General features: G+C 34.1%; 8 protein-coding genes across 14 annotated transcripts; 5 read left to right on the forward strand and 3 right to left on the reverse strand.

Moving 5' to 3' along the window:
• The first annotated feature begins 16,351 nt into the window (after positions 1 to 16,351).
• Positions 16,352 to 43,336, forward strand: LOC138332252 (neuronal acetylcholine receptor subunit beta-3-like). The gene is made up of 9 exons (XM_069280272.1): positions 16,352 to 16,618; positions 19,333 to 19,495; positions 23,857 to 24,130; positions 26,556 to 35,143; positions 35,416 to 35,576; positions 36,283 to 36,327; positions 36,880 to 36,995; positions 39,216 to 39,748; positions 41,500 to 43,336. The coding sequence occupies exons 4-9, from the start codon at positions 35,113 to 35,115 to the stop codon at positions 41,868 to 41,870; spliced, it is 1,257 nt and encodes a 418-aa protein (XP_069136373.1). The 5' UTR covers positions 16,352 to 16,618; positions 19,333 to 19,495; positions 23,857 to 24,130; positions 26,556 to 35,112; the 3' UTR covers positions 41,871 to 43,336.
• An 892-nt stretch (positions 43,337 to 44,228) lies between these two features.
• Positions 44,229 to 79,397, reverse strand: LOC138332251 (zinc transporter ZIP4-like). Of its 7 annotated transcripts, none has more exons than XM_069280265.1 (12): positions 79,260 to 79,397; positions 78,850 to 78,912; positions 59,762 to 59,795; positions 58,595 to 58,770; positions 57,088 to 57,232; positions 52,781 to 52,836; positions 50,444 to 50,530; positions 50,148 to 50,207; positions 46,636 to 46,696; positions 45,540 to 45,701; positions 44,830 to 45,017; positions 44,229 to 44,363 (listed from the first exon to the last, which is right to left on the reverse strand). In XM_069280265.1, the coding sequence occupies exons 3-12, from the start codon at positions 59,778 to 59,780 to the stop codon at positions 44,238 to 44,240; spliced, it is 1,080 nt and encodes a 359-aa protein (XP_069136366.1). In that variant the 5' UTR covers positions 59,781 to 59,795; positions 78,850 to 78,912; positions 79,260 to 79,397; the 3' UTR covers positions 44,229 to 44,237. The 7 variants fall into 7 exon arrangements, with proteins under 7 accessions (XP_069136366.1, XP_069136370.1, XP_069136371.1 ...); XM_069280269.1 differs by having other exon boundaries at positions 50,444 to 50,527; positions 79,260 to 79,396; XM_069280270.1 differs by lacking the exon at positions 50,148 to 50,207 and having other exon boundaries at positions 79,260 to 79,394.
• A 12,687-nt stretch (positions 79,398 to 92,084) lies between these two features.
• LOC138330749 (uncharacterized) lies at positions 92,085 to 93,826 on the forward strand. The gene is made up of 2 exons (XM_069278273.1): positions 92,085 to 92,293; positions 92,947 to 93,826. The coding sequence occupies exon 2, from the start codon at positions 93,083 to 93,085 to the stop codon at positions 93,824 to 93,826; it is 744 nt and encodes a 247-aa protein (XP_069134374.1). The 5' UTR covers positions 92,085 to 92,293; positions 92,947 to 93,082.
• Positions 93,827 to 94,071: 245 nt separating this feature from the next.
• Positions 94,072 to 98,147, forward strand: LOC138330750 (uncharacterized). Its single transcript, XM_069278274.1, has 3 exons — positions 94,072 to 95,605; positions 95,847 to 96,410; positions 96,499 to 98,147. Exons 1-3 carry the CDS (start codon positions 94,072 to 94,074, stop codon positions 98,145 to 98,147), a joined length of 3,747 nt encoding a protein of 1,248 aa, XP_069134375.1.
• A 3-nt stretch (positions 98,148 to 98,150) lies between these two features.
• On the forward strand, positions 98,151 to 98,922 carry LOC138330752 (uncharacterized). Its single transcript, XM_069278275.1, has 2 exons — positions 98,151 to 98,790; positions 98,876 to 98,922. Exons 1-2 carry the CDS (start codon positions 98,151 to 98,153, stop codon positions 98,920 to 98,922), a joined length of 687 nt encoding a protein of 228 aa, XP_069134376.1.
• A 3,324-nt stretch (positions 98,923 to 102,246) lies between these two features.
• On the reverse strand, positions 102,247 to 106,886 carry LOC138332253 (uncharacterized). Its single transcript, XM_069280273.1, has one exon. It carries the CDS (start codon positions 106,856 to 106,858, stop codon positions 104,834 to 104,836), a length of 2,025 nt encoding a protein of 674 aa, XP_069136374.1. The 5' UTR covers positions 106,859 to 106,886; the 3' UTR covers positions 102,247 to 104,833.
• A 4,647-nt stretch (positions 106,887 to 111,533) lies between these two features.
• Positions 111,534 to 113,244, forward strand: LOC138330753 (uncharacterized). Its single transcript, XM_069278276.1, has 2 exons — positions 111,534 to 113,001; positions 113,189 to 113,244. Exons 1-2 carry the CDS (start codon positions 111,534 to 111,536, stop codon positions 113,242 to 113,244), a joined length of 1,524 nt encoding a protein of 507 aa, XP_069134377.1.
• A 2,103-nt stretch (positions 113,245 to 115,347) lies between these two features.
• LOC138330754 (uncharacterized) lies at positions 115,348 to 116,148 on the reverse strand. The gene has a single exon (XM_069278278.1). It carries the CDS (start codon positions 116,146 to 116,148, stop codon positions 115,348 to 115,350), a length of 801 nt encoding a protein of 266 aa, XP_069134379.1.
• Positions 116,149 to 133,954: the final 17,806 nt, after the last annotated feature.

Below are 133,954 nucleotides of genomic sequence, written 5' to 3' on the forward strand. Positions count from 1 at the left end.
TATCAATCAGTAAAAACAACACCAACAAAAAAAACAATGTTAACATTGTATAAGCTCCGGTTATGACGTCATCAAGATGGCCGCCATCTCGAATTTCACTAACAATTGATAAATAGTCATAGCATTAACATTTTCAACCGAAGTAGACAAATGAGGTATCAAAATGATCATAATAGAACATCAAATTCATATCGGGACCATATAATCCAATATATGTAGTGATTTCTACGCAGGAAATGAAAAAATAGGATTTTAAGCTCAAAAATGATAATTTTTTAGCAAATTTTTCATATTTGGCTTTACGCAGCTATAATTGTTTCCCAACAAGAAACTATTATTCGTAATCAGTTATTTGACCTCTTATCAATTAGTAAAAACAACAACAACAAAAATATATAGAAATTCAAAAGAGAATTATTGTTATACCATCATTTGGTTTACAAAACATCACCGGGTGCGTATACAGGGTATATGATTGCTGTTTTTTCCAAACCGCTGACACTACAGTTTCCGGATGTCTTAGAACTTCCTGAAGATAACATTGGCAATTGACGATCCATATCTTAACATATTTGAAATTTAAGGTGGCTTAATATCTAAGTGGGACTTGACAATTTCCTAACAAAGTCCATTTTCGTGTTCGAAAGTTTGTAGACTAGTAGCGTCTCAAAATGAATTTTTACTGCACAACGCCAACTAATAGAGAATCAAATTAAAAGTGAAGAAAGCATTTGTTTCCGTTAATACCACGACACTTTCCGAAATTTGTTTCTTTTAGAAATAGCGCATCCACTGTTAACTTTATTTTTCTGTGTGTAACGTAAGGAAATGTCAGATGGTTACTGCAGTATCACATATTTCTTTCAATAGTTCTTAATGATAAGCATTATCTTTGTGCGTGATTTCTCGCCAGAGTGTCGATGAGCTGATGAGCTGATGTGACATTACATTACCGGTTTACCATCGTGGTTCTAACTTCTCAACCGTTCATGGCCAGAGGTAACATCAAGAACATCGGGTTCGCGGATGTTGGAGCTCATCCTGTTTTCAACCTAGTGATTCACATATCGTATTTGATGTTCCAGACCTCTCCGGTAGGATGGAAAAGACACCAGAGCCACATTTTGCGAAGGGTTGAGTTGCATCTCCTTAATTCGTATGAAGCACAATTCATTCTTGTGAACCCTCAGTGACCATAGATGACACATGTGAATTATTTGAGGTCATAAATGAGGTCTACAGTGAAGTTCCTCTCTTTGCCAAGTCTGGAGAGCACTGAAGAAAACTTTTTCTGGAGAGTCTTCAATGGTGTATCCACGCATACACCAGATGCGACACAACCAGTACCTTCAAGGGACATGGGAAAGTCTGACCAATGACAATGAAAAACATTTAACATTTATGACCTCATTAAAGACATCGAGGATATCACCTGTGCCATCTATAGTCGCGCACGAGTGTCCACAAGGTTGATGAATGGTGCTTGAATCATTCCACCATTCAAAGAATCTGGATCTGGTGTAATTTCCTGAGAAGTCTGAAACAGCATATACGATATGTTAGAATCTGAAGGAGATCCCACATCCCTGAACCTGTTGTTCCTGAAATAAACTCTGGCCATGGATGGGCAATGAAAGATGACAGGCTAGAACACCACTGGTAATGTAGTGTCACATCATCTCATCGACATCCAAGACGACGCTCTGGCTTCCGACGAATTGGATACTGATATCTCGATTACTCTGATTTGGACTGCATGTACGTATACCAGCTACCAGACATGCCACGTCAGAGGATAGTGCAGTGAGGTGGGGAAAGCACGCACAATGATAATGGTTATAATTGAGAACCAGTGAAAGAAATATGTGACATTGTGGTAACTATCTGACATTTTGCTAATAATATGCATAGGAAATAAACGAAACTGTGACTTGTCCTACCCGAGGCTAGATATTCTGTCAACTTTACATTCATGTTTCCTACTTATAAATCGCCAATAGTCAAACTTATTTAAGGAACTTGTAATACACCAGGAAACTGTAGTGTCAGCGGTTTGGAGTTAGAAAAATAGCATATACCCAGTATACGCACCGGTGATGTTTTGTAAACTTAATGATGGTATAACAATAATTCTTTTTTGTATCTCTATATATTTTATTGTTTTACTGAGTGATTAGAGGTCAAATAACTGTTTACGAATAATAGTTTGCTGTTGACAAACATTTTTGCCTATATTAAGTCGCATTTTTTTCAGAGAGAAAGAATGTCCACCATTAAAGTGGAATTACACATAAATTGGGCTTATATAATAGTATTAAGACTTTTAATACATTTTTGTTATGGCGAGATATAACATAAAAAAAATCTTTGTGTTGTTTTCATTATAAACAATTCGGTTTATTTAGAATGTACACTGAGAAATTTTAACAATCTATAACAAACAATACATATTCAAAGATTAACTAGATTAAAATATTATTACCTTCTGAATCAGTAAACAATGCCAAATTCCACTAAAAGTATACACAGAAATTCAGTAACACTTCCACTTTTATACCTTTAGTGGAGCTGTAATATTGGGATTATGCTTTTACTATCTTTGACAAAACATTTTAAATTACAGCTGTTACATTATTCTTGGTGGGGGATAGGACTGTCAGTTAATATGTCTATATTTCAGTTTAATAACAATATCACTTCATTAAAAAACAGCATGCAACAAATAAACTACTTACTCTGCGAGGAACCCAATCCCTAGATAAAAAAAATTACATCCATATACAGTAAAACGACAACCTGTTTTTGGCCCTTCCTTTCCCTTTCTCTCTATGTTTTTGTGGTTACTTTGGATGTTTCCCGACTCCTCTATCGTGTGAGGGGTGTCGCAAAAGTTTCATTCAACACATTCTTTAAAATATCAATTTTAGGTTCCAAATAATTATTTGGTAATTTGAATACCCCGTCTGCCCGGGGGAATTACGTCTAAATAGGTAGTTCTTATAAAAATGAATTGTCCAAGCTTTAATTAGCTGGATGTAAGAATCCATGATATCCGTTATATTAGTGTTGGAATAACGTACAATTTGTGGAAGACATGTCACAATTATGGAACGACGGAATAGGCCAATTATAGTACTTTCAGTGGTATTGTGTTGATGTTTCATAGCTTAAGTGATTTGATATACTTTCTTGTTGAGGGACTAGACTTTTTTCCTTCAAATGGGCTTGCAGATGTCCCTGGGATATCGGCCATTGTTTCTAAGGAAGTATATTATTTGCAATAGAAATAGTCATAAAACAACCCGTGGAATTATTGTATGTGGATATTACGTCGTGAAAGTTAGATTTTTTTTGCTTTTTTTTCTTCTTGGACACATACGCATTATATTTATATGCTGACAATTTGCACGTCTATAACATGTTGTCATGTGCGTGCATTGTTGTTGCATTGGGCTTGGCGTACAAATATGGTTGCGCATTAAGTCAAGTGTTGAAATGAAATCGGATTAGATAATTTAGCGCGCCCTTTTTTACCCACCAATTCTAACCTTGGTAACAACATGTTTTTAAAACAAAGGGGATTAACCGATCGCACAGGGGAATTTGAACCATTTAAAAGATTATGTATTTATTTCATATACGAAAGTGTTTTAAATCTATCACTGTCACACTCAAAATAGTGAAGTTATTATAATGTAATTTGATAAGGCTTCCAATAACTATTTCTTTTAATACATAGCTCACGTTTTTTTCATTCATACCCGCCGTCACTATTTTGGTTTCCGATGGAATCTTCGCTATTCTATAATAGAAGCACATACATGTGTTAATCTGATAAGATAGTGAGGCAATACGTATTTTCAAATATCGATAAAAATAAAAAACAATCAAATAAACCAAAGTGAAACAAACCAAACAAAAAACAAACAGAACAAACCCGCCCCCCCTCCCCCCTTTCAAATACGAAAATCGTCCAACACCTACTACCCAATGTTTTACCAATGTTTTTTGTAACTCGATTAAGTGTTCGGTTGGGTGCATTCGTTAGTAAAGCATTATAAGCTTCAGTGAAGTGGTAAAATAGAACAGGCATGTAGATATACTACTGCTAAACATTGGCTAAACAATTGGCCCCTACATAAACGTTCACAAAGACAGTAGTATTTTTAATACCATTAGCTCATTATGATATTTCTATCATATAAGATGTCGAATTCGTTTTTCTAATCAAATACTATAATGTAAATCTACCACAATAGAAATTTATGAGTTGGTGTCAAATGCCAAACTGTTATAATAGCTTACCTGGAACTCCAGTCTTTCAGCTGATTAATTCTGAAATATTCATCAATTGACAATATCTATATATAAATACCAGTCTGCTTATTAACCCTTATTATCAATTTTTGTAACTCGATCTGGACTTTTACCGAGCTACAATTTTAAATGTTAGTATGCAGACCATTGCAGGTATAAACAATAGTTTGTTATTTATCCGTCCTTTACTCAATGACCTACACACCTATATATATTTAGATACCTACAAGCATATGGCTGTAGAAATATCCATGTTCCTTGTCTGCTATACTTTACTGATGTAATGAGTAATACATTATTTAAGTATATTTCTATGTGATACTGTGATTTAAAGTTTTGGTTAGATAAATAAACATGTAAATAATGTTGAAGAATAGATCACATATTTTCAACAATGTACTTTTGAATTTAAAAGCAAATCGTATCAACGTAAGGATATCGTATATAAAGTTAAAGATTGCTCCACCGCTGACAAATGGTATTTTTTCACTAATCAAAAACAGGAGCAGACGATTTAGTATTTTTCTTCAGCTACAAAAGTTACTTACTTTACACCATTATACCAACATTGAAAAGTTTTGAGCTTCTAATTTTACTTCAAGTTAAAATACTGAAAAATAATCTTCAATTGCATCCCGAAAAAATTCCGTGGCAACTATAATCCTATATGGAAATGAAGTACTGATTGCCATGCACTAAAGGCAAAATGAATTATTTTTCTATTAGTTTTTTTGTGTTGATTAGGACAGATATTATACACCGATTACACGCCAAGCAATACTGTTCAAAATGAGATGAATATTATTTTAATGCTCTGTCTCTGCGGTGGAGCATCTAAGGAATTAAATGAAAATAGTCATTCATTTGACATCTAATTTTACACAATGATATTAATATCAATTCTGAAACATTTATTTTATGATCTTCGAAACATGTTTTCCAACGAGACGTATTTACAATTTTTGCCTGCATCAGGTTCGCTTCCTCTGTCGCCCCTAGAATATAAAAAGTATACGAACGTACATTATCACATCAAATCTGTTAGACGCGTGATATGACTGTTGTACTATCCTTAATATATTGGACTTTTTATTGCGCAAACAGTTTTTTTAGAGAATTGATATCTACTAATATCTACACCATTTATAGTAACAACAGTTTTCATTTAATAGTTTATGATTATTAAATTTCTATTATTTTGTATGTATATGCATATAGTTGTACGATAAACAAAATATTGTTTTAAACTAAAGATGAATTTACCTTGGTGCTTCGGCCATTCTTGATATCCTTTCCCCTAAAAACTGAAATTTCAAATCAACAAGATTAATATATTGCACAAAACAATCAATTATATTACTCTGGATGCTCAATCTGTGTAAAGGCAGTTTCTAGGCAACCCCATCAATGACAAAGAAAAGATTAAAAAAATGACACTGAAGCTTGTTTGGTTTTCAATCCAGTATTATTACAATGCACTGCTGATTATTAAAGCAAAATTGTTACATAAAGTATTTGGGAACGCCTAGTCTACTCAAGAGTTAAGTGCAGTGCGGATAGCTTCAGAAAATTAATATTGACTCGATATTTAGATATTTTGTGCTGAAATACATTTATATGTGATATCAAAATTATTTGGTTTGTTGGTTTACGTCCTTTAAAGCTGTGGTCTGTGTCTCCTGGTATTAGTGGTGCTTTTTTGTACTTTTTATTGTTGTTATCATGAAACTTTGTAAACAAGGTAAACATTACATTGATTATAATTATAAACATATCTGATGTTAAGTTTACTATTAGATATATTTACATCATTACTTACCTTTTAGTGTAATTTATTCCTCTCTCAAACACATAGCGTCCTCTTAGATATCCACCTCACCGCCATTTTGTCTGTCATTAGTTTACAACTAAACAGGAAGTAATAGAACAAATGTAAGAAGATAATTAACCCCAAACAAATGTTTCAAACCATTCCACACCAGTGAAGGTAGTCAATTTGATTAAACACTATAACGTTGGTTCATATAGGTCTCACAGCTACCTAGCCATACTATTAATATATCAGGCGTTTTTTACACTAGTTATTTTCTTTTCATATTATCAATGTGTGTCTCCTACACCGAGTAAAAAAAACCCACCTATTGGCAACTTCATACACTAGCTCATAACTTTTTTTGTATATTTGAATACTATAAGACTGCAAAAAACAATGTGTATTGTTTTCGATGATAAAAAAACAATTAACCTCAATGGATGCTTGCCTTTTGTCTGTAAATTGAAGGAGATAACAGTAATATCATTATAATAATATCAACATACATGACACTGATACCTTTCCGTCTCTAAAGCTAACAGTGCTTTATATAAAGCTGTCATATTTAAATTATTCATATGGAAAGTTTTTATCTCTCCACACTTACAGTATGTGTATTGTGGATCAATGTTACGTCAACTGCTATTGTGTAAAATGGCGCCAAAGTCTGGTTATCATATATTTGCTAAATTATCATATATTAAACTTGTGTGGTTTATCTCCTTTTGGACACACTTTCAGTATGTAAGATATGGTAACATTATACAGATTAACAAACCAGTATTAATACAATTACAACTATTAACAAATCAAAACATTTCAGTTTGATCATTGATCTGCATTGATGCAAGTACACTGAGCGTAACGTTAAGGTTAGACTGTTTTAAAACTAGTGATATTGTGTATACCTATATATCTGTTCTTAGGTGTAGTTAACTTTACATAACATAACTTAGTTGATAAAAAGTATCTATGCATCGGGCCTAACCTTAAGTATAACTATTGAGTCTTAGATTTTTGTTGTTGTTGCCATTATGTTTATGTGTGTCTATAGCATGTACATGAAGCAATTGTTTGACCGTATTCGACTTTACCAAAGCTTACACGTCAAGTTATATTTGATATTGTCATGCAAATGGCGGTTATAGATTATAGCATAGTAATAGCATACATTCCAACATATACCAATGTGGATATAGGCCTATATATTCAATGTTATAATGATATCTCAACATAGTGGGAATACTGATATTTAAGGGGGGAAAAGTTAAATTTGGGAGTTAAAAAGCATTTCCAGAAGTATATGATTGTTTTGCCCAAAATATAATGGTTGAACATTTTGTCTCAAAACTAACTATAGTCTTTGTTTCAAGTTCAGTATTCCTAAAAGTATATAATTGGAGTGTTTTGTAATTATTGAAATGCCTTCCTATATCCCATGTTTGCATGATACAAGGTCAAAAAGGACTCGGTGTGTATGCTTTGTCGAATCCTGTCAAACCAGCGCTACTTGTACATGCTAAATACACTAGTAAGCATAATGGTATTGTTATTTGTTGGCAGAAATAGGTACCGAACCCCGTGGAATTACTAAACTGTAATCAATCCTCGAATAAATTCTTTATTTCTAAAAACATTACGGTTTATCAGAAAAGGATTATTTACAGTGCAATGTTCAACAAAACCTATTTTAAGATATAATGATTATATAACACACACACATTCGTTCAACACGTACCATACCTTAAGGCTCTGTAAGCGACAATGGATGAAACAGATAATTTGGTCCTTTGATATACAACAAAAAAGTCAAATAACTGCACACTCTGGTCGACTGTGTGGCTTTGAAGTTGGGCGTCGCTTTCTGTAATCTTCAAGGGAGACTACATGTATGTAGGCATGTGATTGGTCAGTTCTTTTCTTTTGAAATGCCTTCAGGGTTACGATGACATATCTTTATATGGATACAACGTCAATGATATAGCCATCCCTAGTTAACGAAGCTAAATGACACTTTCAACATAATGAATATTTCAAGATACCTGTATCAAATTCTCTTTACGTATCGTAACTTCCATTAAAATGTCTTGGTAATAAAGCATGAATACTTGTTTTATTTCGTATAACAATAATAAGAAGAAAGGTAATATTTCAGTTATCGGCATATATAAGTTTAGTTAAAGAAACTATTTGTAAGAACACAATTATATATATTTTACAGCGTTTTTGTCAATAAAATGCGCTCAAGCGGAGCCAAAAACGTGCAATGACCTTGATCCTTGCCATTGTTTGAATGGTGAAACTGGAATTTGCCTAAATCAACAATGTGAACCGTGCAAGTCGGGATCGGAAACGATCCGTTCGTAAGTAGCTTTGTTTTGAGATTTAGTAAAGCGTGCCTGCATGTGTTTTATCAGTTCTAGAGTTACCTCTCTTTGTTCCAAACTAAAAATGTTAGATTTCTTTTATAAGCTTGCAACACCAAAGCACATTTCCTTTACAGATAAGGTAAGATATGTTATGATAATTTTATTATTAGAGTGTCACACATTTTAAATTTAAACATACATCATCACACACATATATAACACATATTAAAATGGCCAGCTTTGTTGCATTAAACTTTCCTGAAATTTTATTAGAAAAGATAGTTTGACCAATAATTGCGCTGAAGTTAACAATTACAGGTTTGCTGAATTAAAAAAGCTCCATTTCATATTTCCCTTGATGTATTTGTTGTCGTATCTTTACTGTATATCAGTATATAAATTACCCGCTGCTTACTTTTATATCCATAGTAGTGAAAATGTACCACTATTGCAGACTCAAAACAATTCATTGTAACAAACGCTTTACTTTAGTCAGTTTTGTCATTGAAAATATAAATTACAGCCGACAAACGGATGAATGATGAGTTGTTTAAGTGGTTGCAGTGTTCCGTCTTTGTGTATTACACATGTATTTGCCTTTGCGGGCAGGCATTGTGACGTTTTCTGAGTGAAAATTTTGTCTTTTTTTATTAAGAATGTGACATCACGTTCAAATTATATGACGCAAAATAAATACCTTCCCACAAAGGCAGAAAATGTAATACGGGTTATGGAGTAGTATTATAATGAAACAATTTGTATGCAATCACTGTGATCATTTTAATTGGATAACCATGAAATATTCTACCTTCAAAATCAATTGAAATCCCAACACCATATGAAAAAGAGAATCTGTGACTGTCCTATGCTAGATCTCTATAGACGATTGACATGTTCACTTTTCTTTTGTTCTTTTTGACAGAAAGAGAGCACCCTTTCCTTTCAGACGACGGAAATACTGTACCAGAAAAGGGCACTGTGGGTCTAAGTGCCATTGCAGGTTCAGGCGATGTTGCTGTCCCTGGCATGTACGTACCAACAAAGAGATATTAACAAAAATGTATCGCAGTTCATATTTCAGTGATCATGTATATGTTTGGTGGAATTACTAAACTAGCTACTTACCATTGAATCACATTATATACGGACGTTTTTGTCCGTCTATATAACCATTTTCAATACAAATGTACTAACGTATAAGTCTTGTTTAATCAATAAAGAGCACCACACATCAAGTTTGCTGATGGTGCTTCTAAGGATGTATACAATGAATTATGCAAAGAAATTAAAATTGAAACATCAAAATATTTTATAAATAACACATCATACTCACTCTCACTGTATTTTTTTCAGAACTGTTAAAGTACATGGCCAGCCTTTTCACATTCCTTGCTGTCGACGTCACTCAAACCAAATAAAACGTTTACGATACTTACGTATGATTTTTTTTCGTTCATTGCCCCGATTGTGACAGGCTTGGTATACATGTAGGTTACTTCACGAATGACATCATGATTAAATTAGAGTTAAGGATGTGTTCTTCTGAGGTTTTGGTCCCGTTGAAGTCTCGTTTTCGACAAAGATAAAAGAAGTTATAAGATTTTCAAATGCAATTTATAATATCTGTAGCAAGTTGCCAAATGCAAATTACATTTTTAGTGGATTTTTTAACCGAGAATTTTTAGAAATTGGTTCCATTTGGCAGGCCATTTTGAAATTGTCCTTTTTTACGCTTTGTGTAGACGGTTTAATTCTCGCTGAGAAATATCTGCGTTGTGTATATGTACTTGAAACAGATAATCTATCAAAGTTTGAAAATCAACAGATTAACAATTTATTCATAAATCATTTTCATTTTCCTTAAAGAGATTAAAGTTTTGGAGAACAGGAATGATAGTAATGAGTGTCACGGGTCTGTCTCATTTGATGGCATCTGAAATTACTTACAATCAGGCATTGTTACTTAAGTTCTCATCCAATAGCTGGATAAATAAAACGGCTTCAATTAGAAATAGGTCTTTTTTAGTGTTCCGCGCCTCTCTGGGTTAAATCCTGAAGAACTAGTGAACTATACATTGGTGTCTTCATGCGTTGTATATTGCACACAGCCAGCAGTGCTGTATAGATTATAAACAGAACGTATAAACTTCTGTGGTTTTTAGCAGGAATCTCTTTTTATTTGCTTTTAATTTGTAGATTTGCAATCTGCTTACTTTATAAAAAATACATATTATAAAGCAAACGTTAACACTGTAAAAATAATACGAAATTCAAATGTATGTTAAACCACAATGAGTCCCTCTGTTGGTTTGTTAGGTTGATATAATTATAAGAATACATAAATAAAAACGGCAGTTCCCGTGATTGTTTACGATGGATGTCGACCCTCCTGTTTAAATCGAACGCTTGTTATCCACTGTAAATGTCTTTTCTTCGCCTATATACACGTTTAGATGGAAATGAAGCCCTTCATTAATTCACTGTACAATTACTAACTAATTAATAACACTGTAAACATGTGAAATGAAATTGTAGACCACACCTTGGCTTCATGGTTTGCCTATATATACTCCTTTCACTGCACCTGTATATGTATTGACATTCTAAAATGTTGATAACTTAGGTGGTGAATACAATAGTAAACACTCGCAGGGGCGCGTAGCTAGAGTCTTTTACATGTGCAAGCCCAGGCGAGGGGTCTGGGGGCCGCCTAGGCCCCCAGCGGGTCCAGGGCAGCGCCCTGGTTAGGGGGTTCAGGGGGGCGAAGCCCCCCGACGGAAAATCGTTTTAAGGAAATGTTTAGCACCGAAAATGATATTTGATAATGCTTGGTATTGCTAAAACTATATTTATTAAAATCAAAGGTATAGGACTGTTTTCTACCTGTAACTGATAATTATGTGTTAATGTTTAGTACTTAAAAAGTATATGAAAATCTCATGATAAGTCCTGCATGTATCTTGAGTGACTCTAATGGGATTTGATGATAGATTGACGGAACTTTCTTACGTTATCGAATTTTTTTATGTGTAAAAATCGAATTATACATATATGTGAAAAAATGAATGAATATAAAAACAGCGCCTCATATTGTAAGGCATACAAGTCGCACTGATTGAAAAAATAGTATTTTGTCTTCTTAAAGTCTTTCTTGACGGGAAGTTTTAATTCTCTATACAATGTATCGCTCCAACAAGAGTATGTGTCAGTAGATTGTGCATTTACTAAATAGAATCTTTTCCGCTAAGCCTGCCTATATTATAAGTTTTTTTGTCTAATATATAGACTTTATATTTGGCAAAAAATAAATAAAAAAGCCTAATAATATAAGCAGGTTTTAGCGGATTATCTAAGTAGAATCTACTCTGTGTCACTATAATTTGCGAGGTGTCACTTTCGATATTTCATCTGTCGTCCTTTGACTTTGCGTGTCTTTCGTTTTAATATTGAACAAGCCATCTTGTGTCTTAGAAGATTCATATTAACGCATAACGTATTTTTCAGTATTATTAATTTTTAGATAAATCATCTACGTAAACGTTTAGGTTATTTTACTTTGATTTTAATTTACATTCAAGACTTTGACGGATCTACATAGATGTTTTAACTTTACAAGACAATGAGTAACCCATACTAGGATTTTTTATGTGCAAGCCCGGGCTTTTTTTTTAAAGAGCAAGCTACACCCTGACTCGATTTGTAAGTATGAATATTACGGCACATATAACTTAAACAAGTCTAGGTATATATAAACAAACTCGATTTGTAAGTATGAATATTACGGCACATATAAATTAAACAAGTCTAAGGTATATATATAAACAAACTCGATTGCTGCGATAATGGTGTAATACCCGTACAGATCGGAATAGATCGGAACAGTTCGGAGACCATACATTGTATAGTCTATAATACATATATCTTCCTGCCACATTGCGCTTCTGACATTTATGAAGTTATTGTGTTGATTAGAATATAGGATCGTCAAAATGTGTTTGATTCCGGACTAAAATTAAGACATCAACATAACATTTGTGAAGATCATCCTTGAAACAAATTCATATCACTACATACATATTTGTGTTTGAGTTCTCATATCACACAACATATCTTGTACAGTTAATTGTTTTTATGTGATATTTATTTCAAAATTTCATTTGATGAAAATTTTCAAAAATTGAAGATGAAGAAAAAAACAAGAAAGAGAAAACGGTATGAGAATGCAGGCTCATCATACTACTACCTGTTTTTAAGGCACATCTCTCAACTTTTTTTAGACAAAATATAAGGAAACTTTTTTTCACTTCGATTTCGAAAATTCCACATGAAAAAAATCACGTCAATTTCACTTGTTCAGATTATTTCGTTGACCTCATTGTGAACAGATTTACATAGTGTATAATGGTTCGTTTTTACGCGAAATTCACACTTCTTGATACAAACTTGTCATCCATCATTTTAGAAGAGAGTGTTTTGTAATGATAACAGTGTTTTCGGTAACGCTGTAAGAGGTACCGGATATTACAAGAGGAGATACTTAAACATGGCGGTGGAGGTCTCAATGTTTACTCAAGTGTCAAAATTACTTAACCCAGAGTCGTAACGATCAGACAGGTCAGGAACGACGCCCAGGCTCGGTCTGCACTCGTCATCACATTACATCATTTTTACAATATTTCATGTAAAATGATAGTTATACATTTGTATATGTATGCTTCAGAGGTAAAAGTATAAACCAAGCAGTGGGTTATTGTTTATGTTTACGAACACCGGTGTGTAATTACCTACAGTGTGTCTCTCATTAGTTGTCATCATCCTCTCTTGATTGCGATTGGTTACCTATGACGTATGACTTAGGACTTCTTTTGATCACACATTTTCGTATAAATTGTATTTATTACAAGTAGTTTGTAATAGGAATACACAACAATATAGCGGATCTCACTATTTAAACACTATATATTTTGGCAGTATGGTTTGGTAAGCTTCCATGAACGTATAGCACTGATCACAACGGTAAAATGCATCTGATAGATAGAAGTTCCCTAACAAGTCACTGTTATTTATCATGTTTATTTCTAAACTCTCATTAGTTAATTTTCAAATTTTGAAAATACGCTCAAGTTTGCTAAACATTATTAACAACAGTCACTTGCTACGAAATCACCAGTTATCACATAACTTTACACCAATATATCAACTTACATTTCGAAATATTTTAAAGACAAATGTGCACCAAAACATAAAGCTAATTAAGCCATTTTGTCCTTTTGGCATTACGTCATTGTTTCCTGATGTCACGCCATTGGTTGCATCTTCCTCGGTATTTGCATTTTACAAAGTTTTCTACCCTTGCGGGTAAGTATTTGATTGCTGCGTCATTATTCTGTGAGCGACATATCGTATTTTTCAGCAGAAAGACGTAATTTCCTTCATGAAATGATGACGTAACAATGGATATCTACCCATAAGGGAAGCAACTCTATAATATGTACAGACGGAAGATGTAATTTTATTTTTATGAACGCCCTATCATTTCTTATCATCTTGTTCGATTTTGGTACAGATTTACCGTGCTTAGGTTTAGACCAGTCACGCCATATCTAGCCCCTTTCTCGGTTTCAGCCACTTACTAATTAGTGTATGCCGCCCTTCAAATTGTAAACAAAAATGTTTACGTTTCTTCGCAACGTTTAATTCATTTTGGAAACAAATCAATTGATTAATTAATAATTTTCTTCGGATGAAGAAACTATTACAGGCTGAACTACAATGAAGACTTTTTGATGATATTGGGCAACATTGTATATGTATGTTTATATAACTAAACAATAATTTAGTTATCACTAAACAACACTACATAGTAATTATTATAATTAATACATAATGCATAGAAATATAAAATACTCAAAATATCAAACTAAATACTCATTAGATCTATTTAGAGGAATGGCAACCAGTGATCAGAGGCACAGTGATATGATATACTATTGTGAAGTACAGTCAATGTAGTATTGTATTTGTTATATTTTACATTACATGTATGTATAGATTGTTCAGAAATATTTAGTTTATGGAAAATGTCAGATATATTTAGAGAAATTTCATAGTGATCGTAAAGAAGGATGTATTCTTCAGAGGTTTCAGTCCCGTTGAAGTCTCGTTTTGACAAAGATCAAAGAAGTTATGAGATTTTCAAATACATTTTATCAATATCTGTAGCAAGTTGCCAGTTGCAAATTTTGTCAAAAAATTACAGTTCTAACTTTAGCAGATTTTTTATACAGGGATTTTAAGAAATGGTCCATTTGGCGGCCATTTTTGAAATTATGTCTTTTTTCGCTTTGAGTAGAGCCAAAGTTTTACCATTTTTTACTGAAATTGTTTTTACTTAAATCATCACTGCACCAGCATTTTTAGCTGTATCGAGCTATTTTTTGCTGTAAATCTTCACTTGATTCGTGATAATTAAAATATTGAGCATTAATGTGTGAAATGATTCACTTTTTTCATTTTATTTTTACATTTAATGGTAATTTGAGCACTTTTATTTTTTACTCTAAAATACTGAAAAATAACAAATATTCAAGTGGGGCAAAAAAGTAAGCACACGGACCCCCCATTTTTCAGCCTGATTTTGAAAGAACAACCCTTTCCCTATTGATATGCAAAATATAAACAAAAGTTTTAATACCAGAACTTTTTCTATAAAGAGTTAGTATTTGGCAAAAATGGCTGTAAAATGGTAGCATATGTATTTTCTTTCATTTTCTTTCATGGTATAAACTCCTCTTTCCAAAAATCTATATGAGAAAAAAAAATTTAATACAAGAAAATTTGACTTCTCAGAGGAGTACATCCTTAACATGTAAACATAATGTAATATCTTTAATTATATCATTTTCTCTTTTTTCAAGCATGATATTGAAAAATATAATTCATTTCTTGCAATTAAGCAATTAACTGTCTTTCTTTTTTCTTCACAAAGTCCCTCCATCACTTTCTTCTCTTCTTCTCTATTCCTCATCTAATCTGCCTTTTCCTTTTTATTAAAATTAGGGCAATGCTATAGTGTTTATAAAACTCCTTTGTGATTGTGTGGATAAATGTGTATGACACCGTTTATGTTATGTAAGTTTGTTTCTTGTATAGTACTGCTAGGAAATGTCAACATAGAGGAAATAAATGAAAATTATTAACCAATAGAGGTCACGTGACCTAGTCGGGCACCACTCTCGCTTCTCTGTGTCATGTTACATTATGAAATCCAATGCCCCATTTCCTTGATATTTTAGTCACGAGATGGTCTAAAATCCTCCAGGAATGGTCCGCGTATTCAGAGCTACTTAATATTACCAGCTATAAAACAACTGATCTGTTGGAATACTGCAGCAATCGTTATATTAATGTTGACCTATGTATAATAAGTAATCATCCAATTAAGATCGATCATTTAAAACAATGCCTTTGGAAATACAGATCATTATAAGCACTCCGTTCAATAGAGGATCTGACAACATCTCATAAGTGGTCATGTTCGTATGGCCTTTATATACCAAGTGCACATCAAATACATTTTCTACACCTTGCTACATCATATTTTTTACAAACTATTTCATCCTATGAAATTCACTGTCAAGATTCCGGTGGTAAAAATGTGATTAGCCAATTGCAAAGGTCACCAGTGATGATAAGGATATGTATATTAAGGTGAGAGGTATCTCACTTTGTCTTTGAATGTAATATAAAACTTCCTTACCACCAAAAACATTTAATGATATTTGAAGTGCAGCTTTAGACTGTTGGAGTCACCGCTATAAGTGCAGAGTTGGGAACCTACTTGATAATTCGTTAATCATATGCAATATGGGCCTCTCATGTAATTGGGGCTAAAAAACAAAATATGTCCTCTTAGGATATCACGTAACATAGTATGTGCAGTTCTCTGTATACACCAGAGTGGGGTGTTGGTTAGGTGCATACTAGCATACTGAGCGAGCTCCTAAAAACTGTGGCATTATTCACACTGCCGGTGTTGCAGCGGCTGGATTCTCATCACCCCATAGACTTAAAACCATGCTGAGAACTATATTCCGCCTCGCACTTCTTTTGTGTAGTGGTGAGTAACTTTTTATTTCACATTTCTTTTATTGTATTCCTCGTTTTATTGTTTAAAACACTTAGCAGATTATCTGTAGTTGGGAGGCAAAGTATTCCTTCATTTTCCGGTCCAGATTAATGTTTTATATAATCTGTACATATGTTATATATATCGAACTAAACATTGGTTTATTTGTTTGTAACTATATTTTTAAACCTGTTGGAATTGGTGGTATAAACTATTGTTATTAATATAATATGTCAACATGTTTTATTGTAAACCATAGTCAGTCCTAACAGAACCATGAGGTAAACTCGTGCTATAGTTGGTCTGCCGTTGATACAATCGTGGAACATGTTACGGTGACATTTAGCAGTACCTAACCCAGTCTTTATCCTTTAACCTCTCGGCTCGCCAACCTTATAACACAACAACACACTAGGCACTACATATTGACTGGTGTTTGCATGTTTTAGTACATCTAGGGGTAATGTTTTATTTTAATTTTAGTGGATAAGGTTCACTCTATATGGGCAATACGTTTACCAATAAAACTGTATTAGCAGTTAATGACTCTGAGTATTTAAAACCAATAAACAGTGTGTTTATTTTAGAACTTCTAAAAATCCTACTATCGTACAAGAAATGTTATATGTTCCATAACTAGACGAAACGTTTGACATGCATTATTTCTGCACTAATCTATAGCAAACCATAAGTTTGGATGAATTAAGTCGAGAAGATCAGTCAAGTCATTGGCAAACATGTTTGGTGTTTTATAGACATTATAGTTAAAGCACAGAAAAGTAATTGTTCCTATTGTAAAGCTTTATGTATGTTAAGATAAAACATATTTGAAGAAATCACTGTAAATAAGTATTAAAAAGGCATTTGACTGCAGCTTATAGGTAAATATCATATGATTTTAGTAGTATAGCCATTTTGGTTTTACAGAACGAACAGTTTATGTATATATATATTTGGCATCGCAAACAATATACATTCACATATGTGTTTTGATGGTAGGTTACAGGATTGGGGCACCGTGGGATCAACTTCCCGAATAATGTTGTCCTCGCACAGGAGAGCTCTCGATAAACATACAAATATCTATATAATTCTGATTTAAATTTTCTATAATGAGTTAAATGATATTGAAGGATTAAAGTTTGTAGGAGACAGAGAAAAAAGTAAATGAATCCATATAGCTATAACGTTGCAAGTCCAATTAAAGGAACATACAGTTTTGAAGTATCAAAAACAACATTCTGAGATAATGTCTTAAATTTTTCGCTTACATAATATTTTCATTTTTTTTATTTGTTTATTTATTTATTTATTATTATTTTTTTTTTTGTTCAATGTTTGCAGTAAAGAAAAAATATTTGATATGCATAACATAGACAGCTGATTGCTATATTTCAATTACTCAAAAATATATTTCAAATTCCTCCATATTTTATCAAATTTCTCAATGCATCCAGTTTTAATTGACATTTTATTCCCCCAATATCATATTTTGTACACATAACTCACTCAAACTCCCCATAGTTATTCTTTGTTTTTCCTCGGTACAGAAAATATGCATAACTTCATATTAGAAATAATGAAATTGAAACACAAAAATCAGTCTTACCACAGCGTATTGTTTCTATTTCAAAATCCATAATATTCCTAATTTTTTTCATACAGTTAAAATTAACTTTGAACTCCTATTCGACTTTGAAAAATTAAAACTATGACATATAATTCTAATAATATTTGTAATTTTGATGGTGAATAACATATTGTCGATTCGTGAGTATGAGGGGAGAAGAAGCTTATTAATTAGTGGATATAAGTTTACACTGTGCACCTGAAGAGTGAAGGATTACATATGTGATACCAAACCACAAAAAGACCGAAATGTATCAAACAATCGGGAACTTTCGGCACTTTTCGTAAACGAGGCGGAAAGTGCCGAAAGTTTCAGATTGGTGTATTATGCCAAGTAGGACATTCCTCCGTGTTTTTCGTTAAAATATTCGTATATGAATACTACTGCCAAAATTTAAAAAAAAAAAAAAAAAAAAAAAAAAACAATGATAAATAGTTGTAATACACTAAATTATAAATAATGTCTCGGAAAGGAACCAATCTTTTTTGAAAATCCTCATCGTGAATTAAGGTGAATTACGTAGTGTTTATGTAATAGTTCCACTACCATTTGCACTATCATGTACTGATCTCGTCAAGATCATCATGTGTAGAATCTTTCAACCGCAGATGTTTCATGTGTAGAAACTTTAGGTTTTTCTTGTTTGCTGTTGAGTATGAGATATAGATACATCTTAGTTAAATTTCTGAATAAAAATGAAAATATAGATAAATAAAGAAATAAGAAAAAAATAATAAATTGGTTTTTGTTGCCTATAGGTTATCTCGAATATTTCTACACGTGATCATGTAAGAAAGCGGTGAACTACTACAGAAATGACCATAGATATTTCAGCTTTCATTCCGCATCATGTTACAAGGTTGACCTAACATACATGTATTTTATATGCAGGCCTATAAAATGTGCTATTGTTATGCTGATAAAACCGACTTTTCTTGGTACGGAAGCACGGTAATCATGATACATAAGTGGGCGTTCCATAATTTAGTTGTTCTAATCTTTTTATTTGCCCGACTCCACCGCCGCCCCTCGAGATAAATATGTCACAATGGGTTTTTTTTAATTACCCATACAGCTATCTTGTTCCTGCGTCTTGTTGAGGGACGTGAGGGAAGACGAGAAAGTCTGGAATGTCCCGAAGGAACCAATATCTTAAAGACATGTGCATGTGACGATCCAGCGGATGGATTTGGTGTGTGCTGGGACAAAGTGTGCGACCTTTGCTTCCGACGCCTAGGGTAAATATCGTGATATCTTTCCTTACAGCTGCATAATAATCGAGTCACCGATTGGTGTATTTAGCAAGATTCAGAGTATTATTTCAGATTCAGATTATTTTATTTCCTTGTTTTTAACACATTGGAGAGTTGACATAAACATATACAATATAACAATTCAGACAGTGCTGGACAAACATATAACTGCATTTTGCATAACAAAACAGGTACATTGTATGATTAATTAGGTATACATACCATTTCATAAGACATAATATCAATGATTTATAATGCACATTTCAATACCTTGCAATATTAATTTACTTAAATTACAAATTAAATTATCTCGTAGCTTTAAAGCCAAATCTATATATTTTCCTAACCTGTTTAATCCCCCTATATTCTGAGTTGATAATAAAAATACAATGATTGACATCATTCTGTGTGAATACATTAACTCTTTTGTCACAAAAGTGAAAAATATCATATGAAAATTAATTAAAATTCATATTAACGTAAAATTATGTGATTGTGGGTATATTGTGGTTAGTGGCCACTTTTATAAATGGTGTATGCTATAGTCAGGTAAATAAAACCGAATCTGGTTATGTAAACCGACATTCTTTCGTGTGCTAGGAAGTTTCACGAATTTCGTGATCCAAGTAATTTCACGAAATTTATCTCCTTGAGTTAGCATCTACATCAATTGTACTGATAGGAATTTTCAGTCAATTTTCTAATCCGCGCGTGTTAATCTCCGTGAACATGTTTTGTAATGGAAGTCGCGAAATTTAATACACGCGAAAGAAAGTTGGTTTACAGTAACATGGTAAAGAAAGAGGGGAAGGTGAATAAAAACATTAAGACGCGTAAAATTCCAGATTACGACTACGTTTCCAAAAGTCGAACTTGGTTAGATTATCCGTAGTTAAAACACACTGCGACGCTCTAGCCTCATGAAAAAATAGGATTTTTTTTTAATAAATTCCTAGATATTTATATTAAGAATTTATACATCAAATGTTTCACCTAGGCCTATGTAACAAAGTCTCCAGATTTATGAATTAAGGTATTAACATATTATATCGTGTCGTTTAAACTATTATTAACAGAAATACCCTATACGGTTCATTCCCACTCAGCCAACATGTTGTTTTTGCTTTATAAACTTTACCTCAGTTAACCTGTGAACAGGTTGGCTGTAGTTTGTATCAGCTATGCCTACTAATATAAAGGTAAAAGGGAAAGCAGAATTAGGCTGTACCAAACTAAGATATAACCCTTATGATATTACAACTTAAAAAATGGTACTAATTGAAACCCTTATGATATGTCAGTAACAAAATTATTGATGATTAAGGATGTACACATCTGAGAAGTCAATTTTTTTTGTATGAAACTTTTTTTCTTATATAAATGTTTTGAAAAAGGAGTTCATACCATAGAAGAAAATGGAAGAAAAAACATATGTCCGTGTGCTCGTTTTGGAGCTATTGCCACTCAAAAATACCAAATTGACAACATATTGGAATTTATGGGAATTTTGTCGTTTTGACCATATACACCAGAAATTAAATCCATAATTTCCTAATATAGTGTTTGATATGCATTGATGTTTATAGAATTTATTTTCCATGTGGTGTTCTTCAAAAATACAGCAGTTATGATTAATAAGACTCATATTTTATCAGAATAACGACATATGCTACACCTACCCATTAATTTTGAGCTTCAAATTGCATCATTTTCGGCCATTTTTGCCTTATTTAACCCTTTATAGAAAAAGTTCTGGTATTAAACTTTTGAAAATACATTGCATATCAATAAGGGAAAACTTGACCTGAAATTGACCTGGAATTCATATGAAATTGACCTGAATTTCATATTAAGATTTTTTTTTTCAGGTCGATTTCAGACCAAGATTTGAACATTTCGCGGCTGCAACATTTCGCGATTTATTGTTTGGAAGTTTTGTGAGGAGGTTTATTTAAGGATTAAAGTCTCTTTCTGGTGGTTCTATCGAAGGATAAAGTTTAGTAGAGTATCGATATTTGGAATGGACCGTGAAGCGGTCCCATGAAACTAATATCGACACCCTACTCAACTTTATCCTTCGATAGAACCACCAGAAAGTGACTTAACTCCTTATATTTACAGTCTTAACTATTATTTTCATAGCTCAAAATGTACCCTTAATGGTGTTTATGGCATTTATAAGACTAAAATTGAATTATATCGTTTGGTTCCGACAGGCATTTGGAACAGCCACTCGAAGTGGCGGAAATTCCCGCCAATTTATCAATGAACATACAAGTAAAATGAGTTCCGTCTGATGAAGCATGTATCTGGGGTTTTCTCGGTATGAAACTATAAATCGTTTTATTTATCTGTTGTTAAAAACACCATGGTGCAAAGCAGTTTGGTTTTAATCTTTTGCTTCGTATGATTACACACGCTTACACAATTCATAACGTGGCAGGATATTTAACGTAGTTGTGACGCTGCGTCAGATTCGAACCGCCTGTGTCAAGGAGGTGTGACAAACAGAGAGTTTCTTCAATATTTTGTGATCACTTGAGTTCTACTTAATTAGTTCATGGTTGAAATTACTTGAATACACTGGTGTTTACATAGTTCCATGTCATTTCCGGATTTTGGAGATTTTCAAATGTATCGGACGTCGTTTCGAGGAACATGTACAAACACAAGTAGGCCCACTACTGTAAAAGTTTACCGCTCTCAAAATGTTAGCTTATATTTATATTGTTGTTTCAAACACTTCAATAAATATTAGAGATGTCTATTACAAGTATTGTAAAGCTACAATTGTAGGATTCCGTTTCATTGATATTTCGAAACACCCAAACGTACATTGTGTATGTAAGGCCTACTCTCGCCGATTCACAGTAGATAACGTACAGGACTTGTCTGTCCCCCGAGGTGAACAAAAATGCATTGTCGTTTTGGTTAAACTTGTCCAACTCAAAGACTGATGTTGTCCTGACATATCTTATCCATTTGCGTACAACCAAAGATGTTAAAAATACAAATAGGATGTAGATCTTCATGTTGTAGCGAACAACACAGACTCACCGATACACAACATGTAAACATTGCGACGTCATCGGAATGTGCAAAACTGTACATTGTACAACATTGTTTATTTATCCTGCAACTGTCCCACATACTGACCGATAACTACTGCCGGATAAACTTGTGCTTTATCCGTCAATACGAAATGCTTTATCCGTCAATACGATCACGTGAATTTGTTCCATATCTGACGGAACTTTTTCTAACTTGACCCAGAACTTGAACCTTACGGTGAATGAAAAGTCATTCAGTCCCGCTAAAACGTGACGTCACATTCATCGGAATGACGTCATTTTTACGGTATCCAAAATCTTTCTTGGCTCATGGCAAAGGTATGTATTGCGAAGTAATTTTTAAACGGGTATATATTGTTTTTTGAGTATTTTTATATTGTTTCAGTGATATATTACACTGAATGGATGGTGCTTGTGAATGCGCTTATTTATTTCCCACGGCAGTAAAAAGGAGTACACTCTCATTCGGTTTAGTGAATGAATATTTACCTCCGCATCAAAGAAGCGTCACGCTTCGAGCGAAACCAAGTAAATAACTGTCAATTTGCTTTCGTTTTGAATGCCACAATAGTTGCAGGATAAACAGAATACACGATTAGTATCTTACAATACAAGTTTTATTTTGGTGCTCGACACGGAAAGCCGAGATGACTCGGCAAAGCCTCGTCATCTCGGTTTCCCTAAGTCTCGCACCAAAATAAACCTTGTATTGTAAGATACTAACCATGTATTCTCTATTTATCATACGCACGGAAGCATTGCTCAAAGAGGTACGGTAGTATTTTGTTTTAGTTTTTACGTCCTATTAACAGCCCGGTTACATTGTTTAAGGTACGGTAATAACATAAACAATGTAACTTTTCTACATTTGTATTTACACACGTACATGTATACATGTGTTCAAACCTATATTGATACATGTTCATCGAACGTACGTTCGGTACTGAAAACACCAAAAGTTTCTGATTTGGACCATCATAAATTCATCCACGCGGCTCCAAATTGCGCGTGACATACTCAATTTATCGAGAAATAAAGTTGAGTAGCCTTTGGTTGAAATCAACAGGGTTTATACTATCAATTCACCACTGACTGTAAATATTAGCCGCTAAAAATCGTATCTTGTTTTTGCGATATATTAATTTTAGTAAATTTGGATGAATCCGCGAGTTTAGCGAAATTAAAACCCTGGAAATATTAGCAACAATACAGTAATTATATTTACCAATAATGAAATACGTAACTATGCCAAACTCAATATTTGTATATACGTAGGAAGAGGTCTCTCAAGGAAAGGACGGACACCATGCTACCACTTAAGTTATTTCGGCGTTCAAGATCTATCAGTCCTGAACTCTATGGATATAGAGATCGTTCAAGAACCCAACATTATATACGTATACTCCGCCGTCGGGAAAGACCCCCAAGTCGGACAAGACCACCACGTCGGACAACAACAAGTCGACCTCAGACGACAACCAGGAATCCATGCCAGTCTCTATGCAACCCTGTATATGTCAACGACGTCTTAAGATGTCAGTGTCCTTGGGTATGTACGGTATTCAATTGTAGTACTTTAGTTCCCTACTAGGACTGGTAGTGTGTTAGTGTAGTATAACTCACTACTGTAATTTCCTCAGTATAGTTAGTGGTTTATGTATCTTCTTTATTTAAATAGTTGAGACATAAAATTTAAGGGTTTGTTCAATAGATTAATACAATATGATTTTTTTAAATCCTAAACTTGATAATATCAAGTTAAAGTGATTATGAAGTCATTTTCAGGGTCAAATAGTATGTAATCATTGTTATGTTTGCCTAATATCATAAGAAAAAGCTAAATAACTCTAAATCTTAATAGGTTGTCTGACCCGAACGTGTTTTTTCCGTCGTCATGCTTCATGCTTCGTCTGCCGTCAGCCATCCGCTGTTCGTCAACTATTCATTTTTTTGAAAACGACTTAACCGAAAGGCCTAGTTAAGGTAATCCTATTGCGACTGTGGCAGGCTGGAATAAAGACATACCACGTGTGTTGAAATTAATGAAGATGACCTTCATTCGAGGTCACAGAAGTGAAATAGGTTAAAATCTGTGAACGACTTCTAACGACGCGGCTAATAGAGACCGGATATTGAGCATGTGACATGCTGAGATGAAGGGCTAATAAGTCTGTTTAAATAAATGACATTCACCTCCATTCACTGCCGTAGGTGTCAAACCTTTAATGCACATTCTTGTCGATAACTAAGAGATCTAGACACATGATATTGGACCTATACAAATATGTATATGCAGCGTGCTGGGATAATAGACTTACCGAATTTGTTCAAATGAATGACTATGACCTTCATTCAAGGTCACATAGATCAAAAAAGTTGAAATCTTTACATGACTTTTTGTCAATGCTTAGACTTAGGGATAATACATTGGGCCTTAGCATAATGCTGTTAAGGGATTCAAAACATTTGAAATACCTTGATCTTCATTAGTTAGTCATAAAACTAGGGTGTTAGATATCTGATATTGACCTTATAATATATCAAATAAAAGACATTGACTACCATTCAATGTCAGGGCCCGGCACCATAAAACTATTCTCACACATACATAGACTTGAGTATTCTCACACATACATAGACTTGAGTAAAATATATGTCTGAGAAAGTTTTATGGTTCCTAGAAAGATAAAATGGTCTAAAATTTTACAAATTTTACGAACTCATGTCAATAACTACAACCCTATGAGGCCTTATATATTATACCTATATGCTGGGATCAATGACTTCAAAGTTTGTTAATATGATTGAACTTGACCTCCATTCAAATGTTTCGCACTACTTGATAGCATAAAAACATTAAACGTACGTTTTCATTGACTTTCCAATTGATTTTTTTAAATCAATACGCAATACCGACGTCTTGTGACGTCATGACGAGTTTTCGTGCCATTCTCTGATATATTTATCATAATACGTGAAGAAAAAGTATCTGCCAATCAGATAGTTGGAGTGTGCATGAAAAAAAAATCATTGTCACATGGGTCATATAGCATGAAATTTTAAAAAAGACTTGTTGATACTTAGTACGCCAAGAGACCTAATATTTGGCCTATGGTATGCTTAGGTGAAGGGCTACCAAATTCATTCCATATCACAGGAATATATTGAGGCTCTTTGACAGTTATATATATGAAGATTAAACAGGAAAGATGACCTATATATCAATGGCTGTCAGTAAAAGCAACAGAAGGGGTTGCAATCTCCCTTAAATAGGTTTCTGAGGTTCCTGGCAGTGTGTCGTTAGTGAATATACACTTGTGCCAACATGTTTCACGCAGAATTCCTGTCAGTTCTGATTATCTTTATTCCATTTGGACTTGAGATTTATTTCGGGTGGTCTTTACACCGTTGACAATATTATACATTGTTTTGATGGTACGACACTACTACACTGTGACACACACATAACAAGAAGGCCCAATGGCCTACTTACCGCTGCGATCATTTGAGGTAGTTCCATACCTTTGGGTAAACTCAACGGTTTAACAATCTAACACCCTACCTCGAAGAAGGGATACTCACTGAAGTAACTAGGTACATGTACTCGTTACAGATCCATTAAAGTGGCTCAATTAACTTCACACAAACACAGAAATCTTTTTTATCTTGTTTCATATTGTCATAATGCAATCTTAGATTGTATTATAAATTGCATATGATTCTGGCTTCCATTTGAACCTATTCTGTCTTTGCATATTACAGAGTTAGCTCCCTTGCGGGTAGGTATCGATTGTTACCCCACTATTTTGTGAGCGCAATTCACATCATTTTCCCCGAAAAGTATGACGTTACGCTCACAAGCACATGACGTCACAATCAATGCCTACCGGAAAGTGCAGATAACTCTGTAATATGCAAATTCGAAATTGCTTGCAGATGTTATAATTCTATTGTTTTATTTTGTAATGTTGTAGAATGAAAAGTAATCAAGCGGATATTGAAGAGCCGGAAGCCGACATACTCCACATACTGAACTGGCTTTATACTCCGTTTTTTGTTTGTTTTTGTTTTTGTAATCTGGTATCTGGTTAAAGCAATGGAATCCAAACATTTCTCATAGTTTTATATTGAGATTTTGTCAGTATTGTGCTGCTATTGTTATATATATATATTTGTTGCTATATGATTATATTTCTAGTTAGGATGTTTTTATACAACGAAAGACAGATATATCTCTGTGCAAGACAATACAAAACAAACACATTGATGAAGTTGATCACAGTTTTCATTACATAAACATATACAGCGAATTCACTGGTTTTTTTCACAGGTTTATAGACATTTTTATCACATAATCCGCCTGATGTCTTTTGATTTCGTACATGTAATATGTTTGCATATGTCACTAGTGTAATAAGACCTGGAGCGATTTGAATTGGCTGGAAATTCATTGTGACGTCAGACAGAAACAATAAAATGACGTTATGAAAATGACGGCACGACAAACTGGTGGCATCTGCTGAATTTTCGCTATACATTTCGACGTACGCGTTTATTATCCGAAATATAGGTTGTTGCAGTTAAAAGATGAAAGGATCTAAAAGTTGTGTTCATTTTGTATGAGATTTTAATGAAACGAGTCTAAGATGTTTTTATCTTTGCGAGCTGAAATGAACACTCATATATCCTATATGTATTAATGATATAGAATATATAAATAAAGAATATCCTTGTGACGGAATCAAAATATTGAAAAATAAAAATTAAAACAAGGCTGCAGTCTCTAGCGCTTGGTTGTAGATAGCTGTGAAAGCGCAAGAGATTGCAGACTTGTTTTGATTTTAAGTTTACTAATTATAAATATATCTTGATATTAATATCAATCTCAAACAATAAACTATTATTGATATTACCAGTTTCTGCAATGAAGATTGTTTTATATAATGTTGCTACTATAGCATTATATATCTAATATTTTTCTTCTGTAAGTCATAATTCAAAACCGAAGTTAAATTGAAATTAAACTTCTATGTGTAACTATTTGGGAGTAACAAAATTAAGTACCCAACCAAAGAAACAACCTAAATACGTACTGAGACATGGGATCCCTTTGGCGATATATAAAATGGCGGAGTAACAATCGCTCTTACATGCGACTACGTGGCAAAGTGGTTAAGATGACCCTACATATCACCGAAAGCCCTCCACCTCTGAGATGCAAGTTCTAATGCCATAAAGGGCAGTTTTCAGATACTGACTGCTGCTCAATGGGGTTTTTTCCAGTCAATCTGACTTTTCTCCACCAACAAATCCAGCACGTTCTGACCCTGGATGTTAATAACACATTAAATATAAATTCAAAACCAATCCATCTCAAATGTGTTTCTGATACGTACATTTATAACACACATAAGGATAAACAAGTGACGAAGAAGGAAACAATTGTATGATTCCTGCCCTGCCTCAAACTAATCCAATCGTTTATGCATCTGGAGCTTACACCCTGCGTCACACCCATGTGGTCAGTAAAGGACGTTCTATGGCGACGTGCTGGTCGGTCAAGCCTGATCATGTCAAGATAATCAACGTGACACATCGTCAATACCTGGATCGCAGTACAAACATGTACAATGTAATTAAATGAGTACATTTTCGACTGAAATTCATACACTTATAAATGTACGTATACATATGTTTTGTTTACAAGTCAAGCGGTAATGGCCCGTTTTGTTTGATTTAAATTAATATTCTGGTGATACTTTTCTACATCATGTATTCATTGCATCTTATGTCAAAAATTCTAAGAAATTGAACCATTAATTTCTATACTGATATTCAATTAAGGCATTTAAAATAAATCTGCAAATGTAAAACCAACGTTAGCCTGAGGTAAATCAGCACACAAATAATGTATATTCTTGGATATCAAAATGTTTTTGTGGTAATAACAACTAAAACATAGTAAAGTTTGAGCAATCACAGGTTTGCTATTATTTAGTGCATTTTCAAGAAATATTAAGCAATATTTATCCTGATAAAGCATTGTAAGCACAACAAAACCGTTATGGCAAATTGCTTGTGTTTTACCTATAGCTATTGAAATGAAGATATCTCTATTTAATTATAGATACATGTATCTGTAATTTGAATAAAAATATCTCTATAAAGATTTGTCTAATTTAAATACAGTTATCTCTATTTCTGCTGAAAATTAAAGTATCTTCTTTTAATTTACAGATATATCTATTTCAAATTCAGACATCTCTATTTGAATTACAGATATCTTTAATTGTAATTGAGATATCTTTATTTTAAGATTAGATATCTTTACTAATTGTCCAATCAAAGATATCTTTATCAAAAATAGAGATATCTCTATTTGGATTAAATATATCCCTATTTTTGATAAAACATATCTTTAATTTCGTTTAAATAGAAATGTCTTCATTTTAAATACATATATCTCTAATTCAAATGCAGATCTCTAATTCAAATACAGATATCTTAATTTTTAAAATATGATGAGATATCTTTAATTTAATACGCAAAGAAAATGATGAATACCCCCTCATCCCATGTTGACGAAACGCTTGTTAAATTATATTCGTACGCATACATGATAACTGTAGGACTAAACTGATAAACTTGCTATTTCGAGGGGATTTCTTAAAAACAGAATAAGACAACTAAATTTATACTGCTCCAGGGAAACAGAGAGAACTGTTGCAGCTTTGAATAATATTAAAAATCGATACGTTTTATTCCCCGTGCAAAACGGAGAGTCAAGGGAGCAGTCATTTTTCCTATTTGATGGTTCAATACAGTTTTCTGTATTTCATGTCAAATACAGATATTTTTCAATTCAAATAGAGATATCTGAATCAAATAAAAATATCTGTATTTCTACTATAAATAGAGATATCTGTATTTACAATAGAGATATCTTTAATTGAATTAGAGATATCTATATTTGAATTAAATATATCTTTATTTTAAATATAGATATCTTTATTGATACAAGATTATTGAAATGAAAATATCTTAAATTGGATTAGAGATATATGTAATCGAATTAGAGGTAACTCTATTTCGTGTTAAATGAGAGATATTTCTATTTTAAATAGAGACATCTCTCATTCAAATACAGTTATCTGTAATCCACTTAAAGATATCTAATTCACTTAAAGATGCTCCACCGCCGACAGAGCATAAATAATATTCATCATTTGAACAATAATTGGTGTTTAATCGTGTATATGTAAGCTCAATTCACACAAAAAATAACATAAAATAATTAATTTCGCCTTTGGTGCATGTGCAATCATTACTTCATTCCATATAGGATATAGTGCCATGGATTTTTTTCGGGATGCAATGAATTATTTTTCATATTTTTAACTTGAAGTAAAATTAGAAGCTTAAACTTTTCAACTGTGATAATGGTGTAAAGTAAGTAACTTTTGTAACAGAAGAAAAATACTAAAAATACTACGTTTGCTCCTGTTTTTGATAGTGAAAAAATACCATTTGTCAGCGGTGGAGCGTCTTTAACATATCTCTTTTTTTTTCAATTAAACATATATCTAATTCAAATACAGATATATCTAGTTGTTGTCGAAATACAGATATCTTTATTTTTAATACATATATCTTTATTTCAATAGGTAAAAACCCAAACGGCTTGCCATACGTTATTGTCTTTGATTAGGACTTGATTAATTGAGTCATTTCCTTTTATTTTGTAGATACTATTATTTAAAAAACTAAGATGCCAGTATCTTTAATCTTAAATTAAATAACAACGTTTAAAACATTATATTTAAGATATAATATCACCATTGGAGTTGTTTCTGTCGTTATTTTTATAACAAATAAATCAATTCATTCAAATCTTGAAAAGAGACATCCTGTTTAGCAGAATGTGGTTACGTGAGTCATATTATAGACTGAAAACATTTTTCGGCAAACTTAAGACAAGTTGTGTCAAAACGTATCTTATTATACTGGTATTAGAGCCTAGAGAACATAAGTTGACTAAAGCCAGGTAAGACGTTACAGTGACCAACTGTGAAGTTTCGAATAATAAATAATGTAAAAAATATAAAAATAATTAATGTGGCCCCAAATAAATTATTTATTAGAGAGCAGTGTCTCCAGAACATATTTCCTGTTGCTTTAAACAAACTACCAATATCATAGAACGACAGTTGATATGACGCCAACAGTGACGGTCTAATAGAGAAAGGTGAAGGGGTCAAATGGCTGCTACTCAGCATCATCTCATGGGGACAAGTGTTAAGGAGTTGTACACTTTTAGGAGACAAAAGTCAAGAAGATCTATAAAAAGCAAGAAGAGGTTGGAGATGGAAGAGGTATGTATTGTCAACTTAAGGTATCTCCATACTTTTGGGAACATCCATGTCATTTTTTCTAACAAGTCTTATTTTCTTGCATTTATTCATGCAGATTTCAAATATATAGTGAAATGGGTGTTCTCGATCTACTTTTTGAGATATTTGAGCTTCAAATATACCATCCGTACAAATTTGCTGGCTGAAAAAAGGAAAAAACATAGAAATATGTTTTCTGTAATATAAGGGCAAATGCAGTCTCAACCATGTTAATTTTTTGTCCTGAATTTCTAACGATAGAACAATTTACAAAACTATTGTAATTTTTCAAATGCTTACTATTTCCGTTATTTCCGAGGACCGTGTATATACGTAATTATCATGTTTTGCAATTTTTCCGCTCCTAAAAAATCATTGAATAGCCAATAAAGGAAATGAAAACCCATGCAAATTTCACGATATTTGTATATGATATGCCCAAGGTAATATATCTTGTTAATATCATATAAAAACAAGGGGTCCTCGATCAAATTTTCACAATTTTGTAAGCTTAAAATCGTAACTCACAACCCTTCTCCCTTTACATCCAGGGCTAAGATGGATCATATTTGACTACTTTTTAAAAATCGTGCCTCAAAAAAGGCATTTTACATGAGTTCATATGTTTTTGTCATATCATATCTGGTTTATTTCTCTTTATTTTTATGATTTTCTCAAAATTTTGTGTTTTAAGGAAACCTGTTTACGATTTTTTTAGAATTCCGGAATTTCAGTCCGAACGGGTTCCCTCTGATCATTTATCGCGACTAACGTTAAAATTCATTCCAATTTGCGACATATACCGCAAATACCTCAGAGATAGCATCTTATATTCACTTCATTGCTTTTATTTGATTTATTTAATGATTTTAAATATTCAATATTTCAAGTAGACAATTTTCACCTATTGAAAACATATCCAAGTGGAATGTCATAGCGTATTGTAAACCATTCTGGAATTCAAAACAGCCTCGGCAGCTTCCGTTTTAACGTCATATGAATTTGGGTGGTTTTCAAAAGTATGCACTACCTAAGGTACATGTAATTATTTGTTAAAACTTATATCAATGACGTCATCAGGAAAAAAGGTGTCATACACATTGATAAACATAATGATGAATGTAAAACTGAAATGACGTCAAAGGTTCAAGCTTATGTTAAAAATCCCATAGAAAATGTCCACAACCCAATTTTCTTAAAACTTAGCATATCAAAAGTACTACTAGTTGTCTGTTTAAAACGACACTACTTTTTCCTTTTAAGATTTTCGAAATACCCAAAGGGCCTGAATTTTTCATATTCATTTTCATTAAAACTCCCTGCACAAAAACATGCCAAAAGAGGTTAGTCTTTGGTAAATATTCTGCATTTTTTATTCCTATATCATGTGAGTAGATCGTATACTTTATTTTTAACTCATTTCGTTTAGATCTTAAACGGAAATATTTTTGATCTAATAATTTTTACGAAAAAATAATTTTTACGAAAACATTATCACTTTTTGAAAAAAAAAAGCAAAAAAAAAACATTTCTCTTTGTCATAACTTTCACCCAATACGGGTTTTGTCAATAATTTTACCCCCATTAAAATATTCTCATGACATTTTCTGACTATTTGTAAAAAGCGTTGGGAAAAAAAATCCTGGAAAACAGTTTTGAGTGACTATAGAATAGAGAGTGCAGGTAGCAACTTGCCACTTCTTTGTCAGTATACCTAGCTATACATTTCCGGTTTATGATTCCAAAGTCCGAGATAATTACATTAAGTATAGTAATAATTTTAAATGCTACATATCGCGGTAACACCTTTGAAAATATTGGTTGCCGTGGCAACAAAACGGATCTGAAACTAAAAGATTGTCCTAGATTTTTCTACAGTGATAGGTTGGGGAGATAATATTATTAATTCGTAATGTAATGTTAAATGTTAAAATATTTTGTCGATAATTGTACTTTACCGGATTCGTTTGGAGATGGCTAATATAGGCTTTGCCTGTTGCCAAATCTATTTGCATATTATTTGCAATAAAATTTGTTGAAATGAAAACAAACCGGAGGCTTCTGATTGGCTGAAATCTAAATGATGTCAGAATTAAGTGAAAATTTGTATATAGAAGTTTACAGGTATGCTGAATAAAATAGTATCACTTTCAAAAAGATTAGATGCCATGGACACAATATAGAGGCCTCTGATTGGTTGAAATTTAGATAATGTCATATTTAAGTGAAAATTGGTACATATGGGTCATGGGGTATGCCGAATGAGATAGTAACGTTTTTAAATACATTGTTGCCATTTCAACGAAATAAAAGCACACTGATTGGTCAAAATTAAGATTATCGCCTTTTTGGTGCTGGTATTATTTTTAGATTGAACATATTTGATTTGAAAATCAGATGTAACTCTGTTTCCCCCGTTAATCATTTTCAATTCAATTTAAGATAGTTTTTATCTACATAAGAGAGTTGGATAATCTTAATTACATGTAGTATTTTTAAGTGTGAGGTGCTGATGAAAAAATACATTTCTTTCCAATAATCATTTGATTTCTGACATTAAAAAAAACTATTTGTTTCACCCAAGAGCATATCTAGTTGTTAGACTTTTTTGTACTGTTAGGGAAAATACAAGAATAAAAACGCATTTATTTTAGAGTATGTATGTTAGTTTACAAAATTCTTTTGCTAATTGTTGGTTTATAATAGCGTCTGTGATCAATTTCAAATTTATAGTCATCTAGGCCAAATGTTGATTTTTTAGAAAATTCTCTTGGCAGCATTCTAGCCTATGGAATGCTATTTCCTCGGATTTCATTTTTTTGGAATAGTACATGTTATAAGATTATGCCCATAATAGGTTTTTGAAATGGTTTAAAAGTGTAGAAAAAATTGATAACATCACGATAATATGTCGAGCAAACTCAATATCCTCAACTTTTATCCTGCCAAAAATTTGTTTGTTTGGGTTTTTTGCTTGAAACTCAATTTGTAGTAAAAAAATAAATGAGTAAATATCAATATAAATGGGTATAAAAGTATCTTTTATTAACAAAACTAATTAGAAAAAAAAATAAAAATATGTTTAAAAGGTGGACACAACGAAGGGTCCCCTTGCCACATAAATATACGTGTTGAGCTATTTTGATTTTTCAAAAGATGCTTCACCGCCGACAGAAAATAATTGATATCTATCATTTGGGTAATTATTGATGTTTAATCGTGTATATATATGCAAAACTAACATACAATCAAATATAATATTTCTAATAATTAAAATACATATAAAATTAATTGTTTTGCTTTCGTTGTTTGCGCATTCAGTATCTCATTCCACAATGGGCATAATGTCGGGATTTTTTTCAAAACTTTAACATTGTAGTAAAGTAAGAAGCTCAAACTTTCCAATGATGATCATGATGTAAAGTTAGTTATTTTAGCTATGGAAATACAAATATTAATTCATCTGCTCTTATTTTCAACACAACCAATACCATTCGTATTTGGTGTAGCATCTGTAAGGTTCACTTCAGGTTTGGTTACTTGTAACCAATGCACGTTTAATGGTCCGTGTCATATAGTATATATCTTCTATACTGTTATCTTTGTACATTAGTAAATATTATATACATTAAATATGTGAGGACAACATCCTATAGACTCGGGAATCTCTTACATACAATGTGTGTATGTATTACGCAGTGGTACCAGTCAATATCTTAAACGCAAAATCACGTATAGCTTGTTATTGAAATACATTAGTGAGATCGTGACGTTTTAACGCTACTTCAGTACATTAGACGTTAATATAATAAGTACGCATAACTAGTAACACTGGTGAAAGCTAACATTTTTGTTAAAAATATTTTTAAGTAAATGATCTGCGATTTGATAAAATTTCTTCTAGTCTTCTTTTTTCTTAATTCAAATCTGTTAATGAAATGGCATTAGTAGTACCTTTACCAGTCTGTACCGGGACATCAAACTTCATTTCAAGTTTAATATCGATAACCAGACTAAATAAAATCATTTTTCCTGTCACAAAAACGTGTTTACGCATGACTAAATTTTCAGAATCATTTTTCTGTAAACAAGTGATGATTCATGTCACTGATTCATTTCAACATCAGAAATAGACATAGCAATGAAGGACCTGGCAATCCTCTGGCTTACAGGTAATGTGTCTTTTTTTATCTTTAAGTATGAATCCATTGCTATTGATAAAACATTTACCCCATTGTACGTCATTATATTGTTTTATTATGAAATCATGTCTGACAATGATTGTAGTCCAACTAACGGTGGTATCATTTGCTGTCCACAATTGTTAGATTCGTAAGCTTAGCTTTTTCATGAATACGTTCTAATAGCTTGAAGCCGGGGCATGCTTTCTGAAAAACCTTGTACAAGTTTATATGTTTCTATAATTGTTTTCTATAATTTTCAGTGCAAACATTGGGATTCTGCGTCTGTCAAAAATACTCATTTGAACGAGAGAACGAGCTCCGTACAATACTTTTTGAGACCAAAGAATACAACCTATTCGCACGTCCACGGACAACTGTGGACATTGTTGTTTCATTGAACATTATCAACTTCAATGATTTGGTAAGGATTGATTAGTCTATTTAACTATCTGATAAGCTCTTCATACACAGGCCTCATTACTAAAAACCAACACGTGTTTATTTTAGTATAACGGTTTCTGACGTGCTTCTTTAAGCTTGGTTTGGAAGTGCTGAGATATAAATACATCAGCCCATAAAGAAAAAAACAAATGTTTGTAGCGTACTTTCTGATTGGCTGATGTAACGCCGTAGTGATGTTATCGATAAAAGAGTCCCAAATAAGAATTTTGAATAATTTTCAAAGAGCTCAGCTCAATTAGTTGAATTATAAGGATCATTTTGAATATATTTTATGCTATCAAGATAAAATACGAAATTTTGAATGTAATTCTTAAATAAATACGATTAATTTGACGATCTATGAAACACGTGAGAAAAAATGTTTTCATACTTTGTGAATCCGCATTTTGTATAACCATATGGATTGGTTTTAAGTGCCTCAATGCTCATAATTAATCATTGATACTATATTACGCTTTGTCAACTCACCAGAAAACATAATATCATTGAATATGCACGGCTTTCCTTCGCCCGCAAATCTAACTGCCACATTCTTAATAACCATGATTTCTAATAAAAGCTGGTAAAATGTGATACTAATTACTGATCATGTAAATGAATCGGAAATTAAAAGTTTGGATTATAAACAGAAATAATTAAGATCTTTATTACCATATTTTTCTCAGAATATCAAGGAACAACAGTTAACGACGACAGCCTACTTTCTGTTGGTAAGTCACTATCATGTTATGTTCCAATTGTTTGGTTATACAAGTATCAAGATATTACTTATGTTGTATATGTTTGTACAGCATGACTGACATTGTTGTTAACGCATGTTACACGCCATTAAATAAAAAATGACATTAACTGGACATGTTCATTCTCTGTTGTAATTTATATAATGTATCCTAAAACTTAGCTTAAGTCGTGTCTTTTAGTCAGAGTGAAGTATACATTTGTATGTGTGTTGCGTATGTATAAAATGTAAAATTGAGACTTTTTCATTCGCATGAATAAAACTATGTTCAGAGTGGACACAAAAATCACCTTTGCCACGTAGCCAGAGTATAAAATAGACAACAGAATACCAGGCCCTTCCTGGAAAAGGCAAACAAAAATAATAATGATAAAACAACAGCATAAAGTAATAATGCACCTAGACCTTTAATACTACAGAAGTTTAAAAACACTTCCTTCGATGACGCTTAATGCATTGCAACATATATCTGTTATTTAAAGCATGGCAATGTTGGCTTATCTATACTAACTTTTTGTTATAGTCGTGGGATGACAAGCGATTGTTTTGGGACGACATCAACCCATACCGGTACGATGTTACAAGGCTGTTTACCTCCGAGGAGTTTGTATGGCATCCGTCAGTGGTCATCGACAATTCGTGAGTATTAGTTCACTCCGATAATTCGTGAGTATTAGTTCCTTCAGAAAATTCATGAGTATCAGTTCACTTCGATAATTCGTGAGAATCACTTCACTCCGATAATTCGTGAGTATTAGTTCACTCCAATAATTCGTGAGTAATATTCCACTCCGATAATTCGTGAGTATTAGTTCACTCCGATAATTCGTGAGTATTATTCCACTCCGATAATTCCTGCGTATTAGTTCACTCTGATAACGCGTGACTGTTATTCCACTTAGATAATTCGCGAGTATTAGTTCATTCAGAAAATTCGCGAGTATCAGTTCACTCGGATACTACGTGAGGATGAGTTCACTCCGACAATTCGTGAGTATTAGTTCACTCCGACAATTCATTAGTATTAGTTCACTCCGACAATTCGTTAGTATTAGTTCACTCCGACAATTCGTTAGTATCAGTTCACTCCGACAATTTGTTAGTATACAGTTAAAGTATCAGAAACTTGCTATATCTCTCGCGTACGGCCATAGCCATTACAGATTGAGAGAATTTTACATTGTAACAGAATTACATAATCTTAGCTTCAAACATTAAAATTATTCCGAGATGATAATACATTGTAGTGATATATTCAAACTGCATGTTATAAATTGATTCCGCTATGATTTCTCAATATTTCAACATTTTACATTTGTATGCCACTAATCATAATACTAAATTTATATACATGTATTGTTGAAATTCCGAGACATGAACCACTTACAGGTAGCCTAAAAATGTACATAACAACTGTACGTACTTGCACGTATAAAAGGTATTGTTCCTCTCGACCCCATTACATTTTTCACAAACATCTCACTTACACGACAAACATGACGACGTGTTCGGTAACAGATGCCGATCGATACTAACGTCGTTTGATTACGTCAATGGAGATGGTGTGATCGGAAACTAGCTCCGGCCAATTGTTACGTCGCCTGGCAACTGATTGCGTGATTGGAAACAAGTCCTGCCCATTTCGAATATGATTGGTTAAACGGAAATAGCCGAGTCCGGGTGTGTGCTAGCTTCCATGGGTGTGTTAGTTCGAAAGACTAACACACAGCTGAGCGAGGGTTTTGGAATAAAGTAGGGAGCAAGTCAAGTTAACCAAGTAACTTTTATATATCGTAAATAAAGTAGAGATATATTAATATTAGTTCACTCTGACAATTTGTTTGTTTTATTTCACTCCGAATGTTCGTGAGTATTAGTTCACTTCGATAATTCGTTAATATAAGTTCACTCCGACAATTTGTTAGTATTAGTTTACTCCGAAAATTCGTTAGTATTAGTTCACACCGAATGTTCGTGGGCATAAGTTTACTCCGACAATTCGTTAGTAGTTCAATCCGGCAATTCTTGAGTATTCGTTAAATATGACAATTTGTGAGTATTAGTTCACTCCAATAATTTGTCAGGGTTAGTTCACTGCAATAATTCATGAGTATTAGTTCACTCCTATCATTCGTGATTATTAGTTCACTTCGATAATTCGTGAATATTATTTAATAATATCTCTAATAATTAATTAATTAATTGGACTCATTTACGTACCACGTTATACCCGATAACGTTTGTGCGGAACTATTGTTTCTATTAGTGATGGAATGACGTCAAATGACGTTATCGCGGGATAACGTCATTTCAGCGGGAAGATTTCTAAGAGTTACGTTCCATCACCACTGGAGATACTAGTCCCGCACAAACGTTATCGGGTATCACGTGGTACGTGAATTAATTAATTCATTCTGTCATCAGGCCACTATTTGCAGATTTCTGTTTACCATACCTTTTCTATTTTAATACAGGTTCGGTTGATAAAGATTTATATTTAATATCTCAACAATTAACAAGCCGAATCCAAGCAATCAAAACTCAATTTTTAAGAGGTTAGCTCAATAATGAATTATTGTAACATCACACTAAAGGACATATAGAACAACGATTGGCACACTTTCTTTTAGCTCAGCACTGCTGGTGCGGAATGCGCTTAAGTAAGCTTTATTTTAGCTCAGCATTGCTGTTACAAAATGCGCTTAGGTAAAGTTTCTATTAGCGCAGCATATCTGGCAGAAAAGGCGCTTAAGTAAACTTTTATTTAGCGCAGCATTGCTGGCACAGACGGGCGCAAAAGGCGCTTAAGTTAGCTTTCATTCGATGTCTTTCATATATATATTCCGTACGTGTTTTCAGAATAAGTGACTTGGCCGCTATGAGTGACGATGGTAGCCCGATATCGGTGACTACCAAGGGGGAGCTGACTTGGAGAATATCGGGGATATTTGAAACCTTCTGTGAAATAGACACACTACTCTATCCATTTGATACACAGATCTGTTCTATCAGCATGACGTCATTAGCCTACAGCATGAGAGAAATAAATCTACTATTCAGTGAGGAACCTGTGGACACGCGAGATTTACACGAGAATGGAGAATGGTATTACATGGGTTACAACACGTCCAGGAGCATAATATCCAGGGAGACGCAGACGTATTCCTCACTTAAGTTCCATTTCCAGCTGAAACGTCGACCGCTGTACCACGTCTTGAACACGCTTGTTCCAACAATATCCCTTGCTTTCCTTACCTGTACAGTGTTCAAACTTCCTGCCGACTCTGGTGAAAAGATTGGCTACTCTCTCACGGTCGTCCTATCATATGCAGTATATTTGACTCTGGTTGCCGATAGTGTTCCCTCCTCCTCAACCACTGTGTCAATTCTATGTAAGTATTTTTTTCGTCATGTTTTATTTTTCACTGACATTAATTCGCTTCATCAGATAAAACACAGGACAATTAACCACATCCTGACAATTCCTGCCAACCACTGGGAATTGGTAATTTAATAAAACAAGTGACAATGCTAGTTAAAACATTCGTATTGACATATTTATGTCTTTCATGTGGGTTTTGATACCACTGTTATATCAGTCATCGTTTCTAAAGATGTTTACGGCCATTTTTCTTTTAGGCTGCCTGGTTACATGTACCAGTCTTGGAGTACGTGGGTATAAAACAATATTGTCATATTTTTCCATTTCACATGAAGATAAATAGTGCTCTTTTAGTGTCAATTGGCGTGGAGATTGGCAGTCCTTATCAAGTATATCTCAAAATATCATTCTAGGTTTTACCACGTAATGTGCATACCTTTACGTCTATAAACGTGTTGTCATCGATGATTTTTATCATTATTATGAAGTGCGAAGTGTTCCGAATGATCGTAATAGGTCAATTTACCAAATTCATCGAATGTAAGTCAAGTAAAAATATTTGAACTATTTGATTCTTATTTTGTAACCGGATGTATAACGTGTTGTAGGTACCTTAACGTTGTATATTGGATTACAGTTAGTAGTGCGTATATTTGATTGTATTGGGTTAACAAACGCAACCCCATGGAAATGTACATATAACAGAGATACACCTGGAGGCGTAGATCTTTCGACACACTTCGCACATCTTCTTATTTTAAAAGAAATCAACATTGACAACATGTGAAATTTTTACATATGTACATTACGCAATGAAAACTGTAATGGTTTATTTGTATTTTCATTTTTGACATGTTTAGCTTATTAATACTGTAAAACATCAGGACAATGTCAGATAAGATAATGTTTTATATATAGCGTGGGGTTCAGGGCTCATGTCGTACTGTGTACATGTTCGTATTTGATGTTGAAATGAAAACAAGTTTGACAAGACTATCCGTGTTTCCCCTCTTTGCATATTCAAGAGTTTTCGCCCTTGTGAGTAGGTATTAATTGTAACGTCATGTCTTTGCTCGTGTAACGTCATATTTTTCGTTCGTAAAATAGTTACGTCATAATTAATACCTCCACGCAAGGGTGATAACTCTGCAATATGCAAACATTGTGGAATGCCAACCTATATCAACATGGGTAACTAAATGAGGTATACGAAATATTATTGGTTGTCGGGGGTTTGTTTAAATGATCGATATAACAGGGGCCCATCTGTGTTTTTTGACCTTGTCACGTTTTTTCTTACTTACATAGCCAGCTTTAAATTGCACAATGATTTTAAAATATTTGCTAGTGTTTTTGTATAGGGAATGCAGTTTTATGACTGGTTAATGGCTAGCTTCATGTCTCCAACATCCTCTATTTACCAGGGGTTTTTATCACTTTTGCTATATCCCCCGGACTATGTGATATTATCTCTGGTATATTTGAAGGCTCTGAATAGCTTTGAGGTTGGCTGCTTTGACATAGTCCATAGATGGATAAAATGACAGTGATAGTAGCCCTTGGGATACCGAGGATGTGTTTCCAAAATAATACAGAAAGTGTGCCCTTGTTTTAATGACATCACAACGTAAATATAACCGTCACTTATTGATATTTATTTTTGAAAGTAGTATTATAAACTTAGCACTGATCTATCAATAATGTTTGGTTATGTACATGTATTTATACATATAATTGTGTTTTGCTATTTTACTGTTCCAGCTATCTACATAGTCTGTACCCTGATACTAGGAATGTTGTCTGTCGTTTTAACCATAATAGTTCTCCGCTGTTACCATAGCAACGAAGAAACTCCGGTTCCGAACTTGCTCCGGCATATCTGCAGGATTAATCTAAAGAAGATAATCAGCGATTGTCGAAGACGTCGACAAATCTCGGACCGCGAGGACAAAGATCCGAAACCCGAAATAGAAAAGTCTGAGTCTACAGATGACCCAACGAAAACTGTGACGTGGCAGGACGTAGCACGGACCCTAGACAATGTGTTCTTTTGGTTGTACTTTGTGATAGTGTTCTCCGGTACAGGGTGTTTAGTCATCATATTTATCACTGTCTATTATAATAGTGCATGAGGTATCTTATAATTGTTGGTGTGTATCTTGTTACTTTCTGTTTCTATGGAATTGGCTTGATTTGCTTTAGTTTGGCGTTGTTAATGTCTTTAATTCAACTTGAGATTCGATTTAAGTACCTTTCCGAAATCGGTGCATATGTATATCCGACGCGTACTAAACAAATAAAACAGTTGATTACAAACTATTAAACTCCAGCTTGATATACATGATAGTTGGAAAACCTCTATATGTCCAACTGTAGAAAACACCGCATGTGAAAAACAATCTTTAATGCATCTTTACCTTTCCGAATGGTTGTTACGTTAATCGTACGTAATAACAACTGATAACTAAGTACATGTTAACAATACTTATCAAAAGACACAGAAAGTAAACAAAAAGGACATGTAAAATAAAAAACATTTAATGGTGTTAACGGATGAAAAAATAATATTTACAAGACAATATTTACAAAAGCTGATGTGTTAAGTGGAATTGTAATTAATAATATTGACTTTCGTATAAATTTTTACATTTTATTTAATTCTATTGTATTCTTGAAAACAGTGCAAAATGCAAAACAACGCAAACATTGTATCTTACAGTAAAAGTCACTCAGTCTATAATAAAATATCACCATTATTCAATAAATAAACTATTTACAACACGATAACACATTTGTCCACTTGTATTTACACTCAATGGAAGATAACAGTCAACAAGGCACATCATGTCGAAATTAAGCTAGAGCTACTATGACGGGAAGGCTTATGGTAAAACTCGGACGGAAAAGTAAGCATTATATGACCATAATAGAACACTTACATGCAAGTTTGTGACACTACCACTGACACAAAGCAGTAGAAGTCATGTTTAACAAACAATACGCTACAGCTGTTTTCTCTTTTTTTTTCTTTTCAAAATGTCAATGATTTACAGGCTTAACATGGTCACTAAGGCATTATGTAAAACAACAATCGATCGTAAGACATAATAAAAAATAAAAAGGGAAAAGAGGATGATATCAGATGATTTTGAAAACCAAATATTTTCGTCTTGTTTGTGTCATGTGACATAGGGAAGTAGTCGTAATAAATGTCCTGGAGCGAGTCTTACTGAAGATCATAGACGTAAACGTAAGCTAGGACTTTTAGTAAAACGCAAAAATGTCGGAAGTTACTTCTACTTCTACGTTTACTTCCTTAAGTTAAACTCGCTCCTTGAGCACTGCCAGTAAGTAGTGTAGATTTTGGAAATATGTTGTGACTCACCGATTTGTTGAAATTTAAAAAATACAACCTAATATCATATCCGATGGCATCTTACTGCGGGTGTTTGTAACTTGGGTATTGTTGCTTACACACCCAAATAGATTTGTGTAATTCTGGTACCATATGACATTTCATACATGTTTTTTATTTTAACTGATCATGAAATACATATAAATGAATTTATTTCTGAATATAGTTCTTTTCTTTCTGAATATAGTTCTTTTCAACTCTATATATATCAACCAAAAACTTATTTTGTTTACAATACCTGTTGTATGTCGCCATAAGTGCTTTATTGGTCGAGACGGCTATATGTCCATATCAAACTTGCGCAATAGATACAAACTCAGTATTTGTGTATTTTGTTCGGTTCTGCCCCTTGAGTTAATATATTTACTCATGTCAATCAAGCCCTGGAACAAACTTTTTACTCTGGCTGTCACCTATTGTCAAATAATTAATATCCATGTCCACACTAGACTCAGGTAAAATTACATAACCACCTGGTCAGTAATGATATTGTATGCCTTAGGTCTTTAAAAACCCATGCTATACGATGGTCAATTGCTGCATTTATTAAATAGCACTAATTAGCTCCAAAACTGTTTTGACCAATTAAAATAAATGTGACACTCACTATGAGCTAGGACAAGGAAATAAAGATACACGAAAACTTTCAAAAACCTCACCAACACACCAACCACAACAAAGCACCCAAAACAGTATTAAAACTGGTCTGAAGTCATTAAGTTTTGGTCTCAAATTATAAAGTTTGTATTCTGGGTAATGCTGAATCACTATCTTCCAATATATCATAGTTTATATAAACATGGTATATAATAGTTACCATAGTTACCATATAAATGTATGTTTATAAACTTATCCTCAAAGTAGTCTCATAGACAAGGCTGTTCTATAACGCAACAAAGATATTTTGGAGGAAAGTAGAGCAAAAGTAGCGTACACATGATATTTTTACACTTTTATACAACACATGACACAGCGTCAACTTTGTGAATCGATATGTCAGGAGTAATAAGTCTTTTCAGTATTTATCAATATAACAGCTGGAATGTTAGTACATATATAAAAATGAACAAGTAGACGTTTCTAACTAAATTTGTATTTTGTCCTCGAAAATCGACAGCAGAAGGATAATCAGAATGCCGATAAGGATTCCAATGTTGTGATAAATAATTGTTCTCATGCGGCCAGCTCCGGATTTGATAAGTTCTGGAATCTGAAAAATAGAAGTAACTTAAGAATTTTGAAAGACTCCCATAAGCAAAATTACTTTTTGGAAAGATTTCAGATATCTCCTTGTTTTTATTTTTTATTATTTTTTTATTATTCGTTTTAGTGATTTGGAAAGTTTAGTTTTCAACGAAATTGTTTATTATATATATTAAAAGCTTCTTTGGTAACAATACGTGTTTCCATATTTTGTCAAGCATGGATTTAAAAAATAATAATGTACCCAGAGTTACCCCCCATTGCGGCACTCATTTGAAAGTTTTGTACGGACGGGACAGGACGGATGGGTATGAGCAATTCTTATCTCCATTTCATGGTGGGACATATGTATTAAATTATTGTTATATAATCTTACACTTAAAACCTTTTTCTACTGTGTCTTTTTCTGTTTTTCTTTTCCCGATATCCCGAGTTTTTACAGTTAATACCACTTATCGGCTGTGATATCTTACCATGTCGGCCATTGCGATGTACAAGAAGAGTCCTGCTGCTATAGAATATATCCACTGACTGGCTCCAGCATCTTTTGATAGCGATACTCCAATATAGAAACCGAGCAGTGCCGTCAGTGATGACATCAAATTCGCAAATAGTGCCATCTTAAAGCTCAGCCCATTTTTCATTAAGATAGCAAAATCACCTGAGAAAGACAAAGATTTATATGATCAAACACTTCATATATAATCAAAAAATATAAATATATCAAATAAATTGTGTCAGTAAAAGGGTATATTAAGGGCAGGTCCTTTTTTAAGTTGAAGTATGCATCTTTTTAAAATAGCAGCAATGTAGAAATCAATCATTTCGGGGGTGTCAAGATATTAAAATCATGGGGTAAAGTACCATACACCGTCGATTAATCCCATCTTTCGAGGATACTTGCGATAATTGGCGATAAAACGTACTTTACTTACGTCAATTCTTTATCTCGAAACTGACGCACTGTATTCATTTTTTGTTATTTGTTTCATTTGATTTCTCCTATTATTTCAACTCAAGGTTTTTACAGAAACAAACTGGTTAACAACCAAACTAGGTGATTAACTGTATATGTGTAGTACATACTAATGTTTCGGTCGAAAATGCACTCCGGCATGGTCATGATTAAAAAATCGAGTTGTAAATATGTTGAGGCACATATTTAGAACATTAGAAAATCTACCTAGTTCCTGTGGCAACTCGTGACAAATAATGGCCAGAGTTGTAGATATGCCTTCCAAAATGCTGCTGTTGAAGGAGGCCGCTACAGCAAGCCCGTCCGTAAAGTTGTGAATAGCGTCCCCAATTACAATCATAACTACGATCGGCTTCAACCCTGTAAAAACTGATCAAAATCATATTTGGTGTAAATAGCTGATGATCAAATTCAGATTAAATCGAATGTATAAACAATTCAATGGCTATTGAAAGTGTTTTTTTTCTGAAATTCGAATTTACCGACAAGTATGTCGAAAACATATATAAGGCAACATAATTAAAAAGAATTTTGCAAAATTTCAAGGTATAACATGATTGTGATGGTCAGGTGTTATTAATCTTATCAATACCATGTACCATTAAGTTATAAAAGTTGTTATTATACCTCACTTAGAATATTCTGATTGGATTGAACTTAATCACATGATATTGAATAAGTTAGATATTTCCCCGAAATTGGAAGGCGAGGGAAATAACCCCCGAGGGAAATAACCTCAGGGAAGATCCGCAGATGACCGGAAGTTGACGCCATTTCCAACGTCAACCAACAATGGCAAAGCTGTTGCAGCAATGTTGGGAAATATCTTCACGAGTTCTTTTAGCAGAGATGTTTTTTTCCGGTTTTCGATTTTGTTCGGTATAAAAAAATAATTATGTCCCTATGTGTCGGGATACATCTCCCTAGAGAAAATAACTCTTTCCAGGGAGACAATTCTGGATTTATTCCTCCACAGAGGGCCATAATTATATATTGTTAGGTTCATGACGTTTCTGTCACCTACGTTATTTCAATTAAGAATAAACTTTTACTATGTGTGTATACCTTAAGTAGTTTTTATCATAAACAGACATCGACAAAATCATGAACTATGAATATTTTGAATACCAATACCTTATCTGGAAGGAATATAACACTACAAGCCTAGGTATTGCGATAAAAGTGCTATGAACATGTGCTGGTCCCTGCAGCATATTGACATCGTATGACACCTTACCGGAAATATTAACAGTTTACTTCATTAACTGACTAAAAACAAGTGTGCGACTATCATTGGACCTACAGTTGGAGGATTTCTTGATTTCTTCTTTCGGAGTCTCAATTGTAGCGGTGGATTGGTGATTCTGAAAACAAAACATGAAAATGGTTTTAATGGAACGAATGTGTGTTTAGATAAATAAATACATGTACGATGACAAATATGACATTCAGTTCTAAGATTCAAATGTAAAAGCAAATGTTCGCACCATATTTCTTATACATACATGTAGGATGAGTCTTATATCTGTAACAAGTCATTCACAACATAAGACCTATCCGTTATTTTGTTTCATAAGTTGAAATAACTAATCTTTTGTATTCAATAAGACAATCAAATATGTTTTAAGTCAACGGAATAAGTATAAAACAACGGTTTAAAGGACTTACATATTGATTATGTGCAGATTTTTAAAAAAAATGCTGTTGTCGATTTCAATCACTTCTATGATGAATTAGTTTAAAATCAGATAGATCTTCGACCAATCTAAACATTTACATAAGGGGGAAGAAGCAAGCTATACACAAAGTTGATTCTTCTGTCATCCCGGCGTATAAAACAGAAGGTATATCTGATCTACTGAACACACAGGCTACAATTCCAAAGCAGATGTAATAAAGCTGTTCTACTGTAATAGGTAAAGCGATAAGAAATTCATTCCAGACGTATATAATGAGTTTATGTTAATGCAGGGTTTCGGTCAAAACATAAACCATCCTAATACATAATTTCGTATGTGTTATAGTATGTATATGATCTACGATGCAGACGGCTAGGTTGTAGTAGTATTAAAAGTATGACGGGCAACAAGACTACTTTACATCGGTACTGACTCTTAATTCAGTTTAGTTTGCCCCGATGCTGAACGGATAACAGAATTAAAAAATACAAACAAATGCAAAAATATGATTTATAAAACAGTAAATAAACGATAACAGAGGGCACAACCGAAACACATATACAATTCAGGTATGTAGAAATGATTCAGAAACTTGGCGCATTTTCTTACACTTTAAAAATTAAAGTAAGGTAGATTTATGTAGAACATCATCGATACAATATGGCTACTATGTGTTAAAACCTCTCATTTTCGTAAGCAGAACACAGTAAAATAAAAATTCCATGCTGGTAATTGATGTACGAATATAACTCATGCCAATTGTTAGATAGGGTTGACCATGAGAAAGGTCAACTGGGAAGTGTATTTTTAGCTCACCAGTTTCTTTACAACATAATGACATGCCGTGTGTGTTTTTGATGTTATGTTTGTCGTAACTAAGAGGAATAACCTTCTGTTTATTGTTGTCTGGACACAAAAAAAGTGTCGCCTTCCCGACAAAAGGATTCCATTATACAGTCTACGTGCATCCTAATATGCATCAGTCTATCTAGTTCTTAATGACGAATACGCTGTGACATAATCAGCAAAAGTGAAGCAACTACTAACACCATCAAACGGATAACCGCCCTACCGGTATGTCGTCAAGGGCGTTGGCTGTTACGTAATAGGTTTGGCCTTTATTCTTTATTTTTATCCTTGTCAATAGATTTGTAATAAATAACAACAATCGATCGCAATGGAGCCAATAAATACCAGTGAAATATGCCTTAGGTAACAATGATATTAATTTTAAAAAAATAGTTGGATACGACATAATATTATGCAGATAATCTAAAAACGCTTTGATTTATTTTTTTGGTATTTTAGTATCAGTACATACACAATGCGTTATGAAAATTAAAGGTTATGTATTATGATTGGTAAAGCCTACAAAACAAAATACAACACACACACAGGAATAAACAACCCACTTCATCTTAGAAATAGCAATATACGTATTCCAACATTGTTAGTGTGCATTTTACTCCTGTTAATGTTCCATTGACCAAAACAAATCAACATTTTCGAGCGGTTACATGTATCACTATCACCCAACTCCCTAAAATAATATCTTCTTATCAGATGCAATATATTTACACAAATGACATTATTTATTCATTAGTAATTCTTAAGCAATCGTCTATGTTTATGCCGGTAATACCTTTATGTCAAGAGAAAACCCGATTCTGCTTTTAAACTTTAGGACTGCCAGAAACATCAAACAGTGAAGATAATGAATCAGGTAAAAATGCACGCCCCACGGTCAATGGTCGTCCATCAACGCCTAGGGAGAAGTATCGGACGATTTATCACGGTAACTGCGACCTTGACACCTAGTGAAAACTCCCCAAGTTGTCTGTATACATTTATAGTGTTAGACATAACATATCAGGCTTAACACAATGTTCTATGTAATGTGGTCTTTATGTCATATCATGGGGAATTAGATAGGAAATAATGATTAATGTGTAAAGTATTCTATAAGTTATAATTGGCATGTAGAATCAAAACACATAATGATTAATGTGTAATTATTTCTTTATGTAATGTGTGCTATGTAAAATCAAACAAATAATGATTAATGTGTAATGTTTTCTTTATGTAATGTGTGTCATGTAGAATAAACACATAATGATTAATGTTATGTAATGTGTGCATGTAAATAAAAATAATGATAGTGTAATGTTTTATGTAATGTGTGTCATGTAGAATCTAAACAAGTAATGATTAATGTGTAATGTTTAATGTAATGTGTGTCATGTAGAATCAAACAAGTAATGATTATGTGTAATGTTTTTATGTAATGTGTGTCATGTAGAATCAAAACAAGTAATGATTAATGTGTAAAGTTATTATATGTAATGTGTGTCATGTAGAATCAAAACAAGTAATGATTAATGTGTAATGTTTATTATATGTAATGTGTGTCATGTAGAATCAAAACAAGTAATGATTAATGTGTAATGTTATTATATGTAATGTGTGTCATGTAGAATCAAAACAAGTAATGATTAATGTGTAATGTTATTATATGTAATGTGTGTCATGTAGAATCAAAACAAGTAATGATTAATGTGTAATGTCTTATTATATGTAATGTGTGTCATGTAGAATCAAACACACATAATGATTGATGTTTTATGTTATTATATGTAATGTGTGTCATGTAGAATCAAAACAAGTAATGATTAATGTGTAATGTTATTATATGTAATGTGTGTCATGTAGGATAAAAACAAATAATGATTAATGTGTAATGTCATTATATGTAATGTGTGTCATGTAGGATAAAAACAAATAATGATTAATGTGTAATGTTATTATATGTAATGTGTGTCATGTAGAATAAAAACAAATAATGTTTAATGTGTAATGTTTTTATATGTAATAGGTGTCATGTAGAATCTAAACAAACAATGATCTTTTTTTATTTTTTCTATATGCATGTAATGTGTCATGAAGAATCAAACAAATATCATTATACTCGTAAGTAACATCTGGCTGCATTAAATTGATTGAACTTAGTCTATTAGAATGGAGTATTGCATTCATGAATTGTTGACTCAAAATCATATTATTGTTATGTCTGAAATAAGCGAGAGACACGATGATTCTGCACTCCGATTTATGTGTTAGATCACAGCATAAAGATTACCTGCTCATTACGATCACTCTCTGGGGGTTCCAAATTACCAACTCTAACAGCAGTCATTCTCTGTATAAATACGCTTACATGTATCATTTTTCACTTATTCAGAACCAATAAAAGAAATATTCCATAGCCATATATATGAAGGAATATGGCTAATAGATAATGATTGTATCAGTTGAATAAGATAATCATTCATGTATGCCTTAGCATCAAGAAATAAGACCACCAGTGTAATTTGTTATACAGTGTTTATTTATAAAAATGCATTTGTGAATATAAAAATATGCTGTTCAACTCACCTCGTCAAGCTTTCGGAATGTTTCTAGTTTGTTGTCACCAATTCCATTGCCTACATTCTCTAACATGTCTGTCTTTGAATTTTCCTGCAGAAAGAAAAAAATATATACATATGAATATACATATAAATCAAACGAATACCGACTTCGAAACATATTTCATACAAACATCTACACTCACTTCAACATGATGATTGGAGAAACTGAATGGAGTAGGACAAAACCGACAAATGTAAATAATGATCAAGATCCAATTTATGTCACAGCTTACTCCTCTTTTTTATATGATTGGCTTAACTTCCTATTATGAGATGGGGTCATTAAAGGACGATCTCCTCTGTATGTGATGTGTTTCTAGTATAGATGTGGATGTATTGTGAGGCTGTGATATATTCGGACGGTAAGAATTTGCAGGTGACATAAGATTAATAAACCAATCATTTATTTAGTATGACATCATAGTGTCAGCTGCTAATCAAATATTCTACAGAAAAGTATCACAAACAATTCAGTTTTTGTGAACACAAATCGCATGTATAATAAATAAAGCGGGCATTTGAAAAGGAACAGCAGCATCAAAACCAACATAGCATATAACGCATAAATAAAAATGATAACTTTTGGATTGACTTGTTTGGATTACTGCCAAAGCACCTAATTAGTGTCTGTTAACCAAGATATTTATTTATTGAAGTTTTGAAATCATCAACAGAATTTCTCGCTTGAGTAAACAAATAATTATTACAGTAAACGACAGAAGAAACAGGTGTACAATCAAAGAAATATTATGTCATTTTTATCATAGTTATCGAGCGATCATGGGTTTAAATCCATTACAGTTGATACCGCGGGTACAACAAGGAATGCTAATTTATATCATGAATGTTTAGCAGTATGGTAAGAGATTCAAGTTAATTTCATTTCGTATTATAAAGTGTAGCAGTTAGGGATCCCAATAAATTTTGTTTTATACGATAGATGGAGTAAGAAAGAAACATTGTAATCTTTATCAAACATATTTAGGTTAAATAGTTGTTAAATATTTTACTGTTGCGATGAACTACCGATCTCCACATACATTATACGGACTGACAGACGACATCAGAAAGAAACATTATAATCTTTATCTTAGGTTAAATATTTGTTAAATATTTAACTGTTGCGATGAACTACCGATCTCCACATACATAATACGGAATGACAGACGACATAAGACAGAAACATTATAATCTTTATCATTGGTTAAATATTTTAAATATGATTGCTAGCTTAAAAATGCTCCATATTAAATATTGATGTTTTAGAACCCACACTGCTTTAACAAAGGGAATATAGAGTAGAAACTGTGTGCCATTCTACCACTGTAGTTGAGCTGGACGTTAATTATGGAAATGTACACTTCATTAGATAATGAATTTAACTTTATCAAACGTGTGTATTATTACATTAATGATAGCATAAATCTTACTTCAAATGCTTGCGGAAATATAATATAATCCTAATTTATATCGGAGAACAGGTGTTTTATTCTAGTCATGTATATGCTATCATAAATGTGTCACAGAATGTTATGAACACTTCACAGATGCAGTAGCATAATAAACATATTTCATAATTCATTTAACACACATGCTTTAAATGACAATGCTTGTATCTCGGCAATTATTCAAAACCGTAATATATGATAAATGAAAGAGAAAATTAATTATTTCAGAAACAGTCTTTCTAAACAGATACGCCTTTGGTGACTTAAATGTGTTTGGTCATACCTGTACGCCATTGTTCACATAGGGTGTGTGTACAAGTGACAATTATCGGGACTTGGCATGGTGGTACCAGCGCTATCTCGATTCATGTCTTCTTCGGAAACACAAATGCATAATGTTTTAGAACATGAAACGCAAAAATTATATTTCTTTATCAGTGACGTATTGAAACGGCGTGAATCAATATTAAACGGCACTGGCTTCAATAAAAGAATACAAAAGACAAGTTACCTTATTAAATTTAAAGAACATTTATTATAAAATTGCTGGTACATGTAACTTGCCTCTTGTGATGATAATGTTCATCGGAGAGAAACAGAGAAAAACAATGGAAAGGAGAGGAAAAAGAAGAATAAAACCTTGTACTATATTGAGCAGAAAGCACTATCATACATTGGATAAGTTTTGAATAGGCTTAAAATTTTATGTATGTTAGATTCTCTATTCACGGAATACTGGCTATAGAATAGTGAGCATTGCGCCATGCCCGAGATCAGTAGAGATAGTGTTCCATTAATGTGTCACCATTACCGAGTAGACAGTATGGTTGCTAGGCGTTGCCATAGATACTTACTCCATTTAAGTGTAGTGTGGCCATGATAACCTCCAGCATATAAAAGGCGTAGATACCTGTTGACAAACAAGACTAGATTTTAGGTAAAACCATTTGTTATTCTGTATTTGCATATAAAATTGTTATATGTCTTTGCTGGTAGGTACTAATTTGACGCCATGTTTTTGTGAGCGTAATGGCAGACATTTCAGAGAAATGGACGTGAATTTCACAAAATAATGAATGTCACAATCGATCCCTACACACATTTGGGGTAACTCTGCAAAATGCAAAGTCAGGAATATCAGGCAACTGCATTTATGTTCCGAAAACACGCGCATTTGATTTATTAAAGTGACTACATAAGCAAACAATAAACCAATTATTAACTAAATAACATACTATACCATCTTTCCGAATGAAATGGTTAGTATCGCTTAATCCCTTACTTCTTTACTCTCCTTTTAGGGTATTGATTTTAGAAGACTTGAGAAGTCCTCTTTTCTAATAAATACAATACCACTCAGTAGTTTAAGGGTGTACTGAGAAGTCAAAATTTTCTTGTATTAAACTTTTTTTCTCATACATATTTTTGGAAAAAGGACTTTATACCATAGAAGAAAAGTGAAGAAAACATATGTCCGTGTGCTCGTTTATGAGCTTTTGTCACTCAAAAATACCTAGTTGACAAAATACTGTATTTTATGGGAATTTTTTTTTCCGTTTTCACCATGCATATACACAAGAGATTACAGTAATAATTTCCTATTGAGGAGTTTGATATGTATAGGTGTTTACAAAATTCATTTCCCAGTGGTCTTCTTTAAATATATACTAGTTATGATTAATAAGTCTCATTTCTTTTCTCAGAATAACATTATATGCTACCCCTAAATTTTAAGCTACAAAATAACTAGTTCGACCATTTCTGCCAATTTTAACCCTTCATAGAAAAAGTTCTGGTTTTGAATGTTTGTAAATATATTGCATATCTTTTTCTAAATCAGGCAGAAAAATACGATGGCCGAGAGCGGCCTGCCATTATTTTTTACAAAATAAAAATGTCATGACACTTTTTAGTCGAAAAGTGTAGGGCAAATATTTTTTTAATAAAAAAAAATCTGTCATGACACTTTTAAGTCAAAAATTGTCGGGCAAATATTTTTTTAATAAAAAAAAATCTGTCATGACACTTTTTGACTTAAAAGTGTCATGACAGATTTTTTTTTAGGTTTAATCGGCAGGATTAAGTTGATGAAAGGCGGCAAACAACAGTATTTATCACAACATGAAATGGGAAAAATAATAATTGAATGTTACACTATAATGTACGTCAAATAGGACGCTTTTTACAATGCATATTGTGATTTCATATGTTATTAACCAACATTACACTTCTACACTTACTTACCGTAGTGCTTAGAGTACCAGACAATAAAAACTAACAAGTCATTCAAGTGTAATCAATCGTTACAGGAGACTCTGGTGGTAAGTATATGTTTAATTATAGGGAACTATGCTACAAATATATTATTTCAATAATGTTACTAGCATCACTCATTTAATAGTTAAAGATATTTTGGATACTGAGTAACATTTCTCCAGATATACATTCAGAAGTAAAACGATAACATAGCATGAAATATTACACCTACACGCTAAGAAAGTTCAAATTTCTACTTTTCATTTTGTTAATCAGCATTGTGTAAATATTCTCTCATCTCATTGTCAATCCGTTAGGTATAGTACGATTTATGACCGGAATTATCATTTTATCCATTTCATGTTGTGATAAATACTGTTGTTTGCCGCCTTTCATCAACTTAATCCTGCCTATTAAACCTGAGAACAGAACACCTTCGGTGCTGTATCAAATTGACATTCCTCTCATTCCTCTACCTCACAGTAAAAAATGTGTCATGACACTTTTTGACTTAAAAGTGTCATGACAGATTTTTTTTTTTATTAAAAAATATTTGACCGACACTTTTCGCCTAAAAAGTGTCATGACATTTTTATTTTATAAAAAAATAATGGCAGGCCGCTCTCGGCCATCGTAGAAAAATGGGGAGTCCGTGTGCTTACATTTTTGCCCCATTTAAATATTTTGTTATTTTTCAATATTTCAGAGTAAAAAAATAAAAGTACTAAAAATACCATTAAATGCAAAAATAAAGTGACAAAAGTGTATCATTTCACGTATTAATGTTCAATGTTTTAATTTCCACGAACTAGTTAAGATTTACAGCAAAAAATAGCTCGATACAGCTAAAAATGGCGCATTGATGATTTAAGTAAAAAATTTAAGAAAAAAATGCAAACAACAGTATTTATCACAACATGAAATGGAAAAATGATAATTGAATGTTACACTATAATGTAAGCTTAGAGTACCAGACAATAAAAACTAACAAGTCATTCAAGTGTAATCAATCGTTACAGGAGACTCTGGTGGTAAGTATATGTTTAATTATAGGGAACTATGCTACAAATATATTATTTCAATAATGTTACTAGCATCACTCATTTAATAGTTAAAGATATTTTGGATACTGAGTAACATTTCTCCAGATATACATTCAGAAAAAACAGATAACATAGCATGAAATATTACACCTACACGCTAAGAAAGTTCAAATTTCTACTTTTCATTTTGTTAATCAGCATTGTGTAAATATTCTCTCATCTCATTGTCAATCCGTTAGGTATAGTACGATTTATGACCGGAATTATCATTTTATCCATTTCATGTTGTGATAAATACTGTTGTTTGCCGCCTTTCATCAACTTAATCCTGCCGATTAAACCTGAGAACAGAACACCTTCGGTGCTGTATCACATTGACATTCCTCTCATTCCTCTACCACACAGTAAAAAATGTGTCATGACACTTTTTGACTTAAAAGTGTCATGACAGATTTTTTTTTTATTAAAAAATATTTGACCGACACTTTTCGCCTAAAAAGTGTCATGACATTTTTATTTTATAAAAAAAATAATGGCAGGCCGCTCTCGGCCATCGTAGAAAAATGGGGAGTCCGTGTGCTTACATTTTTGCCCCATTTAAATATTTGTTATTTTTCAATATTTCAGAGTAAAAAAATATAAAAGTACTAAAAATACCATTAAATGCAAAAATAAAGTGACAAAAGTGTATCATTTCACGTATTAATGTTCAATGTTTTAATTTCCACGAACTAGTTAAGATTTACAGCAAAAAATAGCTAGATACAACTAAAAACATCGCGCATTGATGATTTAAGTAAAAAATTTAAGAAAAATGAACTCAAATTTTGCTTCTTCTCAAAATGAAAAAAGACATTTTTTAAAAATGGGCCGCCAAATGGGCTATTTCTTAAAATCACTGTCCAAAAAAAATCTACTGAAAATAGAAATGTATTTTTTGACAAAATTGATTAATTTTGTTTGAAAATCACGTAACTTATTTGATCTATGTCGAAACGAAACTCTAATGGGACTGAAACCTCATAGAATCCACCGTTAAATAATTATGGTTCATTCATTTATATCCACAAGGCGCATTCCCATTTAAAACCAAAATAACTTCTTTGTACTTCCTGTTTGCTATGTCTAAGGTATATCTATTATCACAACTACCTGACGTCACGGCGTCTTTTCAGATAGATAAATATCTCAGTAGCTCACAGAAGTATGAACTTTCATCAATTTATTTTCCCAGAAATATTCACATTTACAATCAAACTATCAGAGAAGATATTTAAAATTCTTTGTATACATATTTACCATCACAACTACCTGACGTCACGACGTGTTGCATTGTTCAAATTCCTTCTTTGTACTCAATCATTTAACTAAAAAGCCCTTAGGCTTATAGGTACAAAATATGTATACATATGTATAATAACATTTGTAGATATGTTTACAATGCAGTTTAGATAGTGGAGAATGACATCAAATACAAAATTCGCTATACAATAAAATAACGTAATATCAACTTTGACATACAAGTATGACAAGATATATGTATTTTGATCATCGTCTCTTTAAAACTAAATAAAAGTATTTCCCTATATTAGAAAAGTCTCTGACATTTATTATACTGCAGCTTTACCCGCCTTTGATGGCAGGGGTGAATTTTAACATGATGAATGTATGTGCATACATTACGTCTTTTTCTTAGAACATTACAAAGCAATGCATTACACTAATAAAACATGGGGTAATTCACACTCACAAACACATGACGTAACATATAATATCTTACCCGTGAGAGCCAATAACAATATGTAAATACGGAGTTGTTTTATACCATTTTTCGCACACTTTAATCCTGTGTGTAATCTTACCTATGACGACGACCAGACAGTACCAGACGTAAGGCTCCACGTGAAACCCTTCACCGTGCTCATCATGGTCATCATCCTCATGGGTTTCGTTACCCGAATGTTCTTCATCTTCATGGTCATCGTGATGACTGTGTAGACCAAGAGCCTAAAATAGCAATATTCATCATTGATGGTGATGTGTTGATGTTAATATGGTGTTATATTAACCTGCGGTTATAATTGACATTGATGTTGGACTTTTTTCAGGTCACTATGGTGTTATATTAACCTCCGATGATAACATACATTGATGTTGGACCTTGTTCAGGTCACTATGGTGTTATATCAACCTGCGGTTATAATTGACATTGATGTTGGACCTTTTTCAGGTCACTATGGTGTTATATTAACCTACGATGATAATAAACATCCTGATAGACTTTTGTTGAGATCACTAAGGTGTTATATTAACCTGGCTAAAGAATCAACATTTTGTATAATTTACCCTTTACTATTAAGTTATCATTAAGATAATAAAACAATAATTACCTGTCAAGCTATGTCACTAATTAAAGGTAATATATTCATCAGCCTTTATCGTGGAACTTGAGTAATAAATGTCGACACTTAAATTGTCATTGCTGAGCAGAAATGATTCTGAATTGTTTAAATATAACAAACTGTTATATCATGAAGATATAACACAAAAGGTACCGACGATCATCCAGCAGTTTGTAGGTATGACTGAGAGTATTAATGTGTATTACAAGTTGGTTAAGAATAAGCACCATGATGGCAAGTCTATCATTTAATTAAGTAGTGGTGTCACCATTTTTCATTTTTCAAAATTGTTTGCAAACTGGGTAAATCCGCGCGAATTTGCAAATAACGTATCGGTCAACAAGAGTAGAAATTGGCTCTTAGATTTTACAAAAATAGCTTTATCATACACTGGGTCATATTGTAAATAGACTAGCAGACATATATAATTGTATATAATCAGTAAACCATATAAATAATGTCTCGCCCCGGACAATCTGCCACGCGTTGTAGGCTATATATGGCACAGTGCATAGTCAAGCGCCTAAAATTCCATCAGTCTCTCTCCCATTGTCAGCTGTTGATGATAACACTTGAAGCGTAAAATTCTAGAAAGTAAGTCATATCCCAAATATCCCAAAGCCTTTATCGCTTTCGCTTCCTCAGTCGACTGTCATTTATTTTTCTTGATACTAAAATACAAAGAGGGTAATCACAACTCCTGGTAAGGCCAAAGTAATATGTCTGTTTAGGGTTACATTGGCAAAAAATATTGGGTCGGTAGGTCGGGAGAATTTTTTCTCTTTTTAGTGCCTTTCACTCTAAAATAATGGACGGAACCGGAGTCTGAGATCGAAATCCCGTCTTTTATTTTATTTTTTTCGTATAAAAGTGGGAAAAAATAGGGTCGGGGGTAAAATTAGGGTCGCTCGGGTAACCCGAAACAAACATTTTATTTTTTTTTTGTCTAAAACAAGATTCCTCTTACCTCTGGTATCAGGTGGAGGAGAGCATCTGAGGCCAAAGTGCCGACAGCCAGTCCCATAAACACTGACAAGAGGACGTGGTAGGCATTTTTATGATTCCTGGATATTGGTATCACGAAAACTGCCCCGATAGAACACAGGCAGCAGAGGATATTGGCTAAAGTGCCGTAGCCGTAAACTGTAAGTAAAACAGTACATGATATATTCTTTAAAGTAGATTAATGCCCCACTTCATTCTTTAATGGTATTCAAAATATGCAATTATAGCATTTCACACAGGTCGATACCTGGATAAATAAACACATGAAAATATTCACCTGACTGAAGTCGATATCTGGATGTATTAACACAAGAAAATATTAACCTGACTGAAGTCAATATCTGGATGTATTAACACAAGAAAATATTAACCTGACTGAAGTCGATATCTGGATGTATCAACACAAGAAAATATTCACCTGACTGAAGTCGATATCTGGATGTATCAACACAAGAAAATATTAACCTGACTGAAGTTGATATCTGGATGTATTAACACAAGAAAATATTAACCTGACTGAAGTTGATATCTGAATGTATTAACACAAGAAAATATTAACCTGACTCAAGTCGATATCTGGATGTATTAACACAAGAAAATATTAACCTGACTCAAGTCGATATCTGGATGTATTAACACAAGAAAATATTCACCTGACTGAAGTCGATATCTGGATGTATCAACACAAGAAAATATTAACCTGACTGAAGTCGATATCTGGATGTATCAACACAAGAAAATATTAACCTGACTGAGGTCGATACCTGGATGTATTAACATAAGAAAATATTAACCTGACTGAGGTCGATACCTGGATGATTTAACACAAGAAAATATTAACTTGACTGAGGTCGAAACCTGGATATATCAACACATGAAAATATCAACCTGACTGAAGTCGATTCTTGGATGTTTAAACACAAGAAAATAATATTGACAGACCACTTGGGAATGATTTTAGTTTCCTGGCATAAAGGTGGTCTGTTGAATGATAAATAAGGTTAAACAACGTGAATGATCGTTATCCGAAAGATATGGAAACACAAGGGTACATGGCAAAAAAACTGAAAAAGTTATTTACCTCATTGATAGTATCACAAAAAGACCATATACATGCACCTATACTTACTTTCAGCATCTGTAGGCATCCTGATTTTTCAATTCTGGGGAAGAGAAAAATATAAATATAAGTTTATTTCAAACCAAAGGAGATAATAATTAGGTCTCTATTTAGCAAACACTACGTAAAAAAACTACCAATATTTTGGCATTGAATAACTTTGATCGATAGACACTATATCAGTAATAATTATTTTAAAGGGAATTAAATTAAGTGCAAAGTATATGGATAATAGATTAGAATCACTTAGAAAAAATCTGATGATGGTGGGTTGAATATTAAATCAAAGATGGCTGCCTAATACTTGGGTAACATGTTTGATTTCCTTTTCAATATATATTGAAAAATGGAGCTGCAAGGCAAATATCAATATGCTAATCCTATATTAATTATTACAAGTCTCTAATTAGTAATTCGTGTTGTTTACAAACCCGTGACATTGAGCATCGCATTAAAAGGTGTAACTGCTTGTAAAAATAACTAAACGATGACACATCACTTAACAAAACGACAATGCCCAACCTAAAGGAATGGTTCGTGAACAGTATGGCAGTTACAATGGTTAAAATATTACATTATGATAAATAAATAGACTGGTCCGAAAATGTCCAAAGATGATTACTTTATCTATTCATTTTTTTACAATAATCATACACCTGTTATGATTCATATAATAGTAAAGCAAACAAATAATTTATATACTAATTAAGTAAACCATTTATAATACTGTTAGGTTAAACACCAAACGACCCTACTTATCTATTACGAATTAATGAATGAAATCTGCACAGGTAAAAGTTCACTGAAATGTATCACTGTATCATCTTCGCAGTAAGCCAGTTAAGGCTTGTAAGAAATGATGAAACAGTACATTTAAGTAATTCAGTATATTATTGTGTTAAAGAGTCCATTACTGTCACCACAAAACAAATCCAAATTCGTGTGCAACGCAAATTGGTTGATGCCCCACTGGCCGAAGACTATGCGAAGACATGAACAATTACTTCTCAAGTTGCTTCTCACTTTCTTTTAAGAATCGACAAAAACTTGTATAGTTTCCCATACTGTTGTCTAGATAATTTTCAGTTAGCTACTAGGATTTCACAGCATATAAAAATGTTTGAATCAACGATAACCTTTACTGGGTTTTTTTTCACCACATGACTTTTAATGATAATTCACAAATATTTTTTAGAATCACTTTTATCAATAAGTTATGAAACTAAATATTGAAAACAAAAAGTGAAAAAATAAATTTAAAAAATAACATGGTATTTGAAAGACGTGTTATCAGATGTAAACGTACAGTAAATGTAACAAACAAAGAATGCAGGTGCCCTATCCAGAAACCCTTTTACATATGGTGTTAAATTATGTATGTTTTCTTTATACAATCTTATTAAAAACCGGCCATATCAGTATTGTATAGTAAATATAAATATAGCCCCTAGGCTAAATTAACGAAATTTTAGTACACTGTAGAAATTGAATAGAAAATATTTCCATGGTCAATGGTATTACTGTATATTATTATGTCGTTTACAAAGTTACGTAACACATCATGTAAATAAAAAGGTGATTAATGAACATCAAGGCGTGTGTATACACAAAGTATTACAAATTAGTCTGTGTAGAAAAAAAAAGTTATAATACGAGTTTAAGGTATTAATACGATGTTTGTCAATAGTGTATTTTGGGAACGTTCTTTACACTAGCTAGTTGACTTCAATCGATGAATCCTCACTATACATCAAATGCATTGATTAGTTTACGGACATATTAACTTTATATATAACTCAGGACGTTAATAACCGTACACATTTATTTCTAATTATCAATTCATTAAAACAAATATTAGATGAAAAAATTATCATTACATACAATATGGTCATACTCACATGTAGGTAAACTACATGTTTTTTACAACACCATTTCAATACCAATTTGGATGTCAATGTTTAATATTTTGAAGAAAAAATCAAAGGTTTTGTAATCATTTGTCTAATTTTGTCACAAATAGATTTTAGATTAAAAAAAGAGTTTTCATTAGTTTGGTTTGGTTTGATTAGTTTAACGTCCTATTAACAGCCAGGGTCATTTAAGGACGTGTCAGGTTTGTTGGTGGAGGAAAGCCGGAGAACCCGAAGAAAAACCACCGACCAGCGGTCAGTACCTGACAACTGCCCCACATAGGATTCGAACTCGCGACCCAGAGGTGGAGGGCATGTGGTTATAAGTCGGTACATCTTAACCACTCGGCCACCGCGGCCCCAAGAGTTTTCATTAGTGTCATAGGGAGTTTATAATCTTACTTGACTTGATTGATGTGAAACCGTGGCGTTAAGATACCTTGATGTTATCATAAACACAATTACGTAACGCATGATACCATTTGTACAGGCACTATTCAAAGCTGGATAACTAGAAGTCGTTGTTACCTTGTAGGATAATGATTTCAGTTTACATACGTATTATCATCATAAGTACTAAATGACAATCTAATAGTGTTTCATTTCAACTATAATAGAAGACTTTTAAGGATTTGTTTGCAATATTGATCCTGTGAACATTTGAGTAAATTGATTGATATACATCAATATTTACATTTCCGTTTTTTCTTTGCTGTGCAACCTTATCAACTAGGAAATCGTTCACACTTGTGTAAACGCAGTAGGTTGTCGCGCAAGAATACATACACTGGAACCATGGCAACACCTATCCATATATAGATATAAACATGATTAAAGTTTGCTTGTATCGAACATTTCCATTGGCTTAAACATTTAATTCGGTCCACAAAGGCCAAAAACCAAAAAAGGCCGGTTATAACGTCACTTCTGATTGGCTAAGACAACTGTATAATGGTTTCATAGAAGAAAATAAAGCCCGTTAATGAATTTGGAATTTTGAAGATAACTTTCTATAGTTAAATACATTATAAGGATTAACTTGGATATGTTCTTTTGATATGTTATGGACATATCAAACAAAAACCGTATTATTTTCTAATCATAAACTTTTATTGATTTATAAATTTGTTTTTCAAACTGGGGGGGATATTGTACTATGGCCCATATACAGATACTTATTGGCTCATCTGCATTTACTCGTGTCTCTTCTCATTTATCACTGGCTTAGTTATTCAGACAAATACAAAATCCATCTCAATCATGAAAACAAATCACTTACACAGTCAGACTGTAACATTTTCCTTCTTAAATGTCAATCCATTGCACACGGTTTTTTTATAGTTAGAAATTTGAATAATGTTTGCTATGATAAAAAGTGGTTAACATCAAAACATACATGCATTTCACATTACATAAGCTCTCGCACTAGCACTTGAAGCAATTGTCTAATATGACTATGTTATAGCGTCTTACGTTGGAGGATATTCACCACAATGCAATAAATATGGAGCGTTAATTCTTTAATTTTAGGAGACGAAATATTACGTAAATTACCGTCAATTCAGCCTATGGCAGTAATAAATTACAAACTTACATTAAGATAGATAATGAACACGACTTAAAGTATACATGTATACATGTATATGTACGTGTACTTGTTTACTTGACGATAGGTGTTATTTAAACAATCATTGTATAAACACGTCATGTAAAGCATGATCATAGTAGAATAGTCAAAACATGATAAGCTGTATATATAGCTCAAATGTAGAAAACAACAAACCCATGTAAAACGTGTTTGAGTGAGGAGGCAGTGTCATCACGTTTTTGCTATCACGAATTTGACGACGGACAAATCCGCCTGTAGAGTTATTGGTTAAAGTAACCAGCATAACAACATGTCTGTAAATCACATAATGTCGTTTTTTATACTGTAAAAAGATAACTAATGGCATAATGACCTTTTAATATTAACAATTATTAATATGTTTTGTGTTTAGTCTGAAAATACAGCAAGACATTTTTTTTTTAATTTTATATTATTTACTTGCATGGCGTCTTGGTGGGAAGTCACAACATTCACACATTTACAAAAGATCTGTAACATATCACTGATGGACCGTATTCAGCGATTATAAGTACAGGTCAATGGAAATATCGATTCATATATTACACTTTACATTGACCTGCATCTACTCAATATCTTAGATAGAACTAAATAATAAGTGGTGGGTTTTGTCTGCTTCTACACATTATAAATATCATGCCGAATGAATGCTGCTCTACTTACAGACCACTCACGCTTTTTCATGCCATTAGGATTACATTAAAATGCGTATCATGGAATACATTAGTTATCATAAATAATTAATTGGTTCGGGATATTCCTTGATCTATTATATCAAAACAATGAAACAGTTGACGATGTTTTTGGTTAATTTGTCACGATATCTTAATCATTTCATTAGTTACTAACCATGTCTAGACGATCAAAAAACAGAGAAAACTCGGGAAATATCCTATGTTAGACTTGCATTATAGTTCACATTTCGAAGTATGTCGAAATCAGTATAATGAATAACAATAAGACACGTATCGTCCATCTGATCCTATGATTTCGGTTTGATTAGGGTATTCATTTAGCTTTATAAATATGTCTTATGGAAACAATACACAGCCAATATTTCCTAACCTGAAATACATCAGAGTTTCACATGAAATTTGACCTGAATTTCAGGTCAAGAAATTTTAACCTGAAATTGACCAGAAATTGACCAGAATTTCAGGTCAAGAAACTTTGATCTGAAAATGACCAGAATTTCTGGTTCATTTCAAGTGAATTTTAGGTCAAGGAATTTTGGTCAATATTTCTTGACTTGAAATTCAGGTTAAGAAATATTGGCTGTGTAGATTACATTGGATCCACATACATTTTGTACGTTCAGGTTCAACGAAACACATGCTTGGGAAAGAGATACACATGGACGGTTTGGGACACAATGATTCGATCTGTAAACATAGATGCAGAGATGATAACTGATATGAGTTGAAGGAAGAAAACACATCGAACGATCACATGAAATATACAATTCAGATAAATGCAACAGCTATAATGCATTGAACACCTATCAACCACCTTTACTTACATTACTGCGTTTTTCGGTGATCCAGTAGTTTTTGTCCTAGAAATTCCCTGTGTATCATTCGAGTTTTAAGAAGAGTATGAATGAAAATTCAAACTGTTATCATTCCACAAGATCACAGCGAAGATCACAGTTATACTGTTATTAAAACAAACAGCATGTATTTCACGGCTATAATGCTAACGTAACACAGTTGTCATTAATATCACGATATCATGATACTGTACACCGAGTCTGGTGTTGCCAAACTTGATACACACTGCGCCATCACATCAGAGATAGGTAAGTTACCTGTAAATCCACAGCCACACATGAGAATAGAGATGTGAAGCATAAAGGTAAACTTTCTCAGGTGACACACAACATTATAGTAACGTTAACAGGTCATAGTTGAAAATATCTCTCATCCATCTTACTGTTGTATGAGGCGCATGTTTTATGGCATTGCCAGCCAGGTAAAAACTCAAATTAAAAAAAAGGTCTGTGCAAAAACATGCAACATGCACTATTGTCAATACGCCAAGGAAACGACAGGAGGTCGACATAGGACAACAACACGTATAGGGATATATAGGATGGCTGGAACACAGCGACGACGTCATAACGGGATGTTTATAAAACATAACTTTAATTATTACTTTTCCTTATCGTGTTAAATACGTATTATTTAATTATCACCATGTCGTACATATTACATATTTAAATATCACCACCGCGCTAGGGTTTTCCAGGAATATATTATATCACTTCATGATTTCTGTATATATTCAATCAAATATTAGACAAGGAAGCACAAGAAATTCAAGGTATAATGTATCTCACTTAATTATCATTATCAATTTGGTAAAATAACTATCATTACTTTCATGACTGGCATTGATAAATTTTAAACATCTTATGTTGAATCAGGAATTAGGCATCACACAAGAATTAAGACAAATATACAATAATTGTTTTGGGGTTTGAAATAATCTGTAAGCCGACTCACACTCAAAATATATGTTACAAAAGGTCGCATATCATAATGCATACATAATTCATGGCGTAGAGTAATTTCAGTGTTTCAATACTTTGTATTAACTTCTGTGAGTACTTGTGAGAGACAGGATTTCCTATAATATACATACATGTATACATTTGTCTGCGATATGCTCCACCTTGTACGGTCTCACTGGTAAACAAAAACATCAATCTAAGCACTCCTTATTTATCTGTTCGATTGCGCATAACAACATCTGGAATTATCTACAAACGTTTCATTACTGATGAAATCGTGTATGTTTGTCCGCCAAACAAGTAATCATCAGATTATATAAAATGAAGATAATCAAACATGTTGAGATTTCAAGCTTTAAAATCATACAAATCATCAGAGGGACCGATCACTTACTCTGTAAATTTGTATGTTTGGGAATGGGTCTGTTTTATCTTTTACTGTTATAGTTTTCATTATCTTTTATCAGACTAAGTAATAGCTAATATATATATCCTTTCGTCTGGGGAAATGTAACCCAACTAACTTTCGCAGCGCCTTATATTTGATAATTACATGTATGTATTTCGCGCTTACATTACAAACGTTGTTATTTCACGTCATGCGTTACAGTTTACAATCTAGATAGCGTTTACAAATGAAACGTTTTACTCAACAGTAATTCTATTCTGGAACAGCCGCCAGTCAGTTTTTCTCGTCGTCAAGACAACACAAAATATAGCTCCGAAACTAGCTTCATGTTTTTAAGTTTATGTTTTTGACAATTAAAACGGTGATTTAGAGGGTTTTTTTTCTTTTCGTTTGGAAGAATTAATGGCTAACATTTTGTCACAATTTTTTTTATGTCACTTCAAATACATCTTACTGAGAGACAGTGAATATGTGTTCTGGTTGTTCGTTTTAGTAGAGGTCCGGTTCGAAGAAATTGGCTATTGGTGGAAATGGAAAACAAATTGGTATCTATATACATTATCAAACGTTTTAAGACTCAATTTCAATGATTGTGGAATGTAACTGCGTTGAATAGTTATGTTCAGCCTTTTCCCTGGGACTATCTTTAATATCAATGATATTACTATATGACTCACTGCAGAAAGGTCATATAAAACGTAAAAGGCGCAAAACAATGTCGAAATGTAAAACTACGCCGGTCAGAGGTCAGCGCGTGACCAACCATCTTCATTTAGAAATAAAGTGATCGGTGAACTAGTTTGATTGAGGCAGAACGAAGTGGGAATGTAAATATAACATATTGAGTGTTATCTAGGCAGGGTGTCCTTCAGAACTCATCACTTATTCTTGTGGAATGGTGATAGATAACTTAAACATTCGTAGCATCCTTGAGAAATGAGCGGGATTTATATTCATTATAGAAAAAAACTTACAGATATTGAATGACAAATGCATACATCATCGTTGATAAGGATGTGTTCTATTTTGTACATCACACACGCCTCAGGTACATTTGTATAAGTAAAAGAGACACTAAATGATAACCTAAATAAAATAGATATTGAAAGCGAAACAAAAACATAGTCTTTTGAACAGGATTCTTAAACAGTTATGAAATAACTGCCGAATGTGACGTCACTGCGTGACTCCGTCTGAATGTCAAGACGTCAAGAAGAGGTTTTATTGTGTATAAACATTGACCTAAGGACGTAGTTGTGGTCAGCCCCGACAGGTTGTGGTCAGTCCTCAAACATTACTTATCAATTAAGTACCATCAACAAGAAAGCATTTTCATCGCATAAAAAAACAGTGTTGAAACATACAATAATAAAATATCAGCATTGATGATTGAAATAGGTTTTGGTTTACAGTTTGAGTAATATCTAAGTAGACATATATCTAAAACAAACCCAATAAAACTGCTGAAACTTGGCTAGAAATACGAAGGTTTCCATGGATATCAGAGTGAGAGGATTCACAAGTGATATCTATGTTTTTCACGCGTACAATATTAGTGCATATCTATTAATGTTTACTTCTTAAAAATCTATTGTGGATTTACAATATCTTTGATTAAAAATTCTACACTAATCTACTCGTACATTTTTAAATTGGAAGCTAAAAATGATAAATGATGTCATAAATAGGTGTAAATATCTGCTAACATACAACTGCGTCCTATGAGCGGTAAGACATTTTACGAAATGAAGGTATCACCTAAATTTTAAAATGCAATTTTAAATTTAAATCAAATCTTACCGTAAGTGAATAGACCGGAATAAAAACCCAACGCAGTTTACCGAATAGGCTGTCCGACGCCGGATGTACATAGGGACCTAACGCCATCCAGCTTTATATATATAGTTGTTACTTTACATGTACCTCTATTTGTGCGTAAACCGGATGTTAAAATCATTAAAGGAATATTGGATGTTTTGATCCATTGTAAATGCTGTTTAGCAACCACCAATGATAACTTGCCGTTCTATTTATTTCTTTTTGGACCAGAATAGGAATGTGAGGTTTCTCACGCAAAAAATACGTGTTTCCTTGTCTAAAGAAGTGCATGAAGCATGATTGTTCGACTACCTCTTGCAGAAGAGCTCAACCTCGGGATATTGTGATGTTACAATGGCAATATCGACTAGGGAGTGACGTCACAATAGGAATATTAACTGTGTGCTTCTAAAAATGAAACACCGAGGTGATATGATATATATCGGACTGCACGTGACTACATTATTAGACAACGAAAATAGTGGCAAATCAGAGCATAGCTAATGAATGTTTATATTTTATTCAATATTTAGCATAAAATGAGTAAGACGCATACCATAATTAATGGAATCTCCCAGGATTACAACACCATACAAATATTGAAATTTTGTAGGTTAATACGAGGAATTCTTAAACATGAGAAAGGTAATATTCCTTAAGGTCGAAAGCCGACGGAAATATCACCTTTCAAAGGTTTAATTTGCAATGTCAACCTCTGAACAGGTGTTTATCGGTTGCAGGTTGACATTACATTAACAGCACAATGGAGCTCAATTAACCCTTCGGAAAGTGGCAGCCGCCGAAGGGTTAGTCGCGCTCCATTGTGCAGTTAAATATTTGTATTCTTTCTTTGTCCCGTATTACTGTTCGCATCATATTATGTAATCGTGTACGTTTTGTGTTTCTTGATTAAGAGCAGATCGCCTCGAAAATTTGACTTTTTTTTTTGTCCGCACGGTTGGAATTACTTCTTAGTCCCTTATTGACTACTTTAGATAAGTATATTTTAAAAACAAAATAGTGATGTATAATTAATATTGAATACCCTATGTATACTAGTTTGTTTATTTATTTACGTCATTATATTGATCTTATTATAGAGTTGAATTAGAAAATGATAAATTGGGATGGGGGAGCTGATACAAGTGGCTGGGCAATCCTCAAACATCTTGTATGGGTATACATCACATTTAGATCTAGTTTGGGCTAGTATTTAGAATTGGCCTTCGGACTGCATTGTTGTACCCAAGTAACAAAGCTAAAGCAACGCCCATTGTTTTACAACTTATAAGAATATATTCATAACTCAAACACTGTAGCAACAACTTAGAAAGTTAATAATGCCATAATTTTAATTTTATGTACATTATTTTACTTCTAGGAAACATATGGATATAGATAACTATAATGATTGGAAGCCTACATTCAGCATCCGAGCAGAATTGGAAGACGGCTCCACATACACATTTATTATCTAAGGTTTATTTATTTTATTCAGTTTTGTTCAGTAATTCTCTCCGTGTCTTCTGATCCGATTTTGACTCCTTTTTTATTGTTATTGGAACCATACGCTTTGAACATAATTCATGAATATTCACTAACTGAAGGAAACGTGACCTTTAAATTGAGAAAGCTTTCACAAAATATAACAAAAGAAAATGACAAAATCTTGAGTTCGGGAACTTTTAAGTGAAGAAATAGGTTTTTAAGTTATGGTATGTTAGAGCTGATGCTGATACGAACCATTAGTCTAAAAACAAAAAATAAAAACGAAAAACAAAAAAAAAAACTTTTGCAACCATATTTACATATATAAATGTAAGTATATGTATATTGTCAACTGATAAATATAACTGTAATATCAGTTTTAACTTCAGGCCTGCAGCCAGTCAATGTTCAAACAGGGGACTTCTTGGTTCCTGTGATTGGCTGATCCAGTCGTCATGTGAAATTCCAGCTTTTGTCGACAAATTCAATATTGAATGCGCTTTTACACACTGTACTGTAAGAATATCTTAAATGTACCGGTATATCACTCAATATTCTATGTAGCTCTACATTTAACACTACATTTTTTGAGGAGTATCCAGGAAGACTTTAACAGATTTAACAGCCAAATGAAGTTAAGATTTAAGGTTTTACTTTGTTTTTTTAAGAACTGGGAGACTTTGGTTTGGGTGACTTAATGGCTTTACTTTGCTTCTCATTCTCCTTCTTGGGCATTGTTACGATATAGACAAACTCAGTTGCTATCGTAACTAAATAACGGCTTCTGGTTGATGAAAAAAGATGCGGTTTATCAAAAGCAAAACAATTTGTACATTAGGAGTTTGAGGTATGTCAAAAATAATGATACCACTTTCAAAAACATCCGGTACCATGGTAACAATAGATAAAAGACTTCTGGTTGTTCGAAACTTAGATGTAACTATTTTGATGATTTTTTTTTAGATTTGAAGGATAGTGAATACAAATTTATGCCTAGCACTGATTATGGTTAGCTTATTGTGTTACATTGTTGTAATGGCACTAGCCTGGAATTTAACCAATTTATGTCACGTATATTTAAAAGTATGCCATGTGAGTAGGTGACGTCACCAGATAATTTAATGATCAGATGATGACCCATCTGATATAATCCGTCTTATTAGAATGTATGTATAATGTGAACTGCATGTTACCATAGCGCTTGGTTCTCTTGAGCTCCCTCAGTTATATCTATCACCTGTTATCACGAAGGATTGCACTCTAGCAGCAAAAGATATCAGACGCTAGCTGCAATATTGTAGCTCAAAAGACTTTTTGACAGAAAATGGTGTCGTCTTTAGAGCTACAATTGGTGCCTATTACTGCTAATGGAGCAAAGTAATGATTATGCAAACCATTAAGCACGTTCCCCGGAATTTCATGATGATTTCAAGTTTTGTGACGGTCTGTTGCGTTTTTCCACGTTTTATCATGGTTCATGCAGATTGGCTGCACGTTTTGCCGTTTTGTGCCGTTTTGTCAAGGTTTTGACGGCAAGCCAAGGTGGATGATAGACGTTTCGATGCGTTCTGTCAAGGCACATCACGGCTTGTAGCGGTTGAAAGCCCGACGTGATACGGCATGTTACGTCTTATTACGGTCTTACGTTGCAAGCAATATATGATGGAGTATCATTGCCTGGCCTGGTACATATTTGCTACTTCATGGAATTATTTGTATTAATAAATAGAAATAGTCATTATCAAACACATTTAAACCATCAAATTATACCAAAGCTAAGTGAGATTAAGTGAGAACCATTACAGAAAAAAATATTTGCGTAGAAACACTTGGCTATAATAATTATATATTTATACCAAATATAGTTAAGATTTTATTTTCTTTTAACACATTTTGTAATTAAAACGTGTTTTAATGACATTTCCGGCAATAAATATTGTTTCATTTGCTACAAAAAAAACCGGCATCAGACTTTCATCCCTAGTAAGCCTCGGCGGACCGTGAAAAACGTATCGGAGCTTGATCAAAACGTGTAAAACGTAGCAGACCTCATCAGATCGTAACAGGCCTAGAGAGAACGTAGTGGTATGTACCTTCGAATTCCTTTAACCTCCGGGAACAGCACTTTCCCCTATATCCACGGTCCACCACGTAATCCGTAAAAGACCGTGGCAAAACTTCACAAGACCTAGCTCAACTTGAATACAGAGACAAAAAATAGCCAAAATTCCACGGCGCACCACGTTTCGGGCAAACGGGACTACCGTGGTCGCCGGGAACATAGTGTAAACCTAGCATAAAGGTAACTTCCTGGTGCAGACATAAAGAAGACCGTTTTATCCATTATTGGGGAACAGTCATTAATGACTATGTTTGATATATATAATCATCTATTCTAACATGAGCTATTGATACTGTGTATTTCTTTCCATATACACAATAATCAATTGAGGGAAACCTTTGGTTCTTTGGTAGTATTTGTATAACTTGGTAAATAATATCTCCGACCGTGAGTACACCTTGCTATGACAATGGGCTGCACTCGTCTTTAACAGGTTTCAAGGTGCACGTATTGATTAAAGTACATGTATTTAGGACAGGTAATTTATTGGTTACGCTGAAAAGCTTTTCAAATGTTAGTTTACACTCATCTGTTCAATGAAGCAAAACATCAACACTTTAGTCATTCGATCTTTTATCGTCAATATTTTTTTCCATTGACTATAATTTATTTTGATTGGTGAAAAGCTATTGCTAAAACGATTTTCATTGGAGCACACAAAGCACCAATGAAGGGACGTATAACGTATAATGTATGTAAATAATATGCTGGGCACATCTGTACAAGTAGTTTATATACCTTTATTTAGAACTAAATTTGTATAGAACTTAAAATCAAAAGTTACTTACATGTACTGAAGCCATTTTTGGAATTTTGAATATCCACAGAAGGAGTCGTCATTACAATGTGAACGACATTATTCCTATACTACATGAACTTTTAACATCTTAACCATCATTTCCTAATGTACACTGTATCTTACGCGCATTCATATACTGTCGTGAATCATTCCCATTGAAAACGATGTCTCTTAATTTTGTTTTCAATGATGAATTTTAAGATAGCTTAGCGTTGCTATCTGTGACATCTGCCAATCTGGCGATGATTTGATCACTATGTAAATAATGATCACCAATGATAGCTAACCAAGTAGAACATATGAATTTATATAAAATCATCTCCGAAGGTTTTTTTTCTTCATATCTTCAGATGTCAAAAAATCGTGAACAATATAAATGATTTGTAAATACCTCACTTCAAATTACGGCAGTTCGTGGACAGACGAAGACATCCTAAACTGTATATATATATTGTCCTGAGGACTTCTAGATTGAGATTTATATTAGATGTTATCATTAGGAGACATGATGAACACAATATTTATGAACAGATTATTTCAACTATAAACTTTTATATACCAGAACATCAAATCAAATGAAGGTCAGAAGGCAATTAACAAATGATTCAGCGTATTGTTCCTATACAGGGGTTTCAACGAAGTTAAGTTTTATCGTTTATTTAACAAGCTAGAGGAAGATTAACGTGAGATTAAACAACATATAAGTTACTTTTCTTTATTAAGTTCTAGTTTAGATTTTAGACATTGGCCGAGAAAAAATAACCTGATAGTGCCGAATACATTGATATAATTCTGGGTTTTGTAATAGCATGAAGCACGACTAACAGTAGAAGGCTTTTATCATTGGTAAATGCTATTATCACTTGTTATTTCGTTTTATAAATATTTTGATAATCATATTGCTGCATCGGTTTTCTCACGGTTGTCCATACAACAAATTCGTGTTGAAATGTTTTTTGCCTTACCCATTAATACTGAGGTATTTTTGTCGTGCTTGTTTTATAATTGCCATTTTATTGGTTCGTGATATCTCTATAAGAGTTTTTGTTTCATTGTTTAAGTTTTTTAGGTACATGTTTCTAAGATATTGCTACTGCAGTAGTTATTGTGCATGTTTGCTGTCACTATAGGGAAGTGTCAAAGTTAAATTTGTCCATAAATAAAGCTTTTTAAAAGAGCATATTCAGACAGTTGTTTATGGTATCGTTATAGCAGACATTACCTTCCTACATTGATGTAAACACTTGCACTATAAAGATGCATATAAATGGCGTGATGTCCACAGGAAAGGGTTCCGTACGAATTCATTGCAATATACAAACATGTTATGATTAAACAAAATAACACATAAACCCACACTCAATGGAGCTAAAATCAAACGTTTCAAAAGTACAAAATGACCAAAAGTACAAAATGACCAAAAGTACAAATTGACCAAAAGTACAAAATGACCAAAAGTACAAATTGACCAAAAGTACAAAATGACCAAAAGTACAAAATGACCAAAAGTACAAAATGACCAAAAGTACAAATTGACCAAAAGTACAAAATGACCAAAAGTACAAATTGACCAAAAGTACAAAATGACCAAAAGTACAAAATGACCAAAAGTACAAAATGACCAAAAGTACAAATTGACCAAAAGTACAAAATGACCAAAAGTACAAATTGACCAAAAGTACAAACTGACCAAAAGAGGGCATGGCAGTATAGATGCTCGGAAGAGTACACGTTCCTATATACCTATATACATGATTTTTATTCAATTTAATACTTCGTGTACATATGTATTCACAAGCACCAAATTTGTATTACATTTCAGTTTGGATGTTAATGTTATTTGATGCACGTAGATGAAGACTAGTATCAAGTTTTAAGGTCGACGTCATGATCGCGCTAGGACATGACAACAGTGATACCGCGGATTTGAAGTGAGTACTCAGTGGTTCTAGCCGCGTGATCTTCTGTATTTACTCTTTTGTGTCAATGACTTGTCAACCGTTTGACTTCATGTTCTGTTTAGGGTGAGGGTCGATACTGTAGGGAACGACTCTCGGGTGGTCAAATCGTCATATCGCTCAATCACGGGGGCATCAATTGTATTATGATGTACAAAATGAAACGTTTTCAAACAATGCATGACTACTCTGGATTACATCGTATTCATAAAAACCAGCTCAGATTTCTCGAAAGAAAATTAAGTCAAAAACTGACTTAAGTCATTAAATTTTCATATGAGTTTCATAAGGAGAAAAACTTAAGTTTTTGACTTAAGTCTGTTTGTTTCGGAAATCGATGCCGGAGAAATAATAATACCAAACCCTTTCAGTTTGCTCGTTGTCAGTATAATTTGGTCGTGTGTGGTGTGTTGTATTAATGTCTGTGACGGTGTGGTTCAGTTAGACAGTACTATAAAAAGGTCTCTCTTTTATAAAGCACCAAACACAAGACGAACATACTACAACATCCCAAAACCAAAAACAAACAGACATGCACAGACGCAACACGTGACATAAGCGTTAAACCTAATTAATCAATCTAAACAAACTGCTATACATACAGACACTGACAATATACATCGTATTTACCTGAATCAGTTCAAGACCACACTCCTATCACGCACGCTCCTCCGACAGTGCTTTAATATATAATCCGGACTTCCAAATAAATCTTACATGTCCTTTAAAGTGGACTGTTTTGCAAGTTTTGCATCCTTAAACAGGATAAATTTAGGCACTGCACGTCCCCATGTATACTATTTATGAATAGCATGTATTCATCGGTTTACCGTTAGGCAAATAACAACTGTCAGATTAAAAACACCAAATGTCAGTTGTATGTTACAAGTTGTGACCTTGAGGACTTGTCGAGGGGAATATGTGTCCCTTAGTATTTATGTATTACTTTTATTGTGTGTTGACGGTATGCTGTGTGCTGAGCTGTCCTGGTGATCCAAGTCGTCTTTTGGATCATGATTTAAGGATTTGATGCTGTCAAAACCATGTCAACTCTAACAGGATCTCTCAGTGTGTAATCCCGATTCCCTAACTGCCTTTTGAACAGCTCCTAAGGAATACATTGTACGTCAACACAAAAACGTGATGACAGATGTGATGAGAAGTGTTGAAGATGCCATTCATGGCCAATGGGATATTCAGAGTTGTAGTTGATGTAGATAATGTATTGAACTGGTATTACTTTTTCATCCTCTACACTAGTGCAATCGAACTTCCTTGTTCTTTCACGCTTCTATTCTTCATATAAACCTGGAAGTTCGCCCATCACCTCATTATTAATTTAATACAGCGTTAATTGATTAGAATAATTACCCGTGTAATTAGCGTGACTCAAGCGTGACATCGCCTAATTGGTGTGGAGTTTTTATAGACATGGACAGTGGTATTATTGTATATTAATTACCACGTGTCATCATGTACACGTGACCCACTGTCTAGTGAGACGTTCTACACTGTTACCGTAACACCTAGGGCAGGTGAGCAAATTAATGACAGCACGAAGTAATTAAATTATCTTTAAAACAGCTGTGGTGCATAATTTATAACCTCAAATCGAGACAACCGGGACCATTCGGCAACTTTCTATTTTAAGGTAAGAACAGAAGTTTTCCAAAGGTGATTGCATTTTTTTCATATTTATTTAATTTGATATCAATTACAGTATTTCTGTCTTTTGCGAAAATAAATTGTTTGATGATAAAATCACAGTAAATATTTCACAACGTTTTAAGTGCAATATGTATTTGCAATATGCTATTGAATAAACAAAGTGGAATATCTAAATTAAGATATCTATTAAGATTAATTAGAGCTGCAAATCAAACTCAAGGGACATTAATGGTAGTTACATGTAAATAGGTTTAAGATTATGGTTAATATGATAAACAATGGAACACACCCCGTCACTTACGTTAACTGAATACGACTTCATTATACATTGTCCATCATAGTTATTTGAATACATAAGATAAATAGGTATAAAACTTATTTATAAAACCAATGTTTCCTGTAAAATATAAGATTATTATTTGCTACATACTTTAAAAAAATGTTTTTGAATGACTGCCTTATAAATAAATACGTACGAAACATTTTCAGAGGATACATCAAGATGTCATCAATTGCTGCGCGTGCATATGTTGTAATTGGACATTACTGCGTTACATGTAGCTGTCTTTGCGGGTAGGTATTGATTGTGACGTCATGCGTTTGCGAGCGTAACGTCATGTTCATAGGAGGAAACGACGGGAATTACGCCCACAAAATGATAATGTCTCCATGGATACCTACCCGCAAGCGAGAGAGGTAATAACTCTGTAATATCTATAGACAGAAAAATACAAACATTTTAGGTAAATGTTTATAAGTCATAAATCAGATGGTGGTATTCGTAAAACCATATGTAAGTTATCATGAAATACAAGGGTCTCTTTAACTAATACGTAGTATGTTAAGTTTTAGAAACATTTTGTAGATGTAATGCTAAATGAGACTAAATTATCCTGATATTACTTTACGATAACTAGACACAACAAGGATATAACGTTATTGATATACAGTGACGCCCTTTGAATACCGCCGAAGATACCAAGCAGAACAATTGACCCGGTTACATTATACCGACAACGGGCAAACCAGTCGTCCTACTTCTGTAATGCTGACTCACAGTACCGAGCGCTCAACTGAAGGCAAAAAATGAGGTCAACTATACAGAACCACAGAACAATAGTCAGATACTACATAATATTAAGATACAGTGACTCCCTTTAAGAACAGCCGAACAATTGACCCAGTCACATTATACCGACCACGGACGAACCAGTCGTCCTACTCTTTTCATGTTGAGCACAAGGGAGCGAGCGCTCACCCGAAGCAAAAATGGGGTCAACTTCTTATGAAAACTTGTTTAAAATAGACAAAAGCACAGAACAATAGTCAGAATAGTTAGATACTACATAAAATATCGAGTAGGGTAGTGGAGAGTGTGAAAGCTGTATTTACGGAGAAACAGATCTGGGATTTAAATAATGGGAGACCTCTAGCTTACTGTGGCCAACCCTCTATAGCTGTTTAGTACTACTGTACATACTATTACAGAATGTGTCTGTTTGGGGACATATTTAGTGAAGTGCAATGAGTAGTCGGTACGCAGTACATTGCTTTTCAGGGGAGTCGTGCCAATTTCTAAAACAAAAACATGACTCTAAAGATTAATTAATCACGTGTGAAGCATGTCTTTTGTCTCATTTGCATGGAAAGTGCATTTATATCCTATGTTAATGTGCATTATCACTATGAATTAACATTTGTGATAAACACGAGATTTATCTTAAGAAACCAAGAAAAAGTGTCCTTTGAAAAGTAATCAGCGAGATTCTGCTTAATTACAGCATTTATTAATGTAAATGATGAAAAAAAGTTGTTGTTTTTTACTTAGATTGGGAGTAAAAAAAGTATGAAATTGTTAAATACGGTGTTACGTAACTTTCATAATGCAAATATCCTACCATGTGTAATAATGCTGTGATCGTCTTTGCAACTCTAGCACATTTTACAGAATATAAGTTTGAAACGAAAAAAAACCTATCTTTCAGGGACATTTTGAAAAGTGTTCAGTGACATTTTATATTGACATAATCAAGTGTTATGATATTATGTACTGTATAAATATTCTTTAATGGATGGTTTTACTTAATTAATAATAATGATCACAAGCAATGTTTTAAATCTATATATAGGGGATTAAACAAAAGCTAAAGTAGGTGGTTACGATAATACCGCAAAATGATAATTCGAAGTACACGATTTCCTGTTCTATAACTATAAATGACAAACATCCTACAGCTTCTTCTCCGCCTCCATATAACGTTATCTTAGGACATACCAGGATTAACATCCCGTATTAGAACTAGTAAGAAAATCATGTGTTAATCCTCAGTATATTGAAGCCAGACTAACCTGTCGTGTTGACCTTACCAAAATAAATTATAATTAGGGAATCCCATCGGTGACAGAGTCAACAGGTGCAATTATGATCCGGTGCACTGAGTTCGCAACCCACGCGTATTCCATAATTTATCAGTTGTATGGCCAACAGCTCTGATTTGGCAGATCAGCGTCACAACACGACACATTGTGATGCTTCCTGTAGTATGCCATTTCTGAATATTAAAGTTTGTTTACTTATCATAATAAGTAATTTTACAGTCGGTGTTTTATAGATACGATTTTATATAGAAATGTCTCAACTTCACAGACACATATGTTGTAAACAGACACATGTATTACAACATTTAATACCACATTGTAACGTCAGAAGATGTAGATGTTTTTCCCCACGACAATGACAGTACCCGTAAGATTATGGTGATAATCGTAGACTAAAACTGACTTACCTTTCTCTGTAGTCTGTAAAATTATTCTCTTATCTTATCGACCCTCATGTGTTAAAAATCAGACTGTAAATAGAGTTTAATAAAAAAAAACATGTCATTATATGTATGATCATAACAACATAAATCATTTCAAATAAATTAGATAAGCTGAAAGAGTTCAGTTCTCCGATCACAACAAACACAAGTACAATGCATTTCTATATACAATAATATTTACACTTCCTGATCTCAATAGCCATACTATTGGGAAAAAATCATCTTATTCGTTGTATAATGATTCTGAAACCGAGACTTCATAAATAAACATAATGTTCATTTGTTCAACTTTCATTATCGATGCATGATATTAATTATCAAAATCAAAAGTTATTCATTAAACATCCATTAAGAGCTGTAAGCAGACGACATACCTGGTGTAGAGTTGCTGCTATTTGTAAGACAGCATGCCTCATCGGTAAACACACCCACACTGGGAGTAGTGTCTACGTGACCATCCAACAACAAGGTAAAATTTAAAGTTTATCCTCTAGGTGTCTAATACTTGTGGTCAGGTACACATGGCCGGTACGCGTTTCCAACCCAATAGCTGGAGTCATAGCAACGATCAGGTCACAGGTGTTCGTTTCTAATATAAGTATAAGTATAATACTGGGTCAAGGTCTATAACTCGGCCGGCCATATAACACTACCCAATTTCAGAAAAAGTATGATTATTAACCAACCGTATAGGATATAATAATAGGAATACTCTCAATCGACAGCCAGATAATTTATCTTTATTTTGGTATATGATACAATATATATCATGTCGTATAAATGTCACTAGGTATCCAAAAACATCGGAAAACAGCCAGATTTCAACTGGTCGGACACTGTGGTGTCCTCCGATGAACACGCCAGGGCTCTAATGGGTAGCTCAAAAACCACTGCATGTCAACACTTCAGCGTCATAAGAATGAAAGTTTGGTAGAAAACAAACTTACCGGTTAGTAAATCCCTGGATAAATACCATCCATTTGCCTAACGTAGCCCTTTGAAATTTCCGATTGAAAAAAATTATGTCTCTAGCCGCCATGTAAGTATGTGTGCAGTAGATTTGTTTTGTCGGCGTTGATTGGCTCTCGAAAATTAATTGACCAATCAACGCCGAGAAAACAAATGTACTACATACATATCAACATGACGGCTAGAGACACACATTTTTTCAATCGGAAATTTCAAAAGGCTGTATTGCGCAAATGGATGGTACATAGATAAACACTAACATACCGGTAAGTTTTTTTTTTACCAAACTTTAATTCCTATGAAGCTGAAGTGTTGACATGCAGTGGTTTTTGAACTACCCATTAGAGCCCTAGCGTGTTTATCGGAGGACACCACAGTGTCCGACCAGTTGAAATCTGGCTGTGTTCCGATGTTTCTGGATACCTAGTGACATTTATACGGCATGATATATATTGTATCATATACCAAATTAAAGATAAATTATCTGGCTGTCGATTGAGAGTATTTCTATTATTATATCCTATACGGTTGGATAATAATCATACTTTTTTCTGAAATTGGGTAGTGTTATATGGCCGGCCGAGTTATAGACCTTGACCCAGTATTATACTTTTACTTATATTAGAAACGAACACCTGTGATCAGGTTAGTCCGCTAAACCTGCCTATATTATTAGGCTTTTTTTAATTTTTTTTTGCCTAATATAATAAAAAAAATAAAAAAGCCTAATAATATAGGCAGGTTTAGCGGACTACGATCAGGTGTATGAGGCTTCATGGGTTGCCCATACAATAAAAACTATGACGTCACATCGGAAAATGAAGGTCTACTCGGTAAGAACGTTGTAAATATCACACATTTTTCATATACTGATGCTGAAGTTTGCGGTTTCATAAGGCTCCTGACATTGAAAAATAATATAGGTTTTGGTAAACGGTTATTGGGCGTTAGAAAACTACAGCAAATATTATGGCATATCAAGAATAAGAGAGAATGCCTTTAGATATAGGTAGGAAACTGAACATTTTCAAATATTGGATAAAATCAAAACAGACTGACAATTGTTTTTTGAATCCTTTCTATCAAAATACGATTGTCATCTCACAAATTAAATATTGAAAAGAGTAGAGATAACACTTTAGAAAGAAATGAAAGAACATGCAGGAACTGCAACAGTGAGGACAATGAAGTTGCATTTTATTTCATAAAAAATGTAAATGATTAAGAAATATTATTCTATCAGACCGGGTATGTACAAATCAATTTAACTTTTGGAAAAAGATAACAAAAAAGAGTTATCAAAATTGGCAAAATATATTAAAGTATACAATATAATAAGAAATAATATGTAATAAGCTAAAATTAGCATATTCCCTCGACACTAGCCTTATGTATACTTATGATGATTGTTTGTGTGTCAGTGTACATGTATTTATGGTGGGTGTATTGTGTTTGTATATATGTTTGCTTCAAAATGATAAGCTGAAACGCTCAAAGTAATAAAAGAATCAAATTAGCAAATGTTGTTTGGCGTCGTTGGCTGTAAGCTTCAGTGAGGTCGCGCTATAAAAAAAAAAAGACAAGTGTCTAGGCCTACTCGGTAAGAACGTTGTAAATATCACATAGTTTTCATGTAATAATGTAAAACTTATTTATAATAATATCAATATATGAGAGATGGAAAAATACTTGTTCGTACACGTGTGTAAAGGGTGGGGATAATCTACCCTCGAGATCACAAACTATTGTGAAATCTTTGCCGAGCTTCGGGTATCCATTATAAAAGAACATTCTTTACGCGGATTTATATCAATGCCACTGTCATGTAAGTTTCAGATGAAAGTCGAGGTCGTTCTTTTCATGATGTATAACGTGACTGGGTGGCATGTGTTGTTTGGCATGGTCGGCTATAACCGACCGCGCTATGAAAAGGATTATCACAAGGAGACACATCATGAACATACCGCATGCTTTCAGAACAAACAGCCACTCACACAATCATGTTATTATGTTTTAATTGAGGATGAGACTTAAAGGAAATATTTGAACTTGAGTTTTAACCAACGCATTACACAGTGGAGTCCGTCCTTAACCCGATCAATGAACACAAGCCAAATCTACACTAGTCAGTCATTTTAGTCAGTTTACCCTGCAGTAATATTCAACATTTAAAATTTTTGTAACTTTACGTTTTCGTACAAACATCCTCATATTTTGACAATGTGCTAATAAAGTTGAATATATTTTAATGTATAAAGTGTGTTCAGGTTTTATTAATAGTTGTATTTACGCTCATGTGTCCGATCGCTTCAACATATAACAGAGGCAGCCGGCATGAAGATATCACAATTGAGCTCAAATAAGAATAGATATGCACTCTGCACTTTTACATCCTATAATTGATAATTTCTTGAACAGTCAACGCACAATATTAAACGTTGGTAGACAATGACGCCAAACGTTCTGAAACCTCAGACAAATAAATAACACAGTGACAAATATTTATTTTTCTTTATTAACCAATTCATAATTAATCTGCATGACTGATGGCTTTGTTAAAAGCCGTGGTATATGCACTTGAAAGTGACTTATTCTATTTTCTCTCGGATACGAGACGTTTGTGTAGAACACATGTCAAACGTTGTATGTCAACAAACTCCACTTGGTATTTTTCGTTTGTTTTTACGTTGCTTATAATTTTAAGATGACACAAAAACATTAATTATGTAACTTGGAAGATAAATACATATCATTAAATGTTTAATTGTTTTACCTTCTTCAAATTAAGTTGTTTTAACATCTCATTTTAGTTTACATTTTCCCATAGATTATCATACAAATATTGATTAAATTTGCAATGAAATTATTTCATGAACGCTAATGACTGCTACCCTACTTAACCATAAGACGAGAGAAATGAAAATCACATTCGTGTATGTAAACAGCAAATTACATTGAATTTGATAAACTTCATATAAACCTTTCTCATAGATGACATTCATACCTTTCTATTTGCATTAGTGCACGAATGTATGCAATCTATAGAATCTATGTATGTATAGCAGTGCGATACCGTTATATTCCCAACGCCTTCTATGTTGTAATAACACATCAAGGTCTAGTTTCACAAACATTCTTAACTGTAAAGAATTCCTTACCTTAAAATTATTAGAGTCTTTTTTTAATTATACTTCATGACAAAAAGAGTCAAAGACTCGTCTAACTTCTGGTCAAGTATATATATAAATGTACAGTATTTACGAATCAAAAATATCACAGAGCCTAATCACAGTCAAACTATAATGAAGATAAAATAAACTAATAGTAAACTAGAATGAGCCCAGAAAAACATCTTTGTACTTTGTTTAAAAGATAAAAATGATGTGGCATTCCTGACATGTTCCGGAACCACATTCCAAGTAGAAGGACCCTGGTATGTAAAAGATAACTGAAATGTCTTAGTTATAAATGATGGAAGGAAAATAGATTATTTATGACTGATCTGGCAGATTTGGATCGTACATAAGAAGTGAATTTAAAAGTGTTCAAATAGTCTGTGGCCACGCCATGTAAAACTTTGTACATCAAAACTGACTGGTTGTATACAACACGTTCAGAAAAAAGTTACCAGTTTAAATGATGGTGTATTAAAATCACACAAATGCTTCTTAAATTTACCAAGTAAAATTCTCTTGCTATGAATGTCATCTTATAAGCAAATGGTTGCAGGATAAACAGAACGCATGGTTAGTATATTCTGATTCCTTGAATATTTCTGGCAGTATAAAGAGATGAAATATCCAAATAACACATACACAACATTAAACATCTACACAACACATACACAACTTTAAACACCCAAACAACACATACACAACATTAAACATGTACACAACACATTCACAATCTTAAATATCCAAACAAATCATACACAACCTTAAACATCTAAACAAATCATACACAACCTCAAACATCCAAACAACACATTCACAATCTTAAACATCCAAACAACACATACACAACCTTAAACATCAAAACAACACATACACAACATTAAACATCTACACAACACATACACAACTTTAAACACCCAAACAACACATACACAACATTAAACATGTACACAACACATTCACAATCTTAAACATCCAAACAACACATACACAACCTTAAACATCCAAACAACACATACACAACCTTAAACATCCAAACAACACATACACAACCTTAAACATCAAAACAACACATACACAACCTCAAACATCCAAACAACACATACACAATCTCAAACATCCAATTACACATACACAATCTTAAACATCCAAACAACACATACACAATCTTAAACATCCAAACAACACATACACAACCTTAAACATCCAAACAACACATACACAACCTTAAACATCAAAACAACACATACACAACCTCAAACATCCAAACAACACATACACAATCTCAAACATCCAATTACACATACACAATCTTAAACATCCAAACAACACATACACAACCTCAAACATCCAAACAACACATACACAACCTTAAACATCCAAACAACACATACACAACCTCAAACATCCAAACAACACATACACAACCTTAAACATCCAAACAACACATACACAACCTTAAACATTCAAACAACACATACACAACCTTAAACATCAAAACAACACATACACAACCTTAAACATCCAAACAACACATACACAACCTTAAACATCCAAATAACACATACACAACCTTAAACATCCAAACAACACATACACAACCATAAACATTCAAACAACACATACACAACTGTAATCATCCAAACAACACATACACAACCTTAAACATCCAAACAACACATACACAACCTCAAACATCCAAACAACACATACACAACCTCAAACATCCAAACAACACATACACAATTTTAAACATCCAAACAACACATACACATCTCAAACATCCAAACAACACATACACATCTCAAACAACACATACACAACCTTAAACATCCAATTAACACATACACAACCTTAAACATTCAAACAACACATACACAATTTTAAACATCCAAACAACACATACACAACCTCAAACATCCAAACACCACATACACATCTCAAACATCCAAACAACACATACACAACCATAAACATTCAAACAACATATACACAATTGTAATCATCCAAACAAAAGATACACAACCATAAACATTCAAACAACACATACACAATTGTAATCATCCAAACAACACATACACAACCTTAAACATTCAAACAACACATACACAACCTTAAACATCCAAACAACACATAAACAATCTTAAACATCCAAACAACACATACACAACCTTAAACATCCAAACAACACATACACAACCTTAAACATCCAAACAACACATACACATCTCAAACATCCAAACAACACATACACAACCTTAAACATCCAATTAACACATACACAACCTTAAACATTCAAACAACACATACACAATTTTAAACATCCAAACAACACATACACAACCTCAAACATCCAAACAACACATACACATCTCAAACATCCAAACAACACATACACATCTCAAACATCAAAACAACACATACACATCTCAAACATCCAAACAACACATACACAACCTTAAACATCCAAACAACACATACACATCTCAAACATCCAAACAACACATACACATCTCAAACATCCAAACAACACATACACATCTCAAACATCCAAACAACACATACACAACCTTAAACATCCAAACAACACATACACAACCTTAAACATCCAAACAACACATACACAACCTCAAACATCCAAACAACACATACACAACCTTAAACATACAAACAACACATATGTAAAAATTTCCAATCATCATGTTGATGCTTCTTCTTTCAATACAGCAAAAAGAAAGAAAAAAACATAAAAGTTATATAAGCGTTCACGTTCCCTAAAATGATTTTAAAGAAGATGCTTAAATTACGTAATAGTGGACTCTGAAAAAATAAGCAAGGGAATCAGTTTTCAGTAAACAAATTTAATTTATCCCAACGGTTTTAAGATATTATCACACGAAAACTTTCCACTTGACTATCCTTGTATAATAGTTTTCCGGCAGGCTGTAAAAGTAAACTGCAGTTTTTAAGAGTTTTCGTGTTTTAGCACATTAATTTAAATACTGCACTCGAAAGATCCATGCTGATAACTTCCGCCTAACATATTTCCATGAAATGCATTGATAAAAAGAAATCGAAAACTTTGTCCTACATAATAATATGTATATCTTCACCTTTACATGCCAGTCGGTGCTGATACACAAGTATATTGTTAACTAGAATTTTATATTGGATAATTTGATGGGCGTTTCACCAACAAGAAATTACGTTGAAGGTCATTAACAAACTTGGTAGCACACAGCATACTTTCGATCTTAAAATAGGTGAATAGACATGAAAATGATATGGCTGATGATGATGACGATGATGATTGATTATGATGTTGATGTTGTTTATGTAGATGAAGATGATGATAATGTGACTAATTATTGAGGATAACTACATATAGTTCACCATGATGATGTTCTTTTTGATGATTATAATCATGACAATGATGAGGATGAAGATAATGAAGTTTGATGAATTATGATAATGAGGATGATGATGATGATGATGATGATGATGACAAGGATGATGATGATGATGGTGATGATGATGATGGTGATGATGATGATGATGATGATGATGAGGATGATGATGATGATGACAAGGATGATGATGATGACAAGGATGATGATAGTGATGATGATGATAATGATGATATTTCATGTTGTTGATGATGATTATGACGATGATGATTATGACGATGATGAATGTTGATAATGATGATGATGATGATGATAATGATGATGATGATAATGATGATGGTGATGATGATGATAATGGTGATGATGATATTTCATGTTGTTGATGATGATTATGACGATGATGAATGTTGATGCTGCTGCTGCTGCTGCTGCTGCTGCTGCTGATGATGATGATGATGATGATGATGATATTTCATGTTGTTGATGATGATTATGACGATGATGAATGTTGATGCTGCTGATGATGATAATGATGATGATGATGATGATGATGATGATGATGATGATGATGATGATGATGATGATGATGATGATGATTATGATGATGATGATTAAGATGCGGCAATGATGTGTTTAATGACTATGATGTTGACAGTGGTGGTAATGATGATGATGATGATGATGATGATGATGATGATGATGATGATGATGATGATGATGATGATGATGATGATGATGATGATGATGATGATGAAGAAGAAGATGGCAATGATGATGTAATATCACGTTATTATATGAACATGTCTTTTTGAAAAATAAAAAAAATACACCAAAAAATAGGTCTTTAATCCTTTAAGAAGTTGTCAAGTTCATTCATATTAACAAACGTAGTAGACATTCACGTCAGCATGCCACAGTAGAATAATAGGTCTCTAGGCCTTCTAGAACTTTACAAGAAGACATTTGCAGATTTTGGATTTTTGGCCCAAGTGACCTTGAATGAAGGTCATTCATATTAACATACTTGGTAGGCAATTTTATCGGCATGCTATAGACATAATATTAGGTCTCTAGGCCTTCTAGAACTTTACAAGAAGTCATTTGCAGATTTTGGAATGTTTTGCTCAAGTGACCTTGAATGAAGGTGAAGGTCATTCATATTAACATACTTGGTAGTCATTTACATGTATGTCAGCATGCTACAGACCTGATATTAGGTCTCTGGTCCTTTTAGAACTTGAACAGAAGATTTTTAATGACTTTTTTTCCGAAAAATTGCACTTTTGAACCTTGGGCCTTTTTTCCGACCAGAAGTTGACGTTTTACAGAAAAGTGTTGCGGTAGTTATTTCCTCCATTTTCTATTCTACATAACATATCCAAAACAAAAACAAAAAACCGGTAACGAGATATTGACATGAGTTTAAAACCGAAAGTGAGGTCATAGTGGCCATATTGGATTTTGGTCCAACATAAAAATGCTGCTGTGACACCTTCAACTCATAACCTACAATATGGTGACATGTTCACTGGCGTATCTCTTACCATTTCGGAGATACTTTGTAACAATCTTCTGCACAGAAGAACTATAAATACAATAGGTCTTTTCACCTGTAAGTGAAAAACCCTATCTCAATCCATAACATGATTGTGACGTTCAATTAGAACTTGTAAAAACCAAGTCATTTAATAGATATGTGAAAAAATAGTTTTGGAATGTCTACAGAAAAATATTTTTTATTTAAAACTGCGTTTTTGCATTAGCCAGATTTATGTCATTCGTGAAAGTAGTTAGTTTTACTCATGAATGTCCCTTACAAAAATAGAATACATCTAGATAACCTCATCACTTTCTCTATCCAGTGTACAGTGTATGTCATATAACTTGAGTCAGCTCTGTAACGTAGGTTGGGTTGAGTAATTGTCATTCACTCTGATTATCAGTCTCACTTTAAGTAGTTACTTCCCCTAGACCAAAATCTATCTCTTCATGTGGGACAGTTGTGCGTTTATGCAAAACACAAAATACTTTCATCAAATAAAAAAAAAATGTTCATTCTGTGTCATTTTCTGTTGTATATCATTAAGTTCAAACTCCATGGCAAATTGTATTTTTGTCTCCAACAAGGTTTGTGAGATTTTCCAGAGAATGTGCGTCGATCAGGTTCTCAAAGTTAAACTTAATTAATATGTTTATGATTAACTCATTGATTTCAATGAGACATGTACAATGGATAAGCACGTATTGTTTTCAACAGTTTCTTGTCGAATTTCTCTTTCATAAGTTAATACCATTAATTCTTAAGATCTTTTTCACCCTTGCGACTTTTAAGGTAACCCTTGAGAATGGCATCGTTCCCCTCTTTATATATTGACAAGCATATAACATTTGTCGTGGTTGAAATCCTGCTGATGACGTAATTGTGGGTTCCGATGAGATGATGGAAGACGATTATGTTGTCGTTGCCCGTCCGGGATGGGGAGGTGGGGTGTAATCCCTTCCCGTCTTGTTCAGTGTTAGGTATCCCCATGTTGTTCCGTACTGTGTGACGTCCTTGTGACTCCTCCTCATACTCGATTACTGTCATTTGCTGGTGTATAAGTGAGATGGAGCCTCGATAATTCGTACATTTTTACACTCCTTGGTGTACATTTGCTGCCTGATCATCATTTGTCTGGTTATGGTGGCACTGTACATGTCATTCTAATTATCAAAACGTCACACAAGAAGCTCTCAGTGGTAGTGTAACACAAATGATTACATCTACAACATTTCTTTACGTTTTTCATTTTCTTGGCTTAAAAGGAGTCATACTTTTTAGGTTTTTCCCACAGTGTCGTTTTGTTCGTTAATACTTTTTCTTAAAGTAACATGTGCCATAAATGATCCAAACTTTGGACATCCTCTTTTTTTCGGCAACCTATTGCAACCCCTAAGGTTTGAAGAATACAGTTGTAAAAATCCTTCAAATGGACAGACAAACATGCATGATGCCTTATAAACGTTAGTTACCACACAAAATTCATTCACTATAAAATTCTTGTTTTTAATGTCATATGTATGTTTAGATGAATATATATATCGTATATGAAACTTTGTAACTACTAATAAGACTGTGACATGTGAAATGAAATTGTAGACTACAACTTCGCTTTATGCTCTGCCCGTAGGTACTCATTTCACTGCACTGTAGATATGATTATAAATATATTAGGAATACCACAAAAATCATTTTCAGCTCTTATTTTTATTTTTTAAATTTAATCTTATGCATTGCAAGTATTGTAATTATCAAAATATAGGTAACTTTTGGTGGTGAATAACATATCAAATGTACTCCTTGATTCGTCAGTATAAACAAGAGGCCCAAGGGCCTTAACGGTCATCTGACTACCTTGTCAATAATCATATAGAAAATTATTAGGTCATGATAGCCATCTTCGATTTGGGATCAATCAGAGATGTAACAACACTTTGTCTGGACCATGTCAGGATCATTTCATGCATGTTTCAGCAATACAAAGTACCGATAAAACTTGAGAAGAAGTTCAAAATGTGTTTTCAAGATGGCGGCTGTGGCAGCCATCTTGGATTTCGGATCGACCCGAACAATAACAATACATTGTCGGGACTTTGTCAGGATCATTTTATGCAAGTTTCAGCCAAATCGCACCAGTAGCACTTGAGAAGAAGTTCAAAATGAGTTTTCAAGATGACGGCTGTGGCGGCCATCTTGCATTTCAGATCGACTCAAAAAATAACAACACTTTGTGGGGATCATGTCCGGATTTTTTCATGCAAGTTTCAGCCAAATCGCACCAGTAAAACTTGAGAAGAAGTTAAATATGTATTTTCAAGATGGCGGCTGTGGCGGCCATTTTGGATTTCGGATCTACCCAAAAAATAACAACACTTTGTTGAAACCATGTCAGGATCATTTCATGCAAGTTTCAGCCAAGTCGCACCGGTAGAACCTGAGAAGACGTTAAAAATGTGTTTTCAAGATGGCGGCTGTGGCGGCTATCTTGGATTTTGAATCGACCCGAAAAATAGCAACAATTTGTGGGGACCCTGTCAGGATCTTTTCATGAAAGTTTCAGCCAAATCGCACCGGTAGAGCTTGAGAAGAAGTTCAAAATGTATTTTCAAGATGGCGGCAGTTGGAGCAATCTTTGATTTCGGATCGACCCGAAAAATAACAATACATTGTCGGGACTATGTCAGGATCATTTCATGCAAGTTTCAGCCAAAATACCACCGGTAGAACTTGAGAAGAAGCTCAAAATGTGTTTTCAAGATGGCGGCAGTGGGGGCGGACGACGACGGACAAAACATGACGACAACAGGTCATCTTGACCCTTCGGGTCAGATGACCTTAAAACGCGGATAAATGTTTTCTATTTCCTTCTTGTTTTCAGTCTCCTGGCATAATATTCCCTCATGGCCTCTGTGATCCTGTCTAGCTTTAAAAGGATTTTCCATCTACGGATGGAAATCCCTATTGTTATTGTTTTTTTTCTTATTTCCACTAATCTTGTTAGTAGGATATCTCACAAACGGAATAAGGTGCGACGCTTAACTTTGGACACGTTTTAAACGTACTTGAAGCGCGTGTTTATCTCATTATATGTTATCAGAGATTATGTCAATATCTAGAGTTCGTAACAGGGTCAAACAAAGGTCAAAAACGAAATTTACCACAGAAAAAAAAATGAAAGTTGGATATAAAAGGACATGCTTTTAGAAATACATAATAACAGGTTTCAAGGTCATTAGATCCTAAATGGCGGAGATATAGCCGTTTGAAAAATGACAATTTTGTCGTTTTCCCGCCAAAAATATACAAGGTTTCAGCGCCTTTAATACTTAATAAGTGGTCAATTTGGCTATTTTCATATAAACGACTTCTTTTCTGAAACTAAGCATGGGATAGCACTCATAAAGCAATGGTAGCATTGTTGGTCAGAAAAGTTAAAAAGTTGAAACATTTGGCTGGAAATTTAATGTCTATTATATAAATCACTCTCCATCTCTTTTGTTATATCAATTGTATATTTTACATGATGTAATTTGTACTTATGGACCGTAAGGTCCACGGACTAAAATGAATTGAATAAAAATTGGTAGTTTTATGGAAGAGTCTATAGCCTTACCTGTAATTATCTCGTATTGTTCTATCTTTCACACCTAGTCTCACTTGGCCAACTACCTGTATACCTCAAAATCCAGAATGTTGGCTAAGTAAGAAGACACCCATTGTTATAGGGCGGGGATTCAAAATTTTGTAAATAATTGGGCTGACCCCCGGGGCCTGAAGGGCGGGGCCAAAAGAGCCAATTTGGCTATTTTCAAATAAACGACTTCTTCTCTTAAACAAAGAATGGGATAACACTCATTCATAATGCAACGGTAACATCCTTATATGGTAGGGATTTAAAATTGTAAAAATCTTCCCCTGGCTGTTAAAAGGTAAGCGATGCAGGCCCTCTGGTCCTCTTGTTTCAAATTATCAGTTGTAGATACATAATAGCCTAAATCCATAACATGATTTTCGTTTGCCAATACAGAATAATAAAACAAACACCCACAAATGAAAACACAAGCTTTCAGTTTCATAATTTTCCATTGTTTCGTGCCTACGTGTAAATGTTTGGGTTTTTTTTATTTGTAAAAATTGCACTCAATATTTTCTATCGCAAATTTCATTTTCCGGAAATTTGATAGTATGCCTTTTTATATTAGTTTGTCCACACATGCTCTGTTGTAACTTCCGGAAACAAGAAGATGGCCATGTGCACTATAGAAGTGAAACACAACGAATTATACTTAAATAATAGCTGCTGGTTGTAAGGGAATAAGGTACATATGTGTATTTTATTTTGAGATATTATGATGTAATGTTTACGCATCTAAAGAACCTGTATGTTCCTCAGTATCTATCATATTTGATTATGTTATTGTTGAAGGGATTGACGTTCGTTCCCGCGCATATAACATGTGTGTATAAGAGTTACGTCCCCTCCTCCATAGATAGTTTATAATAACGTTTCAACATTCTAGCTAAGGTTATGATATTTCTCTGCATAGATTTCATTTGATGTTAACTGATGTAACTAAAATATGTTTAGTATTTCACATATGCATGGATTTGTTGAGATAGTGTTAATTCTGGCCATTTATAAGATCATGTAGTATAATAATTTTCTCGATTTCAACTGTTTCTCGGAACTACTTCCGGTTTTACTTTACTTCTTGGAATTGTCAATGTTTATGTTTACATATTTCACAATATTCATGCTAGCCTTGTATTACAAATTTAACATTATGTGTAACAAATTTAACGCTTCTCTCAGTTATTACACTTTTGAGGTTTGTAATTATATAGAAGTATTCTAAAATTGTATATGTACTTATTAACGGAGTATATTAAAGTTACTTAGTAATCGGTATCAAATATATGTACATGTACTTTGCTAATAACGTAGTTTAAATATAGTTATTTGTATTTTCAGTTTCTACGTTATATGGAGTTATCGAAAAAGGGAAACGCAATAAACAGAATTCCATATATCAGTTCTTGAACTTTATTTATACACAACCAAGCCAGCTACAGTAGAAACTTAACCCATTAACGAAAACATCATCATCATGGATAAAGATAAGGGATCTTCAGATACAGATGAAAGAAACGACCATGGTGACACAACAACGAAGGACGAAACTGAGGTTAAGGGTACTACAACAAACTCAAGTGGGACATCTGAGTCGACAAACAGCATACAAACAGAGATCAGAACATCGGAAAGAAATCGCAAACTAACAGAAAAAATGGCAGCATATCAGGAGACAGAACTTGAGAAACGCTTGGCCAAGCTCCGATCTACATATGGAAAATGGCAAATTCATGCTAAAGAGATAAGAACAAACTTAAAAGCAGAATGTTCTGAAAATGACTTAGGCCAAATGATTGATAAAATTAAGGCTCTTGAGGCAAGTGTATTAAAGAACTTTAATATTGTAAAGGACATTTCAACCCCAGCTCAGGACATTGTGCGCAGAATCGATGCATGTGTTGCCGTAAGTGCTGACTTACTCAAAATACTAAATGAAAGACTTAGCGACATAGACACATTTGATAACGTGTTCGAGGCACGACGCCTCTCAGACCTCCGAAGGCACGCTAAATCTGTATTCGGTGAATCAGAGTCATCCAGTAGTGTAAGCTCATCTACCTCTTCAAGATCCAGACTGTCTGTGAAAATGGCAGAGGCCGCTGCAGATTTAGAAGCCTTAAGGGCAGCAGAACAATTTAATCCTATTGAGGAAAGGCTGCAGACCGACCTCAAACACTTAGAATCAAAAGGAGGATTGAGTTCGCTGAAGCGCGTCTGAAGGCATATACCAAGGCAATAAAGGAGGAACCAGAAATACCAGTCTCTGAGGCACCTATTAATTCATATTCCTCTTTGTGCACGAAACCAGTTATCTCATCACCACCGTCAACGCCTTTCCTATATACCTCACCATTTTCTGCAACCCTTGAACCAACTATCAACACGGAAGTATCAGGAAATGCACCACTCACTGCTGGACCATATCGTTCTTCGCACCGTCCATCTACCTACCCGTATACCAGCATGTTCTCAACTCGAAGCTCTGTGCCTGTTACATGTACTTCTACTACCACAGTGTCTGATACTAGGTTGTCACCAAACGCTCAAACATTCCAACCTAACATTACAAACATGCTACCTCAATCTAACAACGATGCTAAATTTTTGGCAGACACACTGGCAAACACTGTTGGCCTTGGTCGACTTCCTATACCCGAGCCAAGTATCTTTACGGGAGACCCCATAGAATATATGGAATGGAAAAACGCCTTTGAAATGTTAATAGATCGCAAAGGGATTCCCCCTCAAGAGAAAATATTTTACTTGAAAAAGTATGTAAGTGGTCCAGCCAGACAAGCCCTTGAAGGATTCCTATATAGTGGCAGTGAGGCAGCATTTGTGAATGCACGTAAGGTGTTGGATGAACGGTATGGAAACACGTTTGTTTTACAACAAGCATTCCGCAAAAAACTTGAGAATTGGCCAAAAATCTCTAATAGAGATCCCAAAGCTCTACGGAACTTTGCAGACTTCCTACAAGGCTGCAAAGAAGCCATGATGCACATTCCTAGTTTGAGTATCCTTAACGACTGTTCTGAAAATCAAAAACTACTAGGTAAGCTCCCCGAGTGGGCTTCTGTGAGATGGAATAGAGTTGTGACAGAAGGGCTAGATTCATCAAACAACTACCCATCATTTAGCCAGTTTGTGGAATTTGTTGCTCGAGAAGCCAAGGTCGCGTGCAACCCAATATCTTCCATACATGCCCTCAACAACACTACAGAAACAGAACGCAAACGTTCGAAGGAACAGAAGATACGAGTCCTAGCTTCAACTGCCTCTTCAAAATCACAAACTGACAAAGATAAGAATTCGAAGGTTTGTGTGTATTTTGAAAAGGACGGCCATTATGTGGTACGATGTGATAAGTTTTTAGCTCTTTCGCTAAAGGACAAACGGTCATTCATCCGCGAAAAGAATCTGTGTTTCGGATGTCTGCGAAGGGGTCATCGGAATAAAGACTGTCAAAGGAAACATGTATGCGGCACATGCAAGCTGAAACATCCTACGTGTCTCCACGAAGACCGCCAGCTGGGAACACCATGTTCAAACCCTATAGCTGATAACAACGTAAACACAGCAAGTTCCTTACGCGTAAGCCACCAAAATGGCAAGGGAACTTCAATGATTGTACCAGTTTGGGTGTCCTCTAAGGAAGAAGCATCAAGAGAAGTATTGACTTACGCACTGCTTGATACACAAAGCGATACAACTTTCATCCTAGACGACACTGCTTCTGCATTACAGCTAACAGTAAAACCAGTTAAACTTGGCTTATCAACCATAACATCGCAGCATACTGTCATAGACAGTTCAAGGGTCAACGGTCTTCAGGTCAGAGGCTTTAATTCACCCGCCAAGGATACAGTACCCATCAATCTGGCTTACACGAGAAACTTCATTCCGGCTGACTACTCACACATACCTAAGAAGAACACAGTTGACGATTGGCCACATCTTCAACCAATAAGAGATGAAATACCACCTCTACAGTCTTGTGAGATTGGGTTAATCATGCCCACAGGCACTTGCCCCAAGGAAAACCTTAATAGGTGAAACCAATGAACCATATACTATTGAAACTATTCTCGGTTGGAGTATTGTTGGTTATGTGAACCCAAAGGCCACCCTAGCGAACCAATCGTTGGATAGTGGAACAAGTTGTCGTACTTCTATTAAGGAATTACCATCCTGTACGCCGCAACAATTGATTAAGGTATTTGAAACGGATTTTGCAGATGACAAAGAAGTCGGAGAAAGGTTTTCGCAGGAAGACACACAGTTCTTAAACTTGATGGAGCACATCAAACAACGTGAGGACAAACAATTGGAAATGCCCCTTCCTTTCAAGAAACGTCCTGTCTTGCCAGATAATAAACCTCTTGCAGAGGTGAGGTTAAACCACCTGAAGAACAAATTCAAGAAGGATCCTAAATACTTTGCACATTACCAGAAATTTATGAAGGAAATACTAGAACGGGGAGATGCTGAAGTAGTTGACAGTGACATCAAGTCTCGAGAAGATGATGGAAACATTTGGTACATTCCACATCATAGTGTTTATCACCCCAAGAAACCTAACAAGCTTCGCGTAGTGTTTGATTGTTCTGCGAGATATGGAGACTGCTCACTAAACGACCATCTGCTCACGGGCCCAGATCTAACGAACGCACTTGCTGGAGTTCTGTGCAGGTTCAGAAAGTCTCCCATAGGCATCATGTGTGACATTGAGAAGACGTTTCATCAGTTCATCGTAGATGTTAAGGACCGTGACTTCCTACGGTTCTTGTGGTGGGAGTCTGGTAATATTGATTGCAAACCACAAGAGTATCGTATGCGAGTTCACCTCTTTGGTGCTGCCTCCTCCCCCGGATGGTCTAAAACACCTAGCCAAGACACAAGAGTCTGAGCTACCAATTGCTTCCTCCTTTATACAACGTAACTTCTACGTTGAGGATGGTCTGACGAGCGTTGAAACAGAAGATGAAGCTATACAGCTAGTAAACGATGCACAAGATCTTTGTGCAAATGGAGGGTTAAGACTTCACAAGTTCTTGTCGAACAATAAACGTGTGGTGCAAGCGGTACCAGTTTCCGAAAGAGCCGTTGGTGTTAGCCTAGATTTGACCTTAGATCCACTACCTGTCGAGCGCGCTCTTGGAGTCCAATGGTGTGTGGAATGTGATACATTCAAGTTTCAGATATCTGTTAGGAATGAGGTTCCAACACGACGAACCATGCTATCGATTGTGGCATCTGTATTCGATCCCCTTGGATTCTTGTCGCCATTCACTCTTCGAGGAAAGCAAATTCTCCAGGAAATGTGCCGTAATGGCGTAGGATGGGATGATCCACTCCCTAACTGTTCACAGCCTCAATGGGAAGCATGGATCAAGGACATTCAAAATCTAAGTCAAGTGAACATTCCCAGATGCCTTAAGCCCTCTTGGTTTGGAATACCTACAGTTGTTGAGTTACATCACTTCTCAGACGCCAGTAGCATCGGATATGGACAATGCTCATATGTTCGTCTTGTCAACAACACTGAAGTTCACTGCGCTCTTGTAGCCTCCAAGGCTAGAGTTACTCCTGTCAAGGTAGTAACAATACCAAGACTAGAATTGACAGCTGCCGTACTCTCAGTCAAAATGAGTATCTTTCTCAAAAATGAACTAGATCTATATGTAAACAATGAATACTTTTGGACTGATTCTCGAGTGGTATTAGGTTACATTAACAATGAAGCAAGGCGATTCCAGGTCTTCGTAGCAAATCGAGTGCAAATGATCAGGGATGCTACGGAGCCTCAACAGTGGCGCTATATAGACACGAAGGACAACCCAGCTGATCATGCATCAAGGTGTCTTACCGCCTCTGAGATTGTAAACTCAACATGGCTCACTGGACCACCTTTCTTGTGGCAACCCAACATTCAATCGGATGAGATTGATACAAGTTTACAACCAGGAGACCCTGAGGTCAGGCAAGCAAAGGTACTTCATTCTGTAACAACCCCTGCATTAGACATCATTGACTGTCTTGAAAGATTTTCCAGCTGGAAAACTACGGTATCTGTAGTAGCAAGATTACAGAGATTATCAAACGGAATCAAGGGAACCCATCATACTTCTGTAGAAGAAAGAGAAAACGCCGAACGAACAATTGTAAGGCTTGTTCAAGGTCAAGCATTCAAGGAATCAATGAATGCCCTGAAGGCATCAGAGACACTCCCAAGAACAAGTCGTCTTTACCCCCTTGATCCGTTTCTCCAGGATGGTGTCATTCGAGTCGGAGGACGTCTGAGAAATGCAGAATGTACTATGTGCTATAAGCACCCGATGATTCTACCAAAGAACAGCCATGTAACGCGACTGATTCTTGCGCATGTTCATCAAGAAACAAAACATCAAGGACGCGGCATAACTCTCAACAAACTACGTTCATGCGGATTTTGGATTGTAGATGGGAGCAAAACGGTTGCCAAGTTCATACGTCACTGTGTTATTTGCAGGAAGTTAAGACGCCCAACAGAATGTTAGAAGATGGCTGATCTCCCCAAGGATCGCGTAGAACCATCAACCCCCTTCACATACTGTGGAATGGACTGTTTCGGCCCATTTGTCGTCAAAATGGGACGCAAGGAAATCAAACGATATGGTCTTTTATTAACCTGCATGTGTTCTCGCGCCATTCATATTGAAATGCTTGATGACATGCCAACGGATGCTTTCATCAACGCTCTGCGTTGTTTCATTGCTATTCGAGGATCCGTTAGGCAGATACGCTCGGACCAGGGTACAAATTTCATCGGTGCCAAGAACGAGTTTGAAAGGGAGGCCAAGGTAAACAAGTTATCATCATTTTTAGTCGAGAGGCAATGTGACTTCGTCTTAAACCCACCAAGCGCTAGTCATACTGGTGGTGTTTGGGAACGGCAGATTAGAACAGTCAGGAGCATCTTGAATTCTGTCCTGTCATTGTGTCCAGGAAGGCTCGATGACGCATCTCTCCGTACTGTGTTTTACGAAGTCATGTCCATCGTGAACAGTTGTCCTCTGACTGTGAGTGAAATTGACAATCCAGAAGCCTTGGAACCACTCACGCCCAACCACATCTTGACTGCCAAATCATCAATACCTCAACCACCACCAGGGGACTTCTTGAAGGAAGATCTTTATCTTCGTAAGCGTTGGCGACGCGTACAATATCTGCTGGAGCATTTTTGGGGACGTTGGAGGAAGGAATATCTTGCACAAATCTCTCTAAGACAAAAGTGGCATGAACCGCGTCGGAACATTTGTGGTGGAGACATAGTGCTTGTGAAGGATGTTGACCTGCCTCGTAATCAATGGCCACTCGCAAAGGTCATTGAAGCATATCCAGATGATGACGGACTTGTGCGAAGAGTCAAGGTATCAATGGGACTTCGAAATACCACATCACCTTCAGTCCTTGAACGCAGCATACACAAATTGGTGTTACTTGTCGAGAATTAAGTACAAACAGTTAAAAAATGTGTAGTGAACATTACTTGATATTGTACTTTTTGAACTTTACTAAATGTTGTTCTAAGTTCTTTATTAACATAAGCATTTTGCTTGTGAATTGTATTGAGTAAGGTAAACTCCCTTTTGTGGAAAATTCATAGCAATTTTGGTGGGAGTGTAAATGTTTGGTTTTTTTTTTATTTGTAAAAATTGCACTCAATATTTTCTATCGCAAATTTCATTTTCCGGAAATTTGATAGTATGCCTTTTTATATTAGTTTGTCCACGCATGCTCTGTTGTAACTTCCGGAAACAAGAAGATGGCTATGTGCACTATAGAAGTGAAACACAACGAATTATACTTAAATAATAGCTGCTGGTTGTAAGGGAATAAGGTACATATGTGTATTTTATTTTGAGATATTATGATGTAATGTTTACGCATCTAAAGAACCTGTATGTTCCTCAGTATCTATCATATTTGATTATGTTATTGTTGAAGGGATTGACGTTCGTTCCCGCGCATATATCATGTGTGTATAAGAGTTACGTCCCCTCCTCCATAGATAGTTTATAATAACGTTTCAACATTCTAGCTAAGGTTATGATATTTCTCTGCATAAATTTCATTTGATGTTAACTGATGTAACTAAAATATGTTTAGTATTTCACATATGCATGGATTTGTTGAGATAGTGTTAATTCTGGCCATTTATAAGATCATGTAGTATAATAACTTTCTCGATTTCAACTGTTTCTCGGAACTACTTCCGGTTTTACTTTACTTCTTGGAATTGTCAATGTTTATGTTTACATATTTCACAATATTCATGCTAGCCTTGTATTACAAATTTAACATTATGTGTAACAAATTTAACGCTTCTCTCAGTTATTACACTTTTGAGGTTTGTAATTATATAGAAGTATTCTAAAATTGTATATGTACTTATTAACGGAGTATATTAAAGTTACTTAGTAATCGGTATCAAATATATGTACATGTACTTTGCTAATAACGTAGTTTAAATATAGTTATTTGTATTTTCAGTTTCTACGTTATATGGAGTTATGGAAAAAGGGAAACGCAATAAACAGAATTCCATATATCAGTTCTTGAACTTTATTTATACACAACCAAGCCAGCTACACTACGAGTTAAACAAAGGTCAGACAGACAGGAAAGTAAATAAAATAACTACATCTGTACATCAAGCTTCAAGTCCAATTCATTTTCTCCACCTATACACATCTGAAAACGACATCTCGTTACAGCATTCATATGTATGTAGGTATGTTGTGTGCTCTTTGGGAAAACTGATAACAAACTACTAAATAATTATGACAGCTCCTACAAATTCATTTGTCGTCGTTAAGAAAATTGAAGTAGTACTGTGATAGGTCCATTTACAAAGACATCAGAGCGTGATCTTATATGAGATGTTGCCCCATCCTCTACGAAACGCAGTTAGAATAAGGATTTGAATTTTTAGATAAAATTTTGAAGTGTATGGAAAAAAGCCCGACAAAAAAGATATGTTGTCCACCTTCGCGTTTTTTTTATATAAATTTATTACAGTTAACCCGCTGTTTGAAAGATTAATGTACATTAAAACTGTTTGTAAAAGGGACAATTTTGAAACGTTTGGGACATCTTGGACCTCGACTCCTATTTTACTCATAAGTTATATACCGGATATAGCATATCTATGAATACAATCTCAACAATTTGTGCAATTGATATGAAAATGAAACAGCCAATGTTAACCTCTTTATATGACCAGAAGGACTACGTTGTACCTAAAAAAATTCCATGTCAGCATGGCTTTGTATCTAATAAAGTAAAATACTTCGTTAATGTGTTTTTAAGTAATATATTGTAGTTTATCTCTGACGGTAGTAAGTAATATCGTTTGTATTGAAGGACTACGTTTGAATAAAGATATACTTTCACGTTTTCATAATGTTAACACATACATCGTTGTTTGAATGCCGTTAGATCTGGCCGCTACCCAGTGTTACGTGTTAATAACCACATCTAAAACAGAACTATAGTTTATACAAAAGTGGCGGCTTCATTTCACATAAATCACACAAAATGTTGAGATTTCATTTAAAGATATAGTATATTATAATATGCGAAGAGAAAACGTACTAAAATGATCGATCGTCTGATCGATAACATGATTGTTTTGGTGGATGGAAATCTCGTGTTTTAATCGCGATCAAATCTAGTTTTACTTATGTTGGCTACTTCAAGTCCTTCAAATGTGAAAGTAATTGATGAAAGTGAAAATTGGATGGCGTCAGTATGATGCACTTGTCTCTATACGGCTGAGTGTAGTGAACATTTTCTTGAAATCAGATTAGAATTACTGACCCTATGCCGCAAATTAGTAATAAGATACAAAAGGAAGGGTTCCGATAAAGGTTTTGAGATACTGGTGTACATCCTAATGTTAAAATGTGTGGTGATCAAACCGATTTATACCATATTGTATAACATTTGACGTTGGCCTTAGTTATTTGAATTTAAATAGTGATTCTGTAAGTAATCTTTATGTCGGACATAACCACTAAGGGGTCTCTATAAATGTCAGTTTGCTAATAAAGAGTTCAGAGATGATGGAAAAACAGTGAAACACAGACTGGGAGTGTATAGTCACACACGAAATCATGCGTGCTTTCTAAAAATACGTCTGTGTTACTCTGTGTCATGTAGGAATGAATTCATGTGTCTCTTTCTCATATGTATAGTTCATATTTCTTACACAACCAAAATTGAATACGTGAATTGATATAGTAAATTTTTGTTATTGATATAATGTGTTTACGAGACACAAAGCCGAAACATGAAACAGTGGCTCCGAAAATCATTGACCATTTCCTTGATATTCAAAATGTGATGTTTAAACTGTACAGTTTATGGTATTTTAAAATAATTATGAAGAAATATTGGTCCAAGATCTTTTTAATGTTAGTTTAAATACAAAGTTTCGTTAATATCTAATTATTTCAAGATTCTGTCCAAACGTCGACGAATTTTCTCCGAGGTATCATATCAACTTTGCTTTTTGTATAATTATACCACACAACATAATGAGAAATTACATGTCAATTTCACCAAAGAGCAGAGAAACAGAAACACATCACATAGTATATTTCAACATGTTTATTCAGAATAAAAACACATAAAACGATAGATGAGTAATTATTTACTCAAAATAGTAATGATAATAAGTAATGATAAGTAATATAGGGTCCAATTTACATGTTCTGGATAGTGTACGCCGACTTTCTTTCGCGAATTTATCACGATATAGATTTTAAAGTTTGCGAATATTAACATTTGCGGATTAAGAACAATGAACGGAAATCCTTATCAATATAAATGAAGTAGATATTAATTTGCGATAAGAAATTCATGAATTTGGATTGCGAAATTCGCGAAAATTAAAATCGCACGCTAAAGAAAGTTGGAAGCATCTAGTAACCACACTGAATGTATTCCGACAGATATTCAATTTAATTATTGACAATTTCCAGTTGATTTCAGAATTGGTCATTGACAATTTCCAGTTGATTTCAGAATTGGTCATTGACAATTTCTGGTTGACATCAGATTGGGTCATTGACAATTTCTGGTCCACATCACATGAAGCCATTGACATCAGGATGGTCCAAGGACTCGACTGACGTTGAGAATAGCCAATAGTGCAATGTCCTATGTACTTATCAATACAGAACAGTTGTATTTAGTAAATTATTTCAGTGAAATGTTTCACTAATGTGCAAAATTTCTCAATGAATGAATATTGAAATAGAGCATTTGCCAGTATCATAATATGTTATTCAGCTATATCTTGTAATTCATACACAATTACAATAAGAATTTTATAAGGTGGAATGTTTCATTTTTGGCTTCAATAAATCAATGTAGAATAGCAACTTTATGTGAAAAAAACAGTACAATATGTCTGCGATTAAGTGTAACACAAATAATCTATCGCCTCCCCGAGTTGTCGTCCTTGACACACACCTATATATCTTGGCAAAGTTTGGACAACAATTGTAATAAAAGTGAAACTAATGAAGTTTTGCCTTAGATACTCAATTGGTTAGAAATAAATATTCTAAACAATGAGAATGACAGCAAATTTCTAACATCAAACATCATTTTAGTTTTATACAGTAGCATAAACACAATAATACTCATTTTAACTTTTCCGGAAACTAGATGTAAAAATGTAAAACTCATACAAGTAAATAAGATGATAAATAGATATAATTATATGTAAAATTGGGGGGAAATTGAGACAGGTGATTATCTCATGGAATAGTTACATACATACATACTTACAATGTATATTAGCGATAACGAGTTATCGTATGGTAAAATAAAACATTTTACAAATGATATATACAACGCTCCCGTCATATATCAAACGAGGGGAGATAACTCTAATACATCTACATCACAATGATAATTATTTACATTTCCTTACAGTAATAATTCTACCTATCCTTTAAAACAACTAACATGTTTAATTAACATGATGACGTCACAGAACAAACATTGATAACCTGGCGTACGTGATGACGTCACGGAATACTCGCCCCATTAGCTGGCGTTCACTGCCTTATAAGGAAGTATGATCGATTTCCGCCACAACGCGAAACATTCAGAATGTTTCCATTTGTATATAAAATCAAAAACACATATTTAAACAAATAAATGACTATCATATAGTAAGACTTTACAAACCGAAACAAGAAATATAAACCTATATTGATATAGTTATCCTGATAATTTAAGCTAAAAATACTTTTTCAATACCCACATCCCGACGGCAGTGTAAATTAGCAATAACCGCAGATATCTTGATAGAAATATATTGAATAATTCACCACATTTTGAACAATGTTTTACAACAAGACACACTCATTACAAACACGCCAGTATATATAATGAAACAACAGAAGTCAATATGAGCATACGGAATGGATTGAATATTTCCAAGTTGGAAAAATATGTTATAAAGTAGATTTAGCGAAGTGAACAAATGAAATATTTCGTTTTTTAACTTGTTTTGGCAACATGATCTTTCATGGTGATATCCAATAACATGATATACGTTTACCACGATTCCTTAAGTACCATCGTGGGCTGAGCAATATGTAAACATGTATGTACAATCGTTCAATGGCTTCAATGACGTTGAACTATGCGACTAAATATATGCTAGATATGGAATACATTTTGCTATAATGACCATGCAGTGATGTATTTTGTGACTCTTTGAGCCAATGTCAACCACCGTAGCTCATTCGCTAACAACAGAACAGCATAATTAAATGGAAATTGGACAAAATCAGCAGCAATGATCAGTAAGAGTGATCTCCCTTTATACAGAACACGTGCCCTCTAACATTACCAACATAACTTCCATAACAATTTTATCAAAATGTTCAAGAAAAAATATATGTCCTATTTGATTTTGACTACAAGGCTATACAATGAAAGTTAAGCTTCCTTCAAGATCATTATCCTCCACATAAGTCCATTCTTCGATATCAATGTTTACGATTTATGAAAACTGATGGCGTATTTAGCGCCTGTTTCCTTTTAACTTCCGACTGATGAGCGTGAATTGATTTCTGGCCAGCAGTCTGTACGACAAAACACATTGATATAATTAGTTTCACAGTCTCTGGTAAGCACTTGCAGAAGTCTCTCGAGACTATGCAAGAATTGCCCCCGTCAGTAGCGAAAGGATGACGAGAACCGTTAATAGTCCGACAGAGTGAGCTCCCCTGGGCGGGGCGGAATCGGGAACAGTATGCTGACTGTGTTGATTTATAAGAAGCGTTGGGGTGTTTCTATAGATAGGCCGCCGCGTGGACCTCTCGTGAAATGTCAATGGTGTTTCTTCCAGATCTGGACGGCGACTGAGGGGAATATACCTTTCCTCGACCCGAGGACAAGCTCCCGGCTCCGTTTCGACCACGTCAAATTTGCCCTCTGGCGTCAAGAGACCTTCTAGAACCTTTTCCACAGACAGCATGTTACAGTCTGACGCCTTCAGGACAATGATCTTTCGTTTCGTGCCGTCCAATGTGAAGACCCAGCAGTAGAATTTGGTCATGCGACCTTCACGGTCCGGCATTGTGCCCGTGACCACGCCCCTGGTGTCAGGGCCTAGGTCCAGGGAGGCCAGACATAAGTACTGAATATGACTCGCCGCCTCCTCACAGTTTATCATCACGATGTCAATTTTGTCAGGCCTGGTAGCCGGGTCATATATTAGACACCCGTTACACCTATCTCCTTCCCTGAAGAACAGAGAATTCGAGGTAAAACCGAGGTCTGGTAGTTTACAATTGGTACTGTAGTGAACCTTTGTCTCGAGCAAAACTTGAGTTGGAATATCCACTGTTTTTGACGACTCGCCTAAATCGACCTGAATCTTAAATTTGTTGTTTTTACACGTGTATCTTTTCGCTTCCTCTATAGGCCAGAAAGGCCAGTTGACCCGTTTGCTGAGTCTGAACTGACGAACTGAAGTGGCAGGCTGGTACATCTCTAGACAAGCGAACCGCGGGAAACAACCGTTATCAAACACATGCAGAAGAGCAGTGCGACTATCATTTTCGGACACATTTCTGCCCAAACACAGAAATTTTCCAAATTTAGGAACAACAAGCTGGTAAGATGATATATTCATATATTGTGCACCGTCTCGAGTGTCCAGTAACCAGGAGCCTCGGACGTTCTCCTGGAACGTGCACGGTTGTGTTTCTTGCTCACATCGGTTACAGGACAAATGACAAAACGCCACCACCTCGTTGTCACAGAAACGCCTATCAGTACATCCCTCAAACTCGTTAGCGCAAACAGAGGGAATGGTGATTTTTTGAAGTGTAATCGACAAATAGTTATCCGTTTCGGTGATTTGACCGTGACCATTTCCGGTTCCGGGATCGCACACAGGATCCATAAACAAATGAATTTGTGACACCTCGCCTAAGTTGTCCCGAGTAATACGTAAACACCAAGCCTCAAACTCGTCCGTTTGAGGTCTAAGAATTACAAAAGTGTATTTACCATATTCCCATGACGTCACACATTTGACACTTTGCTGGATACGCATATTTAAATTTGGATGTAAACAATCGGCATACCGGAAGTCGAATCTTATGCCGTCGCCTTCTTCACACTCACTTTCCATGCGCGGAAGTACAAGCTTTCCGGGACATATTTCTCCGTCTGGCCCTAGGATTCGCATATTATACCCTCCCACTATCGGACACGTGATTGGCGTGCTCTTGGTCATTGTGGGCGATAATATAGGCCAATGATCTAAATTTAAATTTTCTTCCGAACAAAAATTCGGATTTTGATAATTAAGCTTTGCGGATGTTTTAAATTGCACTATATAATCCGACCGTTTGATAAATTGTATACACATATATTCAGGATGGCTATTAAAGTTCCGACCTTTGGGCTGATGTTTGACCAGATATTTCCCAGGCTCAACCTCCTGGATACAAGTCCGCTCGTATTTTATACAGTTCTGGTCGCTTGAAGGGCAGTACATGGCGTCAATCATATTTTGTTTAAAATAAAGCGTGAGATAGCCCTTATTTCTGTAGGTAGCTGTCCAGACTACGCCCGGGGGGAGATAGGAAGGGAAGTCACAGTTAGACAAGACTGGGGGAGTGCACCAGGCAAGGATTAGAAGTATACACCGCACCGGCCAAGTCATCCTGATCCTTAGGCTGCGGACCACTTCACTCATCTGTGAATAGGAAAAAGTAATATTAATATAACATTGTAAAACATGCATTTTCATTTGAGCATTGGTGTCACTATTTTATAATTTCATCGGGGTATGAAAGAATTCGTTGTATAAGTAGATTCTCACAAAAGTTTGCAAACAAAATTTATTTCATAAATAGATGAAATTGAAAAATAGTGATAACTATGCTTTTAATTAATTTTCCAAATTACTTTATATAATAAAGCACGTTTAATCGTATACGCAACGTCAAATGTTTCTGTTGTGACGTCACGATAACGTCGGGTTTCCCACCATTCTCAGATTTTTTCATTTAAAGTAAGTATCTTGCTTTGGTCGATTTCATGGGATGATGAATTGAGTTGCTCTTGAAACAAATTGAATGAACTGCTTCGCAGTTCATAGTTCATGTTGAAGTTATTTCAAGAGCAACTCAATTCATCACCCCGTGAAATCGACCAAAGCAAGATTCAATCCTTATATTTCAATTCAATCGTATTAGATTTTTGTTGATTTTTGTTTAAAAAAAAATTGCGAGTTTCTGGGCTTGTGCAAGCCTACAACGAGAGACGTTAGAAAATAGTGCGTCATTAGAATACAAATAATTAGAAATAAATAGCGCAAATATTACAATTTGCCATACATTTATTTAAAAACAACTTTATTATCAATGCAATCCAGATGAAACATAAAACATTTACTATATATTTAAAAGTGATTGCAAAAATCGTCCGCCGAAGATGCGGAAGGATAATGTCTTGACTGTGTGATATGGTTGTCTTCCGCTTCGATTCAAAATGGAAAGTCACCGTAACGTGATGGGAACGGAAAGGTTCTAGTGGTTTATGTAGCCTTAAGCCTTGATACAAGTTAAACAACTGATTAAAGGTAAATCAACACTCGTTGAATTTTTTATAGTATTTCTTATCAACGTTTAGGCTTTATGATTTGTTTGTAACTGAGAAGTTCTAACGTAGTTTCGATACACGTCACACAGGGGCATGGCACATTTTATTTTGCTTCGGTAGGCAATGTTGCTGACTCGAACGATACACAAGAGTAACAGAGTCAGTACAACGCGAGTTCATAAAAATGTTTTAAAAATTGTAAAAATCTGTCCGTAATATTTGCAATTTTTAAGCCATCGCTGTTTAGATATATGTCTAGGCCTTGTAGGAAGCTTCTTAGGTAAAAGTAGGTCTAGATGAAATATTTTCTTGCGCGAAGGCAGATGATAAGATACCCAAGTTCATACCCAAGTTCATGAGCAAATGAATCCGGATTTTTAAAGTAGTTTCATTGAGTCCAGCCTCAATGAAAATTGAAATATAGTGGTTTAAAAAAATGATCGGCCAATAAGAAAGCCAGATTTAGTATGAAATCAAAGAAAATTTATTATAAGCTTGTATATTCTATCTTTGTATAAAACTTGTGTATCAACAATGTTAAGATAAGATAAGATAAGTTTATTTCTGGTTCAGGACTTATATGTAAAGTCCTCTATACCAGACTCAGACAAAATATAGAGTTTACAGTTAATACATTTTTATCCGGTAATAATAATAAATTAATGATGTATAAAGGCTTTGTAGTTGTATAAGAGTTCTTGTTCTTTCCAATGTTTGTCTAACGCATTTTTGAAGGAGTTTATATTTGGCGCCATCACTACATTCTCTGGTAGATCGTTCCATATCTTAGTAGCTCTTAGTGAAAAAAAGTTTCTCCTAATCTCATAGTTTAGATCTTGTATGGAATAGCTTCCTCCTATGCCCCCTGCTGCTCTCGCGGTCCGTTGCATCTTTCCATAAAGATAAAATGTTACAACATTCGGAGTCATATATTCCATCTAAAATTTTGAAGAGTTCTATCATGTCTCCTCGTATTCTTCTATATGCCAATGTTGGTAATTTCAGTTTCTCCAGCCTTTGACTGTATGCTAGATGTGACATTCCTGGTAGACATTTTGTCGCTCTTCTTTGGACACTTTCTATCATTTCTATATGCTTCTGTAGGTAAGGCGCCCATACGGGGCAAGCATAGTCCAAATGAGACCGAACTAAGCATTTATATAGCGGAATAAATGATTTGATGTCTAAAAACTGAAAAGTTCTTCTCAAAAGTCCAAACATGGAATTGGCTTTTTTTACTTTCTCTGATATATGGGTGTCGAAGCTTAACGTGGAATCTACAACTACTCCTATATCTTTTTCTTGGTCTATATGTTGCAGTGTTTTTCCATTGAGCTGGTATTGTATAATTTCCTCACGTTGGTTTCTTGTTCTCTGTTTGTGTATCCTCATGTGTTTGCATTTATCTGGGTGCATTTTTAGAAGCCACGTTTCACTCCATTTCGACATTGTATCTAAATCACTTTGCAGATCTAAAGCATCATCTTTGCCACGGATAGCCTTGAATATTTTAGTATCATCCGCAAATAAGTATACGTCTGACTGCACTATATCTGGAAGATCATTAACAAATATCACAAATAATAAGGGTCCAAGAACCGATCCTTGTGGAATTCCTGATGTTACACTTGACCATTCGGAATTTTTGCCATTCACTGTTACCATTTGATGTCTTCCTTTCGAAAAAGATGAAATCCAAGTTTTCATCTGCTGGTTGAAATTATATGAGTTTAATTTATTCAGTAAACGGATGTTTATAGAGCGCATGCGTCAAGGTGAGCGGACGGTTTTACAACAGCTCCGTAAGTTTTTACAAATTTCTGCATTTATATATACATTTTGGACACGTAAAGGAAAAGGATGCACATGATGTGTGAACATTTCGAGATGATATTGTCAAATAGTGAAAACTATGTTGCATAAACTGGAACTAATGTATTTTCTAAATTGTGTGACCATGGTCAAGTGTGTAGTGACCGGTGAGCTGTTCTCACGATAACACTATACATATATACGTACTGTACAAACTGTAAGCATGTTGACAAGTTACATATAAACAGCAAGCGCCTGCATGAAATGTACGTAACTGAAAATCATGTCTAGTGTAAGTGATGAAAGTATCACAGAAGAAAAAACTGTGTTTGAAAAAAGCGAAATCAGTCTTACGTCCACACAAATAGACAGTGGCATTTATGAGTTGTTATCCGAGGAAGCGGGGTCGCTTAATAAATCTGACTTTAAATCATACATTAGAAGAGTATACAAATGTGATAGCGAAGCGTTGTTTAATGTTCGACAGTCATTATATGATTGTGCTTTGAAGAGGATTCCTTCTACGCCGTTCGGAGTATTAGTGAAACGTACTAATGGCGGAAGCTCAAAGGCAGAAGAAAAACTTATAGACGATGTTTATCTTCTGTATCACTACATCGGGGGTAGCGTTGGTGTCGAGGAGCTGAAACTTGTTCTGCGATACAAGGATCGAAATAAGTCGAGAACAGATCTCGATACGACTAGTACAGGTACCGTTACTGAGAAACCAGTTGAGCGTAACGATAACGGTACTCCAGCGAATCGTCACATAGGAGTGGACGCCACGGAAGATCTATTTCGCCTACTTGTTGGGATGCGGTCCGAGATATTGGAACAGCTCAATTCTCTAGTACATACCTCAAATGTAGAGTTAAAGAGCATGAGGGACGAAATAAAAGAATTAAGGCATGACAATACAGAAAAGGGGAAGCGTATAGAATTACTCGAGAAAGAACTCAATAAAATAAAAAGTGCATCCGGACATACTATAGACGGCAATATAGTAGCTAAAACGACTGTAAATGCGAATAGTTGTGACGCGCGAGATATTAAAGACACCCCGCAAAGTTCTGTAAAGAGCCAAATTCGGCTGATTAAAAGTTCATCTACCAACGCTTCTACTGGCGACGGTAAAAAATACGACCCGATTACCTTGGAACCAGAAACTGTTATAAAAAAACCAAGCTATGCGGAAAAAGCAAAAAGTGTAAAAGATGCATCTGCAGGTAGCACACGCGGTGTCCTACACATTAATGATAAGTCTGTCACAGATAATTCATCAGCAAGACCTAGATATGTATTTCAAGGTGTACAGAGAAAGTGTAAGCCGAAACGCTTACTCATGTCCAGAATAAAAGCGGATGGTTCATCGAACGAAATCATCCAATCGATCATGTCATACGCAGCGGATCGTGGCGTTAAAATAACCTGGGTAAAACTGTTAAAATATTGGGACAGTGAGAACCCAACCTACACAGCAAGGGTAAATGTGGTGGAGAAAGACTACGAACTTGTCACAAATGGTTCATTCTGGCCAGAGGGTGTGTTAGTCCGCGATTGGTGGGATCGCGATGACTCGCGATCACCAAAGGAAACGCGCGAACCAGAATCTAAACGGTGGAACGGAACCGAGACGAACGGTTTTGGTAATGACGAACCTGACTACGGAGACGATGACCACAGAACAGAAAAGAACAGGGACTATTACAATGATAAACGTCGTAACGTGAGTAGCTGGTATGATTACGACAATGATGTGTATTAGATACTGTATCAATTTGTTTCTTTGTTGTATGTTCATTCTAAACTCAACTGGAATGAAACTTCAAAGTTGGAATATTCGTGGTGTCATGTACGGCACGCCATATCTTTGTGATACTCTTCGCAATGTTGATATAAGTTTTATCTCTGAACATTGGCTAATGCCGGAACAGCTTGATTTTCTGAACACTATTGATACAAGTTTTAAAGCAGTTGGCAGATCCGATTGTAGAATAGCGATAGAGCCAGAAAACAGATTCCGACGCGGTTTCGGAGGTGTTGCTATGTTGTGGCGTAAAGATTTGAAAGTCACTCCGCTTATTGAAGATGGTAATGACAGAATTATTAGTATTTGTATAGACACTAAAAGCTCTTACGTGTACGTTATAGGTGTTCTTATGCCGTCTACTAATTTAGCTCATCAGGAATTTATTGATACAGTCTTATGTTTAAATGATCTGTATGACAAGTATATTGAAATGGGTTCTGTAATAGTAATGGGTGACTTTAATGCTCATCTATCAAAAAGGTGTGGCATTAAAAACCACAATGAAGCAAATGAGAGAGGTCTTGTCATAGAAAAATTTATACAAGACCACAATTTGATATCAGTTAATTCCCAAAGCTGGTCACGTGGTCCTAACTATACATACATATCTGGTGATGGCAGTCATACGTCCATGATAGACCACATACTTATAGAAAACTCGAAAGTTGATTTGATAGATTTCTGTTGTATAAATGATGACCACTCACTTAATATATCAGACCATCGTCCAATACAACTGAACTTTCGGACGATATGCCATAAGCGTGAGACTCAACCATTAAGTACGGCGATTAACTGGAAAAAGGTAACGAGTGAACACATCAGTAACTATCACAAACAGTTAGATATGCTATTGGATCAAATTAATAAACCAACAGATATATCTCAACTAGCTGATATAATGAATATCGCTGCGAAATCGTCATTTCCCGTTAAACGTTACAGACATTATTTAAAGCCCTACTGGAAATATAACAATGTGAAATCATTACATACCAATATGAGACATTTACGGTCAGTATGGATCGATGAAGGTCGTCCACGAGGGCACGCTCATAAAACGTACAGTGAATACAAAGGCACAAAGAAATTATTTCGAAATGAACTGAACCTTGCGCGCGAACAGTATGAACGGGAACAGTTCGAAAAACTAGAAAGTTTGGCAGAACTTGATATAGGAACATTCTATAAAGCTATACGAACCAAAAGGAGTATTAATAAACACTCTTCCTCGTATGAATTACTGGTAGATGGACAGATTATACGCGACTCCGATATCTTGAGAGAAGCGTGGTATGAGCATTTTCGCGGGCTGTCTAGTCCATTAAACGAAACACATTTTGATAATTTATTCAAAAAGCAAATTGAAAGCGAGGTCGAAGATATGTATGCTAATAGTTTTAACAACACTGATGGTATTTGTGACTGCCCTATTACAGTGTTAGAGGTGAAACATGCTATGAAGTGTATGAATACTGGAAAAGCTGGCGGGCACGATGGTATCGTACTTGAACACATCAAATATGCCAGTAATAACATGTTAGATACAATTGTTTCGTGTTTTAATGGCATGATTGAAAGTGGGTTCTATCCTGAACATTTTAAATTTGGCATAGTAATTACACTGTTTAAAGGTGGTAATCGTGACAGATCGTTAATGGACAATTACCGGGACATAACTTTAACACCTGTCTTGCAAAAACTGGTAGAAAAGTTCCTCTATTCTAGAATTATAAAGTTATGTAATGTCATGAATTTTCCCCATAGACTTCAACAAGGTTTCCGAGAGCAATGTGGAAGTATCACTGCAGCATTTACGGTAAAGGAATCGATTTCATATTATATTGAAAAGAAATCAAAAGTTTTCGCTGCCTTTCTAGATAACCAAAAAGCTTTTAATAGTGTATGGATAAACGGTCTTTTGTACAAAATATACAATTTGGGTTTTAATGGTAAGTTTTGGAGACTTTTGCGTGACTCGTTTACTAACGTGACGTCAGCGGTACTATTTGACGGCAAACGGAGCAACTCGTATCCAATACACCAAGGGGTAGGTCAAGGTCGAGTATTCTCTGCATGGTGCTTTCTTGTAATGATAAATGATCTTGCCGTTGAAATAGATAGTCAGAACTTCGGGTTAAAAATCAAAGATATACACATACCTTGTGTACTACTAGCAGATGACACGTTATTACTATCTGCTTCGCCTTCTCTGCTCCAAAACCAGCTAGACACAGTGTTTCTATACTCTACGAAGTGGCGTTTAAAGTACAACTCTGCTAAAAGTTCAATTATGGTATTTGAACATTCTCGCAAATCGCATGTTAATAATAATAACCAGATATGTTGTAATCTCGGAGAAAGAGCTATTCCGTGTGCTAACCACAAAACGTATGCCGGTATATCTTTTACGAGTAACCTACAATCCGACAACGGTATTACGGAGTCTTGCTTGAAAGGAAGGAAAACTCTCAATTCCCTTCTTGGCATTGGTATTCATGCTAATGGACTTAATCCTGTAACTAGTTTTAACATAATTAAGTCTGTCGTATACTCCAGTATGCTGTACGGATGTGAACTTTGGAATAGATATACAAAGAAATCCATCGAAGAATTAGAACTAGTACATAGATATGCCTGTCGTCGCTGTATTGGGTTACCAAAAAGGTCGTCTACACTAGTAACCACCCAATGTTTTGGTGCGTTTGATATATGGCGTGAAGTAGAGATTAAGAAAATGCTATTTTGGAATAAGTTGTGCCTGGGAAGTATCAAATATGTATGGAAAGCGTTGTTTATTGTAAGATTATGTCAGTTCATGTTCGGAGAATGCTCAAAGGTACAAATCGGATTTATTCCAGATATATTTAATATTTTGAAGAAGTTCAATATTGATTCTTTTATACCTGACTTTTTGACAAACGAATTTGTACCACCACAATATTGTTGGAAACGCTTTGTAAAAAGATTTGTAACAGATTTTTATTTTTTACATTGGAGAGACAAATTGTATAAAAAAGATGAATTAGCTAGATATGCTACAATACATAGTAATCAAGGAATCAACCCTGTACTAGAACTGAGCACAAGACAAAAATCTCACAAATGTATGTGGAATCTAGTAGATATTATGAAATATTCATTTGTGTTCGAACTTGATACTGTATTATGCAAACTATGTGGAAAACTTAGTGTTGATATTGTGCTTCACTTTTTGCTTGAATGTCCAAAACTGTTTCAAACTCGTGACATAATGATGGATGGAGTAGTGAACGCTATTGAGGTTCCCTCTTATATTTTGTTTGCAAATTTAAATGACAAAAACCAATGTAACTTCTTATTGGGAGATCGTTCCTGTGTGCAACTGCATGAGTATGAATGGGAAAATCTAATGGTGAATATGTCTGTAAATGTCCAGGAAATGCTGAAGGAAATGAACACAATTCTTGACTTTTCTGTATCTTAATGTATTATTTATCATGTAAATATATGTACTGTAATATGTAAATTGATATATATTGTTTGATTGACATAATCTCTTATAAAAAGAGGAAATAAAGAATGTCTGTCTGTCTGTCTGTCTGTCTGTCTATGAGTTTAATTTATTCAGTAAACGGTTGTGCGGAACTGTATCAAAAGCTTTCTGATAATCCATGTATATACAATCGACTACGTCACCTTTATCTAAAGCAGTTGTCCATTTATCCAAAACTTCTAAAAGTTGTAATGTTGTTGATCTACCTGATAAGAAACCGTATTGTTTGTTGGAGAAGTACTTGTTTTTCCTCATAAATGTTACTATATGATCCCTTATTAGAGTTTCTAGTGTTTTACAAACAACTGACGTGAGACTTACAGGCCTATAGTTTCCCGGTTCACACTTATCTCCTTTTTTGAAAATGGCACACACTCGAGCCCTTTTCCAATCATCCGGGGAGAGTTCCTGTTGAAATTGATTGGTTGAATAACTTCGTTATTGGATATGATATTGTACCAGAGGTGTTTTTCAGGAACATCGGGTGGAGTTCGTCTAGTCCGGGGGATTTATCCGGTTTGAGATTTTTTAGGATCTTTGATACAGCTTCTTGTTCTATATTCATTTGTGACATCTCTTCGGCGACTTCTCTTATGTACAGATGAGGGGTCGTGTCCGATTCCTGTATGAATACACTGCTAAAAAACCGACATAACACTTCAGCTTTTCCCTTATTTGATGTAACTTTAGTTGAAGTTTTGTCCGCTGGTTTTGCATATAGTTCTCCAATCTCTGATTTCGACGTAGATTTAGATTTTATATAATTCCAAATTGCTTTTGGATCCGACTTTGCCTTTATCGCTATATTGTGCTCATATTCTTTCCTCAATCTGCGTGTTAATTTCCTTACTTTATTTCTGACCCTATTGTATTCCTTTCTCACGTTCATATCCTTTGTAGTTGCAGCCTTCCTTGATAACGAATGCTTCTTTTTTATGGCTTCAAGTGTTGTTGTATCTGCTGGGAAACTATGCTTGTTGTTCCGACCTATTTTAATGATTTTTGTAGGGACATGGCTTTCTTCTATTTCTTTGACCACCTTTTTGAAAGTGTTCCAATTCTCGTTGATGTTGTTAGAGTTCATAATTATTTCGTCCCAGTTGGTATCACTTATCTCCTCGTTTATCCTTTCATAATTGGCATTTTTATAAATGTTGGGAGCGGACGCCAAATAAACAACTACAACATACATGTGTGTACTACACCAGAACGAGGCTTTATTTATTCACGTGACCACTAAACGGGTACATACTATAATCAGGACTTATCCCGACGATCCAATACATAACAAAACTGTTATCTGTCTTTGCAGTCAGAATTGTGACGTCATCAATATGTAAGCGAGCAAGGGAATATGCAAGCATGACGTGAAAGTGTATGTAGTAACGTCGCTTAGGGAATTTTCTAGCATATCATTTGGATACAAAATATTGAAGAGATCAATGGCTTTCATCAAAAAATTAGATATTATTTAAAAGATAGAATATTGAAAATTTCTTTGATGTGATGTTGGAACAACAAATGTAGTTTCGGATGAAAAGCACAGTATGAATTCGCATTTTTAGGGATTAGAAGAACCCTGTATCAACCCGTTACGGGAAATACGAGTGATACGTGTTGTTATCTATGTAAAAGGCAAATGTGTTGTCAACGCTTTTCTACCTTTCTAACATAGACAACAGACGCCATGAATGCTCTACCAGTTTTAAGTCATAACGAGATATAAAAATGCATTGAATGTAAATACACGATCTATCATTGGAAAGGATACTTTGTCGATCGCTTCATTAGCTAACCAACGAACCACGAGTTGTTTGGTTTGAGATATGTATTTACATCCCGATGATATCTGACCAACCGCTCCAAACCTGTAACTCATTATTTCGTCGTATCAACAACAAAAGAGTTCCAATGCGGTAAACAAACCTAGATATCGACTTATTTCATAATCTTCTGTTGTTTTTCTGAACTATCAGATATTTTTGTCGGCTCTCATTATACTGTTGTGAACACCAAACCTCCGGAAGCGGAATGACGTCACTCCCGTATGACGAGGTCACATGGCGCCACCCCATCCGAGGGGCTTCCGAGTCTGACAAATCTACGACTGAACCCTATACGTATCATAACGTGATTATCTCATGTTATTTATTGCATTCTGTGCTCATAACATTTGTAAGATTATTCTTGTGAACAAGTCACCGCCATTCACTACAATACAATGCATGAGTTGCCATTTCTTTGTTTAAAGTTACGTATTTATCATGTCCTGATTTACAGCTTTACTGGGAAAAGTTAAGTGCCCTATTCAAGTACAATATCTTCTTTCGATAAGGTCACGGGGTTATTTAACCGTTCGCAGCTCCTCCTGACGGTGATAAGGTTACTTAACAAGTACACTGGCAAACCGTTCGCAGCTTCCCCTGATGGTGGTGAGGTTATGCCCCATTATACCAATACATTGCTCACAGCTCCCCCTGTCGGAGGTTAAAGAAAACTGCTATTTATCCTATTGGCGGCGAGAGGCTTGTTTCACATCAGCGAGACAACTGACGCTGATTACAGGCAATTTGTCACACTTTGTCCACACGCCACACAAATCTGGGCCTCTCTGATAGTTCGCTTTATTAGACCTTGCCATGTGTTTTCTTTTAGTAAATCACAGAGACAGATACTTTGTGCAAAGATCATTCAACTTTTGTTTTGAATTTCAGCAGTTAAAATGCCACCATCTGTCAAATTGTAGATTTTGTTTAGCATGTTGTGTAACACCGACTAAGTATATTGCGCTGTAATAATACCAGAAGCTGGAAAACGTATCAACTACGTAAACTCTTAAAATACATGATATCATTTGTAGTTTAATACATGAATAATGACTCTCGTTATCAGCCTGGTAACGATTTGTGGTACGCATAAAATCAAATACCAACATAATTATTAAAATACATACATAATTTATTTGTATATGAATCCCTTTTCACTGGAATGGGAGCAACGGATGTGTATTAACATCTTAATTGGTTTTCATTTCCTTGATACATAAATTGTATTGTACATTGTGCGTATATATCGTACACCAGGAGATATGTATCGTATGTCGCTTAGTTTGTATCGTATCCCATAGGTATTAAAATATATGCAATATAATAAAAAATCTAGAACTCTAAGCCAATAACTGTCCGTTATAACTTAAACCTGCCCGCTGTAACTAAAAACTGTCCGCTAAAACTTAAACCTGCCCGCTGTAACTAAAAACTGTCCGCTAAAACTTAAACCTGCCCGCTGTAACTAATACCTGACCGCTGTAACTAATACCTGACCGCTGTAACTAAACACTGTCCGCTATAACTAATACCTGCCCGCTATAACTAATACATGTCCGCTGTAACTAAAACCTACCCGCTGTAACTAATACCTGTCCGCTATAACTAATACCTGCCCGCTATAACTAAACACTGTCCGCTATAACTAATACCTGCCCGCTATAACTAGTACCGGCCCGCTGTAACTAATACCTGCACGCTGTAATTAATGTAGTAACTGTCTGCTATAACTAATACCTGCCCGCTGTTACTAATACCTGTCCGCTATAACTAATACCTGCCTGCGGTAACTAGTACCTGCCCACTGTAACTAATACCTGTCCGCTATAACTAATACCTGTCCGCTATAACTAGTACCTGCCCGCTGTAACTAATACATGCACGCTGTAATTAATGTAGTAACTGTCTGCTATAACTAATACCTGCTCGCTGTTACTAATACCTGTCCGCTATAACTAATACCTGCCCGCTATAACTAGTACCTGCCCGCTGTAACTAATACCTGCACGCTGTAATTAATGTAGTAACTGTCTGCTATAACTAGTACCTGCCCGCTGTTACTAATACCTGTCCGCTATAGCTAATACCTGCCTGCTATAACTAGTACCTGCCCGCTGTAACTAATACCTGTCCGCTATAACTAAACACTGTCCGCTATAACTAATACCTGCCCGCTATAACTAATACCTGCCCGCTATAACTAAACACTGTCCGCTATAACAAATACCTGCCCGCTTTAACTAGTACCTGCCCGCTGTAACTAATACCTGTACGCTGTAATTAATGTAGTAACTGTCCGCTATAACTAGTACCTGTCCGCTGTAACTAATACATGCACGCTGTAATTAATGTAGTAACTGTCCGTTATAACTTATACCTGCCCGCTACCCTTTATATGAGATTAAGACAACCACATGTCTGCCATTTACGTTTCCATGGTAATTTTTGATAAAGTATGGAATGAGTCTATAGATATTCATATAGTTAATCACTTGACCAAATTGAACAGAAACGTAATGGGTTTATGACCGTTTTAGACAACTTGTGTATAGTGACCACCTGGTTATCATGGCAACCAAATTTTCAACAACTGCTGCCTAGTTTCATTGAAATTGACCCAATAGTTTAGGAATTCTCCGGACAAACATTTTTTCTACTAACGGACAGATCGACACGCTGGTTTCAATATAACCCCCTAACTACGTATCCATTAATCTATTCTAATTCTGAAGTGATATGTATTTTCTACCACTGGAGCTAACCATAATATTCTTTTTTGTCAATGATTCTACATGTCTCACTTTTCACTAACATTGAAACATTCTTTTGTTCTGATATTAATATCCATGTAAGTGACTACACCAGCGCCTGGCCAGAAGTATCAATAACCGAGAGAGTTTATACAGTAGTCTGATTATACCGCCTCACTTCATTGCTGTCCGCTCTCTATTAGTGTCACTTAGATTACAACAGGAATCTACCACTACGCCGACCAGCACCGCCACCCTCCCCCCACCAGTCTACAGACACACGCAGTTATTACCGATGATGAACACTTTACAAGGATTTCACGCTCCGACACTCCTACTGATTCAGTAAACGGTTTTTACATGACAATATACCGAAACCTTTCCCGCCATTGATTCCTGATCCGACTGTCACTATTGTAGTAATTATCCTCCTCCTACATTGTACAGGGAGGCGAACACTTGTCATCGGGGACAGGGGTTAAATACACCATAGCATTAACTGTGGTAGGGTGCGTCAATGTCTTCATAGAGATACCAATACCTTGTACCTTAATATATACTCAGTATCATATCAACTGTGGAACAGTGTGTCAATGTTTTCATAGAAATGTCAATATCTTCTGTTGAACATTGTATCAATGCTTTATATAGAGATGTCAATATCTTAAATATATATTCTGAAGCACACTGTTGAACGTTGTATCAATGCTTTCATTGAGATGTCAATGTCTTAAATATATATGTGTCTATATTACCATTGAGATGTCAATATCTTAAATATATTCTAAAGCAAATTGTTGAACATTGTATCAATGTTTTCATAAAGATGTCAATATTTTACATATATTCTTAAGCAAATTGTTGAACATTATATAAATGTTTTCATAGAGATGTCAATATCTTAAGTATATATTCTAAAGCTAACTGTTGAACATTGTATCAATGCTTTCATAGAGATGTCAATATCTTAAATATATATTCTAAAGCAAACTGTTGAACATTGTATCAATGCTTTCATAGAGATGTCAATATCTTAAATATATATTCTAAAGCAAATTGTTGAACATTGTATCAATGTTTTCATAAAAATGTCAATATTTTACATACATTCTGAAGCAAATTGTTGAACATTATATAAATGTTTTCATAGAGATGTCAATATCTTAAATATATATTCTAAAGCTAACTGTTGAACATTGTATCAATGCTTTCATTGAGATGTCAATATCTTAAATATATATTCTAAAGCAAATTGTTGAACCTTGTCTCAATGTTGATATAGCGATGTCAATATCTTTCATATATTCTGAAGCAAGTTTTAAACAATATATCAATGTTTTCATAGAGATGTCAATATCTTAAATATATTCTGAAGCAAACTGTTGAACATTGTATCAATGTAAATATAGAGATGTCAATATGTTATATATATTCTGAAACAAACTATCGAACAATGTGTTAATATCCCTGAGATTTCAACATCTCAAATACATTCTGAAATAAACTGTGGTACAGGATGACTATGTTATCATAGGGATATCAATATCGTAAAATATATTCAGTTGTCAACTTTGGAACATTGTGTCAATATTATCATTGGAATGTCAATATCTTAAATATATTCTGTTATTAACTTTGTAATATTGTGTCAATGTTACCATTGAGATATCAATATCTTAAATATATAGAGGAAATTCCTTGTTTCTTGAAGAATACCAGTTATATTTCATCGGGTGAATCGAGTTTCATCAAAGTTTCCACCTCACGAAACATTACATTTGTTTTCTCGCTTTCATGAACAGAAGACCATTACTACTAGTTCCGCCAAAGGTTATTGCACCATTGTATCGAACACAGTTCTTTGCCCTTGCGATTATTATGCCATATTTTTGTGAGGATAACGTCAAATTTCTACACAAAAATATGACGTTATTTTTGTGCACAAACTAATGAAGTAACAATCAACATGCTATTTTCACAGTCAACGCTGCATTCCGATTGGTCAAAAGCGAGTGAAAATATTAAAATTGATATTTTACTTGAGGAAAATATACCGCTTTTATGTTCATCGTAAAACCTTAATATTTCACTCCGAAAAATGTAATAAATTCTGTTATCAACTTTGGAACATTGTGTCAATATTAACATTGAGATGTCAATATCTTACATATATATTTTAATCGAGATGTTAATATCTTAAATATAATCTATCATTAACTTTGGAACATTGTGTCAATCTTATCATAGATATGTCAATATCTTCTGTGTAATATGTCTTATGATATGGACATTGAGGGTGTCGGCCTACGTCTTCAACCTGTCATTTAAAATTGCATTGAACATGCCTTATACTGATTCAACACCATTCAGATGCAAGCCTAACATTGCAAACGACAAATACCTAACATAATACTGTTGTTATCTTAAAGAAACTCTCATTCACTTAATATATAAATTCGATACAAAATCAACATCATCACCTAGACACAAATATAGCTATTTCTTACGTGAATTGGCATAGCAATACATAGGCGGCCAATCATAAACCACTCGTCAACCCATGTTTTATTATTGTATGATGTTTCGAAACATGACATGCTAATCAGCAAACTTCAATTGTATATTATTACAAAAATAATTCATATTTACTGTTTCAGTAAAATGTATGTAGGGGAACATAACTGGAGAGTAGGATGGATATCCACTACCCAGTTATATGTTGAGGCAAGTTGAGCCCCATTTTTGTATGAACAAGGTTCTTATCATTTTGTTACATCCACATGTCAATCATTTTTGCAATTCTGTACAAAATGTGAAGTGTAATTTTAATGCGTCATGTATAATCCAGATAAATCACATTATTCACTTTCAATCACTATTTCTGTTATCATTAACTTTTTTACGGACTGAACGCATCATTATACAAATCCTAGCCACATGTGTTAACTGTTGGTTTTTTCGGAAATATAATGCAAATATGAAAACCTTGTAGAATAAACGTTATGTTTTTGTATGTATGTGTGGTATGTATGTTTTTGTATGCATGTGTTATATGTATGTGTTGTATGTATGTGTTGTGTGTATGTTTTTGTATGTATGTGTTGTATGTATGTTTTTGTATGTATGTGTTGTATGTATGTTTTTGTATGCATGTGTTATATGTATGTGTTGTATGTATGTATTGTATGTATATGTTGTATGTATGTGTTGTATGTATGTGTTGTTTGTATGTGTTGTATGTATGTGGTGTATGTATGTGTTGTATGTATGTGTTATTTGTATGTGTTGTATGTATGTGGTGTATGTATGTGTTGTATGTATGTTTTTGTATGCATGTGTTGTATATATGTGTTGTATGCATGTGTTGTATATATGTGTTGTATGTATGTATTGTATGTATGTGTTGTATGTGTGTGTTGAATGTATGTGTTGTATGTATGTGTTGAATGTATATAAGACTATTAAGGAAAACAGAGACACCTATGGCAAAAGAATTGAAAACAAAAGATCATTTAATATATACAGACACGAAGCAAATAAATCTGAAAATATCATTCTTTGTAATATAGTACCACAGTACCATACTGTATATAACCTTTTGTCCAACTGTAAGGGGTTGCTCATGGCAAAATTCTTAATTGATTTTATTGGAGTTATCGATCAAATTTTATTATCGGTTTCTCTAGTAATTTTCCGTCTATATTTCAAGAAAGATATATATCACAGTGCTGAATATTTTCACTTTTCACTTTTAGGCGTATTGACTTTATAACGACGTGTAATTTTTGTTTCCATTAGAAAATTAAGCATGGTTGTAGTTTATCAATCAAGGAAGACCTATTCCACTAGTTAATCCAATACTAATACATGTAATGGGTAGAAAAAGAGATCAGCCACTTCGAGAAATTTATAAAAACACAGTCATCTTAATGTAAAACCAACCAAATATACTAGCTTTATGTGGTTAATTTAGGGAAAGGAAACTACTAGCTTACAGAACATGAATTATACATATTTCCATCATTATATCCTGCGTACATCTTAACATCAACCGCCATATCTTTTATAGCCTTAAAGTCACATAGGAATCAATAATGCAGGTAGAGGCAACGTTTCTGTTTCAGAAATCGCACAATCATTTTAACGGCGTTGAGGAAAACCATATGCGTATTAGATTTATTTCATTTTAAAATGATACATAATTATATTTCGGAAAACAAACAGGTTTAAGCAAGACGGATTGGTTAGCGTGGTTTGGTCTCCTGTGAGTCACCTGTTTCCGTGATGTGTCGGAGAATCGATGGAATAGTATCCAAGCTCTTTTGACGTGAATTGGTGTGAAACAAGGGTCGTTTGCTCGGTATCGGGGTGGGGAACACTGTCTCTGTCATTTCCCCCGACAGTGATACAGCTAAAGTTACTGACTTCTTCCCGAAACCAATAAGGTACCAAACTAACTATTATAAATCAATGATGAAGGTGTAACACCTTATTGAGGAAAAACTAACGTGCCAAAAGTATTCGGTCAAGTCATAGTATCACTATTTCATTCATTTTGACAAATTTTCAATAATTCTCAAAAAAGTTTACTTTCTCTAGATTTTCTTACAGTTACAAAGTTATATTTTAAGTCATTTGAAAATTCCAGCCCAGGACGGTCGGTAACAGAGGTGAGTAATATTTTAGAAAGTTTTGAGACATTACTTAATATATCCATCATTACTATGCACTTAATGCTTCATTGTGCTTGTTAATTAGCTTTTGTACAATAAGCAAATTAATCATCCAGATAAAGGAGGCTACTTCCTCTCCTGATATTTAAATAAAGCATTTCAAATATGTTTTAAAACATTCCTTATCTCGCGATGATTTTGATATTAAGTGCTGTAAAGTCCACTATTTTGGTGTTGGGTAGGGGTGTTAATTCTATTCCTACCATTTCGTATCAAATGCAAGATTATTATAGAATAGTGCGTATCTCAGTAAAAAGATAATTCCGTATTCAATGTCTTCAATAATATCTCATCTGTGTCATCTCTTCATATGAAAACACTAAGAAAGACCATAGCAAAAGGCTCTGGCAAAAATGTTCGCATGTCAGTAAAATAACCAAGAGGCGGAAATCTGATATACTTGATAAAAATGATGTGAATTCGACAATAACAATATAAAACAGTGAAAAGAAATTATATAATTATAAGCACATCACCAACACTTCCTTAGTTACCAAAGAAAACCCTGTCTATCCTGGGACACTCTGCTCTTGTTTTGTCCCAAAGCCATCATCATAAAAGCACATTATTCTGGACTGGGGTCGGGTACGGACTACACTTAGTAGCGCTAGTGTGTGTTTACACTATGCAGTGAAGCCTTTATCGGCCTCTCTCATCAACAATAAGCACGTGACTGCCACGCGCTGGGACCCTCCCTAAGGAACTGCTGGCAATGGCTCACGCGCTGGAAGGCGGCGTTGATGCTGCATAGCATAGACCAGATCGTTTGGTGATAGCGGCATGATATGAACACCGACAATGATAATAGATTGGTCTCTATGGAACCATTTGGATTCAATCTCTCCACTATTATTTAAATACAACATCAAAGGCCTGCTCAACGTAATTTACAAAGCAATATATGCATTTGGCTTCTCTATTGAATAAATCATATACAAGTTTCCTTTGAAATAAAAGAAAATGTAATATTCGTCAACAAGTTTTTGAGAAAGTCAACTTTCATTATTTCAATTTTGAGTGTTGTGTAATCACACCAATATTGACTTTTCATTTTAGAACTAGTATAACGTTTACAAACAATGATACAGCACGGTGTCGATAAATCGCCCGGATTCCATGTAACAACGCTATACACGCCTATTGTTTTCATTTGGTGGCTATAGGCATTCCAAAATATGACTACAAACCTGGGTATAAAGGTCACCAAAGGAAATATAGTTACACGTAACGCCAAGTGATCTACATAAACCGACCATATTGAAGATGGTAATATGATCATCATGTAAAACTTTATTGCAAATCTGTCTATAGGACAGTCCAAAAAGAAACCTTTATCGTCACATGGTCTTTATACAATGGTGAGGTTATGTTACATATAACATTTGCCATTTAGAACAGTAAAGAACATTAGTCTTGTCGTCTCGTTATACAGATGGTAGACAAAATTTTGTTATTTCACTGCAGAATGCAGATTTCTTTATAGTTTCAGGGAAGATTTACCTTTTATACCTCAACGAAAACTAATCCCGTTTTTACACCGGTTATATCATAACTAGATACCGTATAGCCAGTTATTTTTATTACTAGATACCGTATAGCCAGTTATTTTATAACTAGATACCGTATAACAAGTTATTTTATAACTAGATACCGTATAGCCAGTTATTTTATAACTAGATACCGTATAGCCAGTTATTTTATAACTAGATACCATATAGACAGTTATTTTATAACTAGATACCGTATAGACACTTATACCTAGATACCGTATAGACAGTTATTTTATAACTAGATACCGTATAGACATTTATTTTATAACTAGATACCGTATTAGACAGTTATTTTTATAACTAGATACCGTATAGACAGTTATTTATATAACTAGACACTAGTACCGTATAGACAGTTGATTTTATAACTAGATTACCGTATAGACAGTTATTTTATAACTAGATACCGTATAGACAGTTATTTTATAACTAGACACAGTATAGCCAGTTATTTTATAACTAGATACCGTATAGCAAGTTATTCTATAACTAGATACCGTATAGACAGTTATTTTATAACTAGACACAGTATAGCCAGTTGTTTTTATAACTAGATACCGTATAGCCAGTTATTTTATATAACTAGATACCGTATAGACAGTTATTTTATAACTAGATACCGTATAACAAGTTATTTTATAACTAGATACCGTATAGTCAGTTATTTTATAACTAGATACCATATAGCCAGTTATTTTATAACTGGATTCCGTATAGCCAACTAGATACCGTATAGCCAGTTATTTTATAACTAGATACCGTATAGTCAGTTATTTTATAACTAGATACCGTATAGCCAGTTATTTTATAAACTAGATACCATATAGTCAGTTATTTTATTTATAACTAGATATACCGTATAGCCAGTTATTTTATAACTATATACCGTATAGCCAGTTATTTTATAACTAGATACCGTATAGACAGTTATTTTATAACTAGAAACCGTATAGACAGTTATTTTATAACTAGATACTGTATAGACACAGTTTATTTTATAACTAGATACCGTATAGCCAACCGATACCGCATAGACACTTATTTTATAACTAGATACCGTATAGACAGTTATTTTGTAACTAGATACCATATAGACACTTATTTTATAACTAGATACCGTATAGACAGTTATTTTATAACTAGATACTGTATAGACACAGTTATTTTATAACTAGATACCGTATAGCCAGTCATTTTATAACTAGATACCGATAGCCAGTTATTTTATAACTAGATACCGTATAGCCAGTTATTTTATAACTAGATACCTTATAGACAGTTATTTTATAACTAGTTATAATATAAACTAGATACCGTATAGTCAGTTATATTTTATAAACTAGATACCGTATAGACAGTTATTTTATACTAGATACCTTTATAGCCAGTTATTTTTATAACTAAATACTGTTATAGACACCGTTATTTATAACTAGATACCGTATAGACAGTTTATTTTATAACTAGATACCGTATAGATAGTTATTTTGTAACTCAGATACCGTATATACCACTTATTTTTTAAACTAAGAAACCGTATATAGACAGTTATTTTTATAACTAGATACCTGTATAGACACAGTTATTTTATAACAAGATACCGTGTATAGCCAGTTATTATATAACTAGATATACTGTATACTCAGTTATTTTATAACTAGACTACCGTATAGACAGGTTATTTTATAACTAGATACCGTATAGCCAATTATTTTTATAAACTAGATACCGTATAGCCAGTTATTTTATAACTAGATACTGTATAGACCCAGTTATTTATATTTTAACTAGATACCGTATAGCCAGTTATTTTATAAACTAGATACCGTATAGACAGTTATTTTATAACTAAGATACCGTATAATCAGTTATTTTATAACTAGATACCGTAATACGAGCCCAGGTTATTTTATAACTAGATACCCGTAGAGTCAGTATTTATAACTAGATACCGTAATAGACACAGTTATTTTATAACTAGATACCGTATAGCCATGTTAATTTTATAACGTATAGAGAGGTTATTTTAACTAGATACCGTTATAGACATTATTTTTATAACTAGAGAATCGTTATAGAGAGTTATTTTTATAACTAGATATCGTATAGTCAGTTATTTTTATAACTAGATACCGTATAGCCAGTTTATTTTATAACTAGATACCAGTATAGACATTAATTTTTATAACTAGATACCGTATAGACAGTTTATTTTTATAACTAGATACCGTTTTAGACAGTTATTTTATAACTAGATACTGTATAAGACAGTTATTTTTTATAACTATGTTACCGTATAGCCATTTATTTTAAAACTTACGTTTACCAGTATAATTAGCCAGCTATTTTTTATGTTTATTTCGCGGGGGCAACGATATAGATACCGTTATAGTCAAAATATCTAATCAATAAAATCAAGATAATTGTACCTATACCTAAATCGCAAATTTTAAATCCATTCAAATCGAATTTTCTAGTATTTTTTCGAAATCAACGACAATATTTGCTTGTGAAAATAACTGGCCTATATACGCTTTACCTTTTCAAAAAAACATAGTCCACGTTTTGTACAGTTGGGCACTGTATTGTTATTGTATACTATATTAAGGTACAGATGTGAAGATGAACCCACGTGTTAATTATAGTCGCATACATGTATCCATAGTTTGTAAGAAAAACTAGTGCCACCTCTTTTTTTTTAAATAGTTTTGGAAATTAATACTTTGAGCAGAGAAATGTAAAAAAATTAGTTTCATAAAATAAATTCGTTGGCATGGCTTATTAATTAAAAACAAAAAAAACATTCGCGATCAAAACTCGTGACAATCATTAAAATTGTACCATATTTGATTGATTAAAATAGAATCCATTATAAGTAATTTAATAAAAATTACATAATAAAAACATTATATTTTTTTATGTGTAAAAAAAAAAAATAAAAAATGTTTGAAAATATAGTCATTAGTATTTTAATGTTCTTTCAAATAATTGAATATTATCGATGTATATATATTCTCTCAGTATTAAGTTCAAAACATACATATTACAATAATTAATTTTATTGATCTTATACATACATGTTCCTTTTAGAAAGTTTGGTATTAACACAGGATCAAATTCTGATACTAGGACCTGACAATGTATGATTAAAAAAAAGAGACTAATCTGTATAATGTCACATGTATAAGTTAAGAATCATACAGCAAATTCTTTCTTTTTTTTATTCTTATGATGTATATAGGGTTTTATAAGCAGATATACGTTTGCTAGTATATAAAAATCTGAAAAACAACAGGATTAATAGTAATTGGGGGGGAAACATCAATTAATTCATAAAACAAATATTAAAAAACTACAGTTTTGGTTGAGCAGTACTCACCATTTATGGACCAAACATTGCCACGCAATTATTAATATAATACCTAAGCGATTTATAGTGTATAAGAGACAGTAAGAGGAATTAATATAAACTGAAAGAATTTAATATTGTATAGCAAGAGTATTAACGAGAACAGTAAGTGAATTATACTTATAGTAAGAGATTAAGAGATAATAGTAAAATAAAGATCAATATAGGAAGTAAGGAGATAAGATATTAAGATAGGTGCGCTGAGAGATTAGATATAGATAGGAAGGCATATATTAAAATAATAAGATCAGTGGTAGATTTGAGAAACAGACATTATCTTGTCAAACATAGAGTAAATATTAGGAGGCCTCTAGGAATGTAATTTCACAACACTGTTGTGGAGAGACAAAAAGTCCTAACTTTCGCGAAGGAGCTATTTGCCACTTTATCAAGAAATTACAAAACCAACACGATTACATAATAGGATACGTACTGTAATGGGGACAAAGTAGACAAATATTTATAACTATACAGGCACAATGGGAGCGCAATTTACCCTTCGGCATAGGTGGTGAGTAAGATATTAAGAAAACAGTGAGAAGTTATGGTATCCTCTTTTGTTTCTGGTCCAAATTCAAAACCAAAAAATGCACTTGAAAAACATGTAAACAGTCAAAATTGTCCACAAAGAATACCAATTTTGATAAGGTACCAAAAGCTATTATAACTATTACGGTAGTCTTTATATACAGGTTAGATTTGAGAAGAAATTGAAGAAGAAATATAGTGCCAGAATGGAGCATCCCACGAGTGGTCGTAATGAAATAGGTGGTCATTAAACAGAGGTGACCGCTTTAGCAGGTCCTCACTGTATGCACCATAGAGTAATTCCATCATATTTCATCATTTTTATTCTAATAGAATTCTTAAATATGTGTTATGAATAATGATTAATTTTGAAAATATCTTTTTTCCACATAAAGGTAGCTCAAAGAACCAAGTCACAACACCAAAACACTGTATGTGCATTAGAAATCGAAATTGTAGGCGAGACAAAGAAGATTGAACTCTCTGTGCTTGATCATCAGCGGAGTATTTGACTTGTCACCTTGACAACCAAGCCCTTTTCAGAAATTGAAAGCCAAATATGGCAGCCATTGTCAGGCTTCCTCACTAACACAAGTTCTATGACGTTCTCTTACGACACCAATTCTATAGGAAATATTCAATCCAAGGAAGTCTTATATTCATAAAAAATTGTAAGCACACAATAAAATATACCACAGTATGAAGTAGGCATGTAAAGAGTATTATGAATAATGTTTGACAATGCCTGATTGAGAACATAGGTCGCCTCTAGTGGCCCATATTAGGAATGGTGGAAAGTTTAATAAGATTGTGAGCAACAGTAACCACGCATGCCTTTTGTTTAGTAGTAGAAATACTTTTAAACGTTCACAGACAACAGCAACGGCTTTGTCAACGTAGACACCAAAACAAGATTATTAGCCCACAAACCAACGCCCATTCGAATAATATGAATGATAATTTTTAACCCAAATAAAAATATACAGTTTTGTATTAATTAATAGAATTATGTTGATTTAAGACTAATGTATACCTACAATTAGTTCATGTGTTGTGTTTTTGAGGACAACATTTACTTAGAATCAAAAGTGAACAACCATGTTTGTAAATAGACGTTATTAAATCACTTTACTATTTTCCTGAATCCATAAATAGGGTGAGGTAACGGTCTACACGATAAAACAAGACATTTGTATGAACATATATAATTTATAGAGCGGATAATAAAATATTTATCATTAATACTACATACAAATTGTTCTACCAATCAATCGATAAGTACTAATCTAGTACAAGAATATAGTACGAGTATTCTCTCACTAATATATTTTACAAAGCAAGTACAATAGCTCATTTGTTTCTGAATTACTTTGCCAATACATGTAATGGTATTTCATTGTAATGTTTGTATATATACTACAGCTGTAAAAACAACATAAATGATACACTTCTCTTGATCTTGTGTTTCAATAAAATACTAATTTCATCGCATATTGATTATGTATAAATATTATCGTTATTTATAATTAAACTATACTTGAATTTGCCGGTAGCTGTTCATAAAGTTCTTGATTGCCTATTTATTTTACCATATTTTATAGCTAACCTAATTTGTTTTGTTTCAGCAGGGATATCCTTAATGTATAGATGCCACTGTATATACAACTTATTTAAATCTAGATGTATAAATGTCAATGAATATCGAATTCGAACCTTATTTCAAAACAACATCTATCCGCAAGTCTAGAAAATGTTGGAGAATATTTTCCCAATTATCGCCAAAGTCAAGAATTGAATATACCACAAGAAAAAAATCCAGTTTTTCTAATCATAATATATAAATGCGAATAAATGATAGCGAAATAGTGCCAAAGCTCTAAAAGCCATAGAGATTCAAATTGATTTCTTTTTTTAATATAAGGAACACATATGAAACAAAGTCTATGTAATGAAAATGATTCAGTGTCCAAATGTATGATGAAAAAAGAAACGTTTGACTGTTATAAAATTTGAAAACAAAAATGATTTAGTGTCCGAAACAAAATTAAAAGCCGATCACTTTATACCCAGGGGCCAGTTGTTCAAACGGTGAGTAGTTTAATCATATGATAAGTGGAATTTTCATTTCAATTTACTGCAATTCAATTCTATGTTTCTTTGAACTTTACGGTTCATCTGAAAAGGTGCATTATAATATACAGTGCAACAAAACTGATTTACAATAACATAGATATTTAACACACAGGCACACTTACATAGTACAGATACACCCGTCACATACCCAACCGATACGCTAGTGTAGAGGGTGTTTCTACGTTTGTTTCAAACAGTATTTATTCTTTTTTTCATGGCCATAACGATAACTTTTCCTAAATTAGAAAATTCTTTATTATTTTTTATTTCCAGAATTTGAATCAATTTAGCCCTGCTAGGTTTATTATGATAATATTACAAAAAATGGTTCTAATCTTCATTACAATTATGTAATGTAGATCAATGATGGATTTCCTTAAAATCTCAAAAAACTCTTCATTGTTAAAGTTTTACAATAACAAATTTTTTTTATTATTGATTTGAAAATTGTCGTTAAACTGTGCAACTGGCCCAGAGGATCATGTTTGACGAATCCTGTAAATTGCACGAGAACGTGGACAAGCTCCAGTCAGAACCAACGAGCAAGCAATAAACCTCACCGTTTACCTTCAAGCACTGAGACTCATTTCACTGTCCAGTAGTTTTTTTAGTTTTTAAAAATAATCGCCCATTACACTGATACATGTAAGTCGACAGTGACAGTGCTTGAATTCAACCCCTATGCCATATATAATCGCGTGAAACAATGCCATCTAAGCCACCTTGTTATTTAAAAACAAAAGGATCGATAGATGGTTAACAGGACGGATATATCCGAGTCAGTTAGCAGGGGAAATGAAACATTACAGAGACACAACATGAAGGAAAGGGGCTGATTTCTCTTTCAAGGATTATTTTATGGAATAGCTTCCAACCTGTTTTATACACAGCACCTTCCAGAATTCGGTGTAACTTTACCCAGAGATACTAATGTGTTGATGGAGTAATGATACCTTCAATTTTAGAATGTTTCCGGTCCTTGAGGTAGTTATATATTCTAACATTTATCAGCATATAATAATAGAGTGATATCTTACTTTAGAGGATTTGTGTTGTAGCTAGAGAGCATTTGAAGATCAAGAGTGAACTAAAATATACCTGCTTCAATATACAAACATATATATATATATTTAAATTATTTGTATTTGTCTATTTCTTTGCCCAACATTACTGTTCGTAATCCTATCATGCAATCGTGTTCGTTTTGTGTGTCTTGATAAAGGGGGGGGGTCCAGATCGTCTCTGAAAATTTGACAATTTTGTTTTGTCCATAATCATACGGTTGGAATTACTTCCTTGTCCGCATACATATACTTATATATATATTAATACAGTACATTGATACGAGTATAGAGATATTGCAGTTGGGCATTATTTCATGTCATTTGTATATTTAGCATATCGTAATCGTCATTTCTCAACTTAAAAAATAATGATCTCTGCAGGTCGAGTTACAGTAACATTCACTACCAGATAGCTAAACTATGCCGCCATATTGGTCAAACATTTTTGAAGAAAACTTTTCCGGGTGGATCATAGTCAGGTTAATGGCTTGTTGAAAGTCGTATAAAGTCTTGAAATGAGACATACTAAATAATCCAATAAACGCTTGTAGGACGGCATTCCAATCTCATGGCCAACAGTGTGCACAGAGGTACCAACAAGTCGAACAAAATAACTTCTCTCAAAATCATATATAATAAGATCACGATGGTCACGTGTCTCTAAAACCATTGGAAAAACTCTCGAGACCCTCAAGATTTCAGGTTTCATGGTTTCGAACTTCACACATGGCATCTGTAATACTGCACAGACATATACAGTCAACGAACAACAGAACACAGACGGCAGGTTCCAGTTTAACCATACTGACATTTTACACTTCTCTTCATCTGTACGTAACCGTGGTAAAAATAAATGCCTTCGTTTTGAATTCAACTTGCTATTGCATGACAGCTAAGGGACAAAAGAGTGAATAGTGTAGACTTTTATAATGAGACCCATGATTAGGTGGCGTGAGCCAAAAGTATGAATTACATGATTCATTAAAGGCTACCAAACATTATACA

The sequence above is a fragment of the Argopecten irradians genome, chromosome 9, assembly GCF_041381155.1.
Source record: "Argopecten irradians isolate NY chromosome 9, Ai_NY, whole genome shotgun sequence".
NCBI lineage: Eukaryota > Metazoa > Mollusca > Bivalvia > Pectinida > Pectinidae > Argopecten > Argopecten irradians.

What these genes read in the sequence shown, in the direction of transcription:
- LOC138332252 (XM_069280272.1), top strand. Translation starts at nt 35,113, where the DNA reads ATGAAGGACCTGGCAATCCTCTGGCTTACAG. An exon ending in GGCAATCCTCTGGCTTACAG is followed by an intron (nt 35,144 to 35,415) that starts GTAATGTGTCTT and finishes TATAATTTTCAG; the next exon opens with TGCAAACATTGGGATTCTGC. An exon ending in AACCACTGTGTCAATTCTAT is followed by an intron (nt 39,749 to 41,499) that starts GTAAGTATTTTT and finishes TTACTGTTCCAG; the next exon opens with CTATCTACATAGTCTGTACC.
- LOC138332251 (XM_069280265.1), bottom strand. An exon ending in TCCTCCACCTGATACCAGAG is followed by an intron (nt 57,233 to 58,594) that starts GTAAGAGGAATC and finishes TTGCTATTTTAG; the next exon opens with GCTCTTGGTCTACACAGTCA. An exon ending in AATCAAGAAATCCTCCAACT is followed by an intron (nt 45,702 to 46,635) that starts GTAGGTCCAATG and finishes GATTTTGATCAG; the next exon opens with TTTTTACAGGGTTGAAGCCG.
- LOC138330749 (XM_069278273.1), top strand. Translation starts at nt 93,083, where the DNA reads ATGGATAAAGATAAGGGATCTTCAGATACAGATGAAAGAAACGACCAT.
- LOC138330750 (XM_069278274.1), top strand. Translation starts at nt 94,072, where the DNA reads ATGTTCTCAACTCGAAGCTCTGTGCCTGTTACATGTACTTCTACTACC. An exon ending in AATACCACCTCTACAGTCTT is followed by an intron (nt 95,606 to 95,846) that starts GTGAGATTGGGT and finishes CGGATTTTGCAG; the next exon opens with ATGACAAAGAAGTCGGAGAA. An exon ending in GTTCTTGTGGTGGGAGTCTG is followed by an intron (nt 96,411 to 96,498) that starts GTAATATTGATT and finishes TAAAACACCTAG; the next exon opens with CCAAGACACAAGAGTCTGAG.
- LOC138330752 (XM_069278275.1), top strand. Translation starts at nt 98,151, where the DNA reads ATGGCTGATCTCCCCAAGGATCGCGTAGAACCATCAACCCCCTTCACA. An exon ending in GAAGGAAGATCTTTATCTTC is followed by an intron (nt 98,791 to 98,875) that starts GTAAGCGTTGGC and finishes AATCTCTCTAAG; the next exon opens with ACAAAAGTGGCATGAACCGC.
- LOC138332253 (XM_069280273.1), bottom strand. Translation starts at nt 106,858, where the DNA reads ATGACTTGGCCGGTGCGGTGTATACTTCTAATCCTTGCCTGGTGCACT.
- LOC138330753 (XM_069278276.1), top strand. Translation starts at nt 111,534, where the DNA reads ATGCCGGAACAGCTTGATTTTCTGAACACTATTGATACAAGTTTTAAA. An exon ending in TTTTAATGGCATGATTGAAA is followed by an intron (nt 113,002 to 113,188) that starts GTGGGTTCTATC and finishes TTTTCCCCATAG; the next exon opens with ACTTCAACAAGGTTTCCGAG.
- LOC138330754 (XM_069278278.1), bottom strand. Translation starts at nt 116,148, where the DNA reads ATGTATGTTGTAGTTGTTTATTTGGCGTCCGCTCCCAACATTTATAAA.